Source organism: Marmota monax, unplaced genomic scaffold, assembly GCF_021218885.2.
Source record: "Marmota monax isolate L192 unplaced genomic scaffold, Marmota_monax_Labrador192_F-V1.1 WCK01_AAM20220418_F8-fsc00014, whole genome shotgun sequence".
In the NCBI taxonomy this organism is placed as follows: Eukaryota; Metazoa; Chordata; class Mammalia; order Rodentia; family Sciuridae; genus Marmota; species Marmota monax.
In genome coordinates, this window is record NW_026695222.1 from 34,369,255 (window position 1) to 34,484,553 (window position 115,299).

A 115,299-nucleotide genomic window follows, 5' to 3' on the forward strand; every position below is an offset into this window, starting at 1 on the left:
GATACCTCGTTGCTGCTTTAATTTCCATTTTCCCAGTTACCAGGGAAGTTGAGCATCTTACCAAGTGTTTGTCAACCATTTGGACCTCCTGTTCTGTGAATTAATCATATGCATCCCTAGCCCAATTTTCTATAAAACTGTCCTTTTTTTCATTATCAGCTTCATTCAATCGTGTATTCGTTCAGCTAATTTTCACTGAGCACTTACTATGTGTCACATGTTAGGGTGATAGTATTGAACTAGAAAACGCCACAACCCTAAAGAGCTCTTTTTTTTTTTTTTTTTGGTACTGGGAGGATTGAACTCAGGGGCACTCAATCACTGGGCCACATCCCTAGCTCTTTTGTATTTTATTTAGGGACAGCTGCTTAGAGCCTTTGCTGTTGCTGAGGATGGCTTTGAACTCGCGATCCTCCTGTCTCAGCCTCCCCAGCCACGGGGACTATAGATATGTGCCACCAGGCCTGGCTGAAGAGCTCTTTTTATAATATTAACTGTTCTGTCTGTCATCCATGTTGAAAAATCAGATTTTTAACTGTACCACAGACACACTCTGGCAGACTGTAATCACTTTGGTTTCAGGTTTTACGATATGAAAATCCTGAGTACTAGGCACCGTTAGCCGTTAAGGCAGAAACTAAGCACACAGTATACTCCCTTGTGCAGTCCCTGTTGGTCCCCCCCACACACACACCAGGTCCTGAATGTGCTCTGTTTATTCCCTACTTGAACCATTTGTGACCTTCTGCCCTACGACCTTTCATGGCTACAAGACTGGGTTTAGCTTTTGATAGAGGCCTGTGTTCAGGCCCCTGGGAGCAGGCTTCTAGCAACAACAGCGGAGGAGCCGGTGGATAAATGCCCACTCCCACCCGGTAGGTGGGGTGGCTAGGATTCTCGGTTCTGCACTGATTGCCCAGGGTGTAACCTGCTCGCTCGCCCACCTTGGAAGAACTTTCTTCCTCTTTCTCTCACTTCTTCGTGCTATCTTTAGCATCTGTGGGGGGGTCACCTCCCAAAATTACTTGCACTCAAATTCTTGTCTCAGTTTCTGTTTCTGAGAGAATCTAACTGAGACGCTTGGTTTACGAATAAGGAAGTGGCAGCAGAAGGCAGCATAGTTTGGTGGGTAGAGTGTGACCTCTGATGTCAGGGACCTGGGTCCGAAACCTGGCTGCGCTACTAACTGTGGCCTTGAGCGTGTTCTTAACCTCTGCTTTGTAATAGTGGTCCCTTCACCTTCTCAATATAGCCCTCATTGCTCTAAGGTTTTTTGTTTGTTTGTTTTGGTACCAGGGATTGAACTCAGAGGCACTCGACCACTGACCACATCCCCAGCCCCATTTTGTATTTTATTTAGAGACAGAGTCTCACTGAGTTGCTTAGTGCCTCGCCATTGCTGAGGCTGGCTTTGAACTCGTGATCCTCCTGCCTCAGCCTCCCGAGCTGCTGGGATTACAGGAGTGCAGAGCTGCTGGGTAGCCCCTCTAAGGTTCTTTTTAAATTTTTTTTTTCTCTCTTCTCCCCTCTCCCCTTCCCTAACAAGATTAAGAAAGCAGTGTTATCTTTTCTTCCCCTAGTTAATTGTTCTTAAACACATCCACTACATGAAGGAGATGCCTGCTGATGATCAGGAAAAGAATATTTCCTAAATTAACGAGTGAATCCTAACAAGCCATCAGGGTGCCCCGGGACCCCCATACCAGAGCACACCTGGAATGTGACCCTTGAAGTTCCTAGAACCCCCCTGACCCTCTTGATCGAGAGAGTCACAGCCTTTGGGACAGAAGTCTCCTGTGTCTCTCCTTTATTAACAAAGCAATAAACCTTCTTTTTCCTTTTCTCAAAACTGTGTCCTCATTATTAAATTGGAATTGATTGGCATTGAGGACAGGAACTGAGCTTTTGGTTACAGTTCTCCTCTGTGAAATAGGCATAAGAGCTCACATATGGTAATTAGAAAGACTAAATTAACAGTTATGTGCTTTTCTCACCATAATAGCCAGTAAAATTAAATCAATCATTATTATTAGAAAACTGAGTTCTAGAGAGTACAAGCAGCTCACCTAGGTCACATGGGCACCTGGGACTCCTATGTCCCATTTCAGAAAACTCTACTTCTCTGCCTCCCTGTGGCCAGAGATATTACAGTCATAGGGTTCCCCTTGCCCTGGACTTTGAATACTTGTGGTGTATTGGTGGATTGGGCTGCTTATCAGTGCTGTTCAGCAGAACTTTCTGCAATGATGGAAACATTCCACCCAACATGGTAGCCACTGGCTACATGGGCCTTGTGAACACTTGGACTGTGGCCAGTACAACCAGGAAGCAGATTCATTATCGTATTTACTTTTAACAAATGCAAATAGCCGAGCAAGGTGGCACAGCCTGTGATCCCAGTGGCTTGGGAGGCTGAGACAGGAGGATCGGGAGTTCGAAGCCAGCCTCAGCAAAAGCGAGGTGCTAAACAGCTCAGTGAGACCCTGTCAGTAAGTAAAATACTAAATAGGGCTGGGGTGTGGCTCAGTGGTCAGTGCCCCCTGAGTTCAATCCCGGGGGGTGGGTGTTGGGGACACAAATGTAAATAGCACCTATAGCTAGTTACTGCCACATGAGACAGCTCGGGTCAAAGGACAGGCTGCAGGGCAGTGGGGGGAAGAATCTCGGTTCTCTCCTTTCCCCTCTTCTCTCTTGTCTCCTCTGTCAGCTGAGCTGTTGGTCCCCTGTCACAGCTCTCTCCTCTTCCTCCTTTGTATGTGCTGAGTTCTATGGAAGGAAAGAGCAGGGAGTGTGACAGCGTGGTATTTTCACACACAGCAAGGTGAAACAAGCTCTTTGTGGTTCCTGAGCTGAAAGACAGCGGAATACCTGCTATAAATACAGCTGAATAGAGCTCTCTGCAGATAGCTTCCATTGTTCCCTCATGGATTTTCACTCGGAGATAATCCCCAGCTTCTCCGAGCTTCCTTAGTTATAAAACATACCATTACCTCATTTTCATTTCCTTAGATTTACAGGTCACAAGACTACTTTGATCCTTACCAAGTTCATCGTGAATGGTTTCAAAATAATGGTTCTTTCTGTTTCCGCAGGAGCCCGACGCAGAACTTCCTACCTGTGAATTCTTTTATCTCCTGCTTCCTACTTTTGACGCTCTAGTCTAGACATGGGGGCTAATGGAGCTTCCCAAATGCGGGTGTGCATTTCACCTTCATGAGGATGCTCCCCACACAGCTCTGCAACTCCACGGCAAAAGCACCAAAAGTAGTGATTTCTTTCCAAATCATCTAATCCTGATGGACAGCTGGACAGGTTTGCCTGAGTCACCTATAGGATCAACCTCCAGGTCCCCCAGGCACTTTTAATCAACTCTACCAGTAACAGAACATGTGGGCTTTGCAGTCTCCTAGACATGAGTTTGAATCCTGACTGTGTCACTTTAAAAGGGGTTTAAAAAAAAGTTGAGTCTCGGTTTCCTCATTTGTAAAATGGAAATAAGAGGTACTTGCCTTGCAGAGTCCTGGCAAGGGCTCAGAGGATTTATATGAGGCAGGCACTGTTCTAAGTGTTTGCTAAACATGTGATAGAGTGCTGTATGTGCTTCCTTATTAAGTTGGACTCAGTGGGGCACAGGGGCACACATCTGTAGTCCCAGTGACTTGGGAGACTGAGGCAGGAGGATAGCAGTTCAAGGCCAGCCTCAGCAACTTAGCAAGGCTCTAAGCAGCTTAGTGAGACCCTGGCTCAAAAGAGGGGTGGGGGGTTAAGGATGTAGCTCAGTGGTAAAGTACTGGGTTCAACTCTCAGTTCCAAAAACAAAACAAAACAAAAACCAAGTACTTTGCCACTAGTAAACTGCTTTGTGACCTCAGGTAATTTACCTACTCCTCTGAACTTCAGTTTTATCATCTGTAAAATGGGGTAATACCTACTTCTCAGGTCATTGGGAGAATCTAATAAAGGGATATACAGATACGTAGTGTTAGATGTAGGTACATCCTCAGCACAGTGTCTGACTCAAAGGAAGTTCTCATTGTTTCATACCCTCTGAGGAGAGCTTCTCACTCCAGCCATCGACTACTTTCTTTAGATCAGAATTCTTAAGTGTTTGGTGTGTTGTGGATTCCTGTGACCATCTAGAGAATATTTTTTTCCCTTGAATCCCAGGGCACTCTACCACCTAGTTATGTCCCCACTCCTTTTTATTTTGAGACAGGGTCTCCCTAAGTTGCTTATTCTGGTCTCTAACTTGTGATCCTCCTGCCTCAGCCTCCCAAGTAGCTGGAATTACAGGTGTGCAACACTACATTTGGCCTGTCTAGAGGTTTCTGTGGACACTTATCAGAAAAATATTTGTCATATCATAAAATATTACAAAGAAAACCAACTATATTGAAATGCATTCATCAAACAATTAAGAAAATATGTAATGTAGCACTGTATGTGCTTCTTTATTAATGAAATAAATAATAGAATCTAGTGGTAAGTCTAAAGTTCCCCTATTGTCAAAGTAATGACGAATACAAATGGAAATTTGAGATACCTGCAGCAACTGTAATGTGATATGAAACAGAAACATCTGTGATTTCTTTTGGGGGCAGCAGGCCCTGCTAATCTTGCTGTAGTTTGTTACCTACATTTATAATAGAAATGCTTAACCTCAATTAGTAAAAATAAGGACACAGGTTTTCCATCCAAGTTCATGAACCCCAGGTTATAGGCTTCTGCTTTATTTTAGCACCCCTCTATCCTCAGTGGTGTCCAAAGTCGCAGATTACCAGGTAATGCGTGGAAAAATACCTCGTGTACGATTACATGGCCTCTGGTTGGACAAGAGTCCAATTAAAGAGTACAAGAGGTTGACAAAATACTGCTGCTAGCCTTCTTAAGCACTCTGTGGCAGACACGGTTCTACTGTTTACTACCTTAACTCATCAACATTCAGCACAATCCTTTGAGGTGGGTACTACTACCATCCCTGTTTTACAAAGGAGGAAACCCAGACACAGAGAGGTTAGGCAACATGCCCAAGGTCACACAGTTAGTAAATGGAGCCGGATAACTTGGATCCACAGCTGGTCTCCTAGCTGCCATGCCTCCTGCCTCACTTCAGGAAGTGGGATCTGAACTAGTTTTCAGGATGAACAGAACTTAAAAGAGTTGAAAGAAAAGGGAGGATAGAGGAAGGAGTGGGGGAAAGAAGCTGGAAGATATTTTCAGCAGAAGGAATGAGGGTACGAAGGCTTTGTGGTGGGAAAACCAGGTGAGCTGAGCGTGGGGCCTGAGAGAATCCAGGGGCTCCAGCCTGGAAAGGAGGGGAACAGTGGACTTCCGGGGTGCAGGGCATCACCTGTGATCCCACAACTCAGCGCGGAGGCAGGAGGATTGCAAGTTCCAGGCCAGCCTGGGCAACTTAGGGAGACCCTGAGTCAAAATTTAAAAAAAAAGTGGGGGTGGGGGTGGCTGGGGATGGGGCCCAGTGGTAGGGTGTTCCTGGGCTCAGCCCCCAGCACCCCTGCCCCCCCAAAACAAACAAGTGGAAGAGGCAGTAGCTACTCTAAGCTGGAAGGCAGACAGGACACAGTGGGAGGGACGTCAGATTTGTTTTACAAAGACAGCCCGGAGCCTAGGAGAGAGGTAGTAGAGAGGAAAGAAAAAGTAGGAAGAGGGAGCCCAGCTGAGGGGCAGTCCAGGTGCTCCGAGCTGGAGGTGACAATGGCTCAGGCGGTCGACTGGGAGGAGGGATGTGGGGCACTGAAGGTGGGGGTGAGGGGTGACCCCACTGTGGAGAAAGTGTCTCACGACAGCCACAACTATACCGCTGTCCCAGGTGCCCTTAGAGCAGGACCTCACAGACAGAGGGTCCCTGTCCTTTTCCCTTGAATCTGGCCGGGCTTGTGTGACCCCGAGGCTCTGTCACAAGGCACTGCAGCTCCTGCCTGGTTCTTGCAGCCACTCTCAGAACCCTGAGTTCCACGTAGGCAGCATGGCCGACCGCACTGAGGCCACCGTGAAGCCCCAATGGCCTTTGCAGAAAGAGCACGTGGAGACACGGGAAGAGACGTCCAGCCAGCCTCCCGTGGCTGCAGCCCCTTGCTGTCCCATAAGCCAGTCTGACTCCGAGTGACAACTGCCCAGACAAGCCCTTCCCAAAATATCGCCGATTCCCAGATACTGTTCCCCAAAACGGCTGCTTTCCACCATTCAGTTTTTAATAGGGAACACCCAGCCTTGGGATTCAGCCTCCACCGTAACCTTCACAGGGGAGATTTCACATCCTTAGTTTGCCTTATTTGTAAGGAACCCTGAAAGTTGGTGACTCATGACAAATGGCTTACCGTTATCTCTGCAAATTTAATTACTCAGCCCAGTGGTTTGCAAACCTGGGAGACTTTTGTTTTTTTAAATATAGATTCTCAAGTTCTACTCTGGACTCACCAAATCAGAATCTCCTGGAAATGGTGAGCCAGTGGCCAGCTAACTTGTTTTACTTTCTGTATGATTATTATACTTATATTCTATTTATGAACCCATGACATAGAGACAACTTAGGAGACGGATCTTTGGAGAATTTCCAATGCAGGTGAGCACTAGGCAGATGGACCGGTTCATCTGAGTAGTGAGTGCTTATTAAGGATAACACACTTGAGATGTCCTCACAAGCATATTCCACATGGCTCTGGAAACAGAATGACTGAATCTGTAACAATAAGTGAAACAGTGTTTATTGCCTCAAAAGAGACAGATAAGTTATGGCAACAGTGGGTAGCCCTGAATTTGATCCTCCTATAGAAAATAATGTTATATGACAAAGAAGAGATGTAAAAATGATTTGGGAGTGTTATTTAGAGCTGAGATCACGTAGGGAGAAAAGGAATCTAATTACACCTACTTGTGACGTTATATATTAAAATAAATTTAAATATTTATTAAAAGGGGAAAAGTAATCCATGTTAAAACTAGAAAAGGGAAAAATATATCAAGTTTTCTGCAGAGAAGAAAGTTAAAAGTCAAAATTGGGTCTTCTGGGGGTGGGGGGTTAGGGAGAATCTGTTTTTTGCTTTTCCCAGCTTCTAGAGAATTCCTTGGCTCGTGGCCCGTCTCCATGTTGAAAGCTACGCAGCACTGTGCAGCCTCCCGCTCCTCCTTTCTGCCCCTCCCTCCCTCCCCACTCCTTTCTCGCTCTCCTCCCTCTCTCCTCCCTCTCTTCCTTCCTTCCCTGCTCTGCTTCTGTATCACCTCATTCCCTGTCTCTGAGCCCTTACCTCCCTTTTACAAGGACCCTTGCAACACATTGGGTCCACCTGGATAATGTAGGGACATCTCCCCTTGACAAGATCAAGGATCATATGCAAAGTTCTTGCTATCATTCAAGGTGACATGTTTACAAGTATCAAAGGTTAGGACATGGACATTTGGGGGAGACCATCATTCTGACTACCAAACTCTGTACCACAGTTGTACAGAGCTATCCTGACATGGGTGGTCCTGACCAAAAGCATTGCTCCTAACCAGGTGACCCTGCCCAAGGGGGCTATCTAACGGTGGCCATTCTACTGTTCCTTGAGCCACCCTTTACAATGTGCAGCAGAGCTTGCCAAGTGGGAATATTCCCATCTGGATCCACTTTGTTTATAGAATCTTGCTTCACAGAGCCATGAGCTCTGTTGGGGCTCACCATCACAGAGTCCCCTCTACCTTTATGCCAGTATGCCAGGGGACCAGGACCAAATGATTAGCTTCCAGCGGCACTTATTCCACCTATGACAGTGCAGACTATGAAAACTAAGGGCCTTTGCTTTCTGGGAATGGTCTATAAGAACAGTCCAAGCAAATCTACAGAAAGTCATGAACCATGATCTCATAAAATCAACCCAGAGAGGATGAAAACTGTGAGCTGAGGGTCCACATCACAAACCAGGCATGATTCTAAGCTATTCCCCGGATGAAAAATGCTACTTCATGCTGACCTAATGAGGTATATCTTATTTTTAGCCTCCACTTTACCTGGGAAGAAAGTGAGGTGCCAGGGGTTAAAGAACGACCCCAAGTTTGCCCAGCAGGAAGTGGTGGACAGAGGAACAAACCCAGACGACCCTGATTTCCAGCCTATGTTCTGCTCCACTGAGATTTCAGAAACAGTAAGTTCTCCTAAGAGACTTGATCCAGGAAATTTGGAGCAATGGAGATGTGTTTGCACGACTTGCTAGGGAAGGCCCCCAGGAAGCCCAGGCAAGTGCTGGGGGACTGTGCAGCTGTAAAGCTACGCTGCAGCCCTTCCCCAGCTCTCCACGCCTCTCCTCACCTCTCAGACAGCAAGAAGGAATGGAATGTCATGTGAGCCCTTTGAAAATAGGATATAAGAGATATAAATCCCTTTACCTAGAAATTTTTTAATTGATTTTATTTTTTTTTAAATACACAACAGCGGAATGCATTACAATTCTTATTACACATATATACCACAATTTTTCATATCTGTTTGTATATATAGTATGTTGACACCCAATTCGTGTCTTCATACATGTATTTTGGATAATGATGTCCATCACATTCCACCATCCTTGCTAATCCCCTGCCCCCTCCTTTTCCCTTCCACCCCAAAATGTATTTATACACATAATGTTGTAGAGGGTCCCAGTCAAAAAAGTTTTTAGAAAAAATACTGGCCAAAAATCAAAACCACAACAAGATATCATTTCACCTTAGATGACTGATCGATCCTCTATCACAAAAAACTCATCATACATTAGGTTGTTATGGTTTGTTTAACACTTGTATTCCCTAAAGGGTTGTGAGCTCCCGAAGGACAAGAACATCATCATCTTATTCTCCATTCTCCAAAAAACCAAGCACCTTGTAAACACTCCTTCAGTGCTTGCTAAATTATCAGTGAGTATATACTTTGGCTTAAGTCCACACCCAACAAGTGCAGAATTTTAAAAATGCCATATAACCCCCCAAACTCACAACATGCTCCCTTAACTTAATAATCTAATTAGCATTATCCTTTTTAAATTCTTCATATTTTAAAACCTACATTATATAGAATTAAGTATGAAAATTTGGAGGGTATCTATTATTTGACATACTTTGTGTCTTTATCCCTAAAATCACAGAAAAAGGGGAACCCTCATACACCGTTGGTAGGAATACAACTTAGCACAACTATTATGGGAAACAGTGTAGCTATTCCTAAAGAAGCTAATAGAAATGCCATATGATTCAGCAATCCCACTATTGGATATTTATCTTATAAATCAGGAATTTAATAATTACTTTGCTTGGAGTTCACTGTGGTTCCAGTTATACCCTCTGAGAAGCCCCATTTCTTTCCATCATAGTGAAAAACCAGCCTCTGTCTCAGAGCAAAGCCTGTCCAAGGAAGGGACATGGCCTTCGTCCTTGGAAAAACCCACAGAGCATCCCTAGGCACAGTCTCACCCTGCCACACCAATTAGCATGAGACAGGGAAATACCTGGGATGCCAGATGACCCTCCTAGTAGTTTATGGTGGTTGATAACAAGTTGGGAAACCATGTAGTTCAGCACGTTCACCCCTCTTGGCTCAAACCAATCAGTTCAAACGAATACCCCTTTTGTACTGACCAATCACCCCTACCCAACTTGTTCCCGCCAGTGAATGTGCTAATCATGTTTTAGAGTTGTTATTTGATTTTCCCGCGGTGTGTGATGATTTGCTAAAAGAGGCTATGATGTATGTGGGGGTCCCTGCCCTCTCCAAAGAATGTATAAAAATACTGCAAACCCTGGGTTCGGGGCCTCTCAGCGTCACCAGTTGCTGTGTCTGTGCGCGGAGGACCGAGCTACCTCGCAATAAACACCTCTTTGCTGCTTACATCAATCTTGGGTCTCTGGTGGTCTTTGGGGGTCCCGAATTCGAGCATAACAATAGCACATATCTCAGTTTGTTATTACACACTCGTGATTTTTTTCCCCTAAATCCTACCTTTCCACTAGACTGTATTCTCTAAAAGGGCAGAAATGCACCTGCATTTGCTTAGGACAGAGCCTAGCAAGTAGGTATACAACAGGTCTCAGGGCCACATATGCGCACACATTCAAGAGTGGGTGAATGTAGGAACAGGTGTCAAAGAAACTGGCTTCTCATAGTGTTTAAAATTCCACCCCACCATTTTTACTAAGATCAAGGAAGACTAGACACTATAGGGTCTTTCTGATTCGTAATACATGGCTGTGATTAATAGAGTGCGTTTAAAATTGTGTGAGCAAATTCCATTCCCTGTGACAAATACACTCCATACAATAAATGAAAAAATGCAACATTTTACATGCTTCACGGTCGACTGTTGATTTGTTTTTGACATTGAATGAATATTCCAGGAAGAAATAAATAACTCAAGAAGAACCTGTGACTATATCTCCGGAAGCCTTTTGCCTCCTGTCAGTGAAACTAATAGTGCACACAACCTATTTAAATGTAAACTTAAATAAAACATTTCCCTCCTCCCTGCTCCTTTGTTCCTTGCCCTCGGAGGGTGCAGGACTAACCGTCTATAGTTACTGGGGGGAGGGGGCTGGTTTTTGTTTTTAGCTTTACGCAAAACTAAACCAAAGTATTTGGGGATTTTAATGTTCCATTTCTACAGTAAAGGAGTAAGGTGAGCACTCTGGAGACAGACAAAAAGGCTTGACTCAAGTCCTTGAAGGGATGAGCAGGCCTGGGGCCCATCCTCAACCTGGGACGCCGTTGCTAGGCAACCCCTCAGTCCTCAACCGCCGCCCCGGAGCCCCTTCCTCGCCTTCGTTGCCAGGGAGATCGACGCTCCAACTCAGCCCTGCCGTAAACCCGCGCGCTCTTGCGACACCGCCGCACCCGCCGCTGCGTGCGCGCCCTCTGCCCCCATCTCCACTCTCCGCCCCGGCCGCCATTGCCTCGTGCCCGCGCCGGTCGGTTGGTGGCGCCTTTGTCCTACGGCGGGCAGGTGGGCTGAGGCGGAGGGGGCAGCGGCGGGCCTGAGGCGAAGGAACGGCCGGGAGCCCACCGCGCTGGTAGCGGTGAGTGCCGGGAAGCGGTAGCCATCCGCCTAGGCTTAGGGCTGAGGGGCAGGCGGCTGAGGGGAGGCTGAGGCGGGAGGGCCCGCTCGACGCGCGGCCGCGGCCTCTCCTCTTCGGGAGCGCGCGGGGCTGCGCATGCCCGGTGTGGGGCGCGGCCGCCTCAGGCTCCCGTCAGGCCCAGGCCGGGCGGGCTGGCCTGCGGTGGGCTGTGGTCGGCGGCTAGGTGCCGCAGCCGCCTGTGTGTCGCGAACCGTCGCTTAGCTCCCCGGCTTCTCTCGGGGTGGGGCCGCATGCCCCGCGCCCCCTTGTCGAATCGGCGAAGGCGCGCGCTCGCCTGCGGGCCCTCCGCGGTCGGCGGCGCAGCCGGGCTTCGAACCCGGGCCGAGGCGGCGCGGCCCGGCGGGCGTTCTCCCGGGCGTGCGGCGCTCACGGCGTTCGGAGCGCTGTCCCGCGTCGCCGCTGCCGGGCGGCCCCTGGCTGCATCCTCCAGGCGTCTCCGTGTCGTGTGACAATCTGCCCCTTGGGTCGCCCTGGACCCTGGGCCCAGAGTCCCGGAGAAGAGCGACCGCGGCTGCTGGCTTTCCAGGGTCCTGATGCGGGCGCCTCCCGCTCCCCAGGGCGGCAGGGGCCCCTCGTGGCGCGGAGCCCCCAGCTGGAGTCCGCCCTGCCCCTTTATGTCCGTGTGTGCCATCCGTACCGTGAACCGAATGTTATTTTTTTTCCTTTAAACTGACCCCCCCCCAACCTTGAGTATATTTTGTTTAAGGCAGAAATTTCAATCCCAAACCGTATAATGGACAGTCAGTTATTTTCCTAATGCTCATAAAAAATAAATACCTGTCTATTAAAATAAACAGTGCGTCCTTGTTCCTCCGAAGTTATTCTGCGTTCCACGCTTTGGGAAACGCTGCCCTAGGAGCACGGGGTTCATTGTCGTCCTTCGGGCTTTCATTCTGTGCACGTTACAGGTCCCATGAAATCCCTGGGACCTCTTGGTGTCAACTGTTCTCTGTTCTTACAAGGAACTGCAAGAACTGTCTGCTCGAATGCATTCGATGTGCCTCCTCGGTTTTCTTACAGCATTGTGATGTGGTAGTCACCTGACAATTCATAAAAAGATGTGTCTGCAAACGCTGATGGAGCTTTCTTGGGTTTTGACAACTCTGGATTTAATGTTTTCTATATGAGTCAGAGTGTGAAAACTAACTTTATGTCAACTTTTTGGAATCAGTAAAATGCAAGCTTTACCCTGTGGAGATTGGAGATCAGTTGGCTATTATTTGTTAATCTCAGTTTCTTCCTTCATTCAGGTTTTTGTTTGTTTGCCTTTCCTTTTGTTCATCTGTCACCCTCCAGATATTTCTTAAAATATTTCTGGCGTATTCTCTTAATCGAAAACAAACACTGATTTTTCCTTGTAAAATGTGCTAGAGGAACCATATTGCCAAGGCACAGTGGAAGGAATTTTTCTGGTTGCAGACTGCTCAGTGTTGCATGCCTGTGAACAACACGTATTTAAAAGAGGCATTGACAGATATTATAAGTTAATAGTCTGTTCCTAAGCTCTGTATTTTTAAGTGAGAGCACATCTACTTAATTCATTCAAAGGAAAAGAAAAGTCAGCTTGGGCCATTCAAGTCCCCCCACCCACTCGTCTGTTTAAAAAAAAAAAAATCCATATTCTTTAGGAATTTCCTTGGTATGATCACAATATAGAGTTGACATAAGGGCTGATCATCTTCAAATTTCTAGGCATCAGTTCTGTGTAGAAAAGAAAGGAGAATTTAATATTACCAGGGAGTCAGTTTCAGAACTTCAGCACTTGTAACTTCAACTATGTACTCAAGCTAAAAATACACATCTTTTGGAAAGGTTTTGAAGTCTCATGAGAAAAGGTTTGATGGTTTGAAACTTCATTTTAAATAACCATTGCAAGCATTCCATGTCTGTGGCCTGCAGATGGCAGTGCCTTTGTAACCTTGTTACTACTATGAGGATTATTGGAATTTAGTTGTGCTTTTAAGAATGGAAAACTTTATAAAAGAAAAAAAAAATGGAAAACCTTTGGAGGAAATATATTTGACTTTTTATTCCCCTCAGTTTATGCTGTTCTTTTGTTTCTTTACTCCCCATCTGAAGCATATAACCTCTTTTTCTAAACTCACTGCTACTCTTAGTAGTAATGGTAACATATATCTAGCAGTGCAAATGGCAAGTATCAGTTCATTTGTCCCTGCCAATCATTTTGTGAGATAGACTGGTGTTATTATTATTATTTATTTATTTTTGCATGTAAGGAAAGAATAGCTCAAACATATTATTTTACCCAAGATCACATATTTAGCAGAACATATTCAAGATATTGGTGGGCTAGCTCATTCCTGTAATCCTAAATACTTGGGAGGCTAACGCAGGAGGATCAAAAGTTCGTGGCCAGCCTGATAACTCAGCAAGACCCTGTCTTAAAAAATAAAAGGGACTGGGGTATAACTCAGTGATAAAGCCCCCCGGGTGCAATCCCCCCCACCAAACAAACAAACAAACAAACAAAAATCCGAAAACGCTATTGCTGAAGATAAAAGATTTCCTAGTCAAGCAACTTGGGAAATGTTAAGGTATTCCAGAACTTGTCAGAGGCTGTTGTGTGCTAAGCATGTGCAATGTAGATGTCCAAGAGGGGATGGTTTCATCATGCCTTTCTCACAATCCTCCCACAAACATCTTGAGGTCATAGTGTTCCCCACAACTGACTACTTTATATTGTGCTTGTTTCCTCTTTGTAGCTTGAAGTTTACTAATGATTGCCATGTGTCTTCAAGATAAATACTTATAAAGTTCAGTGTCAAATTTTTTATGCCAAATGATTAGTCTGGTGAACACCATGCACATTTTTTTTTAGACTATTCTGCTTAAGCAGAGTTAACCGGTCAAGGGGTTAAAAGGGCAGTACCCTTTTAACTTATGTTTATTAATGACTGGATCAGGGTAAGGCTACTGTCTGAAGCAGAACACATTAAGGAAATATGGAGTATACTGACAACTTAATATATAATACAGCATGCCTGCTGCTTTTTAAATGGTAGTTTTATTACCACCAGATCTGAATATTTATAGGGATCGGATGGTCATTTTCATTCTTCATTCTATCACTAAAATTTAAGCACTAATATAGGTCATCTGAACCAGTTACTTTAATGTTGAAATAATTTCCCTTGTAAGAATCAGAACTTCTCCAGACCCATAGGACTGAACTCATTTCCCCTTATTTCATGTTAAGAACACTGTTGACTTATATAAAAGGATTAGGAAACTGCAAACAAGAATCAGCGCAGCTTATGTTGCAAGGTATTACATCTTTAGCTTTAGTGGATCTTACAATCTTTAGTTTTAGAGCCTGGTTTGGCTCTGTGGTGATTAAATTACTAAAGATTAGGCTGATCCTGCAGTTAGTGGACAAAATATTGAGAATTTTGAACTATAAGTATTTTGACTTTGAGTATACTTCATTATATAATTGGATAAGAAAGTAATAACATGTATTTCAGATGATATGTTTATTTTTAATCTTTCTTCTAAAATTAATTTTGGTATCCAAAAGAAAAAATTAGGAAAACAGTATTTTAATAAAATTTTAAAACTTAGGGAATTACTGGAACTATAAATGCAAGCTTTGGGAAACTTTATGATTTATTGGACTGGGGTTGTGACTCAGTGGTAGACCGCTTAACTAGCATGTATAAGGCACTGGGTTCAGTTCTCAGCACTGCATAAAAATAAGTAAACAAAATAAAGGTTTATCAATGACTAAATAAAAAAATTAAAAGACAACATCAAAATCTGATCCCTGGGCTGAGGACATACTTTGATAGAGCTCTTGCTTAGCATGCATGAGGGCCTGGGCACCCCCACCCCCCACCCCAAGGAAAAAAATCTGATTCCAGAAAACTGCCTCAGAGTCACCAGAACAACATGTTGGAGACAGATTCTTGGATGTAGTTCCTTCTCCCCAACTCCTAACTGACTGGAGGTAGGGCCCCAGGAATCCATCTTTCAAAACCCACCCTGGAAGAGGATTTATGTATCTTGCAGTTGGAGAATCCCTGATACAGTACTTTTTTAAAAAACCAAGTTTTCACTGGAAAAAGGAGGTTAAAACAGATTCTAGGACTAATCTAATAATATCCCAGATTACTAATTGGCATTGACAACTGTGGTTTATGGTTAGGTTTGCTTTAAGCAAGAGCTTGACCATAAAATGTTTTTGGCTTCATAGTTTGAACTAGATCACTTCTTGGCCTTTTGGATAAGATCAAGTGTGTAGTTTAAACTACAGACAATAGAATATTTAGAATATCTGTGAAGCTTTAAATGTTTTAATTCCTTCCCTTCATAGTATTAGAGTGGTTTCACCTTTTTCAGAACAAAGAAAGTGTATCTACCAAAACCGTGTGGTATGCTTATTAACTTTAAATTTTTTTTCAAACACTTTATGTTTAATGGTGCAGATGTGAAATTATACGTGTGGCCTTTTTTTCCCTTTTTGCCAAGAGTTACATTTAGGTATGAAAACAAAATGCCTCAAAGAAGAATCAAAGCTTCTGGCCCCCAGGAGGAAAACCATATTGACACTCTGGTTTGCAGAATTTCGAGAACTTTAGTTGGCAGTTTGCCCTTCATTAGCCAAAGAAGTAAATAACATGCTATTGAAAAGTGACAATGTCAGTGGCGAGTATATTTCCTGCCTTTTTAAACTAAGTAATTGGAAGAAGAAAAGCTTAACTGTTTGGGATACTTTTTTTAGATGGAATTAAAAGTGGTGGATTGCACACTCCTCCTGTGGAAGGGGCCAGTAGCCATATAATTGCATCTTATTAACTTCAGCACTTTGGAAACTTGGTGATGATTCAGTTTCCTTTGGAGGTAGCATTGTGATTGTGCTTTTTATACTGTTTTCAGGGATTATATTTTTATAGATTTTAGCTATTGTCATAACATTTTCTTTGTAAATAGGTTACATTTATGGGTTATTTCCCCTTGAATACAGGCTTAAGGATATTTCTAAATGGAGAGCCTAAGTATGTTATGCTGTGAAAGCTAAAGAAATAAATAAATTGGAGTAGTAGTCCCCAAATACCTGCCAAGAGTCACCTGAGAAATAATGTTAAAATACAGATTCCTGGGCTCAGTACTCAGATTCTATAAGTTTGAGACAGGGCCTAATTTTTACTTCTTTTCAGGTGGTGCTGACATATCTTGATTAAAGAAAGTGATGTATGGAAAAAATGATTCTATATAAAGAGAGAAATGGAAAGTTTAATATATAGAGTTTCAGTTTTACACGATGAAAAAAATGTGACACTCTTCTGGCACAGTAATGTAAACACACATGAATATTAAACAGTACACTTAAAAACAGTTAAGCTGGAGGGCAACAGTTAAGCTGGTGCTATAGCTCTGTGGTAAAGAGCTTGCCTAGCATGTAGTCCTGAGTACTACACCAAAAAGGAAAAAACATAAATTTTTTTGTGTTTCTTATTACAACCTTTTTTTTTTTTTTTTTTGAAGAAAAAGATGTTAAGAAAATGAAGAATAATGATTTATTGTCTGTTCCTGAGCAGTGAATTGAATTAGTAGATTGGTGAATATTAATTACTGACTCCTGTCCATCAATCCATTTTACACCCCTTTATTAAAGGAAATCATGATCTTTTAAATTTTTCTCCCACCTGTTTCTTTCAGTGTTGACATCAGTGTTCTTTTAAGAACATTACTATAGGGCTGAGGTTGTGACTCAGTGGTGTAGATCACTTGCCTAGTATGTGTGAGGCACTGGGTTCAATCCTCAGCACCACATAAAAATAAATAAGTGGGGCTGGGATTGTGGCGCAGTGGTAGAGCGCTTGCCTGGGATGTGTGAAGCACTGGGTTCTATTCTCAGCACCGCATATAAATAAATAAATAAAACAAAAGTCCATCAACAACATATATATATATGTGTGTGTGTGTATGTGTTTATGTATCCATCTACAATGAAAACTATTTAATAAAAAAAAAAAGAACATTACTATAATGGGGAATACGTTGAATATCTTAGGTTCAAACCCCCCCTCCTCCTTTTTAGGATGATATGCATATAGTAAAGCTTCATTAATTTGGCTTCACTGAGACTCTTATTTATTCATGGCTTCCTAACAGTTCCTCTCACCACCAATTTCTTCCTTTTCCATAGCAAAGTGCTTTACAGTCTAGAATAGTAACTGTAGCTTCCTTTGTCATTCGTCTTTTTCTTCCTCCTATCCCCATATTCTCCAAACTGAATTTCCTGTAGTTTTCAACCTACTATGTTTCTCTTACCTTTGCATGTTCTGAAACAAATTTCTTCTTTCTGGTAAACTACTCATGTCCCAATTTAAATGTTTCTTTTAGGTCTTCATCTTCTCCATCACCCTGCTGCGCGCGCGTACACACACACACACACATACACATACTTCTCAGTCTAATTTTTGTCCTGCACCTAGTTCTTCTAATCGCTACAATAATCATACTTTATATTGTAATTTATATATGTGTGTGTATGTGTGTCTGTACCTCTCCCCTTTATTAAAGTGAGCTCTTTTAATTAGGATCTCAAGCCTCGTCATTTCCACATATCTAAGGCCTAGTACAGGTGTAACACATAGTAGGCATTTGGCAATGGGTGAGTCAATGAAGCATTTAGTGTAATAAATATAAGCTGACCTTTTCAACAGCTTAATTTATTAGGAATACTAAGTTCTCTACTTGTACAATTCAGTTTAAATTTTGCCTGTTTTAATTAAACCCACACTTTATAATTTTTGTAATTCAGAATTTTTTACTGGTATATGTTAGCTTAACTTTTGTGAATCCAAACTAGTAAGTTTTTCTTGTGGTTGATTTTTCTCCTTGAATCAGTATAGTCAACACAAGCAGAATATCTGTTTTATCAAGAAGGATATGTAGATTCAGAGAAAATAAGCATCTTGATTAAATTCTCCAGAGTAGGGCTGGGGGTGTGTCTCAATGGTAGAGTGCTTGCCCAGCATCACCCCTTTTCTATAAAAAGGAGGCATTCCACCTCTTGTTAAAAAGACTCCTAAGTTGCTACTTGTTACCTCTTGTTTTGTTTCATTTGTAGGTAGTTCCTGAAATTGTGTAGGCTTCTGGGTTCTTTCAGTGGCCCCTAGTGATGCTGTCACTAAGCATCGTAGTTCATGCTACTCTTATTTCTTGTCCTTGTTTTCTAGTACTAAAGCAGTATGGAGCCAGTAGGAGACCCTGGGTTCAGTCCCTAGCACCACACACACACACACACACACACACACACACACGTAATAGTAAAAGGGGGAGTAAATTAATGTTGATAAAGAATTTTTGTCTGAAGAGTTGAAGTGCAAAGAAACCAAAAACATTGTAGTTTGAGGTGACAGAAATTGGAGTGGTAATTGAATAAGTAGGCCCTACCCTGTTGAGTGTCTATGAGGCATTTAAACATTGGCAAGTGTAGATTGGGCCTTTTCAGGGTTCCACCAGCATTTGATCCAGGAGTCCTAGCAAGACCAGTGTAAATGGGAACCACATCTTTCCACTCCCTGTTGGAGGCGGTGTAGCATAATGTTTAAGCACTTTGTGCGAGAGGGACCTGGGTGTGCACCCCATCCACCCCATCTTTGCTTTCTGATAGTAGTGTGGCCTCGGATAAGTCATCTAATTTACCTAACCCTTAAATTTCCTCATTTGCTGAAAAGAAATCAGGTTGTACTAAACTCCTAGAGTTAGAAAAGGTTTAAATGAAATAAATGTACATCATGTTCTTAGTACAGGCCCAGGAACAGAGCAAACATTTTGTAAATATACATTTTCATTTCCTTCATCCGTATTCTCAGGAATATTATGCAAATACAGTTAAAGGTATAAGAATTAACTGAGAATGAAAGAGAAAGTCAGATATGAGTTGAGCTAGTTTAAAGGGTTGATGTAGAACAAAGCAAGCATTTTCTTATCCTTAACTTGTTACATGTAACTCATTACAATATCCCTGATGTCACAATATATCATCAAAGTAATCTTCATGAATTGAAAAGTACTCTCATTTCTCCTCCTAATTTAGGGAATTTAATAAGTGATATTTGCTGTCATTGTCAGTATGGTTTTCCAAGTGGCATTATCTTTATCTTCATATAATTCCAATTTAGTCATTCCTGGCTGTTCGTTGGTTTTCAGCTCAGCCTTCTGGGAAGTTTTGTTTCATTTGTAGGTAGTTACTGAAATTGTGTAGGCTTCTGGGTTCTTTCAGTGGCCCATAGTGGTGCTGTCACTAAGCATCGTAGTTCATGCTACTCTTATTTCTTGTCCTTATTTTCTATTATTAAAGCCAGTGAAGTATAAATTTTGGTTTTAAGACTGAAAGAGTTGTTTTATGACGGTACCGTTCAAAAAAATAGATAGAGCAAAGCAGTTCTTGGTACTGTGAATGACACTTGCATTTCTTTTTATTTATAACATTATTCAAGGATTATTTTTTGTGAACCCTGTCTGGCATACTAAAATAAAATTATACATTAGATATTGTGTCTTTCTTTAGGAGCACTTTACCCCATTCTTTTGGTTTTTCCTTATAGCACATGTTTTCTAGATTATTTTCCCAGTTTTTTTTTCTCTCTCTCTTATGTAAATCCCTTGAGCTGGTGCTATTTTTCTTGACTTAAAAATCTTTAACTGAAAAGTGCTTTAAACTTGAAAAGTTTTCAAAAGACTACTTACTTGGAAATTAGAGCTATTCAGGCCAAGGTTAAGCATCTCAGTGATTATAATGATTTTGAATATCATTCATATTGCTAATATAATTTTTAAAGTTGTATAAGTACCTTTCAAGCTACAGTGGAGAATATACGAGAGATCAACTGTGTCCTAGAGGCAATTGGCCAGGATAAAGTATAGCAGAAAGGATGAGAAGTACCGTCTCCCCTTTTCTATACAAAGGAGGCATTCCACCTCTTGTTAGAAAGACTCCTAAGTTATTACTTGTTACTTCTTGTTGATTAATTTTTTCCCAATCATAGTTCCCCATCAAATATCCAGAAAGATCTCCAAACTGGCTACCCTTTTCCCCTCCTTTACATTAACTTCACTTCTATTTCCTTGCTTTCAATTATATAGTGCTCTAAGAATTTAATAATCTGATTAGTGAATACAAAGGTCCCTTTACCAGTCACAGTAGTTGCAAAGAAAATTTTTAAGTGAATGTCCCACCTCTAATGTACAGAAGCCCAGAGGTTTTCCAAAAGTTGTATGTGCACATCTATTAGGAATTTTTGTATATAAGGGTTGGTTGTGTTTTCATAACTCACTGAAACCTCCCAGCCCTACTCTAATCTGGGCAATCCTCTTGAATAGAGATGAGACTTAACAAAAAATTTCCAGATCTTGCGCTAGGGATGCACCTCAGTGGTAGAGCACTACCTAACATGCACAGTACCCTGGGTTCAGTCCCTGTTTTCACAAAATAATAAATTCCACTTCTCATTTTCTCCATATTTCAGCTAAAATGGGAGTTTAAGGAGTTCTTAAGGTGAATAGACAAACACTTGACATACTATACTAAAAGTGTGCTAGCCTCTAAAAATGTTCTAAAAGTATTTTTTTGTAGATGAAACATAAACCACACCATCCAAAAATACTTGCTTTGGACTACTCAAAGAAAGTGGATATTAGGAGACAAATTACAATTCAAAAATGGTTTAAAGATATAATCTTGAGGAGCTGCAGTTGTGGCTTAGCAGTAGAGCACTCACCTAGTGCATGCGAGGTGCTGGGTTCAATCCTCAGCACCACAAAATGGATAAATAAAATGAAGGTATTGTATCCAACTACAACTAAAAAAAAAAAAACTATAAAAAGGTTTAATCTTGAATATTCTTTCAATAATCTTTCAAGTAACTGCAAAAAGCAAAAAATTATTGCTGGGCACAGTGGTGTACACCTGTAATCCCAGCAGCTTGAAAGGCTGAAGCAGAAGGATTACAAGTTTGAGGCCAACTTGGGCATCTTAGAGAGACCCTATCTCAAAAATAAAGAGGCCTGGGATGTAGCTCAGTAATAGAGTAGCCCTGGGTTCAATCCCTATCACTGAAAAAAAAAATACATATATGTGTGTGTGTGTCTGTGTGTCTGTGTGTATATATATATATATATATATATATATATATATATATATATATATATATTGACATAAAAGTAAAATGTTTATCTCCTTCCTTCTATCTGGAACCAGTTTGCCTCAAATAACATGATTACTTTGGTCTCCTCAGTTCTGTATATAGGACCTCGCAGAACTGGATACAGTATAATACTAGCCTTTTCATATGTGGAGGAGAAATTATAGCATGAATATAAATTTACCAATTAAAGGAGTACCATATATTCTGTACTCTTACCTAAATGCTTATCAGCTCTAGTCAATGTTTAGTTGAACTTGTTTTGTTCATAAAACCATTAAAAAATATATGCTGAAGATGTGACTAACTTAAAAGAAATCTTTATACACATACTGTATTCCAGTGATACTTTGAAAACTACTTAAATAATAAGAGACTTTACATTTCCGTCTGAATCATATCTGGCCTATATTAGAAAGTGATATAAAGTAAATGAGCAGCCTAGGTCAGTAAGCCCTTCCAAACCTGAACTGCTGTTCTTCACAGTTACATAATAAAGAATTAGATATTCCCTGTAAGGCCTGTCATTATATAATATATAATTCAGAAGTTGGTGAACTTTAAGGGTTTGAAATTATTAGTCATAGTGGTGGTGCACATGTATAATCCCACCTACTCGGGAAGCTGAGCCAGGAGGATCCCAAGCATGATATCCTTGGGCAAGTTAGTGAGACCTTGTCTCAAAATGAAATAAAAAAGGGATGGGATGTAGCTCAGTGATAGAGCACTTACTTAGTATGTGGAAGGCCCTGTGTTTAATCCCCAGTACTGTCTGTCCCCCCTGCCCCCCCAAAAAGGTTATAAATTGTGCATACCAAAGCTATGGTCAGAAATTATTGGCTAAGTTTTATATAGGGATTTTTTTTTTTTAAAAGAGTAGTTATATCCTTTGATCAGTTGAAAAGATAGAAGTATGTTAGGCGAACTCTGCTTCTCTGTTTAGACAAGTTTTCTTCAGTTTTGTCAAAGCTATCCCTCTCCTAGGTATCATGGAGACTTGTAATTTAAAATGGAATTGAGGATCATTCTCACTTAAATGGGAATTCAAAATCTGGCAGTGTAGCAGGATAAAGTCTATTATAACAGATCCCTAAGTTTCTTGTTTTTGCTGTAGGTCTCACATGATAGGAAACTGCTCCAAGATTTTTAAAATACATAATTACTATTTTAAAGCACTCTAATTATGTGAGTGCTTAATACCATTTGAGTCATTAGATATGCTATTAATTGCTTAATGTGGAACAAGAGGAACAAAACTACACTACAGCAAGAAGCAGTTTATTTCTCCGTTCATCTGAAGTACAAAATTTTTAATTAAAATGTATAAGTCATATAAAAATTGTGAAGTATTATTTGTGGGTATAGATTGGTATGTTTCTTTAGAAGATCTCATCAGTTCTTACAGCATGATGTTATTTATTTATTATTCACTTCAGTTTTTATAAAGCATATGCTTTATTTTTGGTAAATCAGGCTTTTACTGCATAAATGGGTTATAAGTTTTCCTATAAGCTTATAAGATTACCTTATCTAGTTGTATATGCTGGTCTTCTCTTAATTAAAACTTCCTATGAGGAGTCTTTTATTGCCTAACTCCACTGTACCAAATGCCAATTCTTATTCTTAAAGTACTTATCTGTGAAATTTATATATATTAACAGGTAATATTCTTTGATTATCCCCCCAAAATTTCTGTCCTACATGTCATTCTGGAAGATTTTGTTTGATGGGAGTACAATACAAGGCACACTAAAAGGAGGCCCTGCTTCATGAAATATTGAAAGTCTTGAGACCTCAGTTTCCTCCTATTACTCCTTTGTAACATAAAATAGAATTATTTGCCTTTACTCTTTTTTGTTTTTGTTTTTACCAAACTCCTTTTCTCCACTTTCTTCCCTACAAAGAAATCTTACAACTGATTCTCCAGTAATTAAGAAAACAACCTTTTTCTTCCTTTGGAGGGGGCAACGATACATTTTGGGCTTCGCAGGGTGTTAAAGCAATGATATAATCAGTTTTATACAAATTATTAAAAGGGACATTCTTTACCAAGCTGTGACAATGTACTCCTTAACTTAATAATAAAAATTGCCCAAGTGACAGTGTCTCTCTGCTGAATGGATTTTCTCATACCATCTGGTTGTCATTGTAGTTTTTTGTTGTTGCTTTCATTTAAAATGTGCTGATGATCTTGTTTTTATTCCGTAGCATTGAACAGATGGGTTGATTATTCTTTTCAGATATTAATAAGGCAGCGGAAAGAAGAAATATGAATACGGCTCCATCAAGACCCAGCCCCACACGAAGGTAAAGTACCCTGAAGCAGTGAGTTACCTTGGGAGAGTTGGGCTCTGGGGAGTTAAGCCCAACTGCATACATCAAGGGTCTTTTCTTCCCCCCCCAGCAAATCAGAAACGCTCAAGCAAACAATAAGAATATGAACCTTGTGTGAAGGGCCTTGCTGCTTTTTTTAAACAATACATCAGGAGATGCAGAGGAAGCTTTGTGTTTTCGGTGGCAAACCCAGCAAGTTCAGCTTGCAACATGAGTTGCAGGCCATTGGAAGAGGATAAACCTCTGTCTTTCCCCAGCACACGTGTCAATGGGAGCCTCCAGAGCAGAAGGAGTGCCCCAGGGTCGGTGGTGTGTGCCATGCTGCATTGCAGCAGGCAGCAGAGATTCGACTCTTCATTCCAAATGGCTGCCGGTCCAGATGTTAACCCAGGTTTACGGGAAGAGCCTCTTGAGAGATTGCTGCTATGCCTGTGCTGCAGATCCCCTGTTTGCTCGCATGCTTGGGTTACCTGTTTGAGGGGAAATAAAAAGGGCAAAACACTTCACCTCTCAAAAGTCTCCCTTTTTCTTAGCTTTCCTGGAAATAGAAGACATTTTCCCACTGTATTCTTCTTTCCAGTATATACAAAAGAGATAGTCCTGATGTATTCCCTCAAGATATGAATTAAATCGGTCCCTTCTCAGTGAAGAGTTTTAAAATGTTACCATTTGCACCAAAGATGCGCATATTACATTCAAGCTTTCTGGTTCCATAACAACACACAAGTGGATGCAGTGTGTGCAGTTTTGTGTGGAATGCAGATAGATATATTTCATATCTCGTGTCTCTTCAAGGCTCAACTGGATACTCAATATGGATTTTGCCTTTGCCCCTAGGTAATGCCAATTTTCCACAGAAAGTACATAACTAAACTACATCCCATAGTAAACTACATTTCCTACAGTGAACTGAACACTGCTGAATACAGTGAGTTGTAGTCTATACTGGTAATTCCACAGGACCCAGGAATATATCCAACTAATTGAGTTCTCAAACATAGCTACCCTGCTTGGGGCAAAAACACGTATCTTATTATAAGAAAAAATGGTTGCTGTATGTTTTATGTACATACTCCTACTTGAATGTGAAGGGAGAGTATTTTCTAGCTACCAGGAATAGAGTATATGTTTCTACTCTTCTACTCTGCAGAGTTCAAGCAGACCCTCAGGGCAAGGTGGAGCTGCTGATTCTGGTGTTCTTTTTTTTTTTTTTTGTTCATTCTACCTGGACAGAGGAGTTGAATCCAACACAACAGTCATACAACAACTGTCATGCAAATGCCCTGGCCATCCATTGGTTTCACTGCAGAAGTGGGCATATACATTAGCATTCTGTCTGTCCTCTCAACACTATAAAGAATGCCTTCAGCTTGCAGGTAGATGCTGTGTTGGTTGCTTTGTGAGTATGTGAGTAGCCTGAAGAACATAAATAAATTCTTAGAGCTTCAGCAGTTCCATATGATGACTGTTTCCATTAGGATGTATCCAACTATTCTGCAGATATTGGGCAGTCCCATCTGTATCATTTTCCACATTGTCCCAGTAATTATGGAATAGGGGTGGCTAAGTGTTCGCCTCTAATGATCAGAAACATGGGGCTCCCATTAGAAATTGTAGTTGCCAGGTGGCTTGAAAAGAAACATGGTGTATGTGTTTAATTTTCAAAAGAGCTCTGATGTGTGTTTCTCAACTAAGTGGCTTATCAGGAGGAGTAGGAATTTGTAACTAAAAAGTAAAATCCTTCCTCCCTCTTTCCTCATGATGCTTGTGATCTCTGGGTAGTGGTATCTGTGTTTTTAAAGATTAAAAGAAAGCATATACACAAATACATTGAAGAGTAGAGACTAGTTTTTGTTTCTTTTATGCATAGAAATATTTATTTATTTATTTATTTAGGGTACTTGGATTGAACTTGGGGGCATTTGACCACTGAGCCACATCCCCAGCCCTATGTTGTATTTTATTTAGAGACAGGGTCTCACTGAATTGCTTATTAGCACCTCGCCTTTTGCTGAGGCTGACTTTGAACTCAGGATCATCCTACCTCAGCTTCCTAAGCTGCTGGGATTACAGGTATGCACCACCACGCCCGGCTCTTTTATGGATTGAAAGGGTATTTTATATCATCCTTATAATACTTAGCCAAATGCTTTTTAACATTTCAAGTTAAATGTAGATAAGATAATCACACATTTACAGTGTTGGGGAAATCACCAACTCCCCTGGTTGGAATCCAGCATAGCTATTGCTGAATTAATTTCATCCCAGCCTAAAATGCAACTCCATAATTTAAGGGAGGAAATAGTTTTATGCTCCTTTTCTTTTTAAGTAATAGTCCTTCCACAAACAAACAGCATTGGAGAGGGCCTTTTAAAATGAGCTCCTAGCCAGGTATAGTGTCACACACTTGCAATTCCAGTGATTCAGGCTTGGGCAGGAGGATCACAAGGTCAGAGCCAGTCTCAGCAACTTAGCAAGGCCCTGTCTCAAAATAAAAAAATAGAAAGGGCTGGGAATGTGACTCAGTGGTTAAGCATCTCTGGTTTCAAACCCTTGTACCAAAAATTTAAAAATAAATAAAATGAGTCCCTTACCAACAATATAAATACAAAACTCATCTTTATATACCTCTTACAAACATCACATTCCACTCGGTGTGGTGGTGCATACCTGTAATCCGAGCAGCTCAGGAGGCTGAGACAGGAGGATTGTGAGTTCAAAGCCAGCCTCAGCAGAAGCAAGGCACTAAACAACTTAGTGAGACCCTGTCTCTAAATAAAATACAAAATAGGGCTGGGGATGTGGCTCAGTGCTTGAGTTCCCCTGAGTTCAATCCCTGGTACACCCCGCCAAAATAAAAATATCATTCCTCAGAACTAATTCTAAAATGAAGTTCTTTGAGTATGGGTGGGGTAATGGTTTCCTGCTTGACTTAAACTCAGTAGGACTGACAGGTAGGCTAATTCAGATTCGATTAACAGTTTTCCCCTTGGTGATAGGTTCCTAACTGGATTCCTCAGCATATCGTTTAACATGATGAAATTCCATACAGTCATGCCTATTTGCTTCAGAGAATAAGAATGACCGCCTTTCATAAAATTTGTTTTGAGCCCCATTTAAATCCTGAGCAAAGTGTCCTAGATTTTTTATTAAAATAAATAAGCCAAACAAGTTGAATATCATATTCAAAAAAAAGCATCAACATTTTGACCATTGCCCTGATCATGCTTTCTCTCTTAACCAGTAGACCAGAAGTAAAATGTGAAAAATAGGCTAGATGGGTAAGTGATCAACCTGGAAGGGGCTGATGGTTTCTCTGAGGGTGAATACTGCGTATCTCTCTCTTTGGGTACATGCTTCCAGTCAAATCCTTGAGGTAGTCCTAAATGTCCCAGTATGTTGACAACACCAAACTTCACTTAATAGCCCTTTGTGCACCCAGTCATAGTGAACACATGTTCCCAGGAAAGGCGGGGGGACAGCCACCTTTAACATCTTCAGTGCTGTCTACTTTTAATAAGAAAATTGTTTTTAAGCATGCTGGCACGACTTTTATAACACCTTGTTTTGCTGGACTTTAATCTTGAGTGTCAAACAGCAAGGTATCTTTGGGAATTTTCACAGGATTATCACCTCTTTAGATGTCTCTGTAAAACGTACTGTTGGCTTTGCTTTGTGTTTCAGTATCATACCTCTCTAATGACTCCAGCTGTCAATGTATAATTCTGACAGTATTGACCCAGCCAGGCACAGAGAACTCTGCATGAAGGATCCCTGCTCCAGATCACATTTCAGCCTGAATTCTTATCATTTAATCCCCGGGCCACTTCACTGGACTCCTTGGAGTACATTGCAGAGTTACCATACAAGTTGTCTAGCATTGATATTGGGCATTAGTCCTTCTTCAAAAACTGCATTGTGATTCTGGTTGTGTTTTAGTTGTTTTCAGAATCATTTTCAGTATAACACTTGTCAAACAAGGCATTGGAGTATCCCCCTATGCAATCGTGGCTCCCAAGTGTTAGAAGTTAAGACTATATGGTATTTTCTAAACCTTAACTTGGTCTACACCAAATACTCTGCAGAGGATTTCCCCCATATATTTGTGAGTTACGTTGAGCCTGGTACCTCTTTGGTGAAGAGATTGGGGATTGGTTCATCAGAAATAACTTGGCTATGGGTAGGTTTCCTGTATAACCTGAGGTGCTCTCTACTTGTCCATGGGGCCTTAATCCCTTTGATAAGTGCTCGCTCCTTGAGTGAGATAGCTGTAGCTCTAGATGCCTCACAAAGTTTCCAGGCTGTGATTACTTCCGTGCTAACACTTGAAGAAGAAGAGTCATCGGTTCTCAGCAAGTGCCGCCTCCACTGGTAGAAAAGTCATACCTGTGCTCGAGAAAATCTTCAGTCTGTTTCCTAGGGAGAAGCATGGACACTTAAACATTTGGATCTGCGAGGTGTGAATCTCATTGCACTCCATATCCTACCTGCATCTAATGGCAAAATTCTGCACAAGTCTTTTCTAACAGCATGGAGCCATCGTGATGAGGGAACGGCATTACGTAGCAACAAGTCACTTAAAAATACTTGTGGACAGTATCTATGTCAGAGTTCGAAGAGCTGATGAAGGATTTTTGTCAGGGTCAAAAGGCTGGCCCTTCCGAAGAAAATATTCCAGAGAACAGAAAGGAAGAAAGGAGATGACACCCTCTGCCAAAAAAAGGAAGTGAAAGACCGGCCTTCCTCCCCGACATGTACAGAGAGGCCCAGAGCGCCGTGCTGGGCCTGCGCTCAGTCTCTTGCTGAAGAGCAGCTGAAGGTTCATCACAGTCTTCTAAGATGATCATCGTCTTTCAGTTCATGCTATGTAGGCTCTTGAATGCCTAGTGCTCTGCAAGCTCCTTTGGTCCTCATTTAAATCCCCTAATCTACCTGCCAGAAGCACAGTGCTAGTCATCTGAACCTTGGTCTTTCCCTTCACCCATCCCTCCCTTTCCTCTACAATGTTTCCCAGTGATATGACTATTTCTCTCAAGGCAAAGAGCATCCTCCCCACCCCCATTTAGATAAAACAGCAGGATTTTAGTTGTTGGTCACCTTCAGTTTGTGGACTCTGTTGCTGAAATTTATTTAACCACTGTTCAATTTCTTTTTAGCCACTAGCGACATGGGACCTGAGGGTATGCTGCATTGGTTTCCCTTAGTAAAATACCTCTGGTGCCATGCAACGATATTGTGAACCTTATTTTGCTCAGAAACCTCTTTGTAACTTATCATCAGAGGTCAAGCTTCTCATGCAGAAGGCTTTGTCTCCTCTGCACTCTGAATCCTACTTTTGTGAGCCTTGTTCTTGTTTGAGAAAGATGGTGGGGCCAGCAACAGGAGCCTTTTTGTTCTAAGGAGTTCTTTGTTTGGATCCTAAAGTGACCCTAAAGGGTTTTTGTTTGTTTTTGTTTCCAGAAGAACAGCAGTCTGCTGTGGTGTTCATCTTTTGGATACAGGGGAGAAGCTCCCCCTTTTCATTTCAGAGAATTATTATCTTCTCTGTTCCTACTTCCTCTACTACCTTACCCTTGGTTCTTTTCCCCCATGTGAATATCACCTCTCCTACATTTTCCGACAACAGGCAGTTGAGAGGGAATTAGTGTTGTGTTGCGGAAGAACTGTAGATTCTTTGAGGGAAGGAGAGGGACTTGCTGTCTCAAAACTGGAAGCATGGACCCCGATTTTGCAAAAACAGGGTTGTAGTCAAACTGCAGGGGTGGGTTCTGGCAGGTAAGTAAGGGTTTTCAATTGATTCAAAAGAATGAGAACCATGGTATTGGAGATGTAGCTCAGTGGTAGAGTGCTTGCCTAGCTTATGTGAAACCCTAGGTTCCAACCCAGCACCTTAAAGAAAAAGAAAAAAGGAAACCAAATAATAGCATTTACTGTCCTAAATCTGAATAACATGCTGTGACATGGTGTTCTTATCTGCCTCCCCACCGCCATTTCCACCAGCTTCAGGCTTTGTGTGTGCTGGTCTGTGGTCTGTCAGGTTCATGGTAGTTCAGTCCTGATTGCCAAGAATACTTGAAATCTGATTCCACCTCTAATGACTACTTCTAACTGCTCCCTAAGGCAGGTTTATCCTCTGATCATTAATAGTACAAAAATACTCCACAGTTGTCACTTCCTGTTGGATCTACAGTGTTGGCCCACATTGTACACTACATTAGGTGTTATACATGTTAGTAGGATTATGTGACATAATAGGGGAAATTGAAAACTGTGGTTAGTCTGTACTTCATTCTGATAAAAACTGTTTAGCTCTCCTCATTTAAATCCCCTAATCTACCATATGGTTGCTCCCACAAATCAAGCATAGCAGTAAACCTAAAGACACATGACAAGACTACTTGCCTGTAGTCCCAGCTACTTGGGGCTGAGGCAGGAAGGTCACTTGAGTCCAGGAGTTCAAGACAAACCTGAGCAACATAATGAAACTTTCATCTCAGAAAGGAAAAACATACATACATATATTTCTTTTTTTCTTTTTGAGATAAGAACTTCTCATAGAAGCAGAATAGATATTTAATTGTGTGTGCTGTGTCCAGGAGGATGAAGTGAAGTTGAGATTTTCTGTGAAGCTAATGGCACTGTGATTAATGCCTCGTGTAATCATGGTAAATAATAGAAGTTAAACAAAATACAGTGCCTGCTTTTGAGAGGCTTTAGTTTACTAGAATAATTCAAAACATTAAACATTTACTGAGCTCCATGCTGTGTCCTAAGAATACAAAGCCTTCCCTGTTTGGGAGGGAAGCTGTGTGGACAAGCAATGTGGTGTTAGGTGATTTTGATGCTTTGTTAATATTGTAGTAGACTTACACAAACTAAAATGGCTACAGTGCCACTAGGCCATCAATGGGACCACCATTATATGCACAGCCCGTCGCTGACTGAAACCCATGTGGTGCATGACTAAATAAGAACACATTGAAGTAGGTACTGGAGCAAGATGCAACATATTTATGGAGAATCTGCTGTGGGCCGGACATTGTTCTACATAAAGAAGAATCAAACATAGTCCTTGTCCTTGTGGAGCTTGCGATCTAGTAGGGCAGAGAGACATTAAACAAATAATAGATAATGTCAATTTGTGGTAAATGAATAAAAATGTGCTTGGGGGGGTTGCAGATGTAGCTCACTGGTAGGATGCCTGCTTAGCATGCAGGAGGCACTAGGTTCAATCCTAGCACCACAGAAATAAACACCAAGTGCTTGAAAATTTTCAGGGCACAGGAAGAAGGGATATTTCCATGCCAAGACCTGAAAAGTAAACCTGGGTTCATTCCTGTTGTTCAAGTAATAGAATCAGGAAAGATCTGGGCTAGTTGTAGATGGAAATTTAGTATCGCCCAAAAGTGGTGAACTAGGGAGAGGGTGTGACACGGTTGGAACAGTTCGGAGCCAAGACTGAGCAGGACCTTTCTAGCCTTGGTAGAGATTTGAGGTTGCATTCTAAATACTGTGAGAAATCAGTGAAGGGCTTTTGCCTATTTGAATGATCACTCTAGAGTGATCTTTCTGGAGGAAAATCAGAAAAAAGGCAGACTTAGCAAGGCCCTAAAAGACACTCTCCAAAACATGTCTGGGGATGTAGCTCAGTGGTAATGTGCCTGGATTCAATCCCCAGAATCAAAAACAGAACAAAGAAGAAAGGAAAGAGCAGGAATGGGAAGGGTCCTTTCAAATGTTCTTCCTGTGGTTTGGGGAATGAGATGATTATGAGTTGTCTTTCAGTAGAACCAGTGAGTTAAAAGTGGGCAGAACTGATGCCAACCACAGAGAACAAATGAACAGAATTTGGAAATGTGGATAAAGAGTGCACACAGTTTTAGGCAAAGAATAGCATCTATTTTCCTGGCTTGAGCAATGAAGTAGTTAAGATGTGCCATTTACTGAAGTGGGCATTCCCTGGAGGAATAACCTAGGTTTTTTTCTGGGGGGTGGGGGTGAGGAGGGATCAGAATTCAGGGAAGGTTTTATGGAGGAGGTAATCTTTAAAGTGGGTCAAACACTAGACTTGTTAAAAGTGGGGAAAAAAGATCCAAAAAGATAAAAAGTGCTCCGAGAGTTAAGCAGGAAGAGACCTCAGCAGTTATTAGGAAGGTTTCTTGGGAGACCCAGGACATGAATTTACATGTGGGGATTGGATGGCACCTGGCCTGGTCTAGGAAAAGAAAAACTGCAAGTAGGGAAACCATATGAACAAAAAATAAGACACGTTATGTGAATGAAGTCATGAGAACAATTTAAGTAGAACAGGAAGATTGAGCCACGAGAGAAAAAAGAGGTAATAGAAAGGAGCACAGTTTATTTATTTGCAATAGGGGTGTCCAGGGGCTTGGAATTTAAGCTGAGATTGTAAAAGGTGAATATTGGCATTTTAAGATGATTAGTATGATGTTTATATGTCAAATGAATTAAAATAAAATTGGGTTTTGTTTCAGTTTTGTTTTTTGGAAATTTTTATTAGTGCCAGCATAAAAGTAAGGGCTTCAGTTGGATTTACAAATCTAGAGGGAATGAAAAGAAAAAGTGAGGGGCTGGGGTTGTGGCTCAGTGGTAGAGCACTTGCCTAGCATGTGCAGGACCCTGGGTTCAATCCTCAACACCACATAAAAATAAATAAACAAAATAAAGGTATTTGTCCATCTACAACTAAAAAAAAAGAGAGAGAGAAAGAAAGAGTGAATAGGACTCAGGTGACTTGATGGGAATAGGGGCGGGGAGAAAAAAGTTAACTTTCAAGAACTTAAGCCTTAGTAACTGGGTAGTTGCTTTTTGGCCAAAGTGAATAAAGTTGGGAATGGGACTTAATTGAAGTAGAAAACTTTTGGTTTTAATTATGTTAGGGATGGGTTTACAGTGGAGTAAAATGTCTCATGAAGAGCACTGAGTCAAAGCAGGTCAGGTGTATTTGTGATTTCAAACACTGTGTAAAAGCAAAACCTTGGGCAAAAAGAAATCAGATTCTATATAAACACTTAGATTAAGAAAGACCACTATTATGTAGTTCTGCAAAGAAGAGAAACTGATTGTTCTTGATTCTTTGTGAATAGTGTTGTGCTTGCTTTTTTTCCCCTCAGTTTGATTGTCTTGCTATATATTTTAAGTGAGGTTTTCTGTACTTAAACAACAACTTCTTTTTTCACTTTATATGAGATTTTGCTGTTTGTTATACAGTACAGTAAGTGTTGGCCCTTACTCTATCCCTTCTACTTTTTCCTCCTGTAAAGTCTCTTTTGAACAAATCCAATGGGAGAAAATAGATTTGGGGGAAAAGCACTTTCACTTTGAAAACCCATTGAAATAACAGTTGGCATATGCAAGGAATATCAAATTACTCCCTAAAGCCTGGTGAATACTATTACCTCAGTCAAAAGTTTTGGCTTTTGATTATTCATTCTTCCTTTGATGTCATAATCTTTTGAGATTCTCGAACCTTCTAAACTAGTTGCTGACCAGAAGGGTCAATATCCTTAAAATTTAGTCATATTCTGTTTCTCATCCGTGTTTTAGGGAAAGGCACTAGAGGGTGGGGGCTTCCTTCTGTAAAGAGCTGAAGGGTTGACTCTCTGCAGTCTCTTTTTCTTAGCATCTTCTTACTACCTCCCACAGGGATCCCTATGGCTTTGGAGATAGTCGAGATACAAGGCGTGATCGATCTCCAATCCGAGGAAGTCCAAGGAGAGAACCCAGGGATGGCAGAAATGGCCGGGATGCCCGTGATAGCAGAGACATTCGAGACCCCCGAGACTTGCGGGACCACAGAGACAGCAGAGACATTCGGGATCACAGAGACAGCAGAAGTATGCGCGATGCTCGGGACATGAGGGATCTTAGAGACTTTCGTGACCTAAGAGACTCTAGGGATTTTCGAGATCACCGGGACCCCATGTATGACAGATACAGAGACATGAGAGACTCCCGAGAGCCTATGTACAGGTACTTACATGGCTGCCATGCTTCCTTTTTGTTAACAGCCTTTGTGTGTTTTGCTGAATTAAGTGACAGCTCTAAAAAGGCAGTGACTTTATCAGCCTTGCATTTTCTGTGTATATCAAGTAGTAGACATGGTGCTGGTGCTCAATAAATTTTGCTGAAATGTGTGAATGATTGATTAGTTATGCTTAGTGAATGAATCTGGATTTTTCTAGGTCCTGGAAAAGACAACACTGTACAGATGAAAACAGAAAAAAGTACAAAGTTGTTGGCAAGGCAAAAACCCAGGGAGGAGATACACAAATAGCCAATAAATATATGAAAAGATGTTCCATGTCATTAGTCATCAGGGGAATGAAAATGAAAGCCACAGTGAGATACCACTTCATATTTACTAGGATGGTTATAATAATTTTTTTTTTTTATGTGTGTGTGGTACTGGGGATTGAACCCAGGGCCTCCTGCATGCGAGGCAAGCACTCCACCAACCAAGCACTCTATCCCCAGCCCCACATAATAATTTTTTTATACAGAAAATTACTAGTATCTTCAAGGTATGGAGAAATTGGAACCCTCTTACATTGCTGGTAGATGTGTAAAATGGTATATAGCCCCTGTGGGGAAAAATTTGGTAGTTCCTCAAAAAGTTAAGTATAAAATTATCATGATTCATTAGTTCTATTCCTGAGTATATACCCAAAAGAATTGAAAAGAGAGCCTCAATTATACATGAATGTTCATAGCAGCACTATTCATACAAGACAAAAACTAGAATCAATCTAAATGACTATCAAGAGATGAATGGATTTTTAAAATGTTATAGATACATACAATGGAATATTATCTGGCTGTAAAAACTCATGGAGTTCTGATATACGTTAAAAAATGGATGGCCCTTGAAAACATGCTAAGTGAAACAAGTCAGTCATACACACACACACACACACACACAAAATTCCCAGTTATTGTATGCTTCTACCTATATGAAATATCTGGAATAGGCAAATTCATAAAGACTGAAAATAGATATTACCAGGGGCTAGAGAGAGGGAGGAATAGGGAGTTACTGCTTCATGAGCAGAATTTCTGTTTGAGGTGATGGAAGTTTTGGAAATAGATAATGGTAACATTTGTACAACATTGTAATTCCACTGGATTCTACACTCAGAAATGGTTAAAATGGCAAATTATTATTATATATTTACTACAACTTCTAGGTCTTAAAATTTTTTCTAAATCTGGTTTTTGCATATAGGACAGAATTTTAACTTGGTGAAAACTTCCCTAACTTTTCAGGAGAGAAGGCTCTTATGATCGATACCTGCGGATGGATGACTATTGCAGGAGAAAGGATGACTCTTACTTTGACCGTTACAGAGACAGCTTTGATGGACGAGGCCCTCCTGGCCCAGAAAGTCAGTCTCGTGCAAAAGGTAAAGTAGCAGAAACAGTCTATTCCTAGTACTGTGGTAAAACACTACAAAAGACACTAATAACCAATACCCCAGTTGAAAGGGGGCTAATACATAGTTGGGCAGGCAGGTCATTAAAAGAAATAAAAATAGCTTGTTAATGTTTAGAGAACATTCAGTTTGAAAATAATTTTTAAGTTCAAATTAACACCATCATCTGGTCTAGTCATACATCACGAAATACAAAATTCCAGAAATGAGAAATGAACAGAATATTGGAGCAGAAAACATTAAATGCTTGCTTTTGTGCTCATTGACTAGCTATGACTGTCTGGAATATTTATACAAAATGGGTTTTTGTTTGTTTCTTTATCATTTTTACCTGATCACATCTCTCTTTTTTAGGTAAAGACAAACTTGGGTCTATTTATTTATTTATTTATTTATTTTTAGAAAAAGCATAAAGGGTTTATTTAGTGAAAGGAAATATGCCCCAGGGGAATGTGGAGTAAGCTGTCTCAAGACAGGAAGTGGATTTTTCTCAATACACCTTTTTTTTCAGTGAGCTGGGTGTAGTGGCACCGCATGCTTGTAATCCCAGAGATTCAGGAGACTGAGGCAGGAGGATCAAAAGTCGGAGGCCAGCCTCAGCAGTTTAGAGAGACCCGTAACAGCTTAACAAGACCCTATCTCAAAATAAATACTAAAAATTTAGGGCTGGGGTGGTAGCTCAGTGGTAAAGTGTACCTGTGTTTAATCACCACTACCACAAAAAAGTCTGTGCCTTTTAATCCATTTCATTTTTATGAATTTAAGAGTGAAAAAAATATATTATTATTTTTAGGAGGTAGATGTAAGAATTAATTTAGAGAGTCCTCTGGCTTATTTTTGTAGAAGGACAGTCCTTATTTTAGATTTCCCTGGTGGTATCTTGCAGAGCGTTTGAAACGTGAGGAACGGCGTAGAGAAGAGCTTTACCGTCAATATTTTGAGGAAATCCAGAGACGCTTTGATGCGGAGAGACCTGTGGATTGTTCTGTGATTGTGGTCAACAAGCAGACTAAGTAAGACCCCTTGGATACCTCTCCCTAATGAGGAGATGGGTCAGAAGAAAAAGTTCAGGCTCCTGCTTAGCTGCTTACCCACTGAACTTGGGCTTGCCCACTGAATTCTGGTATTGTTATGAGCATTAGCCAGAGTTCTTTGAGTTGTAGGTGACAGAAAACCCAATTCAATCTGCCTTGAATCCAAAAGGGAAATTTTTGGATTGCTCAGCTGGGAAGTCCAGACATGGCCTCATCCATGGTCATACTGTGCCATCAGGACTTGGTCTCTGGTTGGCATCTTGGCACAGCTTCCCTCGGTGTTTCCATCATTCTCATGCAGGTTTTCTACTAGAAAAGGCAGACTAGCTAGATAAGTGTTTTCTGAGCTTAACAAACCCTTTGAAAGAGAGCTTCATTTTCTAAAGTCCTGGATTATTCTCATTAGATTGGCCTGGCTCACTTTCCCCATCGCTGATCTTGTCACTTTGGCCAGGGGTATTAGAATGCCATATGTCTGTACCCACCCTAAAGCTGGAGGTGGGGTTAGACCCATGTGAACTGAGAATGGGAGAGGGAGTAGGTATTAATCAAGCAAAGCAATAGTTCCCCTTCTGTGGGACAGTCCCAAATCCCTAATCGTTTGGGAAGCACATGTCTGGGTTTTCCAACCAAAACTGTGCCTGCTTTGTGAAGGGCCCTGGCCTTGCAGAACTGTTAGATGACCATGTTAGCCAACCCAGAATTGATAGCACAGCTCTGTTTCACCTCTACATTCTCACCTGGGAAGAGGCAGAGCCGAGAAACAGAAAGAGAGATGGCAGCTTGCAGTCTCGACAGTAGCTGTGTTCCCTTTCCCCAGTTGGTTAGTAAATAACATCATGTATTTTCTACTAGTTTGGGGTTAAAGAGCTAATTTCAAGTCAGTGACTAGGGAAATAGGTGTTGAGACACCAAGCAGCAGGCAGAGTTCACAGGCTCTGGGCAACCTTGTTCAGAGATAAATGCTGCTTTTACTGTAGCTTTTTCTGGATAATACATGATAATAATAGCTGTCCTTTTCTGAGCACCTACTTTGTACTACCCCATGCTAGGTGCTTTACTTAAATTATTTTTAATCTTCACAGTGATCATGTTACATGTGTATTCCTTCAGCAAGTGTAGATACCAGGTTCAAGGTCTTAATAGCAGCAATAAGCAAACACACAGCCCTTTCCTCTTGTGGACTCACAACCTGTTTGGAAAATGAAGAAAAAAATATGTGGGTGATGAGAAAAGAAGAGAATGTCAGAGATCTAATTAAATTGGAAGGAAAGTAAAGGAAATGACATAGGAGCTGAGCCATATTATTATTGTTTCATTGGTTAAAAAAAAAAAAATCTGAAATTGGTTTTTCATTGGATTTACTTAAACATTCACAATTTTGCAAACAAATGTTGGGGCTGGGATTCAACTTTTTAGCATGAACGCCTGTGTTTTTCCCACTGCTATGCAGACTGCCCAAAGGCAGATAAGTGCTGCAGGTCTTAGGCAGCAGGATGAGCTAAGGAAGGACCACTGGACTAGAGAATCAACAGAAGTGTATCAAATACTGGACTACTGTCAGATTCCTCTGTGACCTCAAGTAGGTCACAGCCATTCTGGAAAAGCCAGTGGAAGGAGGGTGGTCTAGATCCTTGGAACCTCAGGGGGGAATTGGGGGTAGAATTTGAATTCTCTGCAGGCACATGTGCAGCTGAAGTGCAACAGTGTGCAGATTGAGAGTTGGTCGAGAAGCACTGACCTGATCCGGTTTACTCTTTCAGAGATTACGCTGAGTCTGTGGGGCGGAAGGTGAGAGACCTAGGCATGGTGGTGGACTTGATCTTCCTCAACACAGAGGTGTCACTCTCTCAAGCCTTGGAGGATGTTAGCAGGGGAGGGTCTCCTTTTGCTATTGTCATCACTCAGCAACACCAGATTCATCGTTCCTGTACAGTCAACATCATGTTTGGAACCCCACAAGGTATGGAGACCCAAATAGGCCAGAATCTCAGAGGACAGTTGTTAGCACTTTAATTTTTCTATGCCTAAGAAATAGATTTTGGGCAGATGACTCACGTATCAGCTCAAACACAGTAGGCCCCCTCCCTAAGTTTAATGCCCTAGAAGAGACTTGCATATCATTTATTAGTCTTATTTTCTCAGCCATACAGTTCAGAGTCTTCTTTCTACTTAACCATTAGGTGTATGCAGTAAATATGCTGGCAAACATTTAATCAGCTCTGAGGTAAGGGGATAGTCTGTAGCATTCGTTGATTTCTATGGTGTAAATACCCCTGGTATGTCCCCTTTCAAGTCATGAAGGTGAAGCACTGAAAGGAGAGTTGGAAAGAAATGCACCCATTGAGCTCTGGCCAGTGAGATCTGGCTCCCGCAGATCTCTGGTGCACACTGTGCTGAAATGCAATAGAATCCTTGCCTTCACCCAGCGCTCTAATGGGAACAGAGACTATCACAGACAGGATCCTGGTACTGTGCTGGAGAAGTGAGTAGGTGGGCTGCGAGGACAGGGAAGAGGTTCTGACCCCTAGATGCCCTTCAATTCCTTCTCCAAAGTAGTGCTTTGATATCCAAGTGTGAAGACTTAGCTAGCTGTGCCCTACTCGGGGCTCTTACAGCCTGGACTTTCCCTTTCCCACCACACCCAGGATCTCTCTTGGCCAGACTAGCTGTGCTCATAGCCTCAGAATATGTTGGGATCTCTGGTGAGTCAGTTGTCTCCACGGAACAGTCCTCAAGATGTGTGAGGACAGTTAAGAAAGTTCTGAGACGTCTTCTCTCCATCCTGCAAAGTCGTTGCCCACTGGTAGAGTGCGAGGTTATTTGGGGTCACAATTTGATCTTAATCCATGACTTTTGAACTGATGAATTAAGAAACAGTAGGCCAGCTCTGTCCTGAGGTGCACAGTGGAAAGCCAGGCTTTACAGAGGGCTTTTTGGCCTCCTGCTGCTGGTCTCAAGGCTGCCGGCCTGCCTCCCATGGTTACTCACCACATGGTCTGTTTGAATCTGTGGGAGGCTGTCATGTTTCTTTGGGTTTTACTACCAGTCTGTGATCTAGGAATTTCCCCAAAGAAGGAGCTCTATACAAAGGTGGGCATTCCCCACCAAGGATAGCCATTCCCCTCTCCTCCCCATCCCACCCCTCTCCCAGTTTCAAGGCTTTTTGTCATCAAAATGGTTTTCTTGCTAGTTTGAGGCTAGGAAAGGCTTGGTAGAGTACAGCAGGTGGGCACTCAGATCTGTCATTGGAGAAAATAACTCATGTCGTTCCCTCCTACAGAGCATCGCAACATGCCCCAGGCAGATGCCATGGTACTGGTGGCCAGAAATTATGAGCGCTACAAAAATGAGTGCCGCGAGAAGGAACGTGAGGAGATTGCCAGACAGGCAGCCAAGATGGCTGATGAAGCCATCCTCCAGGAAAGAGAGCGAGGAGGCCCAGAGGAGGGAGTGCGTGGGGGGCACCCTCCCGCCATCCAGAGCCTCATCAACCTGCTGGCAGACAATAGGTACCTCACTGCCGAAGAAACGGACAAGATCATCAACTACCTGCGAGAGCGGAAGGAGCGGCTTATGAGGAGCAGCACCGACTCTCTGCCTGGTGAGCTACGTGGCAGGGCCGAGGTGAAGTTCTGACTCTGCATTTCTCTAATCCCCAGGCTCTGTTGGGAGGGTGTGAGCCCAGGGCTCCCTGGGTGGGTGAGAGAGAGGAACCCATCCCTTGGGTTCTCTCATGGGCCATCCATGCTAATTTGATTAACGATAACTTTAAGATTCAAGTACTGAATTCTGACCCCCGTGATGCACCGTGGTGGGCTAGTATTGCCGGCTCCCTGGTTGTCAAGGTGGATGCCACTCTGACCTTTGCTTTTTTCCAGTTTTCTTTGGAAATGGGGCTATTGTCTGTAAATAGCACATATGTACCATGAAGTGGCCCCTTTGGGAAATTGATGTCATTGTCTGTGTACCATGTGATTGATGTGATTCAGTGATTGTTTTTCTTCCCTGGGCTGCTCGGCCTCCTGCCCTTGGGGGGTACTTTCAACCAGATGCCTCCCTGTTTTTGTCTTCCAGGCCCGATTTCCCGCCAACCACTCGGGCCGACCTCGGGTGCCTCGCTGAAGACACAGCCAAGCTCCCAACCGCTCCAGAGCGGCCAAGTGCTCCCCTCTGCTACACCCACTCCAGCTGCACCCCCCACCTCCCAGCAAGAGCTTCAGGCCAAAATCCTCAGCCTCTTCAATAGTGGCACGGTTGCGGCCAATAGCAGCTCCGCATCCCCCTCAGTTGCTGCCGGAAGCACCCAGAACCAGAATTTTTCCACAGCAGTGAACAACCAGCCTCAGCAAAGATCACAGGCCTCTGGCAATCAACCTCCAAACATTTTGGGACAGGCAGGATCTGCTCGGAACATGGGCCCCAGGCCTGGGGCTCCTTCCCAAGGGCTGTTTGGCCAGCCCTCCAGTCGCCTGGCACCTGCTAGCAACATGGCTAGCCAGAGGCCCATGTCATCCACAGGCATCAACTTTGACAATCCAAGTGTACAGAAGGCTCTGGACACTCTGATCCAGAGTGGCCCTGCTCTCTCTCACCTGGTTAGCCAAACCACAGCACAGGTGGGGCGGCCCCAGGGCCCCATGGGATCTTACCAGAGGCATTACTGAGGCTAAATTGTTCAACCATCCCTAGTCCCCTCCTCCCCTGGCCTCCTTCCACTTCATTCTAAATAGAGTTGTTTGGAGGATGTTGTCTGCGGCTCCAGGTCTGCACCGAGTGTCATGAGTTCCTATACCTGCGCTCTCTTCTGCCCAAGGCTGTGGCTTACTCCTCACAGAGTCAGAGCTTACACTGCATTTGGGGGTGTATCTTTTTTTGGTTTTTGGTAGGGGTCACCGAGGTAGTCCAGGCGTCTGGGCTGTTTATATTGATGGGGCTTCCCTGGTTCCTCTGTCTGCCGGATTGTGGGGGAAAGGAAGAAGCCACGTCTGAGCTGGCATTTGTCATGACAGTAGCCATCACCTTTGCTTATTTTGATCCTGCCTAGTCATGCCCTCCTTGCACGTGTTGACCAGAGCTGCAGCTCCTGCCAGGTACAGTGTCGTCACCATGCGCCATCCCATGTGTATGGGATCCTGCTCGAGGCTCAGATCAGCACCCGGCCACGAGGGGGAGCCACAGGAGGAGGGTCTCCTGCCTGCAGCAGGGTGATGACCAATTGGAAGTTTTGGGGGCGATACTTGTTTCTTGTTTTGTTTTCATTTTGAAGGATCCCTAGGGGAGGACTGAACAGCTCCAGTCACCAGCAGTTTGGCACTAACTCTTCCCCAAAACATCTCTGTCAGCACCTCCCTCTCCAGTGGCACTCCAGGGAGTGGATCTGAGAAGGCAGCTTGGACTCTGGCAGTGGATCCCATTGTTCCAGTGATTTGTTTTGAGAGTTTAGCTCAAAAACCCAGGCTATTGTTTTCATCTGCCTCTTGTTCTGTTCCCTGAGCAGCAGGAGGTAGGGACCATTTCGATGTCATACTGTTGGTAGCTGGACATGTTCTCGATGCAGATGGCGTTCGTAACCTTTGAGCCAGAGTGAGATGTTGGAGGGCCTCTGGCTGCTGCTCTGAATGGAGCGGAAAGAAACCACCCTCTCCCTGGGGCTGTGCCCACTCGAGAGATCCACTCGTGGATCGTCTCCACGGGCCTCTGGCAGGGCTGAGGGCAGAGACTTCAGCTGAGTCCCTGCCAGTGGCTGAGCAAACAGTGGTTTCAAAACTCAAGGTCCCCAAATGACAGCATTTTATGTTCTGACCCGTTTGTGTTATATAGTGTTTTTTTTTGTTTTGTTTTTTCCTTTTTGGAACTCTTGTGTTGTTAATAAAATGAATGATTACTTTTTAATTAAAATGAAAAAGTCAACACTGTGTTCATCTTTCTTGGGTGTCGATGGTATCTGCAGCACCTCTTTGCAGGGCACTTTTTCCGGGGTTAGAAGGTGAGGAGCCCCTTCTGGTCTGCCACTGCTTGTCCTCAACGTAGGGTCAGGCCTCAAAACCTCTTCACCCTGCCGGAGCCTCATGAGTTTCTACACCTGCTGTCTCTCCTGCCAAGTCCCGCGGCCTCTCTGTGCAGTTCCCCTAGTGAGAAGCTGTCCCGATAGTTCAGGGCAGAAGCCCACTTGCTAGTTATGCCGTTCAGCATCCTGCTTCTGGCAGACATGCAGTGTCAACAGGCGGTCCCCTTGTTCTAGGAAAGGAAGGTGGTTGTGAGGGGGTCTTCTCTGGCTGATGGGGAGGGGAACACTTCTGTTTTGATCTCAGCTGGTGCTCTGTGCTCACTCTTGTGCGGGTAGCTGGTGTACTCTCCAGTCAGAACCTGAGCGCTTTAGAGAGCCCCCTAGACACCTAGGAAGTGCAGGTGCCTCCAGGCACAGGAGTGATCCTTGGGCAGTGCTTGCCGGGACAGGGCCCCAGTGCTGCCCACACACAAATTGGACAGCCAGACCCGGTGCATTCGCTTGCCTCTTCTGTCAGCAGAGTTCAGTGTTTCTGACAGAGTCCAGTTCCTCCTTGAGGGCCCCCTGGAGTTCCAAATAGCACACCTCAGGCCATGAAGGGTATCATAAAATTATTTTTATTGCATTTTGTGCAGACGAGAGTCTAAAAAATTAATACAGTAAAAGCCTTAAAGCATTAAATGGGAGCATTCAACAATAAAGGAAAGAACGAAGCCTCTCCTTTTCATATTGGCACGAAGAACACAAGGTCAGTACTGAGGCAGGATGCGGAATACTGAAACACTGAAAATTAAAGGCAGGCCTAGTAATAATAGTAATAATAGTAATAAATACTCTGGATTTGGTTTGCAACCTCTCCTATTTACAAGGTTTTCAACTTCATTGCATTGCCCTGCACATAGATCTTCTAAAACAAAAGCAACACTAGTTAATCACTACAAGGCTATTGAAATATTGCACTCAGAATAAAAGTCACTTGAATGGACATGAAACATCTAGCTACAGTGATTATAAAGATAATTTGATGAATGACGTGATAACATTCATAACAAATATTGCACATGTAGCACAGAAAACTTGGGGTTTTGTTGTGGGATGTTTGTTTCATCAACGGAAACTTTGCTCTTGCCAACCAGACGGTCTGGGCCCAGATAGTGCAACTTTGGTTCCCTAATTGGTGTTGACCACCACCACCGCCCAGCCCCACCACTTTAAACCAAAATGCTCAGGCCCCCAGAAAGCAGGACCCGTGGTTCTCAGAGGGAGGGCTTTTGGAAGATGCAGGGGGCTGGTGTCTAAATAATTCCAACTTTCTGACTAGTTCTTGGAAGAATCTATCTAGTCCCCGATTAAATTTAACCGGCAGACCTCCAGACCTATCCCCAACCTCACCTGACCCTGTCTAGATGGCACCAGCTGCAGCTCTCTGCCTTGGGCTCAAAGGAAAGGAGGTGATGAGGTCAGGAGTACCCAGTGGCCCCAGCTCAGGGAGATGGGCAGGATGTCTAACTAGGTGTGCAGTTCAGGGCCCTGGGGCTGGAGATGCTGTACCCAGTCCCAGAGGGCGCTGGAACGAGCATGCAGTGCCTGTCCCCCTTAGTGCCCTGGGGGAAGGAAACAGCCCAAACGCTTTCCCTATGGGCAGAGTGCGCCTCCGACCGACCCGGCTGATGGGGAGAAGGGACAAGGACTGGAGTCAGCCCGAGGAAGCCAAAGGCCTTGGGTCCTAGTTTGAGGATAGGGAGGTGCTAACCTCTAAGCTCATGTGACCCCAGATGCCTGGGGCATGTACTAGAGGCGCTGCTAGGCAGGGAGGCCTGGCCTCAGAACACGGAGTAGGCGGCGGAAACCCAAGACCGGAGCTGCGGATTGGGACAGGGGAGGGAACATCAGGGGCGGTGCTGGGGCCTCCCAGGGGGTCTGACCCCTAAACCAGAATTGCCCCCTCCTCCCTCAACTGACCCAGGGAGGAAACTCTGGGGGTGCGCCCTCCAGCTCCACGATTTCAGTCTTTGGCGAGGAGCCATGGGATGGGGGAGCAGGCGACAAGCCAACTGAGGAGAGACGCCTGCTCCCCAGCGAAGGCACCGGGGCGGGGCTTCCTCGGTGGGGCGCGGGCCTCTCTGGGTTTCTCCCTCCGAAGAGCGCCCCTCCCCTATCCTGGCCCCAACTTGCATAAGAGCCGAAGAGAGGAGGCTGTGCACGCGCCTCTGCAGCCACAGTGGAGGCTCCCATCCGCTGGGAGGCGAGTCCACGGGAAGCAGCCGCGTCTCACTTCGTCTCCGAAAAGAACTAGAGGGAAGGGAAGGGAGCCAAGGGCGCGCGCAAAGGACGAGGAGGCGAGAGCGGACGGAGCGAGGGTGTCGAGGGACCAGGACCAGGACCACGACCCCCGCCTGGGCCTAAAGCACTTTCGCTCTCAAACTCTCGAACGTCAAGGAAAACTCGGCTTCCCAGGCCTCCGCCTCCCCGGCGCCCCAGCGGGAGGGCTGGACCGTGGCGAGGAGTCCGTTGCGCTTCTAGTTACATAAATATGGGACTTTAAAAATACACGCGATGTCTCCTGTACACTATGTATAGGCTCGGCCGCCCGCGCCCCGCGCCCGCGCCCCGCGCCCCGGGCTGGCTGGGCGGGGAGGGCGGTGGGGACTTGGGGCGCCGCCTGCCCAGCCGCGCCTCGGGGCCGCTGGGAGCGAGCCGCAGCGCGGAGGAGCGCAGCGCCAGGACCGCGGCGGGCGTGGGAAGGGGAAGGGGCCGAGTGGATGCCGGGGGTCCTCCGGGCCCCAGTCCTCTGCTTTCCGCACCTGCTCCCGACCCTTATTGCAGCGTCTCTCCGGCCGGGCGAGGCCGCGCTTAGAAAAGGGCAGCGCAGCCGGGACGACAGGGCGCCCGGGCGCCCTCTCCGAGTCAGCCCCGACGGGCGTGGCCTCCAGGCTTCAGGCAGCGGGGAAAGGGGCCAGGGCACGGGCACAGGGTCTGTATGTAAACGGTGACAGCGGCGGGGGGCGCGGCGAGGGCTCCGGGGCCGCGGCCGGGCGCGCTGGGGCCCGGGTGGCAGGTCCTGGCCCTCAGGAGTAGATGGTGATGACCTCGCGGCCGCCGCCGCGGACCAGCATCACCCGATCCAGGTGTTCTGTGAGGACCTCGAGGAACTCCATGTCTGAGAGCCGGTCAAGGAGAAAGACTCGCCCCTCCCCTCCCGGCAGAGCAGGGGTCTCCGGGGACCTCGCGCTCCTGCGTCCCTGTCCGAGGTGCTGATCCTGAAGTAGGACCGGCTCGGACCTTTCATCCCGGGACTAGGACCAGGTTCCCGGAGGCCACCTCCCCCCCACCCCCGCCATCTTCAGTCCAGGATACAGTTTTCGTCACCGTTGCGGTTGCGGGGAGGCCCGGGCATGTTGAGCAAAACGAGCTTGGCGTCCCGGGATTTCTTCACGATGACCTCGTTCAGCCGCACGGCCGTGTGCATGCGCCGCACGTTGGACTGGTTCCTGCGGAGCAAGGGGAGCAGAGCGTGAGCCCCGGGGAGGACTCGGTGGCCCTCCCGCAGACCGCGCTGCTGGGGGGCTGGCCCTTGCAAGCCCGTGACACCCACCCCAAGCCTCTCCAACCGAGCAATCAGAGACTCCGGAGGCCAGGGGCACCCCGGGGGTCACGAGAGAGCAAGGAGAGGGGAGACCTGGCCAGCGGGAGGTAAGATGAAACATGCTGAAGCACTTACAAGTTCTCCCACTCCCTTCAGGAAACAGAAGCAACGAGAGAAAGAGGGAAAGGTGTCAGAAGAAGAAGAGGCCGGGTCCTGAGACGCCATCACCTGCTCTCTCGCCCCGCATCCTTCACCTCCCCATTTCCTGAACCTGGAAGTCCCAGCCTCAGCACCAGGCCAAACCCTGTGAGTTCTCAGGTGGGAAACGAGCCGCCTCTGGGGCTTCAGACAGGACCCTGCTGGTCCTCTGCCACACTGAGCAGGACCCGGAGGCCCACCCCACCCAAGCCCTTGGCCCCAGCCCATACGGCTTCATGCTGAAGAAGTCCTTGATGCCCTCCGAGGAGACGGGACTGGGGCCCTTATTCTTCTCTGCCACGGACTTGTCCTTGGTCCAGGTGAGATGCACCTTCTCGGGGTCTGTCTCGCCCTCCCCCTCAGGCTCCTCCCCTGGGGACGGGGAGCTGCTGGGGCAGCTGGGAGCACTCTGGTCGTGGATCAGCTGCACCTGGGGGTGAAGGAAAGGCGAGGAGGTGACTCCTTTGGCAGCCAAAGGTCCTGCTCCCACTGGCTGAGGCCAGACCACTGCCACTGCCCACCTCCTCCTCGGGCTTCTCCTCGCTGTCACCAGCGGTCTCTTCCGGGACATTGAGGCGAAGCCGAGTGTTGGCTGGATTCTTTCTCCGGATGGAGCCTCGAGACTCATCTGTGATACTCTGAATCTAGGGAGTGACACAAGTTGGTGCCAGCTCTGCTGGAAGTCACCACTCATGCCCTGCCAAGAGCTACCACCAGTGCCAACATTCAGCCAGGAACCAACCAGCAGTTCAAACAGCGCAGGACTTCCTGTCCAAGAGGACTGCACACTGACCTGGCCACTCCTCCAGAGCCCGGACCTCCCGCCATCCCACAATCAAAGTGCAGCACTGCCACAGCAAGGCTCTACCACGCACTGTGGCCCACGTCAGTTCTGGCTGGTATGAGCAAATGCCATCTCTTACCATTTTTACTGCCACCCCTGGGTAACACCCCCATCCTTGGAGGTCCCTCCTTATCTAATAAAGGGGTACCTGTTACTCATTTCCCTGAGGATCCATCAACCACAGTCTTTCTGGGGGGAGGGGGTACTGGGGATTAAACCCAGGGACAACTTTACCACTGAGCCACATCCCCAGCCCTTTTTATTGTTTATTTTGAGACAGGGTCTCACTGAGCGGCTTAGGGCCTTGCTAAGTTGTGCAAACTGGCCTCAAACTTGCAATCCTCCTGCCTCAGCCTCTCACATTGCTGGAATTACAGTCGTGCACCATGTGCCTGGCCATCAGCCCCATTCTGAGAAATGTATTAACCACACCAGGGAGACTCATAACCCATGGTCTGTCACCCTCCCCTATAAGATCTGCCCCCATTCCCCAAGCAACCTAGCCCCACCTCCAGGAGTTTGTCCCCAGTCCTGGGTATCATCATTCATGACCCTAAGGACTCCGCTCCCTGGGGAGGGTCTTTCATCCACAGTCCTGGGACCAGTGATCCACACCTGGGAGGTCTCACATGCACACTCCATGGGAGACCCATCACCCTTAGCCCTGGGAATATGGACCACGCCCATCGCTACATCTGTGAACAGCCGCCTGCCACCCACTTTCTGAGAGTCTGTTACATGAACCCTTGTCTCCCACCCTGGCAGCCCACACCCCTGAGGACTCATCACTGTACCTACTTAGCATCCATTACTCTCCCTTGGGCCCCCAAAGTCACATGCAGAGGACAATCCACACTGCATGCCAAGGCTCCTCTGCCCTGTGGCTGGGGGTGGCAGTGTGTCCTCCCGCTGCCCTGTCAGGGAGCCCGGTGCCGCGAGGTGGGGGAGTAAGGGTGATAGGGTGAAGGCAGCAATGCCGGTGGCCAGGGCCAGACCCAGGCCACCCTGTGCCTGGGCAGACCCAGACCCGCAGCAGGCTCACCTCCCGCTCGCGCTCGTTCTTGGTCAGGTGCATCTGCTTGAGGATCTGGGAGCGCTGCTCCATCACCAGGGTCTTCTCGTAGGTGTAGGCGGAGATGTCGCTCTCGTGCTGTGGGCAGGGGCAGGGGCAGTGAGAAGGGCAGGGGGAAGCCTGCGCCCGGGCAGCTGCAAGGCCCAGGGAGGGAGGCCCAGGGAGGGAGGCCCAGGGAGTCCCTGCCCAGGCCCGGGACAGCGGGAGGCAGGGCTGGAGCACAGAGGGCAGCAACCTGGACACTAGGCAGCTCAGCACCAGGCGTGTGAATGATGAGCTAATGAATGAGTTGATCAATGAGTGACCTGGTGGGTGAAGAGGCCGTGGAAAAGAATGAAGGGTGAGTGGACACACAGGAATGAGCGCAGCAGGAGCAGGTGAGTCCGCCAGCAGCCATGTGGGTAAACCAGGGGACACAAGGGGGACAGGCGCAGAAAGTCACTGCGAGGATGGATGAACAAGAGGCTAGGCGGTGTCACCACAGGAACACAGGCTCTGAAGCCAGCCCGCCTGGGTTTGAATCCTGGCTCTGCCATTCACTGTGGGTTGTGGGAGAAATTACTTAACCTTTCTGTGCCTCGATGTTCTAAACTGTAAAAAGGAAATCCTGATAATCACATCGGTCTCGCGGTTGCTGGAGAATGACTGAACATGAAACGCAGGAGCGAGTCCTGCCAGAGGGTGCGCACGATCAGCCTGTTCTTACAAAGGGGCGCGGATGCAGGTGGAAGGAGGGCGGACACCAGGGTAAATGTGCGAGGCTAAGAGGTGGGCCGAGGGCGAAGCCCGCATCATGTGCTGTGGGTGCTGGTGGCCCTGGACGGTGCTGGGGCCAAGGGAGAGGCCCGGGCGCCTCCAGAACTTCCCGGAGCTCCGGGACTCACCATCTCCACCACCTCCACCTCCGCCGTGATGCGCAAATGGTACAGAAACGTGGTCAGGTCCTTCTTCATCTGGATGCTGTTGTCGTCCATCTGGGCCACAGTGAAGATTCGCATCTTGCACTTCCGCCAGACCTGCGCGGGGACCCAGAGAGGTGCAGCGGGGATGTGTCCCCAACCTTCCCACCCCTCCTCGCACACACGCGTGGGCCTCGGGGGCCAATGCTGCAGTCTCCAGCCCAGCTCTGAGGCTCCCGGTGAAAACGTCACCGCTGTCCTTTACAGCAACACGCTCACCTCCAGCCTGAAGCCGGGAGCAGAGCCCCTCCCCGGGAGTCCACCGGGGAGGCCAGATGTGGAGGCCGCCCGCCCCCGGAGGTGCCCACGCGCATGCGCACGCGCACTGACCTTGTGGTGGCGCAGCAGGAAGGGCAGCAGCATGAGCATGCCGCCGTCGTGCACGATCCACCAGACGTCGATGCTGCCCTCGGAGAAGCGCTCGGGGTTCCCAGGGAACATGGACACGTTCTTGGTGACCAGCAGGGCCAGATGGCCAGCTGTGGTTTCCCGGACCAGTTCTGATGGAGCCCCAGGAAGGAAGGAGACCGGGAAACGTGACTCTGGCCCCCAGGTCTACTAGCAGCCAGGGGGCTCCTGGCACCTAGCACCTTCCCCGAACCAGCGTCCACCCGGCCTCCTCACGTTCTGTTTGGATCCGAGGAAGTCCCCCAACCTCTCTGGCCTTCAGCCGTCCCACCTGTCAGATCACAGTGACACCACGTGCCCTGTCTGATTATCAAGAACCCACCACGAGTGGGCTCCCTGAATCCTTAAGGGAGACAGAGCCACTTGGAGTTGGAGTATGTACAGCCTCTGGGGTTGTTGTTAAACTGTGTGACCTGAGGTAAATTCCTTAATCTCTCTGTGCCGCAATCTCACCAATAAAAGAGAGATAAAATGCCTAGTGCTCAGAGGACCCTGATGAGATTAGAGAAAGCCTCCACTTGTCTGGCACACAGAATGTATTCTATAAATGTTAGTTATTGTATTGCTATTTCCAACTATCACCAAGGAGTCAGATGCTCAGAGAAGGTGAGTCACTTAGGCACTATCACACAGCTAGGAAGGACTAGAGTTGAGACGCAGACCTCGGTCACTGTGACTTCAAAGCTGTAGCTCTTCTCCCTGCTCTGCCCTGTCTTTCCCTCAGGCCTTGAGGGCCATGAAGGAGCCAGGACGGTCTCATTCACATCTGAGTCCCCAGCACACAGCAGTGCTGGCACGTGGCCAGCCTTGGCCGCGTCTTCTGCGGGTGCCGAGAGCACACTTGTGCTGGGCCTGGGAAACTCCTCGGGCCCACGGAAGCAGAACCCACCCCTGCCCGGCCCAGCCGCCTGCAGGGTTACCGATGAAGTTCCGCCACGTCTGATGGTCCTCTTTCTGCCTCCAGTTGCGGGGCCAGCCCACGAGCACCGTGTTGTGCTGTAGGCCCCCGAGGCCCCCGGACTGAATCAGGTGGGACACGCCGTCTCGCAGGTTGGAGGAGATCACCACCTGGCAGAAGCCTTTCACCTTCTCTGCCTCCATCAGGCGCCGGATAGACTGGGGGTTGCGGGGACTAGCCTCAGGCCTTCCTGGCCCTGGCTGAGGCCCCTGCAGCCCCCTGGCTCCGTCCCCCTCTCCGTATGTCCCCGTCCTGCTGAAGCTCAGCCCTGAGCATGTCAGAACCGTGCCTCCCTCCTGTCACCTATGAACCCCACTCCTGCAGATGAGTCACAATTTGCCCAGCCTTCCCACCACCCGCCCGATACCCCCCACCACCCAACACATCCCCTGACCCTGCTGGACATCACAGCCTGCCCTCCCTACTGAGTGCCACCTTCTTCAGACACCTCCCTCCACCCAGACTGAGATCAAACTCTCTGATGGGTGGACGATCTGTTTAAAGAATTGGGGGGATATTGGGGATTGAGCCCAGGGGCTTTACCACTGAGCCACACCCCAGCCCTTTTTATTCTTTATTTCCAGAGTCTCACTAAGTTGCTTAGGGCCTCACTAAGTTGCTGAGATTGGCCTCAAACTTGCAATCCTCCTGCCTCAGGCTCATGTGTTGCTGGGATTACAGGCGTGAGCCAGGGCACCGCCTGGCAGGGACCTTTTTCAACGCAGCGTAACAATAAGCATCTTAACGCACAGTTGATGGGCATCATACGGGAAAGTTCTTCTCACTGCCATCTTGTCAGTGAGGAAACTGAGGCTTGACGAGACTAAGACTGGCTCAAGGACCCAGCTAATGCCCACGTGGGCATGTTGTTGGCACAGCCTCCCTGCAGAGCCCACCCCCCAGCGGCTGTCCTGGATCAACAGAGGTTGATTTCCACCTCCGCCACCCCTGGCACGACCTCGGCAAGCCATCTAACCTCCACTCCTACCTGTCAGGGGGGCCGACAGCCAACTCATCTGGGGGCAGGGAGCACTTCGTGCCACACAGCGTGAGGGTCTGGGCCCTGCCTGGCGTGCTGGGACCCTGGCCCTGTCTCCCTCCACTGTTCTCCCTCCTAACAGCCCTCACTGACGGCCGAGGGTCTGAGGCCTGCTGGACGTCCCATCTCCCAGCCCTGGCCTCCTCGAGGGCGGCCACGTGCTCTTAAACAGCTGACCCGCCCGTGCCCGGCCCGGTGCTCAGCACACAGCTCGCCTCAGCCCTGCACATTGCGCTGGACCGGCCAGCTGAAGCCTCCAGCCCTGGGCCCTGACAGATTGGTGTGAACGGCTCAGTGAGGCGGAAACAGAACTGTCACAAGGCATTAGGGGTGTCCTGCCTGCCCCCCTTCCTGGAGCCCTTTCCTTCCTCCAGCGCAGCCACGGCCTGGGGAGAATGGCCCCATCATGGGCCGAAGGTTCTTCCCTCCGGGTCCCCACTGCCCACCAGGCTCCACCCGGCTCGTCCTGCACCTCGCGCGCACACAGTAGCCCCGGCCCACACTGGGCGCTGCTCTGAGGACATGGGCCAGTGGATGGAGACGAGCACATGAGGGGGAGCCACGGACCCGTTTCCAGTCCTGACAGCATCTGTGTGACTTTCACCAAGCTGCTTTCCCTCTCTGGGCCTCAGTTTCTTCCTGGGCCAGAGGTGGGTACGACACATGCCGAGTTCATGCAGAGTGGGATGAAAATGGCCCACGAATGTGAAGACAGTCTGGAATGTTTGTAGTTTGGCAGGAAAATGTCTGAGGTAGGAGTCAAGTGTCTGAATTTGAATCTCTTTTTCTGTCCTTGGACGGGGGACCTGGCTCCTCTATGCCTCGGTTTCCTTATCCACAACACAGGCCCTTCTGTTACCGATGGGCTTCGGTTCAGTGGGTTGAATTCTAAGGGACTGGCTACCTGGGCCCTCAGGCTCCTCTTCTAAGGAAGAAGATGGGAAAAGCCGAGGCCACTTGATCCCCGAGGTTTCAGGGTGAGGGGCACACAGTGTCTTCCTGCGCGCCCTGGCCTGGCCCCGACTCACCTCCTCTGCCCGCTGGGCCTGGGGATGGTTGTCCAGAAAGGTGCCCTCCAGGACTGAGCCCACGATGGTCAGGCCCTTCCCTGCCTTGAGCTGAGAGGTCAGGGAGAGCAGCTGGGGGTGCACCACATTCTGGTCCTGGTCCACGCGCACCAGCACCAGCAGCTGAGGCCTGCCGAGGGGACAGTCACAGGACCCCCGTGTGCACTCCCCAGCCACCCACTGCACACCCATCACCAGTTCCCTTACCATCTCCTCAGTGCCCACCCCCTGTGCCCATCACCTGTCCCTCTGAACAGTCAACCATCCACTTCTGCAACCATCCCCCCAATGTCCATCCCTCCACCCACCGCCCAGCCCGCCATCCACCCACTCGGCTCTGCCTGTGCAGCCACCCACTCACCCTTCAGTCTCCCCCTTCAGTCCCCCTCATACCCAGGCCGTCCACCTCTGGGTGCATCCTCACCCCACGCCCACCCACCACCATCCATTCACACTCCCACCCTTCACCACCGCCCTCCGCCCGCAGGGCACCCTCAGCCTTCACGTGTCTCCTTATCTCTCCGTCCACCTCCGGCCAGTCCCCAAGCCCCTGCTCTCGACCAGACCCTGTGCTGATCGTCTGAGGATTCAAATACCGCCAAGCCCTGGGTCCGGAGCTCACGGCTTGACCGGCCCAGCTCGTGCCTCACTCTTGGCAGAGGGGCCCGGAGGTGAGCCAGGGTCTGGGCCTGCAGAGCAGCAGGCAGAGGGCAGCTAGGCCGAGAGGCTCGGGGAGGCTCCGGTTGGGTTTTGCCTTCTGTGACCCCAGGACCCCTCTGACCCCTGACCTTCATGTGAATGAAAAGGAGGGACTGTCACTAGTCCAGAGTCCTGAGAGCTCCACGTTCTCTAAGTGAGAGAGCAATCCCACCTGTCTCCGTGGCCTTCCCTGCAGAAGCGCGAGCTCGCTACATCCCAGAGACTGGGAGGCCCGGCCCCGCGTTCACCAATTTTTTGAACCAACAGCTGAACACGTGGTCAGGAGGCCAGCAAGCTGGGTGGCACGTGGAGAGCGAACCGAGTGATCAGAGGCGGCCACGGAGCAAAACAAGGTGGGTGGGGAGAGTCGGCCCTGCTCCCTTCCTGTCCCCCCAGCACTCACCAGGCGCCCCTCGCACTGACCTCCAGTTCTTGGTGTGCGGGGGCCCTTCCTCCAGGCGCAAGAGGGCATAGCGAGCGGCGCTGAGGGACAGGCCCCGGATCCCATCGCCCCATTCCTTCTCTGCCCTGGGGGCAGGAGGGGACCACGTGAGGCCAGAAATCCCGGAAATGGCAGTGAAAACCCTGCACACAGAACTGGCTGCCCCAGGGCACAGACATCCCTCCCTCCTCTCCCAGGCTCAGGAAGGGCAGGCAAGTCCCCGGCCGCTGGCTCCGTCAGTCACCCAGCCACCGAGCCGCTGCTCCCTTGGAAACACTGCTGTCACCACCCATTTCTCAAAGCCCCCACCCATCTCCCGTCTCCCAGTCCCACCCCATCACTGCGCCCTCCACTCCAGCCCTCCCCCCACCCAGCCCCCACCGTCCATCCCCCACCGCCCCTGTGGGCCTCCCGCTCACCCGCGGTACTCGATGTACTTGTAGATGAGCCCCGCAATGAGCATGGCCACCAGCGCGTAATACCAGGAGCAGATGAACATGAGGGCCAGGCAGAGGCTCATGCCCAGGAAGGAGAGGGTCCTGCACGTGGAGAGAGACCGGCGTGGACAGTGAGAGTCGTGGAGCAGGGCCTGACCAGACCTGGGTGACTGAGCACCCTGGAGATCCGAGGCCGTCTGGATGGAGAAGCAGCCACAGACAGGCACCACCCATGTCCCCGTCAACTCCAGAGTCACCTTAGCCCAGGCTGGACAGCCCCAGCTACATGGGCTCTCAGATGGGGTCCCTGAAGAGGCCACCAGCAAAGGGGAACAAGGGAGTGGAGGTGGCAGCCCCCGTACAAGCCCCATGATGCCACAGTCTTCCCGGTGGCCTTGTTTGAACTCAGTGTCGTCTTTCTAGAGTGAACAGGGTCATCCCTGCGGTCCTACTATGAGCATGAAAAGCCATAAAGTAAAAGAATAAGAGGAACTGCGGGCTCCTGGAAGGGGGTCCCCCTCCGCTGGGCAGGACCGCTCTCCAGAGCCCAGCAGAGGAGCAGTGAGCAAGCCCCTCTTACAGCAGGGGACAGGTTCAGACTGCCACGTCCTCAGCAGGGAGCTCACAGCCAGAGTCACATTTTGGATTTGCATCAGCTGCATCTGACCCGCGCCACGTCGTTAAGAAGCTGAGCACCCTGGACTGGGCGGGGTGATGCTGAGGCTGCTGCTGACTATGCTTCATGCCTCTCCAGGATCGGCCTCCCACTAGCTGGGCCACGGGAGGGGGACAACGGGACGTCGCATTCAGGTTTGGGGTCCTTGGACCTGAAGGAGCCAGCCTTTGGGGTTGGGTGGAGGTAAGAAATGGGTGGGGCGGGCTGGTGGACAGGGCACCCACCAGTGGTAGTATCGAAAGCGCGGCCTCCAGTTGGGCGTCCTCAGCAGCGTCTGCACGGCACAGGCCAGGTTCACGAACATGTAGCACATCAGGAAGAACCTAGAGCACACAGAGCCCCGGAGAGAGAGATGCACAGGGAGCAGAAACAGAAATGGAGACATGGGGGAGGGGAGCAGGGGAGAGACCACCGGCGCCTAAGGGGTCCCAAGGCCAAATCCCCTTCTAACCCACTCTGATATTATGGGGTGGATCTCTATATAACAAAGGACGGGCTTCCATGACTGACAGGAAGTCCCCGGGGGGACCAAAGTGCTCAGGTGTGGCCTGGGCCACGGCTGGAGGATCCAGGGAGAGGCACGCACATGGACAGGATGGGGGCCACCTCGTCGAGGGAGGCAATGAGGATGCCGATCTCGCAGATGCAGGCCGTCAGCAGCAGTGCCCACGTCGGCTCTCCATTGGCTTTGCCATGGCCAAAGACCTGGGGACAGAGCAACCGTCTCGGGGGACTGAGACCGGGCGGTCTTCTGGTCTCTGTCCTCCAGTCTTAGAAAACAGGAGGCAAGGCGGGAATCCTACAGACATGAGCCGTGGGAGAGGAGGCTGCATTTTTCATCCTCTGGGGCACCCGAGGGAACGGCAGATTTTGCCAGGTCTTGCCCACCCTGACATTGGCACCCTAGTGCAATGAAGTTCCAATGACCCCTGATGGCAAAGGAAGTTCCGGTCAGATGGGCAGATGGGAGAGGAGCTGACCGGAGGCCAGCAAGTGACCATGATATGTGCTCCATACTGTTTTTAAGCACCCTGGAGAGCTCCCTACCCCACCCCCACCCCCGCCTTTTCTTGCCATTTTTCTGCTTCTCTGAGTCCTTGGCCAACAAATGGAGCCAGGGGAGGGCCATTTATTTTCCCCTGAGAGCAGAAAATTCTCAAAATGATGGCACTGACCACAATCCAAATCCCAAATGAGATCCACCCATTCCTCTTAATGCAGTGTCAAGCAGAAGGGCCCAGGAGCAGCCCAGGGTGGCCCCAGAGGCTACGCTGTCTCCTCGGCAGCCCCCAGGCAGGGGCCTGGCTGGCTGACCTACTGGGTGGGGCTGCCCTCCTGCCCACACTGACCTGCAGGAAGGGCACTATGCCATCCCGGGAGATGGCCTGTAACAGGCGTGGGGCCCCCGTGAGGCTCTGAAGCCCAGCCCCACAGGTGGAGAAGAAGGAGCCGATGACAATGACCCAGGGAGATGGCCAGGCCAGTGTGCCCACCACCAGGTTTCCATTCACAGCTTCACCAAACCTGGAATAAAGCAGTAGGGGAACAGACATCGCCGAGTGAGCAATGCCACCTGGACTTCCAGGCTGGGGTCTCCCACGCCAGCCGCGGGGCTGATCAACGCATTAGGCTCTGCAGGCGACAGAGAAAAGGCGACTCCTAAATATCCCGGGCACCTCCTGCCCTGTGTGACCTTGAGCAGATCACTTCACCTCTCTGAGCCTCAGTTTCCTCAGCAATGGGAACCATCATGAGCCTCTTCCATATAATGGGTGAGAGAATCCATATGTAAAATGCTCGCTATGGTGCACAGAGCACGGCACTAGCAAATTGGGGGTTGTCAGTACTCTGTCATCCTGAGAAAGTCTCTCAGCTTGCTAGGATCTCAGGGCCTCCATGTGAAAAATGGGTTTCTGGCTGCATCATGTGGTGATGGTGTAAGAATCAAAGACAAAAATCTTCTTAAAATAGAAGGGCAGGCTGGGTGTGGTGGTGGCGCCTTCAGACCCAGTTACTCTGGAGGTTAAGGCACGGGAATCACTGGATCTCAAGAGCCCAGGAATTCAAGACCAGCCTGGGCAACACAGAGAGACCCCAACTCAAAAGGGGGACACTGTTGAAGGACTCCAAGACCCTGGGTGAAGCACTGTAGGGGTGATCTGCTGGAACCCTGCAGTCCTGTGGGAGGTCTATGATTAAGTGAGATAGACGGAGGTCAAGCTGCCCTGAAGCTAATTGGTGTGATATGTGCAAATTGCCCCCTTGGCCAGGTCACTCCCCTGCTTATCATTTTCAAGGTTTCCTCCATTAAAAAAAAAAAAAAAAAAAAACAGTAAAGAAAGCTTCAGTTTCCAGGTATGAGAGTCAGGCCTTGATCCTGGCTCCCGCCGGTCTCCAGCCCCGGGGCCCCCATTGCATTACCTTCGAGAGGCCAGGTGCTGGGGGAAAGTGACTCTGTGGTAGGACCTCCTCCCTCCCCCCTCGTAGTGCTCCAGGGACATGGAACCACCACAGCCACAGGTACGCACACACGCAAGCCATTTCTCCCCCTCCCCTGTTCATGCCGTCCCATGTCCCTGCTGCTGGCATGTCCTTCCCCCTCCTAGCCACCTAATTAATCTCTACTCAACAGTGGACGTGGGAAGGGTGAATGAGACACAACCCCCTCAGTATCCAGGATACCAAACTCCGAGATGCTCACGTCTCTTACATAAAACGACACAGGGTTTGCACATGACCTATGCACATTCTCCCGAATATTTTAAAACGTTTCTAGATCACTTCTAATACCTAATGCAGCAGAGTTCTGGGTAAGCTGTATCGCGGAGGGGAGGATGACGGGGACAGGGCTGCATGTGCTCTGTGGTTGGGGAGGACTGAACAGCGCATAATCCATTTGCAGCCCCAAATCCCTGAGAACTGGATGGCAGCCCCCACCCCTGCACATTCCCGTAGCCCCTGGGCTCTCTTTCAGGCCAGTCTGACCGCTGGGCACTTGAAGTTGCTTACAAGTTGGCTACCACCCCCAAAGAGCACTTCTAGGACAAAACTGTGAGCTCTTTGTCTGTGCTCACCCAAGAACCCCAGACAGTGACCTACCCACAGATATATAAATATCAGGTGATTTCATGAGCAAATAGGCTTGTTTCTTTAAAAAAAAAAAGAGAGAGAGAGAGAGAGAGAGAGAGAGAGAGAGACTATCGTTGTCCTAAAGGAAATGATTTAACATCCAAGCTTCCCAAACGGGCATGAGAAAGACAAATATGACCAGAAGATCAGTGGGGAACAACCGGTGGCCCCTCACGGAGGTCTGCACCCTGAACGGTGTGTTTCCAGAATCCAGCCTCCTGCACCCACCCTTGCCCAGACAGGTCCGACTGATCCCCTCACTTACTTGTCCCGCAGGACGACCCCCTCGATGCAGGCCCCAAACAGGACAACAGAGCTGATGTCTACACAGAGGGTGAAGGAGAACCTCAAAGTGCAGGTAGCCCACACCCCCACCCCGGACCAGCCGCCTCCCCCAGCACCCCCCCCCGTGGTCCCCATCCAGCAAGGCAGGATACAGACCGCAGAGGTGGTGGCGATGGCCAGGATGGTGCCCGTAGGGATGGACTTCTGGGCATCCCGCAGGTCCCCAGAGCGGTTGGAGCCCGCCATGATCCCTGCAGAAGGAGAATACCTCAGACAAGCGCCAGGCACACGGGAGACCAGACTGACCAGGAAGAAAGGACACAACTCGCAGTTGGGAACCCGGGGCCCGGTCATGGCAAGTGGACTCGGCTGAGGTCTGGCCTTCACGCCTCGTCGTCCACTCAGGACTGATGGTGGCTCTGCTTACGTGGCGGGGTCGTCAGACTAAGAATCCTGAGGAGCCCCCTCTGGCCTGGCCTGCTCGTCCCTCCCAGGCAGACGCGCCCTCCAGAGCTCCCTTCACCTGTGACTGACGGGAAGTAGATGCCGACCAGCAGGGTGAAGTAGGAGGTCATATCACTGAAGACGTAGGGGTGGTCCATGTCGACGGGAGTGCCATCTGCCAGGCCCACCGAGGGCATCCCACGCTTCTCCACAATCACCCCCTTGGTGAGGTAGGAGCTCCACAGGTTCTCTGTGGGGAGACGGGATGCTCAGGGGAATCCAGGGGTCGGGAGACCAGGTTTCTGGGGCCATGAGGTGGGGCTCCCTGGTCTGGGCTATGTTTTATTCCCACTGACATTTCCTCTGTCCTGCTTGCTGCTAGGCCATGTGCATAGATTTCGCAGATGAATAGGACCCAGTCCCTGCCCTCAGACAGCCCCATCTAGTGGGGAAGACCCACAAGACTAACTCAGACTGACTCCATACGTCCCAGGTCGACCTGGTCACTGCCCCCACGCCATTCCTGCCTCTTAACCCAGAATGACACCACTACCTTGGCCTTGCCCTCCACCACTCCCTCCCCTCCCCCACCTCAAAACATGGCCAACCTCTGCCCATCCCCCTCCTCAGCGTTTCTCAGATGCCCTTGTTTTCATTCCAGGTTCCTCTGCCTGGCCCAAGTGACATGTCGGCCAAGTGACTCTGCCGTGGAGGGCTACCCACAGCCAGCAGGATGTTAGCCGCACCCCCACCTCGACCCTCTAACTTTCGGTCACACCCCCAGTTTTAACAACCAAGCGATATCTCCAGATAGGCCAGATACCTGGTGGGTGGCAAGAGCACCCTGTGAAGGACCCTGTCCCATTTCTGCCAACACTCCTCCTCTAGCTCAGAAGGAATGTCATCTCCACGGGTTCCGTGTACCTCCTTGTGGACCCCACTGCCTTCAGGACACAGCCCAACCTCTCCGGCTTCTGAGGCGGCCACAGCTGGCCCATGCCAGCCTCTCCAGCACCACTTCCTGCCCTCTTTCCTTTGCACTTTAAGCCCCAGTCATGCCAGACAACTTGTGGTTGGGAGGACACACTATGCCCGTCTGTGTCTGCGAGCGCTAAGCAGCTGTTCCTCGGTTTGAGATTCCCTTATGCCCTGATAGAACTCCAGGCTCACATTTGTCCTTCAAAACCTGCCTAAGGTGGGTATAAGAATCTCATCTTGTCACCTGCTGCACCTGAAGCCTCCCTCCCCTGAGAGTTCTCCATTCACCGAATACACATCTACGTGTAATGGAATTTACTTGCTAATGTGTCTCTCTCTGTCACTAACTCCTTGGGGACAAGGACTGTGACTTATTTATTTTGTGTTACTAGTACTTAGCACAGAGTTGGGCACTTGGCAGGTATTTAGTGAACATCTGTTAAAGTGGTGACTTTCTTTCCTTCTACTGGTGAGATTCTTGGCTCCTTTGCATCCCCACCCCTCCATGAGGCTAGGCCCAGAGTAGGTGCTCAATTAAAGCTGATTGAATTTAACTGAATCCCAAGGAGGGCCTCTTCATCTGACCTCGTGACCTACAATCCCCGCAGTGCTCCCTGGACACAGCCTCTTCCCTCCCCCAGACCTTTGATGAGGCCGCTGGCAGCGCCAGGAATGCCCTGGATCTCCGTGACATTGTTTCGGGTGAAGTACTCATCACAGGTAGCGTTGAGAAAACGTGAAGAGCAGAACAGGCCCCAGAGCCGCGTGGTCACCGTCTCATTTCCTTCCCAGGCCAGCTTGGCACAGACATCAAAGCCATGGCGCGACAGCGTGCGGTTCCCCAGGAGGCAGATCCTAGGGAGAGGAACAAGCTAGGAAGATGGGGGACAAGGCCTCACCCTGGCTTCACAACGGAACCCCAGGGGACCCAGGGCCCGCACCAGGGGGATCTGGTCTCATTTACATGGAGCCTGTGCCCGTGTTTGGGGGGTTTGGTTGGGTTTGGTTTTTCCGAAGCTCCTCCAGCGATTCTAATTTCAGCACCGTGGACAGCAGTCTCCAGGCCGGGAGGGCGCCCCGTTCAGAGACCTGAGGCGGGCCCCTCTGTTCTGCGTCCCTTCCCATCCTGGAGGGGCCGTCCACACTAAGGCTGTCCCGTTCTTGGAGTTGTCCTATCCAGTGTGGATCCTTCAGAGGTCGATCCCTTTCCCTTCTTCCTAAGCCCACCCACCAGCCAGCGGCTGACCCTCACCAGGGAAACTGCTCCCACCCTGAGGAAGCAGCCCAGACAGGGAGAGGTCTTCCTCCCACAGAGTGGCTCCCCACCCACACCCCTTCTGCGAGGCACGGAGAGGGGGCTTGGCAGGGGCCTGAACCAGGGGCAGGCAGAGGGGATGGCCGTGCCTTGGGCAGCACTCACGGAAAGTTGGGTGGGTCGAAGGCAGACTTGATGACCCCGGCGTAGATGGCCAGGATGGACAGGATGACACAGCCCAGGAAGACCAGGGCGAACTTGTTGACATACTTGACGCCCACAAACACCACAGTGGCCATGCAGGTGAGCACGCAGGTGCCGTAGACACGCATGTTGTTCAGCATGGCCGCCGCCTCTCCGCTGGCATCCTCTGCCTTGAAGATGGCCATGGCCGGGAAGAGGTACGCCTGCAGGAAGCCGGCCAGGGGTCAGGCAGGGGACCCAGAGAGGACCAGCTGAGGCTCACCCCAGGGAAGTCATCTGAACATGGGCACGGCTGTGGGGGCCGGTGACGCCCGCCACGGCACAGCGAGTGGGGCCAAGACCCCGGGTCCTGAGGGTGGCCGAGGAAGGGCGGCCCACCCTGCAGGACAAGGCCTCAGCCGTCAACCACAATGATGAGCGGCCTGTGGTCTCGCACTTCCAGCAGGAAGGTGGAAGGAAATCGGTGTTCATTACCAGAGGTTGGGCAAATGAATCACATTCCGACATAAACTACGGGGCTGTTAGAAAAGGATGCACAGGGTCACCGACAGCCCGCAGCACAGCGCGTGCTCAGCTCGCACACAAGGCCCTGGGTTCGGCTCCTAGAGCACACACACCCACACACCCACACACACCCTCACACAAACCATGGGTTTATATAGGCTGACTAAAAAAACTACACGTGTGATATTGGTGGACTTAATCAGATTTAAAATAAGAATGCTGTATGATCTCATTGTTGTAAATTTATCTGTGAAGACAGAGATATGTGTATGTCTGCAGCGTGTCTGCAGATACATCAAAATATTAACAGCGGTTTCCCCTGAATCATTAAATTGTGCCTAATATTTATTCTTCTTGCACATCTGCACTTTCTAAAGTCTCTGTGCTAAACATTAGTATGTTTATATTCTCACAAAGTTATCTTCTCTTCATAAGAGTTTCCAGTTATTCAGGGAGATTCTTATAGCGTGAAGGTATATTTACAAAGATGGAATACAACATCATTTAGAAAAGCAAAAACTAGAAGAAAATGCACCAAAAAGATCCTGATGATTTTCTCTAGATGATATTTTTCCCTTTTTTCAACACTTTTTTATTTAATATTTTTCCTGTTTTATGTAGTGGGTAGTTGCGGGTGGCGCTGAGGACCAAGCCCAGGGCCTCACACACGCTGGGCAAGCACTTTACCACTGAGCTTCATCCCCAGCCCAGAATTTATTATAATACACATTTTAAAATCTTTAATTTAAAATAATGTTGTAGTTGTATGTGGACATGATGCCTTTATTTTTTAACTTTATCTTTTTTTATGTGGTGCTGAGGATCAACCCTAGCGCCTCACAGTGCTAGGCAAGCGCTCTGCCGCTGAGCCACAGCCCCAGGCCACAATATTTAATTTTTAAAAGTCACAAACGTCTGTTCTTCTTCTCTCCCCATTCGTCTCCTCGGGTCTTCCGGTCCCCATGCATCCTCTCCACCCCTGATTTCTCCTGTCCTGCTCCCAAGCCGGAGCTCTGGCACCTTGAGCAATAGCTCTTCAAGGCAGTGCGGTAGGGCCAGGGGGCAAGCACAGACTCTGGAAGCCCAAAGACACAGGTCCACGTCCTCCCCATGTCCCTTAGGCTCTCTGAGACTTGCTTTCCTCATTGTCAAGTGGTCATCTTCCAGCTCGTGAACGAGTCAGGAGGGTAAAATCAAATGACATGCAGCGAGCCTCAGAGCCTGCGTAGGACGGGGCGTGGGACTGTCGGCTCTGCCTTCCGTAAACCAGGGTCCCTCACTGGCACCCACCTGGGCGAGGAGGGTCTAGCAGCCCTGTCCTTCAAACACGGCCCAGGGCCTGCCTTCTGCCCATTTGCCACTGCTCCTAACAGACCTCTTTCCAGGGGTCCCCACGTGGTTCTTATCTCTTGTCATTCAGCAGCCACGGGCCCTTTAGAATGACCATTCCCGGAGTCCTTGACACAGTCCCTGGCACGTGGGAGGAAACCACATGGTAGCTATTGTGTGGCTTCACTGCTTTTATTATTATTATTATTATTATTATTATTGTTATTATTTAGTTGTAGTTGGACACAATACCTCCATTTTATTTATTTTTACATGGTGCTGAGGATCGAACCCAGGGCCTCGCACGTGCTAGGCGAGCGCTCTACGCTGAGCCCCAGCCCCAGCCCCTTCACTATTATTAATTCTACTATGATTTTAACTCAACCCATCTCTGCCACCTTCCTGAAAACTGAGTGACCCTGGGCACGTTATCTTACCTCTCTGAACTTCTCATTTGTAAAACGGGCGTCATAATATTTAACCCTTGGGAGGATTCAAGCTAATGGCTGCACAGCACTTGGAACGGTGCTGTGAGCTCGGTGTGGGCCTGATGAACGACAGCTGTTGGTGTTGCATAATTATTGTATCTCCTCTCCCCAACTAGGCTGGGAACGCTTTCAAGACAGAACACCTGATTCCTCTGGGCCTGGCTGAGCAGCCTGGCCAACCCGAGTCTCAGGAGCACTGGTTCCCTGGCTGACCGCCTGGGACCCCACGTCTCCTCCTCAGACCCTCTTTTTTCAGAAAGATTTTTAGCTGTAGATGGACACAATATCTTTATTTTATTTATTTTGTTTGTGGTGCTGAGGATGGAACCCAGTGCCTCACTCATGCCAGGCGAGCTCTCTACCCCTGAGCCCCAGCCCCAGCCCCCTCAGCCCCTCTCACCAGCAGGATCTCGATGGTGCCCAGGATGTACATGGCCCCAGCAAAGGTAGTGCCGAGGTAGAAGCAGAGGCCCACGGCGCCCCCAAACTCTGGGCCCAGAGACCTGGAAATCATGTAGTAGGAGCCACCAGCTGCAGAGAAAGCGAGTGTCAGCAAGAGGGCCCAGGGGCACTGGGCTGCTCTAGGGGACGAGGAGGGCTCAGTGACAGAGGGCAGAAAGGGTTGCTCTGCCGCAGGCTGCAGCCCCCAGCAAGGGGACTGGGGGAGATCCAGCCAACCATTCTGTGTGGATCTTGCAGCACTAATTAGCAGCATGTTGCTAATTACCCCTGTAAGGAGGTCATGGCCCAGAAGCTACATGTCACCATCCTAGGAGGGTCTCAGGCTGAGGGGGGAGGGCTGACACTGCCCTATTCAACCCCCACAATGGCCTCCCTCTTCCACTCCCAAAAAGGCTGTCCTGGCCTACCCCATAAGCAGACGGAGCCCAGGCCCCTGGTCTGCAATATTGCCTCTCTCAGGTCCCTCCTTCTGACCATCAGGCCCCTCCCGCTCCCTGGAAGCGCCTTCACATACCAGGCACAACACCATTGGTTGCAATGGCACTCATGGAGATGGCCGTGAGCATCGTCTGTAGAAGAGAGATTATCAGAGTGGCGGCTGCCGGGGGCCCGCAGTGGCCTGGGTGGAGGCCAAGCCGTTTACCCCGTAAACACCAGCCAAACCCACAGGTTCTCTTCTGCTGAGCTTCTCCCTGGGCCTGTTCCAACTTCTCTTTGTGCCAAGTCCTTCTCAAGAAAAACTCTTATTCACCATGTGAGTGGATGTTCAGGAGCGTCAGTACCAGAGAGCTCTGGAAACCCCAGTTTGGCCCCCAACCAGCCACGTGACCTGGGACAGCTCACTTCGCCTCAGTTTCTTCATCTATAAAATAGGTGCAATGACTTCTGCACTGGGTACGTCGCATGCAGAGCTGTCTCAAGGTTATATTCGAGGACACAGAAACGTGTAAAAGAATTTGGAGTTCATTGAATAGTTGACTTTTTAGAGAGAATGAGAAGAATCCAGTTGCAATGTTGTTTGTGAAATATAATCTCAATCTACCAAAACGTCAGGTTTTGTGGGATTATCGGTGAACTCTAATTTCTTTGCTATGCTTATCATTTTATCAATGAATCTGCATTTAATTACTTGTGTAATTAAACACACTCGCAGATCCATGTGAAACCTGGTCAACAGCCATCAGGGACGAGCCCATGAGATGCGGAAGGGCCAGTCAGACCCAATCTCCTCTCAAAAGTCACCAGCAGTGGCTCCTATAGAAAGCCCAGGTCTTGAGCCTCCACCTCCCACCTCCCACCCCCAGGCCTCTGCCAAGCCCCAGCTGTCACAGGGGGCAGTGTCACTCACACAGGAGCAGCAGATGAAGACCATGCAGAAGGACTCCATGATGCCCGCTATGCCCACCACCCAAGTGAGTCTCAGGAAGAGGATGACGCCAAAGATGTTCTGCAGACATGGGAGGTACACACCCATAAAGGTGCCCATGCGCGGGGCCTGCAGGGAAGCCAGCGTCAGTGTCTGGAGCCCCCCCATCACCAGCACCCGCCCGCTCCTCCTCTGTGTCCCACTCTTAGTCCTGCCCTCTCCTTCCCCAGCCCTCATCCTGCTCCTCTGACTGGGGGTGTGCTGCTGGGGATCAAACCCTCAGCCTCACGCGTGCGAGGCAAGCGCCTTTCTACTCTGAACTGCATTCCCAGCCCTTTTCATTTTTTTCTTTTGAGACAGGATCTTATTAAGTTGCTTAGGGTCTCACTGAGTTGCTGGGACTGTCCTCAAACTTGCCATCCTCCTGCTCAGCCTCCCAAGTTGCTGGGATCTCAGGTGTGGGCCTCCTGCTCAGCCTCCTTCGGGTTTCGCATACTCTTTCCTTCCTCTCCTCCAGCCCCCACTCCACTCCACCATCCGTCCTTCGAGCCACCTCCTCCCTCCTCCCTCCCATCTCCATCCTTCACCTCCTTGCCCTCCCTCCCCCGCCCTGCCTCCAACACCTCGGCCTCTACCGTCCACCCTCCATCCTTATCCGCCTCCTCCCAGCCTCCCGCCAGGCCCCACCTGCACCGGCTTCTTTTTCCCGCCCTCGTTGTTTTCTGCCTCCTCGTGCTCCCTGCTTCCCTGGGGCAGGTTGGTGTAGTTGGCCAGGCCACTGAGCAGGGAGGACACCATGGGGCTGGTGTCCATCTCCTCCTACGAGGAAGGGTGTCAGTGTCAGGAGCCGGAGGCCCAGGGGAGGGCTGGGAGGAGCTGAGGGTGGGAGCAGAGGGCCCAGGACAGGGAGAGCCCTGGGTGGGGTGACGGGGCCCAGGGAAGGAGGATGGGGGCGCAGAGAGCGGAGAGGGTGAAGCCGGGGGGAGGGCGACCCAGGCGGAAGGTGGCCCAAGGGAGGGGTGGAGAGGATGCGCTCTTCCTGAGGAGGAAGGAGGAGACGGACGGGTGGCGGGGGTCGGCCAGCCCGAGCAGCCCACCTCAAACAGGGCCATGTTCTTGCCGTCATACTCCTTGCCCCTCTCCGTGTCAGTGCTGTTGATGAAGGGGCTGCTTTCCTTGGGGTTGCCATCACCTGAGGAGGCAGAGAGTCAGGGGTCTGCCACCAACTGTTTGTCCTCCGTCCACCTGGGCATACAGTTGTGCAGCCACTTGGACTCTCTGAGCCTTGGTCTGCACGTTAGAAAAATGGGGCTCATGCTATCTTCTCTGTAGAATGGACAAAGAGCCTGTTACACTGCCTGGCAGAGGGTGAACTTGTGAGTGCTTCCTTGCTCTGGGGGGGGGCTACTTCATTCACCAGAGTACCCCAAGATCCTCCAGAGACCCCATTTTTTCCTAAGGTACTAGGGATCAAACCCAGGGCTTCACACATGCGAGGAAAGCACTCCACTGCTGAGCCACAGCCTCAGCCCTTTTATGTTCTATTTTGAGGCAGGGTCTCACTAAGTTGCCTGGGCTGGCCTCAAACCTGCAATCGTCCTGCCTCAGCCTCCCAAGGAGCTAAGATTACAGGTTTGTGCCCCATGCCACTTAGAGTTCCTTCCTGAACATAACCAGGACCATCCTGGTGCTTTGGGGTGGACGCATGTTCCTTCCTGGGGAGAAAGGAGAAGAGTGCGGTCTGAAGCCCCAAGGATACTGCACGTCCTGGGAGGTAGACCTCCCACTGCCCCCCTTCACTGTCAGTCAACCGGATGTCTACCAGGTACCAACATGGGGAAGTAAACACACAGAATGAGATGCCGTCCTTGTCCTTCAGGAACCAAGCCAAGGGAGATGAAGCAGTGATCAGGAATTTCCAGCAGATGCTGAATTTATTTGTGGTGAAGCACTATTGGGAGCTCAGGCTGTGTGGGAACCCAGGAGGGCACTCAGCCCAGCCTGGGAGGTTACGGAAGGCTTCCCAGAGGAAGTGACGTGTTGGCTCAGAACTGAAGGATGAGTAAGAGCTAGACTGGGAGGGAGGCGGGGAGGGTGTCCCAGGCAGAGAGAATAGCAGAACAGCATGTTCAAAGGCCCAGAGGGGAGAGTGAACCGAGTGGGTTAGAGAAGCTCAACAAAGTATGGTCTGCTGGAGTTGCAGGAAGGGGCATGATGGGGCTGAAGAATAAGAAACGGCAAAGATGAGCCTAGGAGTGTAAATGTGGGGTGAGCCTTTGACCAGGTAGCAGATGATCTTAAAGAATTTGGAGGACAGTGGGCAATCATGAAGAGTTTAACACAAAGAAATGTCACAAACAGGCGAGTGTGTTTCAGAGCCATCACTCTGGCCTTTAGGTGAGGAATACAGGAACTAGAGACTTCTGGTATCCAGGCAAGGGCTGGGGATGACCCAGACCAGGGCAACGTGAGGCAGTGGACAGACTCGGGAATTACTGGCACATTTCTATGTCAGATGATTGGGAAAGGGGGAGAGGAAAAGAATCCAAGATAATGCCTGGGGTTCTACCATGGTGAACGGGTGGGTGATGGTGCTACCTTAATAATTTGGGAGACAAGAAAAGGGGTTTGGGGTGGGGCAGATGCTGAATTTAGTTGTGGTGAAGCACTATTGGGAGCACGATCTGGAAGCCACCGGGATATATGGATCAGATACACCAAGGACAGAAGCTGGGCCAGAGAAAGGAGAGCAGAGTCCCACGTAAAGATGCGCAGGCAGAGAGCTGAGCCATGCCTCAGTGAGATCACTCAAGGAGAGAATTCCCCGGCATCAGGAGAGGGGTCCCTTCAGAAAGACCTGAGGTCTCTGCAGGTACCTTCCCTCCAGGCACCATCTTCCCCAGATGCAGGGCTGAGTCTCAGTAGTCTCTCTGGACCCTAGAGAGACTCCCCAAATCCCCAGTGAAGTTGAGGCCCTGTGTACCCTTGAATCTCAGTCCCCTCCTCTCTTGGTATCCCTCTCTTCCCATCCCCATCTGTTCGAATGCTCTGCCTCCTTCTCCTGACCTCCTGGACACCTTCCTAGTAGTCCATACAGGGCCCATTTCCAGAGCATTACCTGGCCCTCTTTTAAACCCACTTCCATCCTGACTAAAAACCGGGGCACAGGAAAGAAGTAACGTCTTACCTATTCCAGGGAAGCCCACCACCTCCCAGTCTCCTGCCTCCACTTCTACTCACTCATCAAGACGAGGGTGCCTAATAGAGGAACATCACCAGCTCTTTCTTCTCACATATGAGAAAAACAGAGAGATGTTCAGGAAACAGTCTTTGGAGATAAATTCCTCAGGTCTCCCTTTATGGCCCCAGGTCATAAGAGAGCTGTCTGGGGCCACCGAACAGGAGAAATAAGAGTCAGGTAGGTGGCCCTGTGTTTAGAATGCTGACAAGGTGCCTCCTGTTCTCACCGCATCGTGGTGAGCACTAGAGAGGCTGAGGGAGGGGCATGGGATGAGAGGAATTTCCTGATGGTTCAGGAAAGGGGCTGGAGTCGGAGATCCAGGTTGCAGCCCCAGTGTCACTGGCTTTGCCTTCACCTCGGCAAGTCACTCTCTAAGCAAAGGGAGAACGCCCGGTGTTTAATTCATGGGTGGCGGGGGATTAACTGGAATAATGCGGGTTGGGTGTGCCCACACAAGTTAGCTATGCGCTACTATCACACCCCTGGGGCCTGCCAGTTGGGGCTTCTCATCCAACAGCCTCCCTCAGCCTCAAGATTTAGGGGTTGCTCTGTCTCCTGTCAGACTAGGTCCCTCCCCAGAAGTGTCCCCTTTTAGGACCAGGACTAGACATGACAGACCCTCCAATCTGCCCTTTTACACCCCCTTCCTAGTCCTTCTTCCTTTACTGGGGGTACGGAGGGAGCAGGGACCCAGAAAGGACCGGAAGGGGGCAAGCTGGCCGGAGACCCCGTAACGAGGCGGCCCTGCGCCGGTCTCCATGGTGACCGCGCGGGCCAAGAGCGCCGCGCCAAGCCGAGCAGGCCACGCGCCCGCAGCCGCTTATGTAACGCGGCGCGCAGCGCAGACCCGACTCCAGGCCGGATCCCGGCCAGCAGGAGAGGGCAGGGGAGGGGGCGCCTCGGCCAGCCCCAGTCCCGCGTTTCACCCGCCGCCGGGGCGGGACGCCAGGCTGCTGGCCTGTCAGCCAGGCCGGTGGGTCCCCTCCCCGGAACGCCCAGCGCGCGGCTTGGGGGGTGGGGAGTGAGCTCCGAGTTCTCGCAGGAGCAGGACAGCTCAGGGGAACTCGCCCTGACCCCCGAGCCAGAGTCGGGGTGACGGGGAGCGCTGGGCGGCGCGCGAGGCAGGCCAGACCGAGGCTCAGCCTCCCGCCCCCGCCCCCGCCCCCTGGGAGCTCTCAGCCCGAATCGGCTTTCAATTAAGCTGCGGCGGCCAGAGCTCCCGGGGAGGACGCCGCGAGCGGGCAAGGGAGCGAGCCTCCGGGCCTGGGGCCGGGCCTGGGGGAATCCCCAGCCAGCCTGGGGGCGAGGGGGCGTAGACCCCACGGGAAAGGACAATACCCTTGCATTTTTCTTTAGTCCAGAGGAGCCCTCTTATCGGGGCCATTCTCACCTCCCGAGGTCAGCAGCCAGCTCCTTCCATTCAGCCCCAAGAATCCAGAATCTGACCTGCCAGGGGTTCTTGGACCCACTTTCCTCCAGCCCAGAAAGTCCTTAGCTCCTCCTACCACCTTTCCAGCGTCCCTGGGAGGCCTTCTCTCGTTGGGACCCAGAACCTGCCTTGACACAGGTTCTGGCCACTCTAGTCCAGGTCCCGGACCATGTATGGTCTCTAATGGGCCGGCTATAACAGCATGTAGAAACTGACGGGGAGGGGCAGGACTATATAGAGTTCCTGTTCCACTCCTGCTTCAAACACAAAGATGCCTCTTTACTAGGCCTCCCAAGACCCCATGAAAACCCCGAGGCCCAATGAAGCCTTGGTAAAGAAAGTGGGTGCTGAGGGACTGGGCCATATCCCACGCCTGGGGGAGAAAAGAGATTACCTTGCAAGCTGAGCCCCTGTCACAAAGTGGAAGCATCTGAAGGGGATCCCGGATGGAAATGAAGTCTCCCCCACCCTGACTTTGCTCCCTGAGCACGGAGTCCGCATGCCACGCGCTGCCGCAGACTCAACTTTGCCAAACCCCCTCTCCCTGCAGCCAAAGCCCGCGGGGGAGGGGGCGGTTGCCCAATGAGGTGACCCCAGGGTCACTGGGGAGATGGATGAGTTGGTCAGCTGGTAGCTCTGGTTCCTGTATGCCACTCAGCCCCCAAGAAAAAATGGGGAAGGGGTGTCTCAGACAAAGGATCAGGAACCCTGGTGTCCCCAGCCTTCCCTGCGGCCACTTGGCCCTGACTGGAATCCAGGATAGAGGACCTCAGAATCGAAGCTGCTAGAGTCTGGAAGACCCCACTCTTTCAGCTCTTGAGGCCTTTCGGTCCACCCCCAGAGAGGTCCACGGGAGTCTCAGCCCAGAGGGTCAAGCAATGCAGGGGGTGGGGGGAGCGTTGGAAGGCGCTGAGCGCAGACAGCAGGCGCGGGAGGCGCGCTAGTGCGCAGGGGACGCAGCGCCGCTGGAGGGTGGGGGGTGGGGGCGGCTGACAGCCGTGATGGATGGCTGAGACCGCTGGGGGGCGGCGGGGGGCCTGCGAGCCCGAGGGGGTGGCTGGCCCCAAGACCTCGGAGCAGGAAGACCGCGGAGGAGGGCCGGGGGAGAGCGGGAGCAGCAAAAGGACTTGCTCGGAGCCCCTCTGCTCCTGGCCATCTCCGCACCCACCGCAGCGCGTCCGCAGTGTCCGCGCCGCGGCGCCTGGGATTCAGTTGCTGGGACCCCATTTCTGAGGCCTCACTAGGAAAGCTATCAGAGCTAACTAAAAAGACTACCCCCTGCCCCGCCCTGGAAACCACACTGTCGCCCCAGGTTACCAAGGGGAGGGGGGAAGGGAAGAAAGGAGGGTGATCTTGCTTCCCGTCCTGAACAGGAACCCATGGGGAAGCGAGAGGGAGAGGGAGATTCCTTAAAGTAAAACTGAAAAATCCACGGAAAAGATAGCTTCAGTCTGAGGTTGGAGCTCGGGAAGCCTTGGGGGAGGGGGTCCGGATTGCACCAAGTGTCCCCTTAAGGGAATGCCGCAGCCCAGACGGGGGCTGTCATATGCCCCCAAATCCCCAGAGCTACCTTTCCCCCCACCTTCCAGCTAGAAGTCTCAGAGCAAGAGACTGCAGCAGACTGCGCCCCCCGGCACCACCAGCCCCTGCTCTGCGCCAGGACGCCAGGGTCCCCTCTCCGGGAAAGGAGCCTTCCCGCCCGTCGAGCTGCATGTCAGCCCATTCTGGCTCTTCCATTCCCTTCCCACCTCCTCCTCGGTTTAGCTAACCTAAGTCTGTCCCCAGGCCGCGGGTAACAGCCCTTCGGCCCCAGCTCTGCCCCCGGGCGCGGCGCATTCCAGCACCTCGGACAGCGCATAGCGCATTCCAATGGAGCTGAGCTCCAGGCCGCCGCCGGCGTCCACCGCCCGGTCAGTCCTAAGCTCTTCCCTAAAGGAAGCCGCCCCCGCTCCGCCTCTCACCCAGCACTGACTCCCTTCCTCGCCGCCCCCTCCCCCGCCGCCCCCGGACCACTGCTCACCCGGGTTGGCTCCCCCGTCGCCGTCCTCGCAGTCCGTCAGGTTGTTTAGCATGGTGGCGGCGCGGCGCCGGGCCGGGGATGGCTGCGCCGCTTCGCTCGCGCCCCTCTGCCCGCCTTCGCCGCTCTCTGGCTCGCTCTAGCTCTCTCGCTCGCTCGCTCGCTCGCTCTCCGCTCCACAGAGGAAGGAGCTGCAGTGCCCGCCCGCCCGCCCGGCGCACACACACTCGCACACGGACACACGCTCACACCCGCGCGCGCCCCCTCTCAGCAGCGGCGCTGCTCACCTCATCCCGTATGCAGGAGGCGTGAGCCACTGGCGGGGTTTTTTGGGGGGGAAGCTGTAGGGAGGGAGAAGAGGGGACGTGGGGGGCGGGCAGAGCGCGACTGTTGGCCCCCTTACAGGAAAACGGGGGCGTGAGCGGGTGGGATAAAGGGGTTGCGGCGGGGGACGGGCCCTCTCCTCCCCTGAGCAGCCGCAGCTCCCCCCACTCTCCAGCGCAGGCGGGGCCCGGCACGTGGGCAGGTGCCATCCCGCGCCCTAAAAATAACGGCAGGGAACTAGGTCGCGGCCGCCGGGAGGCGGCCCCGCAGCGGCTGCCTGACTGGGGGTCTGAGGTGACCCCCAGAGGGAAGATGAGGTGGCAGGGTGGGGGAGCGCCATGGAATATGGGGCCCTAGGGAGCCTGTCTGCAAAGCTGAAGAGGCCAGCCCTGAAGGGAGGAGGAGAATCAGACTCTCATATCGCTATTCAAGAGGTTAGAGGTGGAGACACGCAGAACCCAGGGCCCCAAAGTGAAGCACTGTGCTGCACCCCGGAAGGGGTTTGGGTCACTGATTGTCTGACCCATCCTATCTTAAAATGGATGGGGTGGAGCCCTACTAGTTACAGTGCACTCTCATTATGCTTAGACTGACAGGAGTCTCAGCACCGGCACCCACCCACCCACCCAGGACAAGTCTCTGGACTCTGCAGACTGGGACTTTCTGATGGTAGAATGATCTGGGGATGAAAATGATCAGGAGAACAGACAGCAATGATGTTCCAGGGAGCACTGACTTTCCACCAGGGATGGTGCAGCCTCTAGGGAGGGCACTCTGGCCTGAGGCTGGCCAGAGACAGGGTGGGGGAGGGGGGAATGAGGCCGCCAGTCAGTTGGGGACCAGATTTTCTCCTGGGGCAGGAGTGTCTAATCCCCTAATCCAGGATTGCTTTCTGGGCTTCCACAGCTAACATGCTCTCTGTGTTTCTCCCCCCTCTCCTGAGATCAGGTCCCAGAAGCTTGATCATCCTGGAACCCCTAGAATACAGGTTTGAGTCAGTGTTGGAGAAATCTCAGAAACTGGCCCCAAAGCTTTAAACCCTTTAAGTGTCTGGAAGGCCTAAACATGTGAAGGAATGAACAAATTAAGGAAAGATATTTTCAAACTCACCTTAACACCAAACACTAGTCCTCTAAATTCCAGGAGAGTTATAGGACCAGAGAAGTATTATTTTTCTTATCTAATACACAGCTTTCATTTTTACAGATGAAAACACTAAGGACCAAAGAGGGGCAATGATTGCCTAGTTCATGGGCAGAACTCTAGAATCCAGTTCCCTTCACTCCAATTTAGGGCTCTTATCCTTGGAAGAACTTTCTTTGAACTAGTCTTTCCTTCAATAGAAGAGACAGCATATAGCATCTCATATGGCTACTAGCTCCTTTAAAAAAGGAACAGATATTGGGTCTGATGAGCCCTTTCCTTTTTATGCTCAGGCTTCAGAGATTCCAAGCTGGAATGGACTCTTGATTTTCAATGGAAAGGAGACCCAGAAGACCTTCAGGGGTCCTAAAGAGCCTTCCATATCCACAGAGACCCCTTTCTAAGACAGGACCATTCAGAACCATGGACAAGGCTCACTGCTCCAATTCTGATACAAATTTGTCCAGGACTTCAGACAAGTCAGTGTTCAGTTGCTGACTCAAAGATGCTTCCGAGGCACCCACCAACAACATATTGCTGCCACTTGGTTTTGAAGGGTCTGATGTTGACACTAACCCTTTAGGGTGGAAAGTTAGCTATTCAGTCGAGGTATGCACATTGGTATTCTGGGTTGGAAGGGGACACACAAAAAAAGGTGAGATGATTTAGGATTGTGAGAGGGATTAAAAGGGTAGTAGGTGGGGAAGGCCAGTGTTCAAGAATTCCCCAGTGCTCCACTACTACTGCCACCAGCAGTAGTACACTACGGTATTCCATTACTCTGTGGAGATGTGTGACATACTAAAAACATGTCAAGTGTGTTTGTCTAAGTGCTATGGAATAAAGCAGATGCTGTAGTTTTCAGCATCTCAGGTCTGCAACATTCCCCTGGGGTTATTTCCTTTAATGTGTGGCCCAGAGCTAGGGTAGCTCTGACTACTTGGAGCCAAACCATGGGGACACCCAGGTCCCTGGGGAGTTCAGGTGAAGGTAGAAGTGATTCCTCCTCCCCTGGCCACCCCATCTGTCCACCCTCACCAGAATTCTGATCTCAAGAGCCATATGGAATTCAGGAGGTAGTGGAATTCTGTGTATTTCTGGGGAAAACCAAGTTCTTTTCTCTGAGCCTCAATATCTCATTTGTAAAACAAAAGGGCTAGGCTGCATAATCCTATTTCCTCCTGCTCCATATTAGCCTCCGACTAAAGCCACAGAGCCCAGACCTGAAAGGGGACATCGCAAGGAAAGACCTCAATCCTTCAGTTTATGTCCCTTACCTCCCAGGGAGACTGGGCCCTAACCTAGCCTCATGGTGAGGGTTTGAGAAAACGCTTGCAGGCACCTCCTACACTGCCAGCCTGGCACTGGCCGGCAAGAAGTAGCCCTCATCTCTGAACCCCAGGGACCCAGCTGCCTGCTCAGCAACGCTTCCTTGCCCAGAGGAGGGTCTGATGCTGAGGAACCCCTCATTAAAGCAACACAAGATGCAGAGCTGGGTGGGGTCCTATTTTGAACTCTGAATCATACCCCCTCCCACCTTATGTTTCCCAGAGGTGGGGGAAGCTCAGAGAAGCTGCCCCCTGGGTATCAGGATTTGGGGACTGGAAGAGACTTTTTAGAATATCTTCCCCACCACCACTTCCAGTGAAATTGGAATCTGGGAATGGAAATGGGACGGAAAGAATTTTCTTCATGGGGTGAACTTGTGACAGCGGGGACTAGTGACCTCTATCCCAGGCTCCATTCATTGAACCAGGACAGGGAACTGTCAGGAGGAACCCGGAACACCTGACTGGGTCCTTTCCCCTCAGAAAGCAGACAGTGTTCCCCGCAGGGCTCAATTCTTATCCTTCCTTGTCTCGTGACATCACCCCATGACCTACCTACCTCCCCTCAGCTGTGGCCTCATGGAGCCGAGGTCCTGAGCCCCCTCCTTCACGCTTCTTCTCTCCCACCTGCATAGCCCGTCTTCCAGACCCGGAAGCCCAGCAGTGACTCGGTGAGTCCAGCACCCCGCACACCCCACACGGGGCTCGCCGCAGAGCACGTCAACCACCACTGTCTCCGTGGCAACCGGGGGCTTAATTAACAGGCTGCAGCCCCGTCGCCATAGAAACAGCACCCCCAACAGCCCCCCACTACACTGCAGATTCAGCCCATCTTCCCTGATTCCCAATCTGAACCCCTTCATGCACCCACCCCGACTCCCACCCCACCAGGAAAGCTAAGGCCTGCAGATCTCTCTGGTTCATTGAGAAGAGAGGAGGGGGATGAGAGAGGAGAGAGAGAGAGGGAGAAAGAGAGAGAGAGAGAGACCTGTCACCATGGCAACTGCAGCCCGTTCATAACCAGTTTGTTGCCATGGAGATTCCCAGGGCTCACCTTGGGCTGAGGTACTGGGCAATGAGGCTCTGAGTCCTGGCTTAGGATGAACAACTAGAGAACTCCTTGGACAGAGAAGATCCCTCTCCCCCCCCCCTCTCTCTCTCTCTCTCTCTCTCTCTCTCTCTCACACACACACACACACACACACACACACACACCAGTAATAGTAACAGCATCATTTTTCCCAATTTACAGTTGGAGAGAGTGAAACATGAGGTTTGGGTCTGGAGGAGGCAGATGGCTCTGCCCTTCTAGATCCTTAAAACCTCTTGGCATCTTTTTGGCTAGAGGGGTGCTCAGAAAGCTTGTGTCATGCTTTATACTACAGGTAGGTGACCCGAGACCCAGAGGGGAAATGCCAAGGCCAGAGCACAGAGCCGGAGCTGGAGATGGCTGGGCTGTCTTGTAGTCTTGCCCTCTCCCCCTGTCTCCATCCGTGGGCACACATCCCAACTCCTGTAGTCTCCCCAGGTCCTGAGTTCTTTCTGGGAGGTATAAAAGGGCCGGGGAATAGCTCAGCATTGTAACAACCTGTCCCAAGTCCAATTCTCTCCAGCCAGATCCCATCAGTCTTCCCATGGTGCAGGTGGGGCAACTGGGCAGGTGGCCCAGCCTTGGACTTGGTTCCTCACCACCTGTAGGTCAAACTGCTGACACCTGAAGCTGGAAGCACGACGAAGGGAAAACCCCGCCCCCTTGAACAGAGTAATCGACACACACATGGGCTCTGCAAGATCTCCTCCAAACCTCCCACACCTGTAGTGCTGCCGCTTCTCCCTTTGTGCCCAGGGACAAGAGTAGGGAGAGCATCTCTCTGGGACCAGAGGGCTGATGCAAGAACAGCTGTGGAAAAGATACCACCAGAGGCTCGTTCCCCTGAGGAGCCTCGTCTAGTTCCCACTGAGTGACCTTCAAGCAGGTGTGCGAGGCTGCAGAGATTAAGAGGTTAAAAGTCACCCACTCTCAAGATAGAACTTTTCATACACTCAGGTCCCTCCCCCCAAGAAAGACACAGAAACATACACACCAACATGCCAATCAGCACACTGGCAATGCAGTAACACACATAAGCCCTGACTCACCAAGCACCACAGGGATCTCCCTTTTCAGGACACACACACACACACACCCAAAGCCTCTACCACAAGCACACGGCATCCAAGAATCACATCCATTTTGTATGCACATCTGCACACCAGAAACCTGAGGAGTGTGTCTCACTTCCATAGTACAGAAGCTTGGGAGTGTGAATGAGAAGACTAAGCTGTCACCTTGGGACACAAGAGAGGGTCATCTTATTCCCAGGTCAGGGATACAGAAGGAGGTAATAAGGTAGGGGAAGTATGAGACTAGAGTCACAATCTCTCACCCATGGGCATCAAACACCTACTAAATGCCAAGCTCTGGGCCTGAAACACAAAGATAAAAGGATATGGCCCCTGTCCTTGAGATGCTCCAATGGAGGAGACACATAAGAAAATAACTGCCATCCACTGGGATTTGTGCTCCAATGGGTGGGTCAAAGAGAGATGAGCACCTCTGACTGGGAAGAAGGGACATTGAAAAGGATTTTCAGAAGACGTGAAATGAACTATAACTTACAAAACGAGGAGGAAAGTTGTCCTGGTTTACAGAAGTGGGGGATGAACACCGATAGATATACCAGGAAAGGGTGTAGAAAGAGTTTGAATGACAGATTAGAAGATTTGGCTTTTATCCTACAGTGACAGGCACCTTACATGGGGGATGGTTGGAGCAGGACTGGAGGCAGGGACACCACATGAGAAACATTGGAGGCTTGGACCAGGGTGATGATGACAGAGAGAAATCTAATCAAATTCAGGATCAGTTTTGGAGGTCAGTGGCAAACGCACGAGGACAAATTGGATCGGGTGGGAAGAGAAAGGGAGGCATTGAGAACTGGCTCCAGGTTTCTGATGTTTGGATCTGGGAGGCTGGTAAAAGGGGGCAAACAATATGGGAAAGGTGGCCAGCGGAAGAATCTCCGAGAAATTAAATGGAGTGGTCACGTCCAGAGCGGATCAGTTTACGGGACCAGAATTCAGAGGAAGTTCAGGCCTCCATATATTAGTCTATACAACGAGGACTTTTGCTCAAGAATTATCTGCCTACCACTCAAGGGGTTTTGGCGCTTGGGTTTGCGCCAGTCAGGGCAAGATCACCTGCGGCTCAGCAGCGACCCCTGGTGGCCCGGGGAAGTTCTTTCTCCTCCCCTCACTAGGGCCACTCCAAGCCGATTGGCCTCGTTCCTTCCAGACTCAAGGGGCGCAGAGCTAGGGAAAGGATACCTGATAAATGCCCCCTGCAGGGAGGTTCTGCTGGCGACCAGGTTGCTAATTGTGTGTATGGCGGGGGAGAAGGGGGCTCGTGCATGTAGGCAAGTGCGCTATCACTTGTCTACTCCCCAGCACAGGATGCTACTTCTTTTTGGAAGACCGGAAATACCCTAACCCCTCGCGTCTCCTCCGTATCTTGACCAAGACTATCGCACTGGGCCCGTGAAAAAGATGCCCCCAACCCAACATAAGCTGGCTCCTCCCAATCCTGCGAGAGCTGGAACCGAGAAGAAGCGGTGACCCCGAGGGTCCGGACTGAAGTCCCTTTGGGATCCTCCTCCGATCTCTGGCCAGGATTCAAACCAACTTTCCTGACTCCATCTCCTGGGGAGCCCCAGGGTTCCGCGATGCCTCCAGGGAGGCAGATGATCGGCGGATACTCCATCAGCGATAACCCGCTGACCTGGCCCCTGTCCCAGCGACCCTGACTCTCTTTGCCTCCCGCCCTCAATCCCGCCCCACTCCGGCCCTACTCCTCTATTCCAGGTCCAACCCTTTCCCTTTCCTACCCCAAGGGACCTAATCCCGCCTCCTCCCCTTGGCTCTGGACCTTGATCACACAGCAGTCCCCTTTCCTCTGGTCCCGCACCCAACCCAAGTTCTCGGCCCCCTTTAGTGCTCTGGGCTAGCCCTGCACTAACCGCGGCCCCTGCGGCCCAAGATCGCCCCTCTGCGCCCGGGGCCGCGCCTCTCCCGAGGCCCCGCCCTCCAGTCACGCCCCCGTTTGGCCACGCCCCCTCGCACTTCCCCCGCGCGCTCCGCAGGCCTCGGACTCCCACTCCTCGGGGCTCGGCGGCCTCTCGGGACCCGGCGCCCCGTCCAGGCCCCGCCCCCAGCGGCCCCAGGCCCCGCCCCGCAGGCCCCGCCCCGCAGGCCTCTCTACCTTTGACGTCTTCCCCGGGGAGGTGGCGGGGGTCGGCGGCCGAGTGCCGGCGGGACTCCGGGTCAGCGGCTCGGGCGGGCGCCGCGGGGGGCAGCGAGGTGACAGTGAACCTGCGGCTCATGGCGCGGAAGGGGCCGGGCGGCGCGGAGCGGCCCGGATGGCACAAGTGGCCGCAGCCGGCCTCCAGGACCGAGCAGAGGCGCTTCCCCGCGCCCGCCGCCCCCCGCCCCCCGCCCGCCGCGCGCCGCTCCGGGTCCTAGTGCCCGCTGCGCCGGGCTCCCCGAGTCTGGCCACTTCGCTCGGAGGCCCTGGGCTCTCAGTTCCACCCGACATTCCTGAGGAGCCCACCCGGCTGAGAGTCATCCCTCATGGAGGGCCCCGGTGTGTGACCCTTGGAGCCCGGGCCTAAACCAAAGGAGTACTCTCATTCACCGAGCACATGTTAATGGCGCTCCTGTGTTTCAGACAATGGTGCAGGGCTAGGCCCCTGGGGACACACCCGGAGAATGAGAGGGACTGGCTTCTTGTTCTCCTGGGGCTTATTTTCTAATGAGGAGACAGGGGAGAAAGAGTATAAGTCAACAGACATACATAAGATCATTTGAGACTGTGGTATATGTTAAGGAAAAAAGAGGGCCATGGGAAGTGGGCAGAACAACTTTAAGGGGTGGCCTGAGAAGGCTTCCCAGACAGTTGATATTTGAGAAGAGCCACTTTTCAAAGATTTGGGGGAAGAATTCTCTGGCGGAAGAAATAGCAAATGCTAAGGCCCTGGGGTGGAAGGAACCTGGACTGTTGCAGAAGCAGCAAGATGCCAATGTGTCTAAAATAGAGTGAGCGTAGAAGAGAAGGATGACAGATGAAGAAGAGAGGAAAGCAGTTCAAATGGTCTTTTGAAGTCTCCGGGGAGGAGTCTGGATTCTTTTCTAATCCACAAAGGAAACCATTGAAGGGTTCTGAACAGAGGAATGCTGTGATCTGATTTATATTGTAATGGATCACTCTGGTTGTGAGTGAACACTCTGCTAAAGAAGGGCAGGCGTGGAAGCTGGGAATCTAATTAGGAGTCTCCTGCAGACCCCCCCACCCACCCCAGGTGGGAAGTGATGGTGACCAGGCTAAAGTGGTGACCATCATCTGCTTTCAGGTAAGTTATGGAAGAGGAACCAGCAGGACCTGCTGATGGTGGGGCCTGGTGGATGATGGTAGGAGTGGAGTCCAAGAGGAACTCTGTTTGGTCACTCCATGCATATATCCTAGGTATACACACCAAAGAAATGGCTGCCCATGGGTACCAAAAGGCATTTCCAAGAATCTTCATACGACATTACTCATAACTCACTGGAACCCACCCAAGTGTCTATCAATAATAAAATACATAAATTTTGTAGTACATTCACAGAATGGAACACTACACAATACTAAAGAATAAACAAGGTACAATTTACAGATGAGTCTCACAAATATAACATTGAGCAAAAGACTCCAGACACAAAGAAGTACATCCCTTATAACATTTAAGTAAAGCTTAAGAAATGGTCAGAGTCTACCTAAGCTGTTAGAAGCCATCATAGTGGTAACTTTTACAGAGAAGAATTGATTGCAAGGGAGGCTGAGGGGGCTTCTGGGGTGATGACGGTGTTTTGTTTCTGGTTCTAGGTGCTGGTCGCCTTCAGTTTGTGAAGATGTATTGAAACGTACGCTTGTAATAAGTGCACTTGTCCTACATTTATTAAAGCAAAGTTCTTGTCTTGGGTCCATGTTGCCCATCAGGGGATATTTGACAATGTTTGGAAAAATATTCAGTTGTCATAGCAGGAGGAGGGCAATACTTTGACCTTGGATTTGCACCAAATCTGCTGGCTCATGAATCGTAGGTCCACCATCACCTCACTGTACCTTGTCCCTACAATGGGGCCTGTCATAGGAGAAGGACTGACACTGAATGGGCCTAGCATCTGGCCATGGATCATGCTACTTCCCATAGGAAGACACCAAACATCCTATCATGGATGGAATGGTTCCCACAGCAAAGAATTGTACAGCCTGAGAAGTCAGTCATGCTGAGGTTGAGATTCCCCATACTAGAATCAGAAGCTTAAATAACTTGTTCCTAGGTTTTAGGATGATTGGGTTTTAGGCTTGATTGCGGGTAGATGAGATTGTCTTTGATTAATGTGGTCATGACTGGAGGAGGAGCAGTTTTGGAAGATGGCGCCCAAGAGTAGGGTTTGACCTGATTGGTTGAGATGCCTGGAAAGTCAACAGTCAGTAGGCAGTTGATCCTATGCATCTGGAGCTCAGGGGAGAGGTTAAGACTGGGGATATAAATTGTGGAGTCTTTAGCAGAGCACAGGGAATAAGTGAACACAGAAGAGAGAAGTCCAGGCACGGGGCGCAAGGGCGCCATCACTCAAAGGTTGCCAAGTGGAGGATCCAGCCAGTGAGTGGGAGGAGAACCAGGACTCGGGGTGTCTCCGAGACCAAGGGAAGAAAGAATTTCAGGAGGGAGGGCAGGTCAACCCCACCACGTGCGTGATGCACCGGCAGCTGGAGCCTGTGGTGGCTTAGTGGGGCTGACAGGAGGCGGGATTAGTGAGAGGAGGATGGGAATTGAGAAGGGGAGCTGGGGAATAGAGACCATATGGGGGGAGTTTTCCTGTGATGAGGATGAAAGCAGAGAAACAGAATCGTGTCTAGAGGTGGACGGGAGGTGAGAGGGATTTTAAAGGTGGGTCACTCCTGGGCGAGAAACAGAGGACTTTGGAGAGTGGGTTCCCCCAGAAGAAACCTGGGGGCAGTTCTCTGAACTCCTCTTTAAATTCCCACTTAGGCTTCCGGTCCAGGAGATGATCTGATGTAATGAAACCCAACACCTCCACTCACGCACCCCACTCTTCAGTCGAGGTCCCCCACTGTCCTGTGAGGTCAAACCCACACAACTCATCTTGGCATCTGGGTCTTCTCTCAGCTGGCCCTCGCCCTTTCTCCTATCTCAACCATTCTAGAATCCTTTTTGTCCTCTCCTATCCACATGCCACCACTGCATCGTTGAGTTCATCAACCCCCCTTGCTTTTTCTCTTCTCCCACTGTTTGCACCAAGAGCGCACATTCCAATGCCACTGTCACTGCTCACTAGCTGTGAGGCCTGGGGTGAACTGGGTCACTTGGCCTTAGCTTCTCATGTGTAAAACAGGGGGCTGGTGATGACTATAATAGTTCCTGGAGGGCAACAGTAGTACCTGTCTCACGGGATGGTTTTACTCACACTTGGAACAGGGCCTGGCACATGATGATGTACAAGAGGTAGCTACTGTCATGTTTGTGTGCATATTTTACTTACTCACTGCCTCATCCCAGGCTCTTAGGCTGTTGCCATATGAAAAACGCTGCAAGCACCATCCGAGTATCTGTTGTTGCATACACACACATGTGAGGGGCACAGAACAGTTCACAATTCTTAGCAGATTCCCTCTATGAAGATGGGCCTGTTGGCACAGGAAGATGCCCTTGTTCATCCTCCCCAACCAGTTCCAGGTGAGAGGGCATCCTGGCTGGGAAATGTTCTCCTACTTCAACCGCGATGCACAGAATCAATCTCTCTCTCTCTTTCTCTTACACACACACACACACACACACACACACACACACACAAGGATAACAGGCTCTGCATGTTCTAAGCAAGCTCTGAGAACACTGTCATTCCCTCTAAGGTCTGAGGACCACTGGGAGGTCCTTGAGAGAAGGATTAGACCAATTCATTCCTCTGTCTCCAGTGCCGAGCACAGAGCCTCACTCCATGAAGGGGCTCCATAAATGTTTGATGGATGAATAAATAGGTCATTTCCTCAGCAGTAAAATAGAAGCAATCACAAACATTTCTAATAGGAAGGACTGGATACGTTAATATTTATGAGAATCCCAGAACCCTGCCTGGCACCTAGTAAGCACTCTATCAGTGAAATATATACATCCGTCCATATGACGGAGGAGAATCCAAGATAAAAAAAAATGAATATGATAAAAATTACTGAGTACCTACTGTGTGCCAAGACTGTTGGAGGTCTCAATTCTTTGGATGCTTATACTCTAGTGGGGCAAGACAGAGGACTAATAAGCAAATATGAAAACACCCGTAAAATGCGAACATACATAAAGGAAAGCTGCTCCTAAAGGTTAGAGAATCCAAGTTTATTAGAAACATTCAGACAAAAAAGAAAGCTGTGAAGAGAGGGCCCAGCCCACCCCCACTTCTCTCTGTGTTCTAGAAGACTTCACCAGTTTGTATCCTGCAAACTGGCTTCTTCCCCGTGGGGACCTGCACTGCGCTGCTGGAGCCGGATGGGAGCCCTAGTCCTCAGGGCACTGCAGGAGGTCATAGGTCACGTAGCCCACTTGGTCCACCTGGTTCACCTCCTTCTTGGAACTCACTCGCCAGAAGAAGCGGTCCTGACAGAAGTAGGCTTTCTCTGCAGGGGATAGGCAGGCATGAGAGGGGTGACTCCCACCCCACCCCCACAAACATCTGCAGACACAGGAGCAAGAGCTTTACAATCATCCCTCCTGGCTTTCTAGATTTTTCCAAGATTTTTACATGACACTTCCATCTCCACCACCTGCCTGTGAGATGCTGGAAGGCACTGGCACACAGTAGGTGCTCCCTACAGATTTTGTGAATGAACTAGAAAATAAATGAATGGATGGCCTATCTTAATACTCAAAGTAATTCACTCAATATTATTCATTGAGCAAATCCATGTATTCATTCAAAAAATTTTTACTGGAGCTGGGGGTGTGGCTCAGAGGTATACGACTTGACTAGCATGAACAAGACCCTAGTACTGCAAAAAAAAAATTACTGACTCTAATTTTCTTAAAAAAAGATGAATATGATTAAAATTATTGAGTACCTACTATGTGCCAAGACTGTTGGAGGTATTAGAGATATAGCAAAAAACAAAACCAAAAAAAAATACATATATATAGGCATGATCTGAATTCTTTTGGTGCTTATACTCTAGTGGCGCAAGTCAGAGGACTAATAAACAAATATGAAGACAAATGAAATTGGTTCTGACAATGTAGAAAGCTATGGAAGAAATACAAACTCCTGGGCTGGGATTGTGGCTCAGCGGTAGAGCGCTCGCCTAGCACGGGTGGGACCCAGGTTTGATCCTCAGCACCACATAAAAATAAAGGCATTGTGTTGTGTCCATCTACACCTAAAAATAAATAAATATTTTAAAAAAAGAAACTCCTAAGTGAAAAGGTAACGAGGGTTCTCTGAGGTGGCCTTAACACTGAGATCTGAAGGATGAGAGAGAGGGAGCCTGGTGACAATGTAGGGAAAGAGACTTCCAGACAGAGGGAACAGAAGGCACAAAGGCCCTAAGACAGGAATGACCTTGATCTGTTTAAAGAGCAGCAGGTGGAGGTGGAGTACAGGGAATGACGGTAGCAGCAGAGAGGATGGGACAGCAGGGGTCAGATAGTGTAAGTTTCCTTGACCTTGGAATAGGCTGGGGGTCATGCCTGGACCATTCCCCTCCCTACTCTCAGGGAATACACCAAAGGTTATTGGAAACCAATATGGCTTGGATTAAAGTGTTTGCAAAGGAGATAGTAAAAAATGCTAGATTCAAAAATGATTTTGTCTGTTAAGAGAACAGATCTTGTCAACTGATAGCATATGAGCAGTAAAGAAGAAGAAGAAGAAGAAGAAGAAGAAGAAGAAGAAGAAGAAGAAGAAGAAGAAGAAGAAGAAGAAGAAGAAGAAGAAAGTACAGTAACTCTAGCTCTAATCGTCCCCAACTCACAGATGGGAACGCGGAGGCTCCAAGAGCGGCAGTGGCTTGCCCAGAGACGCCCAGCTAGGAGCTGCCTTTTCTCTCACTGTATCCCAGTGGCTGCATAGCTCTTGCCACATGGCACCTGATAGTTGCTGTGTGACAAAGGAACATGCCCCCTTGCAAAGCTTACATCCTGTGCTAAAGGGGAAACAGCTTCCTGTTGGGGACGCGGTTATTCTGGGTCCTGGTCCTGACTCTGCTGCTGACTCCCTGTAAGACTTGGGGACATCTCTGCCTCTACAGAGAGTTAGTCGGTCAGTGCTGGGGCACTTTCCCAATCTCCAGGGACCCTTTTCTTTCTTGTTGAGAATTTGTCCAGTCGCCTTCGCAGTGGGGCGAGTGTGGGTGTGTCTCCTAAAGGGACCCTCTCTGGCTCGCACCGCAGCCTCACCTCGGTATTGGAAGATGTCGTGCGTGTTCAAGGGCACCCCGGGGAACATCTGATCCACCCGAGTGGGGCTCCGGGAATCCACTCTCTGCGTCTTCACGTCGAACCTGCAGCCGGGGGGGGGGGGGGGGGGGGGGGGGGGCGGGAGGCGAAGGGACGGTGCTGAGTGAGCCCGCGGGCGGGCGACGGCGCCCGGGCTCCCCCTGCCGGCGGCCGCGTGGCTCTCACCTCCAGAAGAGATGCCTGCTGAACAGCAGCGCCTTGCCCCCGCCACGCGGGAGGACCCCGGTGACTTGGGTCACCTCAGAGCCCAGACCCAGCTTGTCCAGACGCCGCGGGCCCAGCACTGACGCTCCCGTGTACACCCACACTTGGCGCCCTGCAGGGGAGAAGGGTCACGTCGGACTGGGCATGCGGGGCAGGGACGGACGTCCTCCTTGAATGTCCGAGGGGAGAAGCCGGCCAGGCCTTTCCTAGCCCGGAGTACCCGGAGTCTCCGTAGCCAAGAGGCCCAACAGCTGGGTACCAGTGTGTAAGGGGTGGCGAGCAGCCGGACCCAAATGCAACCCCAGAAAATATGACAATTTGCGGGTACCAGGAGGGGGCGCCCTTTTTCAATCGTGTAATTTTTTATTTCATTAAATTTATTTATTTATTTATTTAGGTGCTAGGAATTAAGTCCTAGGGCGCTGTAACTCTGAGCTACATCTCCAGCCTTTTCTTTTTTTTATTTTTAATTTGAGACAGAGTCTCACTAAATTGCTTAGGGCCTCGCTAAATTGCTGAGACTGGCCTGGAACTAGGCCTCCTCCTGCCTCAGCCTCCCGAGTTGCTGGGATCACAGGGTGCACCTTCGCACCTGGCACTGATGTATGCTTCACCGGTCACAGTGGGTCTCTTGATCCTCCCTGCCTGGCGCAGGATGAGAGGTGTCGGAGCAAGAGAGCAGAAAACTAACCCGAGAAGAAGAAAATCTTCTTGGAGAGTGGCTCCTCGAAGGCAGAGTCCAGTCGGGCGGGCAACGCGGGCCACGTGTCGGCGATAAGGAAGGGGCCCTGCAGCCGGGGTCCTCTGCCCTCAGAGAATCGCCAATACCGTCTGAGGACGTGAAAAGGGCAGGACAGGGCGCTGAGCATCGAGCCTGGGGCCAGCGGGCGGAGAAGGCGGTTCTTCCTGCACGCACACCCTCATCCGCACACCCCCGCCCACTCACCCATCCTTGAAGACGTGCAGATAGTTCCCGATCTCCGCAATGGCGTCGAAAACGTCCACATTGCAGGGACTGTCCACCGGATCCAAAGTCACTGGGGCCTCAGAAGGACCAGCCGTGGGAGGACCTGTAGGGCCAGCTGAAGGGGGGCCTGTAGGGCCGGTTGTGGGGAGCTCTGAGGGGCGGGCGGTGGGGGGTGCGGTGGGGCAGACCGTCGGGGGAGCGGTGGGCTGCGGCTCAGGTGTGGTGGTGGACGGAGGTCTTGGATCAGGTTCAGGCCGAGAACCTAAAGAGAGACCCTGACTGAGACTCCGGCTCCACTCCCGCGGCCCAGCGGAGCCCCGCGCAGGCGCAGCTCTCCTCGCTAGCCTGAGCCGTCCTTCTCCCAGCCGCCTGCAGGCGCTCCCCACGCCCTCGGCTTTCATTCAAGTCATACTTTTCCTGGCCTGGGCCCTGTGCACAGAGGACAGAGGCTCACCATCCCAAACAGTGCTGAGGGCTTTAGAAACTCACAGGTTAGCCTTTGATCTTAAAAAACCAAAAAACAAAAAAACTATGACTTAGATTCTTTTATACCCTCACCTGTTTTTGCTCCTTTCTCTCTCTCTCTCTGTGTGTGTGTGTGTGTGTGTGTGTGTAGTGCTGGGAACTGAACCCAGGTCTTTGCACATGACACTCAGCACTGAGCTATACCCCAACCCTCCATATCCCCATTTTTTTAATGAGGAACTAACACTAGATCACGACAATGAAAATATCAAACACACGATGCTTCCTATATGCCACACGTCATTCTAACTCATTAAATTTCATGACAGCCCTTTGAGGCAAGTACTAAAATTAACACTTTACAGACAGGAAACTGAGAGGTGAACTGATATACCCAAGGTCACCTGGCTATGAAGTGGCTTGTCTGGCTTTTGAACCATATCTACCTCTCCCTAGAGTGTGGGTTCCTTAGCACCATCTCCAAGCATTGACCAGGCAGCGACTGCTCCCAGGCCCCACCCCGACGGATGTTGAGGTCCTCCCCCTCTGGCATTCCCTGGTCCTGTGGCTGAGCTACCCCATTTCCTCTGCTGCGTCCACCCCTGTCCCGCAGCCTCACCATAGAGATGCTGGATACCCTTCACGTCGTCCTCGTGCAGCGGGGAGCCCTCCAGGAAGCGATACATGGGGTACATGAGCGCCTCTGGCACTGATGAGTGATCCAGACCCAGCGCATGACCGAACTCGTGCGCCGCTACAAGGAACAGGCTGTATCCTGGAGGGAAGGAACCTGAGATGTAGCTCCGGGCAGAGCCCCCAGCACTGGCCACCCAACCACCACTACCGCCCAGGCCACAGCCCCCAGCCTGGAAGCCCCTGAACCATCCCGCTCACCTTGGTCTGGGCAGAAGCCCCACTTCTTGTCATTGTCGAAGTTGGAGGTGGTGGCGCACCAGAGGCGCCCATCATTACGGCCATCGCTGGTACAGGTCGAGTACTCCTTGCCCAGGAAGATAAAGGGGAAGACGCACAGCTCCCCGGCGGAGTTGCCCCCAATCACAGTTGCGTCAGCTGGAGAGACCCAGAGTGTTGGTGAGCCAGGGGACTGGGTCCAATAAAGTGCCAGGGGGGGCCAAGCAAGGAGCTAGAGGATCTTGGTGGCCTATTTCTAAAGCCTATGGACGCTATGGAGCACAGCAGAGACCCGCGTCCCCAATGGTCAGGGCCTAGGTCACCAAACCAAGGAAGAGGCCTCAGGCTGAGCAAGGAAAGTCCAAGCCCTGGACTTTTGGCTGGGTAACTGGAAGTTAGGGCAAGGGGACATAGTCATGGTGTGTGGATGAGGAAGGAGTAGAGACAGAATAATGAGTGAAGGAGCCACATTTGAGGAACCGATGCAGGATGGCAGAGGAAGGCCGAATCAGGTAGGCAGACTAGGTACCTCGAGTTGGGCAGAAGCCATAAAGCTTGTCCTGGTCATAGTTGTCGGTGGTGGCACACCAGCGATAGCCATCAGAGCGACCTTGGGTGGTGCAGGCAGAGTAGGAATTGCCCTCGAAGATGAATGGAAACACGCAGGGTTTGCCATCTGCATTGCCATGCTGGGTGTAGAGTTCTGGGGAGGTGAGAACAATTTACCTTCTCGTGCAGCACAGCAAATGCTTTGACCCACAGACCACTTGCAGTCCAACCCTCCTCCCTTCAGTTCAGGAAATTGGGCCCAGAGAGCAGGAGAATGACTTGCAGGCCACACAGCACTGGTGGCAAAGATGGGATTAGAATCTAAGATTCTGGACCTTCAAGGGTAGTGACACCCACATCCCTGCCATGACCCCCTCACTCACTCTCACTGGGGCAGAAGCCGAACTTGCGGTCCGTGTCATAGTTGGCGGTCGTGCTGCACCAAGGAGCGCCGTCGGTGCGGCCGTCCGTGGTGCAGGCGGAGTAGGAGCGGCCCTCAAAGGTGAAGGGGAAGTGACAGGGGGCTCCATTTGCGTTTCCAAAGTGGGTAGGAACCACTGCGGGAAGAGGACTAGAGTCAGGAAGGCTGCTTATGGACGTGGGAGAAGGGAATGGAGGAGGCAGGCTTGTAGGGACTCCGGGGCGGCTCCAGATCTCACCGACGCCCTTGCCCAGCGACCACAACTCTTCATCATCGAAGTGGGCGTCTCCCTGAATACCGGGGCCAGGAGGAAAGGCGTGTGCCAGAAGCCCGTCTTTCCCGTCGAAGGGATACCCGTCTCCATGCTCTAAAGATGAAGAAGGAACCCGAGTCAGCCAAGTATCGCTGGGTAGGTTGTGCGCTGTGCAAGGGCGCGGGACCCAGCGTGGCCCGGAAACCTCCCCGCTCACGGCTTTCCAAGCCTGGCGGGAGCTCTGCCCTCCCGCAGGCGGGGGCGCCCTGCGCGCCAGTGGCCGTCAAGGCCACCAGGAAAGCGGGTCCACCGCGGCTCTGCTCTCCTTGGCCCTCCCTCCCATTCCTGGTCCGGGAGTCCTGATTTGCCCCTTCTCACCAGCGACACCAAACTGGATGACGATGTCTGCTTCCCGGCCATACACGCGAGTGAAGGTGAGCGGCGTCACTGCGCTCCACACGGCGAAGGCACGGGCAAAGGCATCGTCGATCACGTCGCGGGGCAAATCTTCCGAGTAGTTTTGGATCCTGTAGGGGAAGGTGGGAGGAAAGAGGTCAGAAGTGAGAGGCTGGAGCAGGACAGCAGCGACACCCCACGTTTCAGAGTCTTCAACATATGCCTCGTTCCCTGAGGGCATCCCCCTCAGGTATCCCCCACCCCTCCGTTTGGGTCCCCACAATGGACCTGACAGAAGTTCCACTCAGAAAGGGAAACTGAGGCTCAGAGGTGGAGCCTTTTGCCCCAGGCCCTACAAGTAGTGGATCCAGGACCTAAGACAGGATGTGATCACCTCAGTACAAACCCGGATCCAGACCCCACCCTGGTCACCCACTCTGACCCCAACCGCTCACCAGTATGTGATGTTGTGGTGGTGCCACTTGAGATCACCCTCAAACGTTTGAAATTTGCCCAGATCTGGGACACCGCAGCGTGGGGTTCGCATGGCCTTCAGGGTGGCGCTGTCCAGCTGACCAGTCTGGGGCAGGGACAGCCGCTTCTGCAGAAGCAGCAGAGCTGGGCGCAGGGACAGTGCATCGGTATGCATCTCAGCCACGCGAGTGTAACCGTAGCGGAACAGGTATTCCTGAGGATGGAGAGCAGAGACATCCCAGAGCCCAGCCCCTTTCTCTGCCCTTCTGGCCCAGGACTAGTCTCTCAGGTGCTCAGGGGTGATCAGTAAGGCATTATATCCAGGACACTCGTGCTGCCCATTCAAGAATCCACCTCCTGCAGACTCCCTCAGCTCCTTCCCACCCCTGGGCACGGCTCTCCCTAAGACCCCTGGGGCTTACCCTTGTTCACTCCCAATTCTTGACCACTCCAGAATCCTCCAGTGTCCCGTCCCCCACACCATCTTCCATTGCCCACCTAGCAACCCCCATTTTCTGTTATCTGCTCTAAACATTGCAGACCCCAGTGCCTCACCCCAGACACCTCTGTTCCCCATCATCCCAAGACGTCCCTGAATATCTCTGAGGCCCCATGCCCCCTTTGGTCCACTGCATACCTTCCTGGCCAGCCCTCCCCGACTCTCCTTGGGGGTGTTTGCTTACCTGTGCCAGCTGCATATCAGTGAGATTGGTGGTTCTCAGGTCTCTGGGGAAGACCACAAAGGCGGGCTGGCGCTGTGCAGGTGCGGCAGAGCAACATCCCAGCACCAGGAGTGCCAGGACCAGGGGCTGCCAGGATCTCATGGTGAGGGTAGCCGTGTCTGGCTGCAGCTGTCCTAGCAGGGGCTTTAAAGAGTTGCCACTAACTGAATCAGTGACCCTGCCCCGCCCCTCCAGGCAAGTGCTGACTCAGGGTGTGTGTGTGTGTGTGTGGCAGCCCCAGCCCTAGAAGGCAAAGAAAGGTCTTACACCACTCCTCCTGTCCCCTCCTGCCGCAGCTCCACTGCAGAGTCAGGCAGGACCCCAGACCCGCAGGAAACCGCAGGCGCTCAGGGAGGGGTTGGTTTTGCAAACTGCAGAGTTTGTGGGAAAGGGAGGGAGCGGGTGGACTCCCCCAGCCCTCAATCTAAAAGCCTCAAGTGGTCAGCCACAGAACCTCCTTCCCCAGGCCCCTTGTCCAGACTCCTTGAAATCCCCAGCCCACCTCTGTCCATCTGCTGCATCCCCTCCTTGGATTTCAGTCCCACCTTTGCCATTTTCCAGCTATGTGGCCTTGGCCAGAGTCCCATCTTAGCCCCTCCCCACACTCCGGGTTCTGTGTTCTCATCTCCTCCCTGAAAACCTGTCTGGACTCGGCTTCCTTTCCCATCTGGGGGCGGAAGGTCTGGGTTCTGGAGGCACGACCTGGGGGATTTCTCCTGGGGAACCCCCTGTGCTCAGGATAGTAAAGGAAGCCTTTATGCTTCTGCAAACCAGCAGAGTTGGCTGTATTCTTCTTTCAGGGCCTCGGGCAAATGTCCTCACCATGCTGAATTTGTTTCCTCAGCGGTAAAAAATGGACTTTTGGTCCCTAAACTGATGTGCAGATAAATAAGATCAAATACATACAATGCTTAGTACTGAGTACATTTTAAGTCCCCAGTAGATGGTGGTGATTTTTAATTACAGAGGCCAAGACCAGGATTGTGACCGGGAATGAGAACACTAGGGTCTTTGGCTCTATGCCCACCCTGTGACCTGGGTAAGTGCCTTCCCACTTCCGGCTTTGGATTCTGACCGCCCTTTCCCTTGGCAGCCCTGCTCCATCTAGGGAAGGCTTCCGCACCAATAATCAGTTCTCCAGTAACCAGAAGCCTCCCTCCCTCCCTTCCATCCAGCCAGCCAATGTGGGGCAGGGCCTATATTTTTTGCCTTCTCCAAGGCCTTATTTGGGAAGAACAACAATAACAATTCAAATGGGCTAACCAGGCAGGCGTGGGTAGTATGGTGCCAGCAACTTGGGGAGCTGAAGCAGAAAGATAGCAAGTTTGAGGTCAGCTTGGGCAATTTAGCAAGACCCTTCTCAAAATAAAAAATAAAAAGGGCTGGGGTGTAGCTCAGTGGTAGAGTGCCCCTAGGTTCAATTCTCAGGAATTCATAAAAGTATCTAGTAGCCAGGTGTGGGGGCACACACCTATAATCTTAGCCACTCAGGAGGCTGAGGCAAATTCAAGCCCAGCCTTGGCAACCTATTGAGACCCCGTCTCCCAATAAAAAATTTAAAAATGGCTGGGGGTATACTCAGTGGCAGAGCCCCTCTGGGTTCAGTCTCTAGTACTACAAATACATTACCTAGCAGGTGTCAGGCATTTTACATACACCTAATAAATGAGGTTGTGAGACAGGAAAACAGAAGCTCTGAAGTTTCCTATTTAATGAGAATTTGTTTTGGAGTCATGCAGTCCTGGACTTCAGCGCCAGCTCTGCCACTTTCCAGCTCTGTGATCTCGGGCAAGTCACTTGACCTCCATGTCAATGGAGGTTGACTGTGTTATTCTTTGAGGCTGACGTGTTGAGCACAGTGGTAAGCTCTCTGCGGGCTTCTCAGTTCATCCCCACCATCCATGAGGTAGGTTTGATGAGCAACCCCCTCCTATTCAGAGGAGGGAACTGAGGCTTGGACAGTTAAGGAACTTGCTTGTGGCCACACAGCAAATTAATACCCAGAGTCAGGACTCAAGCCATGGGCCGCCTCCTTTGGAGGCTTTCCATCTTGAGTAGGAGTAGTAGGGATCAAACCCCCAGAGGTATCTTGCCACTGAACCACATTCCCAGATCCTTGTTTTTCTTTTCTTTTCCTTGGTACTGGGGATTGAACTCAGAGTCACTTGATCACTGAGCCACTTCCCCAGCCCTATTTTGTATTTTATTTAGAGACAGAGTCCCAATGAATTGCTCAGCACCTTGCTGTTGCTGAGGCTGGCTTTGAACTTGCTATCCTCAGCCTCCTAAGCCATTGGGATTATAGGCATGTACCACATGCCCGGCCCCAGCCCCTTAAAAATTTTTTTTTTTCTTTTCCAATTCTGAGACAGGGTCTTATCTTGTTAAGGTGCTTAAGGCCTCACTGAATTGCTGAGGCTGATCTTGAACTTGTGGACCCTCCTGCCTCGGCCTCAGTTGCTGGGATCACAGACATACACCACTGTACTTGGCTCGTGTTTATTATCATTTACAGGGAACTGAGATGACCAGAATGCAGACAGGGGCAAAGGGTGGACTAGTGGGGTGCCTTCAGCCTGGACCCTTCTCCTTTGATTATCTGCTGCCCATTGAAGACAACAGAGGGGCCTCCAGCATCTGAGAGATCGGAAGATGGAGGACCCAGGGGAACTATAGTTTTAACTTGGGGGTATGAAGTCAAAGACCAGCATGATTTTTGGAGATGGAAACGCAGTGAAAGATCCTCCAATGCGAAGGGTCTTCCCCTGGGTAGCAGGCATAGGCTTTAGAAGAAGTCATGAGCTACAGCCAATTTGCCATCGATTGCACAAAATATGTCCTATGTATGCGTGCACGCCATATTTCTCAAACTTGGCTCTCTTGATATTTGGGGCTGGATCATTCTGCTTTGAGGGGCTGCCCTGTGCACTATAGGACGTGGCCCAGCATCCTCAGCCCCTCTTCCTACTAGATGCCAGTAGCACCTCCCCCTGCCAGTTGTGACAACCAGAAATGTTGCCAAACATTGCCAAATGTCCCCTGGGTAAGAGGGAGGGGCAGAACCACTGGTATAAATTGATTTTTGAAATAAAGCATCCAAAAACTTTCATTAGATTCTCAAACTAGGGCTGGGGATGTGGCTCAAGCGGTAGCACGCTCATCTGGCATGCGTGCTGCCCGGGTTCGATCCTCAGCACCACATACAAACAAAGATGTTGTGTCAGCCAAAAACTGAAAAATAAATATTGAAATTCTCTCTCTCTCTCTAAAAAAAAAAAAAAAAAAAGATTCTCAAACTATTTGTGATGACCCTCAAACCCTTAAACACTATTCACACAACAAACACTTGTTGAGTTTTATGGGCCAGACATTGTTCTAAAAATTGGGACTACAGTAGTGACCAAGCTCGCCTCCATCCCTTACTTATGGAGATGAGAGTCCAGTGGAGGAGAATTTGAATGAGTAACTATCAGGGAGACAAGCATCCTAAAGGGCTGTGACTTTATCTACTCCAATTACCTGTGCAGATGAGGAAACTGAGGGCCAAGTGGTCGCAGAGCAAGCAGGGGACAGTATGTAGGACAGTAAGGAGCAGAGGGCAAGAGCCCACACTGCAGAGCTGCGTTGCCTAAATCCAAACCTCAGCTCTCCCACGAACATGCCGCATGACCTGAGCGACTGGCAGAACTTATCAGTGCCTCTCAGTCCCCATCTGTTAAGGGGGTAATAATAGTACTGCCCTCATGGGACCGCCGTAAGGATCAAGGGTTAACACTTACAAAGTGCCTGGCACGGGGTACTAAGTGCTTGCTGCCACTCTGATTGTGACTGCCTTCAGGACAGTCACAAATGGGCAGCAAGGACAGAGTCCAGCCAGGACCCCAGAGCTTGATTCCTGGAGTTCGTCCAGGCAGGAGCCCGCTTCTCCTCATCCCCCAACTTCCTCCTTACCCCCCCTCCCAGCTCCCCAGCCCCCATCAAGGGGAACTTGGGGGAAGCTTGGCTTTCAACACAGCAATGGCAGGAAGTGGTTCTGGTTACCACATCCCCTTCCCCACTTCCCCAGTCCCTCCTTCCAGAACCACAACAGAGTTTAGCCAAGGCCCCCGGAGAGGAGGCAGAGGGCAGGATGCACCCCTGGGCGGCCCCCAACTATCCTGACCCCCTGTCCGGACTCATAAATTACACTTTAAACCCCTCCCTCAGGTGGAGGCCCCATCAGGATGGGGAGGGGGCTGATCCTGGATCCCTGAGTCACCAGCTGGATGACACAGCGCTGCAGGCAGCTATTAATAACTCAAGGCCCCCAGACTGGGCTCAGCCATGGGATGAGGCATCTCTCCCCCTGCCTAGGATGGGGAACTCCAAGCCTGTCTCTCCTAAGCCTGACAGAGAAGGGGGGCTATGCCCCACAGGCCTTGCCAGGATGTAGGGGAGACACTCCCCCTGTCTGGGATGAAACATAAAGGTGTGTATCTACAGGCTTTGCTCCAGGGGAGAGCATCACTCAATACCTACCTCCCCATAGCCACAGTCACACCTACCCCCTTTAGCCCCAGGGTGGTGGCCATTCCCAGGCTGACTCTTAGAGTCCCTACTGATACCAAGTCATGCCTCCTACTTACCTGTGAGCACCTTCCGTAGAGAAGTCAGAGCACAGACTTAAAAATCAGACTCCTTGGGTTCAAATTCTGGCTCCTGCCATTAACTGGCTGTGTGACCTTAGACAAGTCACTTTGCCTCACTGTGCCTCCATTTCCTCATCTGTAAAGTCAGGGTGAAGCATATGCACAGTATATGCACACACATGGCCCTGGGTTCATTCCTCAGCACCAAAAATAATAAATCAAATGAGGGAAAAAGTCCTCACTTGAAAGGATTAGAATGGGGATTAAATGAGATTATGCATTACAGGTTTTTAGCACACTCCCAAGCACAGAATAGGTATGCATGGAAGAAAAAAGCAAACCGCACGCGAGCTTCGGCGATTCTTTAGCCTAGGGTACTGGCTTTGACTTCACAAATTAGCACTCAGGCTTCCACCTTACTGGTAAGGAGACCGAGGCTCAGGGACTTGCTCAAGTGCATACAACTAGCAAGGGACAAACTTGGGACTCAACCCAGATCTGACAACAGCCTCCTGATCCTCCCACCACAGATTCTGTGTATGTCCTTAGCTATCTCAGTCTGTGGTAATTCTAAATCAATGGATCTGGGTGACACAAGACAGATTTTTCCGGAGCTGTCATGTGCCCCATAACATCTGATTTGCCCCTGTGGTAGATCCTCTCAAGGTCCTGTTTGAATCTGAACTTTTAGAACCCTTGGAATTCACAGAAGGCTGTGATTGTGAACCATTTTCAAGGTGATAGAGGCTCAGAGAAGTGCTGTAAGTTGCTCATTGTCACACAGCTGTGAGTGATTTAGAACTCTGCCTAGGCCTTCTGACTCCAAATCCCGTGCTAAGATCAGGTCACTGGCTCTGGCAAGAAGGAAGTCAGTGGGGGAAGCGGTGTGGGGGCCAGGAGGGTGTTACTCAGAAGCCAGGCTGGGGGGATTGGGCCTAGGAACCAACAGAGGGAACCCAGCATTGTTGAGGCTCAGAAGAAAAGAAAGAAAGGGGGATAAAACAGGGGACTAAAAGGGGACTAGAAGAGTCAGGTAGCGGAAGGGGCAGGGAACAGTCGGTGCAGTGGAGTCCCGTGAAGGCCAGAGGGTCTTATCCCCGGGAGAGAGCTGAAGGGCCTGGGGGGAGGCGGAGGAGGCGCCACTGGATGGCCCACCAGCAGGTAGGAATATGTCTGGAGCCCCAGCCAAGCAGGTGCCACCCCAAAAACACATTTACATAGTTGATTTTGATATTTGGGGAAAAAAATCTTCAATGTGACCAGAGTCCAAAATCAACCGCCAGTTGGACTTCCCCGTAGGGTCATTGTTTCCCTCGGGATGACACCTGGGGAAGGACGCCATATTGCCAGTAACCACAGCCCCTAAAGGTCTAAATCTAGTTCTTTAGATTTATCCTCCCAACACCCAAGGCCAAACATTCAGGGTGGCTCCTCCCTGCTGGGAGAGTGAATGGGCAGAGCCTGGCAGAAGGTTCAGGAAAGTGGGTGCGCACCGAGCGATGGGAACAGCTCACCCCTTTGACCAGCCCAAAGGACTGCCTGCTCTTGGCAGGATGCACTTCCCTGTGTTCCTTCAGCTAGGTGTTGTCCTATGTGGTCTCTGGACCCCAGCGGCAGCAGTACTTGGGAACCTGTGAAAATGCAGGTCTTGCTAATGTGATGGCTCAGGCTTCGGCTCAGGGAGGCTGAGGCCAGTTTGAGGCCAGCTTCAGCAACTTAGTGAGACCCTGTCTCAAAATTAAAAATAAAAAGTGGGGCTGGGATTGTGGCTCAGAGGTAGAGCGCTCGCCTAGCATTGGCGGGACCCAGGTTCGATCCTCAGCATCACATAAAAATAAAGGCATTGTGTTGTGTCCATCTACACCAAGAAATAATATTTTAAAAAATAATAATAATAATAAAAAATAAAAAGTGCTGGGGAGTTAACTCAGTGGTAAAGCACCTCTGAGTTCAATCCCCTATACAAAAGAAAGAAACGGGGAGGGAAGGGAAAGAAGGAAGGAAGGAAGGAAGGAAGGAAGGAAGGAAGGAAGGAAGGAAGGAAGAAAGGAAGAAGAGAGAAGGAAAGAAAGAAAAGAAATGCAAATCTCCAGCTCCCACCCCAGAAGGATTGAATCGGAAGCTCTGGGGCAGCACCAGCAATCTTTCCAAGCCTGCCAAGTGACTCTGATGCAGGCTCACATTGAGACCTCTGTTTTAAACCTCTCAGTTTCACCCCTACACTGAGAGAGAGGGTTTCTTAACCCATTGGTTACTCAATTTCCAGATGAGGAAACTGAGGCTCAGAGAGACAAAGTCACATAACAGTGAAAAATTCAGGGGGCCTTTCTGACTATAAAGCAGAGACACCTTACCACAACATTAGAACTGGGAGTGACATTCTAATATTTAACACCCAGGACCTCAGGAGTCCTGACCACTCAGAACTGATGCGGTGCAAGGGTTCAGGGACAGGGCACAGGGCTAGAGCACTGGGCACTCTAAAGTTCAAAGCAGCACCTATTGCAGATGAGTAGGGCAACAGTACTCTATTTTATAATGGCTGCTGCCGTACTCGAGTGTGCCAGATGCATGCTAGTGCTGACTATAGAAGCTTCGGAAGCCTACACTGGCTAGTGGGCCTGGAGCTCAATATAACCCCAAACAGGGGACAGGTATAGCAAGGGTCTTATGGGACACATTAACTGTTCGGCAAGCCTTCTCAGATTTGGCCGTACATTGGAATTACCTGGGATTTTTTCTTTCTTTCTTTCTTTTCTTTTTTCTTTTTTCTTTTTTTTTCAGTGCTAAGGCTGGAACCGGGGACCATGCGGGTGAATGTGCTAGGCGACGCTCTACTACTGAACTGCGTTCCTAGCACCCAACTTGGGGTTCTCCCTTGTCTAGCTGGGCCTGGGTTTCTGACTCCGTTGGTCTGGGGTGCAGCCTGAGCCTTGGGATTTTCTCAAGAAGCTTCACTGATTGTGACAGGGAGCCAGGGTTGAGAACACAGCTCTACAGAGACCCCTGGAACCTGAAAGAGACTCCCCATTAGGAGCCTCTGGGGGCTGCAGTAATAGCTCAGTGGTAGAGCACTTGCCTCGCATGCATGAGGCACTGGGGTCCGATGCTCAGCACCACATAAAAATAGATAAATAAAACAAAGGTATTGTGTCCATCTACAACTAAAAAAGAGAGGTTTGTCTCAGTATTTGTCAAGGCTGGGGACTTTGGGGAAAAAAAGAGAGAGAGAGAGAGAGAGATTCTCAATAGAATCTGATTCAGCCATCAGTGGGGTCCGGAAGAGGCTGTTAGCAAGATCCCTGGTTTAGAAACCCCAACAGGCACAGCTCCCAGAGAGGTTCAGAGATTCTTACCCTCTCCCGCCCCACCCCCAGCAGAGCTGAAGCAGTTGAAAACATTTGGCCAGGAAGTATCCAGAACCAATTTCCGCTGCTCTTCCTTCCCCTGTGCTGCAGAGACTTGCTTCAAAGAGCACGGTCTGAGGAGCCCAGGACGCCCTCCCGGGAGAGCCGTCTCCGCGGCTGCTGCAGAGCCGGGCTGTGGCCGGCTGGGCCCGCTCTGATTGTCGCTCTGCCCATTCATCCTGGGACACCCTCATTGAGATGCGATCTGCATACATTTGCATACTGAGTTCCAGCGCTCCCCCACCCGTGGGGCATGTTAGGAGAAGATAAAACCAATGTACTCCCACAGCCTGCTGAGAGGCGTCCGCCTGCACTTCCCACATCCCGGGACTGGATACACCCGAAGCCGGGGCCAGATGAAGGGAGGGTGGCACAGGGCCTGCGTGGGGGCAGCAGGAGGGAGGCACTGAAACCTGCGCGGGCTGGGGGACAGGTCTGGAAGCTGCAGTTGTGGCCCAGCTCCTACTGAGGGGCGAGCCTGACTTCTCCAGGGGAGAAAGACGGGAAGGACCGCAGAGGGCGTGGGACTTCCCCTCTCAGGGCTGTGGGTGGGATTCCTCACAGCCACCTAAAGCCTGGCTTGGAGACCACCAGCGCGGATCTCCCAGCTCCAACTGGGTGTTCCACGAGGACGTGGGTCTGGCAGACCTGGATTTGAATGGTGTGGCCCTAGGTCAATAATTTGCCCTCTCTAAGTTTCTGTTTCTTCATCTTTTTTTATAAAAGAGTAGTAAGCCAAGCGCGGTGGCGCACACCTGTAACCCCAGCAGCTTGGGAGGGAGTCTGAGGCAGGAGAGTTCAGAGCCAGCCTCAGCCAATTGCAAGGCCCTAAGCAACTCAGTGAGACCCTGTCTCTAAAGAAAATACAAAATAGGGCTGGGGGTGTGGCTCAGGGTTGAGTCCCCTGAGTTCAATCCCTTGTATATAAAAAAGAAAAAAAAAATAGCTCTAAGCAGTGGCATGAGTCTGTATTCTCAGCTTCTTCAGAGGCTGAGGCAAGAGGGTGGCTTGGGCACGAGACTTTGAGACCAGCCTGGGCAACACAGCAAGACCCCAGCTCAACATCCAAGAAAAAGGAGAAGAAACAAAGCAAGCTTAATGGCTCCAACACAATCATTTCTTGTGACTGTGCCCACTGTCCTACATGTCAGGGTTGAATAGACCACAGCACACCCGTTCCTCTGCTCCCTGGGCGTCAATCGGTGGCTGAGGGTTGGCTGGGAGGTCCCTGGTTTCCACTCACATTCTGGGTGTGGTCATCACCTTTCTATTTTCTCTATTACATGATGCTTTGATATCTTGGGGCCTGGCAGACTGAGGGGAGGACTACGGGTTAGAATGACCCAGGGTTGCTAGTTCCCGGAGAGAGCAACAACTTGCCTGTGAGCATCCCTTTGATATACCAGCCTCCAGTCCCGAGCCCACGTCCTCCAGGCCTCCTTTTTTTTTGGTAATATTTATTTTTTAGTTGTAGTCGGGCACAATGTCTTTATTTATTCATCTTTATGTGGTGCTGAGGATCAAAACCAGGGCCTCACACGTGCTAGGCAAGCGCTCTGCCGCTGAGCCCCAACCCCAGCCCTCCAGGCCTTCTCAATCATCCAGGCCAGGGGCTGGGGATGTGGCTCAAGCGGTAGCGCGCTCGCCTGGCATGCGTGCGGCCCAGGTTCCATCCTCAGCACCACATACAAACAAAGGTGTTGTGTCCGCCAAAATATTAAAATCTCTCGCTCTCTCTCTCTCTTTAAAAAAAAAAAATCATCCAGGCCAGGTACTGGACAACTAGGTCCACTACTATAATCAGAGCCCCTGTGAAGTTAATTAAATGTGCAGGTCCTAACCTGCCTTGCCCACCTGTTCCTTTCCACCAAAAGCACACTAAAGGCTCTGAGCCCTGTTGTCCTCTGCCTCCTGACTCACCTTGGTACCATGTGGCCCTGGGTGGTATGGCACCCCCTCCCACTTGAGAACTATGGGTAACAATCCGGCCAGGACAGTCTTCTTGAGCTATTGCCTAACCACACCTGAAGAAAACCAAAATCCCAGGTGTATTTTCCAGCACTGGGGTCTGGCGGGACCAACAGGAAGGCCGGGCTCCCCTAGACCTCCTCTTCCTCCACGTGCTCTCAGGCTCTGTGTGAGCTCTCAGACCAAGGCAGAAGCTGCCAGTTCCCTTAAAGTCTGGACCTGGAGCTGGCACAGGGTCATTGCCACTGCATTTCATTGGCCAAAGCAGTCACAGGCACCAGGAGAAAAGTAGAGCCCAATTCTCCATGGGAAGAGTGTCCCGGACATGCAGCCATCTAACTCAGCCAGGGAGGAGCGGTGACCTTCCATTAGACATGTGTGGTCCTCTGGATGCAGACATGTGACGAGTTTTGGCTTTAGTATGCTCCCACCTAGAATCTTGAATCCCAGGAGACTCACAAGCAGGAGGTGGCACTGAGAGAGAGCCCAGCAGCCCTGAGAGTCCTCCCAGGTGCCCTGTAGCATGTTCCTGACATGCTTGCTGTCGACCAGCCGGCCTGGATTCCAGCTCACTTTCCAAGTCTAGCCTGGAGCCTTCACATCACGGCTAGGAGACCCCCAAATCTCTTTAGTACATTACATTTTACTTAAGTTAGTTGGAACCAGTTTTGATTGCTGTACCCCACGGCCGCAATTGACAACCCGGAAGGCCTGGCTGCATTGCTAGTCCCACCAGCCTCACCTCCTCCAGCCTCAGTGAGAGCCCCTCCCAGAGGTCCTAGAGGTACTTCCACTGCAGCCTGGCCCAAGTCCACTCTTCCACAGCCCTGCTGCTCTCTCTGGGTCACCCCTTCTGCTGTCTATTCACAGTACCTTTGCTTCCTAAGTCATCCTGACTTCAAACTGCCTGCATTTAGCCAGTTGCAATGGTGCACACCTGTAATCCCAGTGACCCAGGAGGTGGAGGCAGGAGGATGGAAAGTTCCAGACCATCCTCTGCAACTTAGCAAGACCCTGTCTCAAGAAAGAAGAAGGACTGGGGATGGGATATAGCTCAGTGGTAGAGCACCCCTGGGTTCAATCCCCAGTACAAACAAACAAACAAAAAGGAGCTGAACCATGTGCATGTAACCCCACAGATCCCTCCCCCTCCACATCATCTAAGTAGTTGATAACCTGGACAATTTCATAAATGCATCCCCTCTGAAGATATTAGTTAGCTAGGACCGCAGTAACAACAACAACCCCCCCCCCCAAAGACTGGGGGATTTCAGCAGCAGAAAGTTATTTCCTCAGCATTCTGGAGAGTTGAAGTCCAAGACCACGGTGCTGGCCTGGGTCGGCTTCTTCTACAGCCTCCCTCCTTATTTGGTAGACAGCAATCTCCTCCCTGTGTCTCATGTTGTCTTCCTTGTGTGCATCTGTCTGTGTCCTAATTTCCTCCTCTTAGGACATCAGTCATATTGGATTAGTGACCAGCCTAGTGACTTCCTTTTAACTTAATTACCTATTTAAAGACCCTATCTCTAGATGCAGCCCTGTTCTGAGGTGCTGGGGGGTTAAGCCTTTAACATTTGAATTTGGTCCAGCTTATTACACTTCCTTCCTCTGTGCTCTTGCGGCCTCTGTCTGAGCACCCTCCCTACCACCCCTCTCCTGTTACTGCAATAGCTCAGGCTCACTAGCACCCATCACCCACACTCCCAGATTCATCTCCTTGGTCAGCTCTTCCTGACCATCCTCTGAAAGTCCTGTAGCTCCCCAGTACCTCCAGAATAATGTCTGAACTCCTGCCTGGTGCAGTGCATGCCTGTAATCCCAGCGATTCAGGAGGCTGAGACAAGAGAATCACAAGTTCAAGGCCAGCCTCAGCAATTTAGGGAAGCCCTAAGCAACTTAGTGAGACTCTGTCTCAAAATAAAAATAATTTTGAAAACTTTAAAGGTCTGAACGCTTTAGACTGCCATCCAAGGCCCTTCAGGACCAGGCTCCAACCTACTTTTGCAATCATCATTGTCATCAAGGCCAGGAAAAATGGCCATGTTGTGTAGCGCCTTGCTGCTCCAAGTGTAGTTCATGGACCTGCAGCCCAGTGTCACCTGGGAGCTCATTAGAAATGTAGAATCTTGGGCCAGACCTGCTGCTTTGGAATCTTCATCACCAGCATGGAATCCCCAGGTGATGGGTACCTGCATGGAAGTTTGATTTTGGAGGGGTGGGGGGTACTAGGGATTGAACCCAGGGGCATTTTCCCATAAGCTACATCCCCAGCCTTTTCAAAAATTCTTTTTTTTTTAAATATTTATTTTCTAGGTGTAGTTAGACACAATACCTTTATTTTATTTACTTATTTTTATGTGGTGCTGAGGATCGAACCCAGGGCCTTGCACGTGCTAGGTGAGCGCTCTACTGCTGAACCACAACCCCAGCCCCTCAAAAATTCTTACTTTGAAAAAAATCATTAAAAAAAAAAAAAGCTTCTTCTTTGAGGCAGAGTCTCCCTAAGTTGCACCAGCTGGCCTGGAACTCGCCGTCCTCCCGCCTCGGCCTCCTGAGTTGCTGGGATTGCAGGTAGGCGCCACCCTGCCAGGACCTACATGGGAGTTTGAGTGTTCACAGGCCTCAGAGGTTCCAGAGAGGGACTCTGAGGAGCAGGACTGAACTTGCTGGCCCAGGAACTTGACTTGCCCTGAAGGAATCACTATTCCCAGGAGTCTGGTAAGCACAGCAAATAGTAATTCCAAACACAGGAACCTAACTTCCCAAGGCTATTAAGAATTCTAAATGTGGGGGAGGGGGGTTGTGGCTCGGTGGCAGAGCACTTGCCTAGCACACTGAGGCACTGGGTTCCATCCTCAGCACCACATAAATAAATAAATAAAGGTATGTGTCCCTCTACAACTAAAAAATATTAAAAAAAAAAAAAAAGAATTCTAACTCACAAGGAAAAGATTGCCTGAGATGACTCCCGATGGGCAGGGCAGGCTTCCCATTTCTCATTTCCTTTGTGAGGCCATGCTGAGTGTGTTGAATTAAAGGACGTGGGAGCTGGGTGCTGTGACGCAGGCCTGGGATTCCAGTGACTCCCGAGGCTGAGGCAGGAGGATCAGGAGTTTGAGACCAACCTCAACAACTTAAGATTGGCCCTAAGCAATTTAGCAAGGCCCTGTCTCAAAATAAAAAGGGTTAAAGCACGTTGGGGTGGGAGCCTAAAAACCTGGAAGGAGACAGACCCTAAAGCGTAGCATTGGACAACTGGGGACCCACACGTCCTCACTTAGCAGCCCCTCCCCTTCGAACACATCCTGACCTCAAGTCAAGGAGCCCTGGAAGTCTCCATCCGCTGCCTCAAACCCTTCCCACGCCCCCCCTCACTGCCTCTCCCCTTTGCCTGATGAAATCTTATTTATCTTTTGGATTTCGGCTGAGACATCATTTCTTCCAGGAAAGTGATGCTGACCACCCCAACCTGGGAAGGGGACCATGTCCGTGCTCCCATGACCCCTCTCTGCCGACCACTTCCCTTATTGTGGCATCGTTCATCGTTCAAGTGAATTTCCTGTTTGTCTATCTCACCCCAGGATGAGAACATCCCAGGCAGGAACTTTATGTGCTGTGTTCACTGTATTCTCAGGTATTTTTAAAATATAGAAACATAATAGTAATAGCAGTCAGCTGTTTTTGAGCTCATACTATGTGCCAGGCACTGTCTTAAGCAAAACAAATTTGTTTTTGTGGTACTAGGAATGAACCCAAGGTCTACCACTGAGTTGAGTTACATTTCCAGGCCATTTTATTTTTTATTTTGAGACAGGGTCTCACTAAGTTTCCCTGGCTGTCTTCTAACTTGCAATCCTTCTGCCTTGGTCCCCCAAATCTCTGGGATTACAAGAGTGCACGACTGTGTCGGGCCTGTCTTAAGCATGTATATGTAATAATACACTTAATCCTCATGACTACCCATGAGATGGGGGCTGTTATTTGTCTCATTTTCCAGATTTAGCAATAGAGGCACAGAGAAGTTAAATAACTTGCCATAGGTTGCACAGCTAGGGATTCAAAGTGGGGATTCAAACCCAGGCAGTCTGGCTTCAGTGCATTTGGAAGAGGAAGTGATTAACTCCTTGGGGGAGAGGTTAGAGGTAAGAAAGGCAAGATCAACACCGAGCCAGGTTTTGAAGAGTGAGTAGGGGTGTGCCCCATGGAAAAGGAGGAGCTTGGGCCGCCCCTGGCAGTGCCCCAGCATTTTCCTTGAAGGAGAAATGGAAGGCAACAGACAGCACCCAGAGCTGGGCGGAGGAAGCTTAGGCTAGGCAGATGCCTCAGGGCGCTCGCCTGGTGGTTTCAGCCTGAGTCAGGGGCAGGGTAGGGCAGGTTATCACCCTGGGGTGAGAAGCCTTCCCTCTTGCCCCAAGCCTCAGGCTCACTCCTGAGCTGCCACGCCTTCCTCTAGGGTTGCAGGGACTGTCACCCAGGTGTGGGTTCTCAGTTGACGTGGAGCCTGTGAGGGGAGCGAGGAGTTTCCTCTCTTCCCTACCAAGCCCCCAGCCCCACTTGGGGTGTCCTCAGCCTGACCCCAGAGACTTTGGGAGTCCCCTCCAGCCTCTCCATGACCCCTTCACAAACTGGATCTCAAGGAACCCTGGTTCTGTATGTGAACCAGACGAACAGGAGTACTGTCCCACCGCCTGTCCCTGGGAGGGCCGCTGGGCCCCCAAGACACACACATTCACAGACATTTACAATCCACTCTGACCCAGACCATGTCTGATTCCTTCGTCACATAGTCCCAGGGCCTCGTCCCCATAGGAAATGCTGGAAAATTCCCAGGCGCACCAAGGAAGGGGGACATGGGATGGCAGGCAGACAGGCGGAAGGGCCCTGCTGGACTTCAGGGCCCACCCCTAGCCTCCCCATCTTCCCAGCACTCAGACCTCCTCCAGGGAGCTGAGGGCTTCTCCAGGCCCTGCCAGAGCCCCAGCCTGTGCCCTAGGACCTAGGCTGTGGGATTCAGTGGCTGTGAAACCCAGTGGCCACTTAGATTGAAAGTTAAGTGAAATTAAGAATCCAATTCCTCAGTCTCACTAGCCATGTTTCTTTTTAAAACTATTTTATTGTTCTTTTTTAAATGGCTCCAGAGTTAGGAGAGCTGGGGAAGGAGGAGGGGAAGCCAGGCTCCAGCCCCACAAGCCCTCCCCACCTGCCCCTTTCCCCTTATATATTTGTAATCTATACACAGGCCCCTGGGGTGGGGTGGGGGGCAAGGGGAACTCCCTCAGCAAGGTGGGGGCAATTCAGGCTCCCTGTCGCCTTGGGACCCAGGCTCCTCTCAAGAAGGTGGCTCTATCTGCTCCCCAGGCTTCACATCCAGTGGGGAGGCCTGCTGCCAGTGCATGGCAGGCTGCATTTCAAGTGCTCCAAAGCCATGTGTGGCTAGTGATGGCCCCATGGGGCTGTATAGGTGACAGAAAATCTGCATCTGGACAGGGCTGCTGGTCTAGAGCAGAATTCCAGATTTTGAATTTCCAGGACAACTGCATTTTCAAAAATATTTGGGAATCAGTGTAATTTTATCAATTGTTCATTTTGCCAGGAAAGTTTAAAAGGACTAATAATGACCAGAGGGCACAGTGGTGTGCCTCTGTAATCCCAGAGACTTGGGAGGCTAAGGCAGGAGAATGGCAAGTTCAAGGCCAACCTCAGCAACTTAGTGAGACCGTGTCTTGAAGTAAAGACTCAAAAGGGCTAGGGATATGGCTCAGTGGTGAAATGCCCCTGGTTCAATTCCCAGTACCAAAAACAAATAAGAAAATAAATAAATGGAGTGATAATCATGAGAGAGAGAGAGAAATATGAATGATCACTAAAAGTAGTAGAAAATTCAGGGGTTTGTGTGTTTGGCTGGGAAATGAATCCAGGGCCTTGCACACGCTTGTTAAGTGCTGTACCACTGTGATCTATGTACCCAGTTCAGGGCTTGGGTTGTTTTGTCTGTTTTTGGTATTGGAGACTGAACTAGGAGCACTTCACTATTGAACTATGTCCCAGCTCTTTTTATGTTTTTTTTTTTTTTTTTAATATTTATTTTTTTGGAGTAGATGACACAACACAATGCCTTTATTTTTTATGTGGTGCTAAGGATCGAACCCGGGTCCCGCCTGTGCTACCACTGAGCCACAATCCCAGCCCCATCTTTTTATGTTTTGAGACAGAGTCTTGTTAAGTTGTCCAGGCTGGCCTTGAACTTGCACTCCTCCTGGCTCAGCTTTTTGAGTTGCAGGGATTACAGGCGTGTGCCACAGCCCTCAGCTTTGGGCCTTGGGTTTAAAGTATATATAGCCTTCATTATGGGATATTAGAGGGACAACTGGAGGAACTGCATATTGATCATGTATTGAATAATTGCACTGTGGTTTGTAAGAGACTGCTCTTGTTCTTTGGAAGCTTAAAGTGGAGGATTTACCTGTGAAATGTGAGGATATCTACCAACTTCCTGTATTTAGGAAAAGAGTTATAGTGTGGATTTGGAATGTCCCCCCAAATTTCATGTGCTGAAGGTTTGGTCCCCAATGCAGCAGTGTTCAGAGGTGGGAGGTGTTTGAACCACAAGGGCTCCAGTCTCATTAATGGATTAATCCACTGGTGGATTCATAACTTAACAGGCTACTGGGGGGTGGTAGAAACAGGAGGTAGGGCCTAGTGGGAGAAGGCAGGTCTTGCGGGTGTGCCTAGTCCCTTTGTGCCTAGTCCCTTTCCCTTTTATCTCTTGCACTTTCTCTGCTGTGGCAGCCATGATGTGAGCAGATTGACTCTGCCACGCCTTCCGCCATGATGTTCTGCCTCACCACGGCCCAGAAACAACCAAGTCATGGACTGAAACCTTTGAACCCAGGAGCCAAAACAAATTCTTCTTCCTTTGAGTTGATTTTCTCAGGTATTTTTGTCACAGAAAAAGACAGCTCACTAAGGATACTCTATTTACACAAGTATTATTCTATGTATAAATACAAATAAATACATAGAGAGAGAAGAGTTTTGGAGCAAATCTGGCCGTATGTTAACTGGTGAATTAAGGTGATGGTTATAAGAGTGCTCATTGTATTATTTCTGCAACTTCTCTGAAGGTCTGAGAATTTTTCAAAATAAAAAGTTGGAAGAAAAATACGAAGTCAAGGCAGAAGTTACGCAGGTAGTGGGCAGAGCATGAGAGAATCTTCTGGGGCTTGTCATGTCCTAATTCTTGATAAGGGATGTTGGTTACATGGGCAATGACATAGATTGAATTGTACCCCCACCTTGTCCTTACCCCTACCCCACACACCATAAGATACCCATCTGGAACCTGTGAATGTGACCTTTCTGGAAACAGGCTCTTTGCAGATGTAATTAAGTTAAGGATCTTGAGATGAGCTCATCCTGGATTATGGGAGACCCTAAATCCAATGACTTACTATCCTTATAAATCAAAGGCAGCCGGAGATTTGAGACAGAGATGAAGAAAAGAAGGTCATGTAAGGATGGTGACAGAGATGGTGTCAGGAACTTCCATGGGCCAAGGAACTCCCAGAACCACCAGAATCTGGAGCCTAGGAAGGATTCTCCCATAGAGCTTTCAGAGGGAGCATGGACCTGCTGACACCTTGACTTTGGACTTCGGACCTCGGAACTATGAGAAAATACATTTCTGTTGTTTTAAGCCACCAAGTTTGTGGTAATTTGTTATAGCAGTCCCAGGAAATTAATACAGGTATGTTCAATGAGTGAAAGTTTATAAAGCTGCACACTTAAATTATTTATGAACATTTCTGTTACATGCTTCTTTTAAAATGTACTCAAAATAAACCAAGATGACCATCTACTATCAAAAGTTTAAATTTTTAAAATAAAAAGTATAGTAAGTACATTTTTTCAAAATAAAAGGTGTGCCCTTGAAATGTAAAGTAATTTATGGTGCTCTTGCTTTTTTTCCTTCATTGCTAAGAATCCACAAAAATATCTTGTCATGGATAAGCACCATCTGCAGACTGGCTGGATCCGAATCACCTGGGGAGCTTTAAAAAAGACAGAATCCCAGACAGAGAGATCACCAGGACAGGATAGGGAGTCCATAAATAGACCCAATACCTATGGGAATTTGGTATATGCTAAAGGTGGCATTTTGAATCAGTTGAGGGAAGACAGAATTTTCAATGTGGTGTTGGTCCAACTGGCTAGCCACTTGGAAAAAAATAAGGCTGTATCTCTACTTCATTCCAATCACCAAAATAAATTTCAGTGATTGAAAATATAATTAGGAAAAACTACTCTAAAATGATGACAAAAGAATATGAAATGCTTTTCTTCTATAATCTCTAGGCAGGAACTGTTTTAAAGCAACATTTGCCAAATACGGATGGTCCCCCTAACTCTGCTGGGGGAGAGTGGAGAGCACTTCAGGAACTCAGGTTCTAGGGAGCTGATCTAGAACACTGGCTCCCGGGTCAAAGATTTCATTGACCATTCATAATACTTTTTAAATTCTTTGCTTCATAATACTCTTAGAGTAGGAAAGGCACTCCTATATACATATGAAATCTCAAAGACATATGAGAAAGATTAATAAATTTGACTACATAAAAATAAATGGCCAGCCAAGTGCAGCGGCAAGCATCTGTAATCCCAGAGGCTCAGGAGGCTGAGGCAGGAGGATCGCAGGTTCAAAGCCAGGCTCAGCAACTTAGTGAGGCTGTCAGTAACCTAGCAAGATACTGTCTCAAAGAATAAAAAGGGCTGGGCATGTGGCTCAGTGGTTAAGCACCTTTGGGTTCAATCCCTGGCACAACAACAACAAAAATGGCCAAAACAAAACCAGGAACTGGGCGCCTGCAGGACTCCCTCCACAGTCCATCCTCTTGAGGGGGGAAGACTGACCAAGAGCTATTTGCACAGAGTGGGGTAGTAGTAAACAGACCTGAAGCTGGGCTACAACACCCCCACACAAGAGGAGGTTGAGAAGGGTCTCCGTTTGTTACTCCCCTCCCCAGTACTGAAGTTGGAACCCAGGTTTTCGAACATGCTAGGAAATCACTCTACCATGCAGGGGGTGAACTACAGCCCAACCTCCATATTTCTTATTTTATCCCAATTAAAATTTGAGACAGGATCTCACCAAGTTGCAGATCTGGAACTTGTGATCCCCCTGCCTTCGACTCTGTAGTCTTGGATTATGGGCATGCGCAGGGCGGTGGCTCTCATTCGCATTCTTGCCTTCTTCCCACTCCATGGCAAATTCAGTGCATTTGGCAACTTGCTTTTCCACTTTGCATTACATTTTTGTTCAATGTTCCACTGTTAAGTGCTATTTATGTTTATAGGTTTAGCTCCGGCTTATTGATTTTCATTCCCATACAATATTTCATTAAAATTTTCAAAGTTTCAGATTCCTGGCCCATACCCAGAAGATTCTGATGCCTGGAGGATTCAGATGGAGCTGAGCACCTGCTCTCTTGGAAGCCCGCACAAAGAAGCTGAGCAACCCAGTTTGGGGGACAGGGGAGATAAACCCTTGGCTTTGCACAGGCTATTGCCTCTCTTTTCTGCTCCTCCCTGTGGTCCCAGGTCCTGGATGCCCCCTGCTCGGGTCTCCAGCGCTACCTCCTGATTCGGTCCTCTTGGCTGCCCTCTGGTGGACGCCAACAGGAGCTGAGCAGACCCAACCGGCACTCCTTCACCCATTAGCACCCAGGCCTTTGGGGCTCATTTAGACACGAGTAATCGCCATCTCTTCTAGTTCTAAAAAACACCCCACATAACATAGACATTTCTAACAACTCTCGTTTATGGAGGCTTTATTAAGGATGGAGTCGCTGGAGTCTGCAGGACTCAAATCCAGGTCTGCCCACTGATCTGTGTGACCTCTGGCAAGGCAGTGGACCTCTGAGAAACTCAGTGCTCATGAAGAGAGTATCACCTGCCTCAGAGGACTGCTTTGAGGATTAGTCAGAGTGTGAAGCGCTCCAAGCAGTGCCCAGCACGCAGCAAGTACTAGTTACTATTATGGGCCAGACCCAGGGCTAATGAGTTCTCAGGAATAGAGGGCTTACCTGTGCCAGACACAGGTCTACATTCTTTCTGTTGGTTCTATCATTTAACATCACAACTGAATGAAGTGAGTACACTACATTCATCCCTGAGTACAGGGGAGGAAACTGAGGCCCAGAGAAACCAAGCTACGTAGAACGTAACCTGAACTCAGGAAAATGTACTCCAGGGACCACAGTCTAACCACTGCATCCCCATAATGAACTGGTGAAACAGGAACTAACCCGCGCTCGTTGATGGGACACTGAGATGCACAGAAGTGAAGTGACTTGCCTTGGGTCATTTAACAAATTAGTACTGGAGCTCTTGACCCAGTTCTGTCTCCCAGCATTGTCTCATGTAATACCTTGACAACCCAGCAGGGGGGGATGACACTGTGTGACAAATGAGGACGCCGAACTGAGATGGTTGAATGACTTGCTCAAGGTCACAGAACAAGAAGGCAGGCAGGGAGCTTTTTGTTGGGGACGGAGCCCAGGGACATTCTGTCTGGGACCCAGCACCTCCATGATGCCCTGCTATAGCTTCTGGCCATCTCTCGTCTTTGTGGTCCTGGCTCAACTTCCCAGGCATCCGACTTTAGCACCACTTGCCTCTGGGCCAGCCTCAGCTCAGCCACCAGAGCCTATCTCAAGCTGTCATTCAGCCTAAGCCTGACCTTAGCCTTGGCATTTGGGGCTCAGCTTCCATTCCCTACCTTCTGAGAGGCAGCTGGTACCATGGAAAGAAGACACAGGGGGTTGGAGCTCAACAGTCCAGAATTCAAATGCAGCTGTGCCCCTTCATTTCTGCACAGCCTTGGGTGAGCTTCCCCATCCCCTGGAACTCACAGTTCATCACTTCTAAGGTGGGGGCAGTGATTTGTGCCACACAGGCTACTGTGAGGATGAAATGCAATGTGTTAAATTTTGAGACATGTAGGTGTCCCAGACCCTACATTTCCCCCTGCCCCGAAGTCCTTGCCTTCCCTTCCAAGATGGTCCCTTGACCCGTATAAAATGTCTCAGTGTTGTTGGGCTGCTGTAGGACATATGTCCTCTGATACCTGGGACAGAAGAGGTCACAAAGCACTGGGCTTACAGGCAGAATATATGTGTAACTCAGTCACAGTTCAATGGCCCCCCAAGATGGATGGAGCACCTGCTCTAGGCCCGTGACTATGCTGGGTAATGTGGCTACAGTGGTGACCAAGAAAGACAAGATCGCCCTTTGAGACATGTCATAAGAGCCTCCCTAGCCAGTGTTCAGCTGCTAAGATAGGCACCGTAGGAGCATATTTATTGACTACCTGCACTGTTTGCCTCAGTGTTTCACTTCATCCTCAAGGATGCCACATGAAGCACTGGTATCTTCCCTAATTTATAGGTTAGGAAACAAAGGAATACATGGAAGGTCTCAAGGTGGAGGTGGGAGAGATGCAGATGCGGGTTCAGAGCCCACAAGCTCAGTCGAGTCCCTGCACGTCCTTTCATCCCTGTAAGTTCTATTGTCTTCCATTTCTCAGATGAGGACACTGAGACTGGCAGGGAATGAAGCCCGACCAAGATCAGACAGCACACAAATGTAGGTGCTGGGATATTTGGATGCTCAGTTTGGCCTGACTCTGGAGTACTTTATCCCATGTCATCATACCAAGAGAAAACTCATTAACAACCAGCTTCCGCCCAGCAGAGAAACCTGGGTCTGGCTTTGGGAGGCTCAGTTCATTGAGGAACTGGAGATAACTGGCCACACTGCACCATGGCATCTGCTATGATAGAGGCATGCAGAACTTACCAGGGGAACTCACCGTAGGGAGATGGCAACTGTACTGGGAAAGAGGTGATGCTTAAACAAGACACAGAAAAATGAGGACTTGAGAAAGATCCCATGGACTTGGAAGGGGGCCCTTTCCTACAGCATGGAATCATCTGGATCAGTTAATTTTCTGTTTGTCTCAGATCCATTCTCTCACATTCTTCTGGTCGGCTCCATTTGGCAAAGGCTGAGCTCTGCAAACCATGTTTCCTAGGCTCCTTTGTCAACTGGCTTCCAGCTAGGGTCAGCCAATGGGAAGCCCTGGTGACAGATTGGAAGGGAAGAATCAGGAAGAAAGAAACCAGGGAATCTCTCCCCATCTCTCAGTCCTGGAAAGGTGAGGTATGGGAGGTACTTGGGCAGCTTTGGGGACACCTCCAAGGATTTAGTCCTGTGAGATGGGCCTTGAAGAGTCCCAGTTCCTGGTCTCTAGTAATACATCTCCTCTCTTTATACCTCCTGCTCAGAGAAACTGGGGCTTCTTGAAGTTGCCATTATCAGGTCTGCCTCAACCCCCCAGGCTGCTGTTTCGCCATCAAACAGCTCTCTCTGTTGCTGATTCTCAGTATTAAATTCCTTTTTCTTTTCTTTTGGTGGTACTGGGGATTGAACCCAGGAAACTTCACCACTGAGCTACATCCCAGACTTCATCCCCAGCTCTTCCTTGTATTTTATTTAGAGACAGGGTCTCATTGAGTTGCTTAGGGCCTTCTTAAGTTGCTGAGACTGGTTTTGAACTTGTGATCCTCTTGTCTCAGCCTCCTGAGCCACTGGGATTTCAGGCACGTGCCAACACACGTGGCTTACATTATCTCTTTTGAACCATCTGACATGGTTTCTATTTTCCTGATTATATCCCTCATCTTCTGTCTGTTACCTGTCTGTAAAATGAGGGATCATTCTTCATTCATACAGTAAAACTGGGCTAAATGTTGCAATACCATAGGAAATAGGCAGGGTAAAGGAGACAAAATCCAGGCCCTGCCTGTTCCTCGAGTCTCCGTATGATCAGACGAGATGCCTGCGTGCATGTTACTTGCTACCTGAATATCAAGAATTACTGTCATGGGCTGGGGTTGTGGCTCAGTGGGAGAACGCTCACCTATCATGTGCAAGGCCCTGGGTTGGATCCTCAGTACTACATAAAAATAAATAAAATAAAGGTGTTGTGTCCAACTACAACAAAAAAATAAATATTAAAAAAATCACTGTCACACACACAGGCAAATATTATTTGGACTTCAGCCTATTTTCTGAATTTAAGGGTTGAGATGTTAGGGACCTTACCCACTACCCCACCCACCTCCAATCCTGAAGATTTAGGACAAATGAAAGGAAACCTTAATTTACACCACAGGGTGTCAACTGAAGGGATTCATTATCCCAAGTGGTGGTACAGTTTTAAGCTATAAATAGGTTTTTAAAAACAGGTTTAGCCAAGCCCTAGATGGCAATGGCATAGAGGGAAGGTAGGGAGGAGCCACAAAGCACCCACCTGCTAGTGGCCTACTCTCAGCTCTGCTGCCCACCTGGGGCATCTGGGCATGAGGAGATTGGGCTGGGTCAGGAAACCAGGGCTGAAATTCCAAAAGTGCTGACCATCAAGTGCCTGAGCTTGGACAAGTCACTTCACTGCTCTTGAGCCCGTTTCCTCATCGGCAAGGTGGGAATTCTGAGAGGATCTAGGATTTCTAGTTGTTGTGATTACAGTCTAAAGAGCTCGATGCAGCATTTGGAACTTGGTAAGTGCTTGATAAACATTGGCTAGTATGATTATTATCTGCTGCAGGAGACTTGGCCGGGACTCATGCCCTCTCCAATAGACCAGGAAACTTGCTGTATGATTTTGAGCAAGTCAATTCCTTTCTCAGGGCTTCAGTTTCCTCATCTGTAAAATGTCTGAGGAAAAGACAAAGTATCCATTCAAGAACCAGCTAATATTAGAGGTACACTAGAAATGGTACAGCGATATAAAAGGATGGCGCTGCTTGGTTTTTAATGTTTCATTTCTTTTTTTTTTAATTTTAATGTTATATATGACAACAGAATGCATTACAATTCATATTACACACATAGAGCACAATTTTTCATATCTCTGGTTGTACACTGTTTCATTTCTTAGATGACTTTATTGTTCTGTGCTTGTTTCTTCATATGCAAAATGATAATAACCACAACCACCTCATAAGGTGGTTCTCAGGATAAATTAATTTATATAAAGCTCTTGGAAGTGACTGGCACAGGGTATCTTAAAAGTCAGGATTACTAGGCATACTTCACAGGGCACCTAAGTTCTACAGGCTTTGAAATCAGACACTCCTGGGTCTACATGCCAGCTCCACACTCTTGACCTCGCAGTCACTTCCCCTCTCAGAACCTCAGCTTTCTCTTCTCCACATGGAGGATAAGCCCTGATTTCTTAAGATACCATGCTGTGCCAAAGCCTGTGCGCACCCGTATGTTGCTTGGCACACCTCCTCCTTTTCGGATGCCTTTTTCTCAATGGTCCACTTTAACACTCCTCTGACCTAGAGCCCTTTCCTTCACTGCTTCCAGAATTCTTTCCAACAGCATGCCCTGGTGGGGAGAACGCTCGATTCCCAGTAAAAAAGCCCAAGATCTGCTCACTTGACTTTAGAATGGAATGATTCTAATACGTTGTTTCCAAGGAACCACAAGGTCTTGGGCCAATGAGTCTTTCCTCTGGGCCTTGCTCTCCCGTCTGTTCCATGGTATCATGACATGCTGCAATCTTGTGACGTGGTGGCAAAGGCCAGTCTCCTGCTCTATTCCCTCTAGCACAGAAGGAAACCTAGGAAAGGCAAACCTCACCTAGGGAAAAACCGGGGAACCTCCTCATGCTCCCCTCATGCTCGAGTGCACAAAAATAACAGCTCAAAGCACCTTTTGTCCCTTTCAATAGGTTTTCTCCAACAGAAGGATTTTAAGATTCTTTTCCCCAAAATGTGTATTTTCCAATTGAGGGGAAAAAAAAAACCAACAAAACTTGTGCAACACAAACTTAAGGACAAAACCAGGAT

At 49.6% G+C, this 115,299-nt stretch overlaps 3 protein-coding genes across 9 annotated transcripts; 1 reads left to right on the forward strand and 2 right to left on the reverse strand.

Moving 5' to 3' along the window:
* Nucleotides 1-10,885: 10,885 nt before the first annotated feature.
* Ncoa5 (nuclear receptor coactivator 5) lies at nt 10,886-42,009 on the forward strand. 3 transcript variants are annotated; one of them, XM_046433418.2, is made up of 8 exons: nt 10,886-11,040; nt 23,516-23,582; nt 33,276-33,602; nt 34,896-35,032; nt 35,949-36,075; nt 37,860-38,059; nt 39,380-39,700; nt 40,174-42,009. In XM_046433418.2, the coding sequence occupies exons 2-8, from the start codon at nt 23,545-23,547 to the stop codon at nt 40,761-40,763; spliced, it is 1,740 nt and encodes a 579-aa protein (XP_046289374.1). In that variant the 5' UTR covers nt 10,886-11,040; nt 23,516-23,544; the 3' UTR covers nt 40,764-42,009. The 3 variants fall into 3 exon arrangements, with proteins under 3 accessions (XP_046289374.1, XP_046289376.1, XP_046289375.1); XM_046433420.2 differs by having other exon boundaries at nt 39,380-39,723; nt 40,174-40,362; XM_046433419.2 differs by lacking the exon at nt 23,516-23,582 and having other exon boundaries at nt 10,891-11,040.
* Nucleotides 42,010-44,812: 2,803 nt separating this feature from the next.
* Nucleotides 44,813-78,850, reverse strand: Slc12a5 (solute carrier family 12 member 5). Of its 5 annotated transcripts, none has more exons than XM_058575527.1 (26): nt 78,715-78,850; nt 66,033-66,127; nt 65,623-65,754; nt 64,918-65,064; nt 64,084-64,138; nt 63,508-63,638; nt 60,748-60,989; nt 59,971-60,182; nt 58,429-58,599; nt 58,058-58,156; nt 57,886-57,943; nt 55,841-56,015; nt 55,078-55,196; nt 54,716-54,814; nt 53,798-53,917; nt 53,360-53,464; nt 52,199-52,367; nt 50,094-50,289; nt 49,096-49,265; nt 48,691-48,822; nt 47,777-47,884; nt 46,412-46,534; nt 46,121-46,320; nt 45,828-45,842; nt 45,464-45,597; nt 44,813-45,266 (listed from the first exon to the last, which is right to left on the reverse strand). In XM_058575527.1, exons 1-26 carry the CDS (start codon nt 78,833-78,835, stop codon nt 45,175-45,177), a joined length of 3,420 nt encoding a protein of 1,139 aa, XP_058431510.1. In that variant the 5' UTR covers nt 78,836-78,850; the 3' UTR covers nt 44,813-45,174. The 5 variants fall into 5 exon arrangements, with proteins under 5 accessions (XP_058431510.1, XP_058431511.1, XP_046289338.1 ...); XM_058575528.1 differs by lacking the exon at nt 78,715-78,850 and adding an exon at nt 71,375-71,488; XM_058575530.1 differs by lacking the exon at nt 78,715-78,850 and adding an exon at nt 74,977-75,068 and having other exon boundaries at nt 44,814-45,266.
* Nucleotides 78,851-82,885: 4,035 nt separating this feature from the next.
* On the reverse strand, nt 82,886-90,615 carry Mmp9 (matrix metallopeptidase 9). Its single transcript, XM_046433958.1, has 13 exons — nt 90,340-90,615; nt 89,638-89,870; nt 89,165-89,313; nt 88,772-88,900; nt 88,496-88,669; nt 88,093-88,266; nt 87,546-87,722; nt 87,271-87,426; nt 86,166-86,448; nt 85,911-86,050; nt 85,181-85,331; nt 84,956-85,059; nt 82,886-83,184 (listed from the first exon to the last, which is right to left on the reverse strand). Exons 1-13 carry the CDS (start codon nt 90,478-90,480, stop codon nt 83,066-83,068), a joined length of 2,130 nt encoding a protein of 709 aa, XP_046289914.1. The 5' UTR covers nt 90,481-90,615; the 3' UTR covers nt 82,886-83,065.
* Nucleotides 90,616-115,299: the final 24,684 nt, after the last annotated feature.

What these genes read in the sequence shown, in the direction of transcription:
- Ncoa5 (XM_046433418.2), top strand. Translation starts at nt 23,545, where the DNA reads ATGAATACGGCTCCATCAAGACCCAGCCCCACACGAAG. An exon ending in AGACCCAGCCCCACACGAAG is followed by an intron (nt 23,583 to 33,275) that starts GTAAAGTACCCT and finishes TACCTCCCACAG; the next exon opens with GGATCCCTATGGCTTTGGAG. An exon ending in CATGTTTGGAACCCCACAAG is followed by an intron (nt 38,060 to 39,379) that starts GTATGGAGACCC and finishes TCCCTCCTACAG; the next exon opens with AGCATCGCAACATGCCCCAG.
- Slc12a5 (XM_058575527.1), bottom strand. Translation starts at nt 78,835, where the DNA reads ATGAGCCGCAGGTTCACTGTCACCTCGCTGCCCCCCGCGGCGCCCGCC. An exon ending in TGCCAGCGGCCTCATCAAAG is followed by an intron (nt 58,600 to 59,970) that starts GTCTGGGGGAGG and finishes GTCTCCCCACAG; the next exon opens with AGAACCTGTGGAGCTCCTAC. An exon ending in AGGCCCAGCGGGCAGAGGAG is followed by an intron (nt 50,290 to 52,198) that starts GTGAGTCGGGGC and finishes CGCAACCCCCAG; the next exon opens with TCTATCCGGCGCCTGATGGA.
- Mmp9 (XM_046433958.1), bottom strand. Translation starts at nt 90,480, where the DNA reads ATGAGATCCTGGCAGCCCCTGGTCCTGGCACTCCTGGTGCTGGGATGT. An exon ending in GTCGCTGGGCAAGGGCGTCG is followed by an intron (nt 88,670 to 88,771) that starts GTGAGATCTGGA and finishes CTCTTCCCGCAG; the next exon opens with TGGTTCCTACCCACTTTGGA. An exon ending in CTGCACGTCTTCAAGGATGG is followed by an intron (nt 86,051 to 86,165) that starts GTGAGTGGGCGG and finishes TCACGTCCTCAG; the next exon opens with ACGGTATTGGCGATTCTCTG.